Consider the following 144179-nt stretch of genomic DNA (forward strand, 5'->3'; position numbering starts at 1 on the left):
CTCAGGAACAATCCTGTGCTGGTTGGATTCATTGAATATGTGGCACAGTATTTTGCTTATCGGCTTATAGCACTCCTTCAGTAATCTTGAAGAGATACCATCTATGCCAACAGAATTATTGCTCTTCATCTCTCTAATTATATTCTCAATTTCATGTACTGTGAAAGGAGACACTAATCTGCTTGGTTTTTTTATTAATAGCTTTTTGAAGGGATAACATGGCTTCATTAACAGAACATGTTTTTCCAGTTTGTACTGCTGATGCCAGAAAGTGGTTGTTAAAAATGTCAGTGGTTATTTCAACATTGTCATGAATGGTATCATTTGTTTTAATTTCTATTGTGTTTTCTGCAGCAGGGATTTTACCTGTTTCCCTTTTTATTATGCCCCATATGGTTTTAATTTTGTTATTAGAGACATCAATTTCTGATTTTATAGAAATACTCTTTGACCTTCTTAGAACTTCTTTAAGGATAAAGCAGTATAGTTTGTAACGTTTTTCCTTTTCTACACTATAACTGGATTTGAGTGAGGCATACAGATTCCTTTTCCTTCTGCAAGATGTTTTAATGTAGTAAAGGCCGCTTCGAATAGGCAGATAAATTCATTTAGCAAGGCATTGTACTTGTCATGAACAGTGTCAAAGAGCTCAATCTGGTCCCAGTCTACTTCTTGTAGGGAATTACAGAAGCTATTGATAGACTGTGTGTTAATTACTCTGAAAGTTTTACTGCAGGAATTGTTCTTACAAAGAGGGCTAACATTATCAATTGAAAGTAGTTGACCATCATGGTCTGAGAGCGCATTCAATATATGTTTTACAGTTATTTTAGAATTCTACTGCTGTCTAAGAAGATGTCAATTCGACTTGTAGAATTAGCTGTGACTCTAGTGGGAAAATCCACCAGTGCTGTTAAGTTAAAAAGAGTTCATTAAATGTGATAAATCATTTCTTCCCATGTTATCTGTAAGAAAGTCAACATTAAAATCACCTACAATTATAATATCTTTTGTTCTTGCAAAGATATGAGTTAACAGAGATTCTAACTGTTTTATAAATTAAGATGTCTTCTACAAATACGATGACTTTATCAAGTAACTCTGGGCCTAACACCGAATCAAGAGCTGCTATGAATACTCCAGCACTCATATTTAAACCGAATGGGAGTACTTTAAACTGGTAACTCTGATCAGCGAAAATAGAAGCTATATATTTTCTCGACTGTTCTGTCAAAGGGATTTGCCAATATGAAAATCACAAATCAACGGAGGAAAGATACTTTACTCTAAAGAACTTTTGCAACTGTTCCTCCAAATTCTCTGGTCTAGTCCTTACTGCGAAAATAATTTTATTAATGTCACAAGCATCTAACACCAGATGTATTTTTCCACTATCTTTTGTAACTGCTAGCAACAGGCTGCAGTCAGGTGACATTGACAGCTCAATTATTCCCCATTCTAGCATCTTACGTATTTCTAGTTTTACTGCCTCCTTTTTCGACCATGGTATGGAGTAAGTAGCATTACAAAATGTTTTGTGTGGTATCACATCAATATTGTACGTATAACCTCTGATGACCCCTGGTCTCTCAGAGAATACCTCTGTATGTTCCGTTAACAGCTGGGATAACTGTAACTATTGCTCTGGTGTCAGATATGTGGATTCCTTTACTTTATCACTTACTGATTGACAGGGCTCTGTGGTACTAACATTCTGTCAACTGTGATGGTTATAATTTCGCCCCCACAAAGCACTGCTGCATGTGCAGTATGTTTGGCAGGTTACACTTGACTTCAATTTTGTGTCAATATTTTCCATGTATAGCTTTAGTGTGCTGCAATTCCAGTTTCACTCTAACTTCCCCATTCTCTAAACTGCAAATACCTTGAGAGAGGTTTGTATAGGCATTCCTTTCCCTCAAAAGCTCCCAATCCAAAATACAGGCGACTCTCAATTTCTTTACAACTCGGAACATGCAATTAAACGCCCCATTTCCCATAAATACGTCCACCTGTACCAGGCTCCTAACTACCTGTGCTTGGGCACCAATAGCACCCTATACTTTGCAATACTGAACAGGCAACACTGGCACTTTATGCAACTGGCACAATTTCCTATAGAAATCATAACTCATTACCTTGACTGTCGCTCCTGTATCAATTATGATATTGACAGGTATGCTGAGAATTTTAACCTGAACCACAGCCCATATCAACTCACTATCTGCTTGGTTACATCCCTTATTCTCAGTTAAAAGTTCCTCCTTCGCTCCAAAACCATCGTTATATCTTAACATATTGGCTATATCCTGTTCCTCCTTACTCTCCTGTGAGCTCTCCCTCCATCCCAAGGCCAACAACTGAGAGCTAATTGCAGCTGTCTTTAGTTTGTCGAATTGGTTGATGTAGGATGATTCTCATTTGTCACATCAACTATTCTCACACTTTGATTCTGGTTCTGCCAAGCCGGGTTGTTTGAAGTACCTGCTTGACCATGTTCGTTCCTACTGTTTGAGTATCTCTCTGTGTTATTCTGATTATCCTGTCTTGGATACCATGGCATTGCAACCTTATTCTTCCCTTGGGGTCCTGCATCTCGCATCTGCTGTTGACTGCCACCTCCTGGGCAAAATCTTTCCTCATATCTTCGTTTTCGTCTGTATTGAGGTGGACTATTTCCCCAAGCGTGCCTATTGTCATCGTTCGGATGACTGTTAAATGACTGATTTCCATTCATAGGTTTACCATTGTAGTTTCGCCCATTAAAACAATTCCCACAGTTACTCCAACTATTTTGCCTATTATTGTTCTTTTCTTTCTACTCACGACCATTTACATTGCTACTTTGCAACTTTAGGTCTTCCTGGATTAGATCTAATGAATCCAAGACAGGCAAAAAGTTATCCAAATCACTGTCTGGTACATGGATTAGTTTCTCTCTAATATTGTGTGAAAGCCTGGATTTTAATAGTCTGATCACATAACAGTTTGAGATCGGTTCGTCCCAATATCGCGTTTTTTAAAATATATTTTTTGAAATACTTTCTTAGACTTTCTTGTTTAGGACACATACGCCTCTGGACTGTATACCTCTTTGCTAAGTCTTTTCTGAATACAGGGTGACCAGTATTTGTTTAAAAACGCTTTTTCAAACTGTTCACATGTGTAGCAAGTTTCAGCTGCATCTGTTGCCCATAGAGCAACATCTCCTACTATGTGCGAAACAATAAACTGTATATTTTGTTTCTCAGTCCATGCTCTGGGCAGCATGTTTTGTAAACTTTTTATGAATACAACTGGGTGAATATTTTTCTTATCGGTGGAGAAGGTTTGAAACTGGCAGTGTTTGATTAAACTCTCCTCCATCATTATTGAAGATTCAGTAGGCCCCACACCATTCAATATTTCACTGTGCAGACTACACGTTCCTGTCTGTACCCCACAAATTGTATTATAGGTGGCAGTGAACAGAGGATTTTTGTGTGAAACATGAGAAGCAGGTATATAATTGTCCTCCATTCTCATGTTATTTACTCTTTCCTGTTCTGTATAATTGATCAGACCAGTCGAGCGAACTGCGCGAATTGTGCATCACTTCTGTCTGTATTTCTTCGTCTATATGTTTCTCCTTGTCATCTATCCGTTTTTCTACTTTATCTATGACTTTTTTAGTATGTTCCGTGAGGCAATTCTGTAATTTTTTCCTCATTTCCTATCTCTATGTTTTCTACCCTCTTGGTTATGTTTTGAATATCTTCCTTTATGCTAATTTGCTCTATCCGCAGATTTTGTACATCTGTGGTTAAACTAGCTAACAAATTTTGCAATTCTTGGTATGCTTGTTTTAAGCTGGGTATGTCTGCTTTCATGACTTTGAAACTTTTAAGTTGTTCATATATTCTGTTTTCCTCCTCTTTTTTCCCTTTCTTCTATCTCTCTTTTTCTCTCCTCCTGCTGTCTCTCCCTTTTTTGGACGGCTATATGTGTCTTTCATAAAGTGTACAGTCAAGTGTGGTGACATGAACATGCGTGTGCAACGAAATAACTTATGAATATTGTGGCTCACAACGCTTGACACATGAACAAGTGAACTATAGTTGTTTGAGCAGGTACTCACTTCATTGATGGATGCTGTTGGTCAGGGTTCTCTCCGCTGAAAATGCAAGTACAACAGGTAGTAATGATGCCCAGGCTGTAAAAATGGAGAACTTCTGTCACAGCATCAGATTATTGAACAATAAGCACACACTCACTGCACCCAGAATGAAGACAAACGCCACAGCCATTCTTCGATAAGTGGCACTCAGGTGAAAGTGTGACATTCAATGTGACATTAACACCAATAAAATGAGTGCACACACGTGCAGCGGTAGCATATAGCATGTTGACCATTGGCAACTAGTTCTCGCTGCCAAATCAGCCAGTGCACCAGTGCGAAACCCGGCAGCAAGAATGGAGCAAACTGGACATTATTGCTAGCGCACTAAATTCAAATATGTAATGCACTCACATATTATGTACATAATATTTTAATAGGATAAGCTGACATATCCATTCCATTAAATAAAAAAAAGAAGCCGAAATAAAGGGCATATCGACCCCTATCGGCAAATGTAAAAAAATACAGTATGTCTCCATACTATATCAACATACAGTGTGGGGACAATTGTGTAGACACATGATGAAGGACCCCTAGGATACTGTAAAGTTCATGTTTATTAAAAAAAAAAAAAAAAAATTGAAGCACAGATCGATAATAAGCATTGGCAAAAACGTTAATTGTGAATGTGCAGTGGGGCGCAGACAAATGAAGGGACTTTCATTCAATTATTTGTATATGGTTTTTTTTTTTTTACAGTCTCAGTCTCTCGTATGTAAAAGTTTTGTTATGCTGTACTGCTTTGAGTATGACGGGCTATGATTCTTTTGTATCATATGTATTTTCCGAATAAGAGAAGACTTAATGACAGGGTAAAGCATTTTTATTAAAGTGAAATAGAACCAAGTCAAGAAAAATTACTTCATATTTTGCATTATATTGGGAGTCGCTGGTATTCCCTGGAGTCGTCTGCCTGCGACTACAAGTTAAATGGAGGAAAAGAAGTCTACGGTCATATTTTTGTAAAATTAACAGTAGGAGAAACTTTCATTAAAAGATGCTGTGACTTACCAAACAAGAAACCGCTGATTGATAGACACAATAAAAAACACACACAAACACACACACAAATTTCAAGCTTTCGCAACCCACAGTTGCTTCATTAGGAAAGAGGGAAGGAGAGGGAAAGACGAAAGGATTTGGGTTTTAAGGGAGAGGGTAAGGAGTCATTCCAATCCCGGGAGCGGAAAGACTTACCTTAGGGGGAAAAAGGGACAGGTACACAAGCGCGCGCGTGCGCCCACACACACACACACACACACACACACACACACACACACACACACACACACAGGCAGACATATGTAAAGGCAAAGAGTTTGGGCAGAGATGTCAGTCGTGGCAGAAATACAGAGGCAAAGATGTTGTTGAGTCACAGGTGATATACGAGAGGCGGCAATTTGAAATTAGCGGAGGTTGAGGCCTGGCGGATAGCGAGAAGAAAGGATATGCTGAAGGGCAAGTTCCCATCTCCGGAGTTCTGACAGGTTGGTGTTAGTGGGAAGTATCCAGATAACCCGGACGGTGTAACACTGTGCCAAGATGTGCTGGCCGTGCACCAAGGCATGTTTAGCCACAGGGTGATCCTCATTACCAACAAACACTGTCTGCCTGTGTCCGTTCATGCGAATGGACAGTTTGTTGCTGGTCATTCCCACATAGAAGGCTTCACAGTGTAGGCAGGTCAGTTGGTAAATCACGTGGGTGCTTTCACACATGGCTCTGCCTTTGATCGTGTACACCTTCCGGGTTATAGGACTGGAGTAGGTGGTGGTGGGAGGGTGCATGAGACAGGTTTTACACCAGGGGCAGTTACAGGGGTAGGTGCCAGAGGGTAGGGAAGGTGGTTTGGGGATTTCATGGGGATGAACCAAGAGGTTACGAAGATTAGATGGACGGCAGAGACTCTTGGTGGAGTGGGGAGGATTTCATGAAGGATGGATCTCATTTCAGGGCAGGATTTGAGGAAGTCGTATCCGTGCTGGAGAGCCACATTCAGAGTCTGATCCAGTCCCGGAAAGTATCCTGTCACAAGTGGGGCACTTTTGGGGTTCTTCTGTGGGAGGTTCTGGGTATATATATAGTGATGGACACAGAAAAAGAAATAACGCAAGGTAAAGTCAATGAACAATTTTGTACATGCATAACATTTCCTAATAATGCAATTGTACTAATATTCTCTCTTCATTGCAAGCGAAAGGACAATTACGAACCAATTTCTTTCATTCCTTCGTTTAAATTTTTTTTATTATATTGCAGAGGATGGGGGGGGGGGGGGGGGGGCAAGGGCAGGAACGGCCATTTCAAACGTGGTACCACCCGCTCATGCCATGGGACGTTACTCGGTCCTGTGGCACAATGGAGCCGCTAGGAGCTACCAACGGATGAATACAGTAAGCAGATTCAGAAGGATGTAGGTTGCAATAGCTATCCAGAGATGTAAAGACTGTGGCAGCCCCTGCAGTCAGTGATTTCAACTCCTGATGACAATGGCGGAGAAAGCTGTCAAAAGCTCAAGTGTTTTATTGAAACAACATGGCTGGTAAACCGAGAAGATTTTACGGAAGCCTGAAAGTGGATTTCTCTTCTTTTACTATAAACTTAATTGTTAGTGTATGTTCATGAGGACTGTATCCACAATTTCTCTTGTTTTGTCACGTGTTAGCACGTCCCCACAGCACACCTGAACTGCTGGGAGTCTTTGTGATAGAAATAGTGGTCTCCTAACTGAAACAAAAGCTACAGAAGTTCACTCAGATAGACTTCCTCTGAGCCTGAATAAGTCTATTACAAAGCCATAGACTGTCCACTAAAAACAGTTTTGTCTCAAAAGCTATCCGTTCCATTGGCATCTAGCTCCTGATGATTAAGTGTGTGTTTTTACCACCTTTGCAATCTAGGCAGTCTGACCAAGACCCTTAAGATTACTGTTAAATAAGACAAGCCGACTGGTCCCACCTCAGGTTCAACAAACTTTTACTTAACCAAAACATTAAGGGCCTGTTGCTGTTTTATCATATGGCAAGACCAAAGAAAAATTTGTGGCTGTTAAATGAAGAGGATGCTTGCCCCCCCCCCCCCCCCCCAAACACACACACACACACACACACACACACACACACACACACACACACACACATTCATTTTCAGTTTTCCTTTTTTGAAACAACATTTAATGTTAATAGCCAGTGACTGAAAGCCAACCTCAATGTCTGTGGAATGCACGGTTACCGTGAAGAAGCAGTAACTTCCATGGATTTCCATGTAAGATTTGTGTGACTTACTTGGTAATACACACTCATACACTAAGAAATCTTCTGACTACAATGAAGGAAAGTGGCTATGACATTTTTATTTTATCAGTACTACACAGTATTTTAATGAAAGGCACCCTGAACACCACAAATATTTAGTTTTGTATGTACCAAACACAATATATTGATTAACTATATTACACTGGCATTGGATAATAAATTTATTTCTTTTTTGTGGATAAAAGTTAAATATGGCTGTTAGTTTAATTCATTTCACATTCTTACTGAAAGTGATAATATTTATGCGCCATAATTCATACACTAATGTTATCTATTGTCACTTACAGGAAAGGAACAGGAATCTGCATTTGTAGCAGTGTGAGCGCAGTTAAGAATGTCAGACTGAATGTATTTATACTGATCTGTTACTTAGTATTTCTTTTTTCCATGTCTATGCTGCAACATGGTTTTTTCTTAATTAGACACTGAGAAATACATTCTGTATTTAAACTGAAAACCATTTATAAACAAATCATTGAATTCATAACAATATTGTATATTTTTGACATTATTCACAGATTTCCCTTTTCAGTTCGCTTCTTATTCTCTACCTAAAGTCTCAACATTCTTTAATCTCTTTGCACACACTTCTTGCATCATTTCATTAATATATGTTTATTTTCTGCTAAAACTATAATGGAAAGAGAAGCAGGAAGAAATTAAATGCATCTAATTTAATTTAAAATTGGAAGCATAGATAAATCAAAGAAACTGCAGACTTTCAGTATTACTGATGAAAAAATAAGTAAATGTATCTCTCCACATTTTGAACTGCTTTGTAAGCAAACATATTTGACACGTTACAGTTATTGTTACTTAGTGTTACTTGCATGTCGATCAAAAGCTGGAGTACAGTTTAAGAGTGAGAAGAGTAAGTAAGTGTGTGTGGTGTGGGGGGGGGGGGGGGGGGGAGAGGGGAGGGAGAGAGGGGGAGGGAGAGAGAGAGAGAGAGGGGGGGGAGACAGAGAGAGAGAGAGAGAGAGAGAGAGAGAGAGAGAGAGAGAGAGAGGTGTGTGTGTGTGTGTGTGTGTGTGTGTGTGTGTGTGTGGGGGGGGGGATGTAAGTGAACAATGGATACTGAATTTATGATGTCAGTACTAAAGGTCCTCCTCAGTCCTTTGACAACTCAATGTTCTAGAGAAATTGTATAAAGCAAAAAAAATCTTACTTTTTGGTCTTGGTCTTCAATCTTCTCTCTGTTGTACCTGATGTTACTTCTGAGTACTGCTTAATTTGTCATTCCTTCCTTGAAAAATTTTGGAGATTTAGGATAAATTTCTGCAGGTATTGACTCAAAACTCTTGTGCCCAACAAATGTATTGTAAAAGTAACCAATTTACTGGTAATAATCCATACTGAGCAAACTCTGGTTCCTAAAACTAGTAATCACATCACCTTCTATTTACATCTGCTTCTGCCAATTTACTGGTAATAATCCATACTGAGCAAACTCTGGTTCCTAAAACTAGTAATCACATCACCTTCTATTTACATCTGTTTCTGCCACTGCCTGGCAAATATCAGTTTTTGGTTGTGAGAAGGAAAGTTGCTACTAACTATATAGCAGAGATGCCGAGTTGCAGATAGGCACAAAAAAAAGAGTTTTTTGTTGTGCCTATGTGCGACTCACTATCTCCGCTATATGGTGAGTAGCAACTTTCCTTCTCATAATATTGTTACATTCCATACTGGATTTTTCGTTGTTTCTGTTTTTGGTTGCATATTCTTCTCATAAAAAGAAGTTTCCCACTATCTTGGAAAACGGTAGCAGGAACTTTAGATGTCAAAGTAAGGACAATGTAAAATCTGGTAAAAACAGTAACCCGACAGACACCCCTTTCCTACAGCATAATTGCCCTACTTAATATTACATAAAACAAACCTCACATGCACCCACAAAACCACATTCCTTTTGAGTGATAAAATCGATAAGCCTGCAGCAGTATGTAATGTGAGTGTGTGATTCCTAGATTGGTACAACAGAGAAAGTTCAGTTTTAAAAAATGTTAATATTATAACAGGAGGGAGGATGGACATATCACTTAGATTCTAGGACACAAGTGACAATCTGTGAAGTATTTCTACTGGCAGTGTTGTGCTTTCTGAAGGTAGGTACTGGTCAGCCTTGGTATCTCTCTGTGAATCCTTGAACACAATGCTGAGAAAATGAAGAGTGTTACTTTCCCATTACAACTAATCATATTGTAGTGCACTGTAATATTTTGTTTGTTTTTATGTATATTAGCATTTCCTTAAGAAGTTGTATGTAATCTAAAAAATCACAAAAAATCCATTTACTTAAACACACAACTGGATCATTACTGATACCAAAATAAGGTACAAAGGTATGCAAAACTTAAAAAAGAGTTATACATCCTTTGTAATGTCGCATGTGGTATTTTCAAAATGGTCCATTGTCTCAAGTTTTAAGATTCTGATTCAATTTTTTGTTTCGGAAGGAGTTAGTATTTCATAACAAAATATATTCATTGTACTTTCCTTGATTTTCAGTACTTCAGTTCAAAAATTAAAGGAGGATATAAGGCAATCATTTTAGCATGAAAAAATGTTACAAATCTTTAGAGTTGTAACACAGAAATATCTGCCCTCTTTCAGCCTGTTCCAAGTATGACATTTACATATACATAAATTTGTCAAGACAAATACTTTGATGTATCCACCAAAGCTATTTTGCCTATGTTCAGGGAGTCAATAGTATATTTAGGGGAAAAAACCACACCTTTGATCTACAAAGTAAATAAAAATTGCAGAAACATTAACTGTTATACCATATATACATCACATGTGACCTTTTTATTAAATTTTCCCTGCTCCTTACACCAGCAAAGTTCTGTTAGAATGAAAGTAAGATACCGAAAATTATCAGGTTAATGGACTGGAATGTTTACAACTTGTGAAAGTCTGCAGCTGTATTCGCTCAATTAAAACAAGAAGAACTAAACAAATTTAGCCAGCACTCATTATTGAATACATTATAGCACTGAAATTAAATACTTTCCACAAAAATTTAATGTAAGTTCATTTGGTACATAGTGCTCACAAAGGAGCTATTAATACTTGATGATGGAACTTGATCCCATTCTAATATTTACTATTATCTCAGGTACACTCTTGTAATGAATATCTGATGGAGACATACAGAGTTAAAAGTGAACTGCACTGAGTTACAGAAAAATCTTACACAATTATTTACATCTATACAAAAAATATAATATGAAAAGCCGAACACTGCACTTGTTCCAACAATAAGAATTGTATAAATTAAAAAATAAATTATACTTACAAGTATTAAAATGAATTTAAATTTAAATACTACAGCTTTTTACAGTTTTTATCTGTGCCAGGTGCTTTGGATGCAGTGACTGCAGCAGCAGGCACTTCACATGATTGTTTATTCACATTATCTGGACAAGGTTCACCTGCCTGCGTTGCTGTGCGACGTGTGGCACCTTTCTCTAACACTTTCCCCATCTGCTCCTCCAATTCAATTAATTCTTCCTTCTTTATTAATTCTACAATTTCATCAATCTGCTTTTTGTTGAGCTTAACATTTTCTGCAGCAACTAACTCAATCACCTGAAAAAGAAGGTCAATCTTTACATTATTTTGCATCAAGAACCAACACAAAAGGACAAATTTTAAAGAAACTTATACAAACCTTAAGCACATCATCTACACGAAGTGAACCATCACGATCAGCATCAATTTTTGCTAACACTTCTGATATTTGTTCAATAAATGAATCATCAGGAACTTTCTGGATCTGCCTGATTGCACTAATTAATTCTTCTATGCTTACCAGCTGCTCCCTGGAGAAAAGGAACAGTTTATTATATCACAAATGTTTAAAAAAATGCAAGCTTTTATGAATATAAGACTGTGACAACATTTCACAGAAAAAAATTGTGCCTCGTTAAGAGAAATTCTTTTGTGATTATGCCATTCGCGGACTACTTAAGGCCCCCCTCCCCATTTTCTTGCTTAGTTTCTATTATTTTCAACCAGTGCACTTTTAGATTAAGAACTGGAAACCGCTGTGGTCCCAAGAGCAGTTAGAGAATTACAAACTGATTCACACAAAGTAATGTATACATGTGCAATACAAAGGTTCACTCCATAAACAATCATAGACAAAGCGAGCGTAAACCAACTGCCACCCCCCTCCCCCCAGCCGAACACGAACACACACACACACACACACACACACACACACACACACACACACACACACAGGTTTTTTTTACCCAATTATAAGATGAGGTTTTTCCCCCAAATTTGTCACTGGAAAAATACAAGGTTGTCGTATTCTCGCCGAATGAACTATTGCTGCTAAGGTTGACATTTTTTATGTTGTTTGAGAGACTGATATAGTGGTCATCTCCCATTCACAGGTGAAGCTTTGGCTATTGAGATAATGCAGAGAAGGGTAGGTTGGGCAAACGATACTCATGCTCCAACAGGCTCCCGATTTCTTAATACGCCAAGGCACTCTATACAGTATCGATCTTTCTTGTACAGTCATGACATCTGTCTCGCACAGCACTAATGCACTAATGAGAAACTACGGAGTAGTCACCACAACAATCTACTGCTCTCCTTAAATTTTGTGAAACATAAGAGGACATAGCATTAAATTCTATTATCTTACAAACACTTGTTTTATCTTAAAAGTTTTGCAATAAAAGTTCTCATGTGTGTATATATACCGTATACAAACATTTATGGTGCTTTTTAAGTGAAGGTAATATTGAAAAGAAAGAAATTTTGTTTTTCAAAAAACCATTATTTGATTCTGGACACAATTCAATATTCTGTCTGGTTATTAGAGATTGCAATTATTTACCAAGTGTGTCGCAAACGAGAAATTCAGTCGCTGTTCACATATTAGAATATCGCATAAAAATGTTAACACCTTTTAATCAGCTTTAAGCAATATGGTGACATTCAGACAAAATAAGAAAACTAATCCAGGATTAAATGTCTAAAAAATGAAACATATTAAACTGACTGTAATTGTTATCACAAGAATGAAATAAAAGTGGCAAGACCCGTCTTGGAGATAATATGGACAGATGTCGCTACATTGTGGGATGAATGAAAGTTTGAGAACTGGATTGAATTGTGATTGCAATTTTTTATTTATGTATTAGTTGGTTTTGTTACATATGACCTGCATCCCACAAGGACACTGCAGTTTGTGTTTTGCAGTTCTTGAGGCACAGCACTATGGAAGGGCTTTTACCACCTTGGCCAAGAACTCTGAAGAGTGAGGGCAGGAGTGTGTTGAGTTGTCAACCAAAGGAATCAATACTGTATACTTTTGCTTTTTATGGACATCTATCATGTTTAAACTGCAGTTTGCCTGACTCCACTTGAAATGACTTTAAAACTGGACAAATACGCAACAACAGTATACATTTACCTAACAGATAGTAAAAATCTAGATAAGGACTAGTGACATAAGGCAGGGATTGACTTAAAATGTTTCCTGCAGCAATATTGTTCAACACTCACTGTGGTGTATGATGGTAATGAAAGGGGGTGTGTCAGCTGTTGGTTCTAGATAGCCAAGGAGAGTGTGGTGGGCAGATGGTATGTTTTGGAAGCAACAAACATTGTAACATCCTCATGTCCATCTATAAGTCAAATCCAACATGCATTCAGCAAAACAGAGCCACGTTCTCAGGTGCTACCACAATCACAACATATTTGAAAGAATCAGCCAAATATTTGTGAAAATGAAGATTTAAATTTCATAGCTGTGCTATTAGGACGATGGTGATAATTTCTCCTTGTATTATGAAAATCAAGACAATCAATAAATAGCCTAAGTTTTGAACAGGTATAATGTTAACATTTTAGGCAGATACTTTATGTCAAGACAACAGTTATAAATTACAGAGTGCAGCAATCAGTCGTCCTTTTCAGATTTTATTATGCAAATCCGGATTTCAGCTAATAACTAGCCATTCTTAATGCGCTATTTTTTATTCTCAGTGCATGTAAGTTCCTGTTGTTTGGGCGTCAGTCACAGTTCTTTGAATACTACCATTCAAAGTATTCAAAGAACTGTGACTGACACCCAAACAACAGAAACTTACATGCACTGAGAATAAAAAATAGTGCTTTAAGAATGGCTAGTTACTAGCCGAAATCCGGATTTGCATAATAAAATCTAAAAAGGACAACTGATTGCTGCACTCTATAATTTAGAAGTCACATACAGTCACTGAGCGCACCCACTTTCCGAATGGAAGGTAACCTGATGAATACAACAGTTTGTAATTTAGACTAGTCAGACTACATTAATTCCAGGACTTTCCTTTGCTACCTACCATACTTCTCTTTTTAGTTGTTCTAGTACTGCTGGGTCTTAAATTTTATTAATTAAGTTTTAATTTCAATTTTCAGGTGCACTTTTTCAATTTACTATTTACATGGTTTAAGCATAAATAAGTTAGTTTCAGTGCAAAATCAAATACAGAAAATACATTTGAACAATTTAAGAGTACCAGTTTTGAGAATAAAGATGGAATAAATAGATTTACAAGAATAAGAAACTAGTAACACAAACAGGGAACAATTTGAGACCACAGCAACAATGTTTTAAACATTCTACAACAAGAAAAAAAGGATGGAAGGTAGGATTTATTTCTACGAATCACCACCACAGAGTTGCCACACAAACAAGTTCAAAGATTACTATTATGAATAAAACATAAAACTATCAACTTGAGACAGTTATAACCCACATTTGTGTACAATTTTCCCAACTGAAAGCAGCAAACTTGAAAAAACATGCTGAATCTGGACAGTGGCAATCTTTAGTTCACACATAGGTTTCTAAGAGAAGAGTGTTGTTATGATCCTACAGGATAAATGAACAATACTGTCATTCAGATTAGGATTGTTAAAACAACATAGTTGATAGTTTTACAGCTATTTCAGTGTCACGGAAATTTTAGGCTATTCTGACAGTGTCTGTTTTATAAAGGGTTAGGCAAAATATGAAAAATATTAAGATTTACATTTATTATCTGATTTATGGTGACTACGACAAAAAAAGTTCTGAACCTGCAACTCACGTTTTTTGTTTTGATTCCTTTTCCTCCAACTCTTCTTTAGCTTCAAGATCTTTTTTGAGTTGTTGTTCTTCACGTTCAAGTTCCTGCAGCACGCAGTCCATTTTGTTGATCATGTTATTTACTTTATTGAAAAGGCGTTTTGCAGCTTTAGTTTCTTTAAGCTCCGCTTTTGACACATGGGCTGACTTTACTACTTGTCGCAGTTCATCAACATCCTGGAAATTTAAAAAGCTCAAAATAATAATGATAACATCAACAACAACAGCAGTTACATAATGTATATCATTGCACCTTGAGAGGTAAGGTAACCAAAACAATGTCATTGCTACACAACAGAATGCACAAATGGTTAAAGACTGCAAGAAACAACTGTTCGTAGATACCTAAAACACAGAAAAGCATTCAAACTGCCTCAAGACTGTTAAATCCTGATGCTCCTGAAACAATATACTGTATGATGCACTGGAGTACACAAATAACACAGAGCAAATGCATAGACCAGTCAAGCTACAGGTAACAATTAAGCCATCTTTCAAGAAGTGAACAGTCTGTTTATTTATCATTTTTTTGTAGTGCTATTTATTTTGTTGTAAGAGTCTGAGGCTTTTTTGATCATTTGTGTGAAGTGAGGTAAATTTGTAGAGCAATTTTCTGCTGCAGTAGTCACTAGTGTCACTTTAATTACTCTTATCTACTTACATTTGTTTCTCTGCCAGTGAGCAGTGAACTAGTGCCAGTGTCATGTTCCTCGTATTCTAGCAACTTGTGTTCATGTTTTTAACAAGTCTGGCAGTGCAAATCATTCTCTAAAAGGCAGGAAGGCTTGTTTTTATCTACATTTTTACCTCCTGTTTCCATTTGACGCTTTGTGGTAGGATTGACAGGGAGTGTGCATGCCGTATGCGGAAACATGAGTAGTTGGCTGTAGTTCGTGAACTGCTGGGAATGTTGACCAAAGGCGGTTGTCCGCAAGCTGTGTCTTGGGGTGTAGCGGTGGTAGACACACTCGTGCGTTGCACAAGCTTGCTTATGTTGGCACCAATGACACCAGTCACCTGTATTCTGAAGCCATTCTCAGTTCATATGGGAAGCTGGTAGGAGTGGTGAAGACTGTTGGTCTCCCTTAAGGGTGAAAGCAGAGCTTACAATTTGCAGTATTGTGCCCAGAATTTATTGTAGCCCTTTGGTTTGAAGCCTAGTGGAGAGTCTCAACCAGGGACTCCATCAATTCTGTGATGGTCTTGGCTGCAGCTTTCTGGACCTGCATTATGGGGTGGAGAATTGTAGGGTTTCCATTGATAGATCAGGGGTGCACCACATAGAGGCTCAGCTGCTTGAGAAACAGAGTACTTGTGGAGTGCTCGTGTTTTTTGAGGCTTGGTAACAGTCTCAGGCCCCTGAGGAATGCTTGACAGTCAATATGTAGAGAACGAAATCAAATCACTTACCGAGTAAGGACACTTCAAATATCAAAATGTTAACAGTAAATTGCCAATACATTTGGCCCCTAAATTTATCACTTTCCAGGAAAACCGCCGAGTTCAAATTTTACTCAGAAAGGAGAACTGGATGGAGTAGAAAGCTCCAAAATATTTAATAAGGAATGGAATGTACACTGACAAGGTTAGACTCCATAGGATGGGGAGTGTTCATACCAATCGACAAAAATACTGTGTCCATCAAGATCTAAATTGAGAGTGACAGCGAAGTATCTGGAAATCAGGAACCGGCCTAGATCAACTGATGTTAATTGGCTGAGGTGAACTCAGGTTAATAATCAGACTTTTTTTTGACCTTTTTCTTTTCTTTTTTTCTTTACCAGCCACCTGATTCTGTTCAAACAGTTATAGAATTGTACAAAGACAGTCTACTCTCTGTATCTTAGAAGTAACCTGATCATGCAACATTAGCGGAATGTGGATTCAACTGACTGACTATAATAGGTTGTGGTGCCTACGACATCATCGCAGGTAGTAAGGACAGACAGTCTTGTTAAGTAAATCTGAACACATTTCTCGAAAACATTCTGGAGCAGCTCATTCAACAAACCACAAGTGATGGGAATATTTTAGATCTTGTAGCTAAAAACAGGCCTCACATTACTGACAGTGTGAATATAGAGACAGGGATTAGTGATATCACAGTGATGATGGTTACTAATGTTAATAAATCCATCAAGAAGCCTAGGAAAGTTTTTATGCTGGAAAGTGCAGAAACATGATTGTTAGAATCCTAGACAATGAATGGATTAGGTTCCAGTATTGTGGACATAGAGCAATTATAGGCAAAGTTTTAATTAAAATGATTTTAAATCACACTGTGGAGAAGTACGTACTGAGCAATTGGATTAAGTCTGGCAAAGATCTACCTTGGTTTAATGACTAAATGCGGAAAATGAGAACACAGAGATTGTTGCAATCTCAGTTAAAAAACAGCACAGACATGTCAAAGACAAAAATTCATGCGTCTATAAAAAGTTTGAATCAAAAAGCAAACAAAAACTTATACTAAAAAACCTTAGTGTGTGATTTGACTGATGACCTGAGAAAATTCTGGTTCTAGGTAAATTGCTATGCGTGTCGAAGGCCTGTATTCAGTAACTGGTCAACCAGTCTGATATGGCAATAGAAGACAGCGAACAAAAAAGTAATAGTTTTAAATTTTAAATTTAAGAAATCATCTATTTAAGAGGATCATACAGACATACTGTCATCTGACTATCGCAGAGACTCTTGTATGAAGGACATAGTAATATGCATCCCTGGCACTGAGAAACAACTGAAAGAGTTGAAAATAAATAAGTCGTCAGGACCGGATGGAATCTCAACTCAATTTTACAGATATTACTCTTTGGCAATAATCACTCAGTTAGTTCACATTTATTATGAATCTCTCACCCAGCACAAAGCCCTAAGTTATCGGAAAAAAGTGCAGGTAACTCCTGTTAAGAAGGATAAATGAATGGACCTACAAAATTACAAGCCAATATCCTTAGTGACAATTTGCTGCAGACTTCTTGAGAATATTCAGAGTTAGAATATAATGAATTTCTTCAATGTAGAAAAGTTTCTACCCACAAATCAGCACAGATTTAGAAAGCACTCCCCATGTGAATCTCTTCTTACTCTTTTCTCACATGATATCCTGAGCCCTATGGATCAAGAGCAGCTGATAGATGCCATACTCCTAGATTTACAGAGACTGTTTGACACGATGACCCACTGCAGACTGTTAACGAAAGTCTGAGCGTACAGAATATATTACCAGATATGTGAGTGGTTCACAGAATTTTTAAGTGATACAAACCAGTATGTTGTTCTTGATGGCAAACATTCATCAGAGACAAGGGTATTGTCGGGAGTGTGCCAGGGAAGCACGATTGGAATGCTACGGCTCTCTACGCACATAAATGATCTGACAGACACGGTGAATGGCTGTCTGCAATTCTTTGCTGATGAGACTTTAGTGTATGGGAAAGTGTATTCATTGGGTGACTACTGGAGGATATAGAATGACTTAAACAAAATTTCTAACTCTTGTGATGAATGACACCTACACTTGCACCAGAAAAACATTGCACAACAGTTTATGTTATCAAGTTAGGTTCGTTATACTGCAATAGTGATGTTGCAGACAATATGGGTTTCCATTCCACCCTGTAAATGTAAGATCTGAGCAATAACAATTCATTTTTGAGTTGCTACCATAATGACAGCAAATAAACACTGTGTAATACTGTAGCTATAAGTACAACAAAGCACACACTTTTGATAACAAATACAGGACAAAAGCATTTGATGATGACTGATAGCTTGAAAACAATATGGTACATAGTTTACAAAATAAATAATACCGAGATAATAACTTCTCGCTGTATGTTTTATTATGTCGAAGATGCAATAAATAACCGATGTTCATAACTTTTCGCTCAACAATTTACAGCAACAATGGCACAATTCCATCCAGCTCCCATTGTCACTTGTCAGAATAAGCACCAAAACCATCTTCGTCATTCTCATCAACATGACAAATCATTAGCTGTTCATGGTCACTAACGATATCTTCCACTGACTGCGCTGCTCAAATATGTTTTTCAATGTGATTACCTTTTTCTCCATGAGGCAGCATCCACAGTTGCAAGAGCTTCACACAACTGCCTTCCCACCTCTGTTATTTGTTATTGTAAAAGACTTATTATTGTTTCTCATGAATGTCTTCACATGACTCCATACTAACTCAAAGAGGCTGAACTGGCAGTGATATAGTGGCAGCCTTATTACAGTATGATGCTGCTACATGCCTTATTTTCTTTAACAAGCGAATATAGCAGAAGCTTCATCATGCTCATATCCGCAGCAATCTTTCATGCCTGTAACCAATGCGCCATAACTTCTTTGCAGTCCTTTGTGGTTGGGGCTTCATTCAGTATCACTGAATGATATGGAGTGTTGTTCATTACAGTTGTTGTAGGGACAGAAAAGGTTCCTGAACCACTCAACAAATCATGTATGATCTACGTTTTCCTTCATGATAATCGTCTGTCTTTTTGGACCAAAAAACTAAAGTGCATCAGGAACAAAACCACTGGAGGAACCTGGACGGACCACAATCTTCCTGTCAGCTGATGAACACTACTTCTTGGATTGTCATCCAGCCATCATTGACTGACAGCTTCCTGGCATTAACACATGCTTTGTCTAGCTGTATTATGGAATGAACGTCCTCGTCCACAATTCTGTGCAAGAATATGCATTGACCTGTTACAGTATGTGCCTTTTTTAACAGGACTTTGCGTCCATCTAGCACTTTGTAATGCAAACCCAAACTTTTGAGCAAAATGTTTTGACACTTCTCCTGCTCCTGAAAAGTTAACTTTCTTTTAGCGACATTAGTAACTTTGCTATGGCAGCATACTCTTTCTTGCTATAGTAAGCATAAATACGCCTGCAAATAACATTGGCCCAGAAGGAATACCAAGTATGTGAGTGTGTGGCTGCTTTTTCTTCTTTCCAGGAGTCACTAAAAATACATTATATGATCCAGATGCCACAGAATCATTATGGCTCACGTCTAAATCTCTCAACTTTTGCAGTAACACTCTGTTACTCAATACTGTTCTTGCACTAATTCCAAGAGTTTTTGATGTGCGTCCCACTACTTCATTTGCGGGAACTGATAGATGTCAAGATACTTTCACCTGCTCGTAAAACTCATGAGTTCTCCACATTAACTCCAGTGCCTTGCTGTTTAGTGATACACATCGATGGAAAAGACTGTCACTGGGTGAATAAACACTTCTGTAGCATTTTTCACATATCATAATTTTCTAAAGCATCGAACAATATAAGCACACAGTAGAAACCAACAACACGTTTTTTATGTACACTCAAAGCAAAGTTGGCAACCGAAAGCGGTTACTGAGCTGGGAATGGTTTGTGCCGCAAGCCTAGTGCCTTACCCTTTTCATTCTTTACTTGTTAAATTGTTATGCTGCCAACCTGAAATGCATATATCAAGTTCAAAATTTCAGCGGCTTTGGTAGAGCTCTTAACATAGAAAAATGTTAAGTTAATGCACTAGAACACAAGCTTGACCCATTCCTGAGTGCTACTTGAGTGTTTGGGATCTCTTGGATTGAAGGAAGACATTGAGGTAATTCAGAACTGTATTGCTGTATTTGTTACCAGTACATGCATTCAACACGAAAGCATTATACAGATGCTTTGTGAACTCAAGACAACATTCTTTTTGCGAACACTATTGAGAAACTGTAGAGAACTGGCATTTGCAGCTGACTGCAGAATGATCCTACCATCACCAACATACATCTCACATAAGGACCATGAAAACAGAGTAAGAGAAGTTAGGGCTTGTACGGAGGCATATAGATGGCCGTTTTTCCCTCACTCCATTTGTAAGTCAAAGAGGAAAGGAAACAACTGGTAGTGGTACAAGGTGACCTCTGCCACATATCGTATGGTAGCTTATGGAGTATGTATGTAGACATACATAATTTTCTTTCTATTTCATAATTGTCTATTTTATACTCAAGGAATGAAGAGACTAATGTTAGAAGTTAATGTTCAGTTAACACTGAGGTAATTAGAAGTGATTAACTAACTTAACTGGATAAGAATGAGCAAGGAAATTGGTGACACTTACTTGTATGAACTAGCAGAGCATTAATAAAGTGATTCACGAAAACACACAAAAAAATTACACATTGTTAGGCAGATGGATATTTGAGCCTTACTCGTCTTACAACTGAGTCTAGTGGGCGTACCATACTCAATACATCCACTTTCAATTACTTATCCATATTATAGAAAAGAATGAACAGTAGATATTTGAAGGTTAGGTTTACATATGTTTCAGGTGTCACTTGTCACAAGAAAATGATATGCAAAACATGCATAAATAGTACATCAAAGCCTGTAATTCTTTGTACAAACCAGTAAGAGCTCTCATTCTTGTTGCGACATAAAAGTGTCAACAAAGGAAAGGAATCTCTGTGATGAGATTACATTTAAATAACAATAAAAAAAATTTCTAAATTAGCAAATTTTAAGTCACTACTAAAAAACAGTGAGCAGGACACTATGAGCAAGTGTACTTGCCAAACTGCTCGACAGCACAAAGGTTACATAGGCTTGATAAATGAAGAAACGGAGATATAAGTTCAGTTTGTAGCTTTTCGGAACTTCAATTACTGTCTTCATACAAAGAACAGCACCAGAATATGACAAAATGTAACAAGACCAGAAGAAATGAAAATCACTCAGAAACTCCAGTCTGTGAAGAGGCAATTTTAGTTAAGATTTTTTTCTGAACTCTGTTCATAATTCCTTTTCTCTCTGTCACTTGTGCCTCTCCCAATCCAGGAACTGTAACATCTGATGATCCCCTCCATCCCCTACACATCCTCCACTTATATTTATGATATCCAATATATCACTTTCTACTTACAGAAAAAAAAAAATCTGACATGCTACCAATTTTAATAATCTGTTTCCAGTTGTGCGCACACTGGCTCTTCTACAACTGTTCATTTCAAGAAAGTGACTGCAGGTGCTCTTGTCCTGCCCCACAGTGTTACATATCATCTCAAGAACTGTTAAACAATGAGGAAACTGGGATGGAATTACAGTATGGTTAATGTCTATGAAAGATGTTGCAATGAGTCAATGCAATAAAATCTTAATGGGTTTCTTGCTGCAGAAGACTGCAGAATGAGTGTGGTATTTAGGAAAGCGTACTCTCCCTTTGCAGAAGATGGAATGAGATAGCTGCCTTTCTGAAAAAGTCACACGCACACTGCGATCTTAAGCAAGAAACCAGCGAAGCTGTTGTTGCAATATGAATTAGAACAGGTTGCTACTCATCAATTAGAGGTGGTGTTGAGCAAGGACAGGCACGTTTGAAAGTAGACTGCTTGATGTTTCTTAGCTATCAGACAATGTCCTTCAACAGATGAAGGAACACACACACACACACACACACACACACACACACACACACACACACACACACGCTAATTCATACCTGTACAACTGTGTCCCAAGTTTTTTAAATGAATAATCATTATCAAACTTTAATTCAAGTTGATAGCCGGTTTACTGAATGATGATTTGCTCAGGAAGTATGTAAATATGACAAAAATGAACACACGTAATAAAACACTGTGGAGCTTTATTGGTCTAGCACTGTGTTTCCACGAAAGTAAAATAAACTAAACTAAAAAATTATTTTTATCAGAGTCTGCAAAGCTTCCTACTTCAAAAAACCTTTCAATCTCTTTGGAGTAATTTGGCAGTAATAAGTGAGCAGAGTGTCTCTTAGTGTCAGGTGCTTAAAATTTAATTTACAGGAGAGAAGACATAATGAAAATATAAAACAGATATTCACTCTTTTATGCTATTTTATTATCGAGAAGTGCAGCAAGTTGCTGATTATCCACGTGTCGATTATCCAGTCTGTAAGTTGCCCATGCATATTTTGGTGATTTTTGATGCTATAAGTCTTCTGTTATAATTGTAATGAATATTTGCATTTAGAACATACTATTATATAAGTGACATTTTACCACATAAATGACACAATGAAATACGCTAATATATTAGAGTATGAAGGACAAAATTTGTTTGACTTTCCCAATGTTTTTACTCTCCAGAAAGTGGGAAACATCACCATGAAAAAAGTGAATGAAAAACAAACAGAAAAAAATAGATTACTTCCTGGAAGTGAATGGTAAGCAAATGATGCTAAATACATTGTGTTTTAGTTGTAATTTTGTAAATAAATTGTTGTTTCTGGTGAGTAATGCCAAAGTAAAGCAGTGAACGTTCAAATGTACCATATAGTATGTTTTGTAAATACAATAAATAGCAGTTTCTTGCAAAACATGTATTTAGGATTATACATGTTTTCTGATAACCCCCTATAATCTGAAGATTTCTATAATTTATTAGCACTTTTCAGAGTTACAAATTGAATTTAGTTGCAAGCTATAGTATTATAACACCAAAATAAGCTACAAAGTAACATTAAGCAGCAAAATGGTTAATTTACCTCTTGATACTCAGCCAGTTCTTCCTTGAGGTCATCAAGTTCCTCCTTTTCTACGAGCAACTTCTTCTTTTCTTTTCCAATGCTGTCTAAAGCATCTTCTAGCTTCTCAAAATCAATGGAACTCAGTTCCTAAGTAATAAGACAAATATTTTAAATTAAGTACAGGATTTAAATCTGACTGCAGAGGGAAACCAATAGCTGAAGTCCCTTCCTCTGGCAAACATAACAGAACAAAAAGACAACAACCAGAGTAGAGGAAAGTAAACATGAATATATACCACTAAGACCTGAAATTATAACTTCTTCAACTGGAAAAATGAAGTTAACATTAATTGTGTCTAAAGTTTGTGAACAGCCTGTGCAAATAAGAAGGTGAATGGTAGTAAATCCATCCCGGATCTACCAGTGTTTGATTTAGTATATATACCGAGTTCAATACAGCTTTATAACACCTAGTATGATGTATAGAGCCATGCATCAGATTGTTTCAAGTCTGTCTACAACCTTTTAAATTCCATGAAGAGAGAGATAGTCACAATAGTGACTAGCAGTATTCAAGCCAGTATCTAGAGAGAAGTTGCTCAGATTCTAGAATAATTCATTACATGCGAGCACAAAATATTTTTCACGTGTCAAAAACAAATTAACAGCAGTACTGGTGGTTTCTATCTTCGTGCATTTAGCAATCATTTTCCAAACAAATCTGAACAGCAGAAACACATTTCCAATCACATGGAATACTCTGTTGCTCCAACATGTTTTGACAAACTAATGTTGGACGAGTAAGTAGAGCAAAAATCAAACAGTTGTATTTCAATCAGTCCTTATTTATTTTTCTTTAAGCTACCTGTTTCTGCACTTCAATGGTGCCATCCTCAGGCCCCTATGCACGCTGAACAGATGTTCTACAGGGTTTGGTGCAATACAACAGGAGTCACCAAATAAATCTGGATTCCGTGAATATTTTTCTGAAGTGAGTACCCCCAACAATTCAACAACAAATGTTAGAAGAGGTTCCAGTTTAGCAAGGATCCCATTACTGCCATCAAGCAATTTTTATTGCTTTTGAACTCTTATCACATATAAAGTTTGTAATTTATATATAATCTACAATTAAGAACACGGTATTGGTATTAATATGGTTAACAACAGTCTACAGAGATTATTTCAGACTGTTAACACATTGCACATATTATTATTGCATTTAAAAATAAACTATGAGCCAAAACATTAAGGCCATATGCTTAATAGTGTGTTGGTCCATCTTTGGAAAGTAATACAGCAGTGATTCTGTGTGGCATGGGTTCAACATGTCAATGATGCATTTCTGGAGGTATGTGGCACCAGATATTTATGCAGAGGTCATGCAACTCCTGTTAATTACAGGTCAATTATTTGTGGCCATGGAGCTGGTGCTCAGTAGCAACTGACATGTTACATCAGGTTCAGATCAAGCAAATTTTGTGGCCACAACTTCAGCAAGAGTTCACTATTACATTCCTTGAAACACAGCACAACAGTGCCTAATAATATTTTCGCATATCAATGTACGGAAATTTCTGATTGAGAATTATGTATTATTCAGGAATAAAGGAGACAACTCACCCAAAGGCAGAAGTGCAGTGTCATCAATAGGTACATAATCAACAGGTACAGAGCTTTGGTAGGTTTCGGAAATAGGGAGATAGGTGTGAGAATGTGAGCGAGCGAGCTTATGTGTGTTTGTGCACATATTTTACCTACAAGCTTGAAAACGGAAGTTTATTCTGAAAGCTAGAAAAGCTCTGTACCTTTTGGTTGTGTACCTATCGACGACATAGCACTTTCGCATTTCGCTATTTTTTTGCGTAGTTGATTCTGTAATCATAATGTAATTGTAAAGCAATTTCTGTCACAATTACCTTTTACTAGTTATTACTGTTGTCATATAATTAAATGTCGAAGAATTAAAACACAGAGTCATGCAGAAGCAATTGGCAGAGAGGGTTGCTAGTGACAAGTGGTCAAGTGCAGATGCAGAAGGAATAAACTGCAAGATCTATAATATGTGGCCGGAATATTACGTGGCTTTGTCATACATTGCTGATGAATAATTTCTTACCTCGCACTAGCAGAAACTCATCGAAGTAAGATCCAACCATTTCATCTTTAGATTTACAAGGCTAGCTAGTATAGTTGGTCTTCTTAACTGAATAACAGTGTGTTTAGTGCAGCAACTGTTATAGTGTAAATGAACTTTACCTCAATCATTTATCTAATATGGTCCTATACTATCACCATTATTCACTCTTAGAATACCACAAGTGAAAGAACAGTAAAGTATTGAAAGTGAAGAGCTTATTTACTTTCAATACCTAACATAAAAACGTGCAACTTACAAAACTGAGAACTGTCTAAAGCTGCCATTTAACTGTGGTGAATTTTGCTACTTGGTAGAACAACACATTTAAGAATAATGGCTAAGACTAAAAGGATAATTTAAAAGAATGTTGATACGATATTACTTCAGAATAATACATTTCAAGTTTTTGTGTGCACTGCGAACTCTGTCCACATTTGCAAATTACGTAACAGTGTTATGCAAAATTACTCATTCTTTGCTAAATGAAAGACTATGAATTACCCAGAAGTAACTTACTACAATAGAGAACAACTATTTATGAATATTTGCATTTCTAAAATTAGGAACAGTTAGCGCTACAGTGAGTAACGCAACACTAATCATTACAGGAACTGTTTTGCAAACTATTAACTTTTATGTACAAGTGTTTAGTACAAATTATTTTGCCGACTTTTCTGATTAAGTCATGGTATTAACATGTTTTTAAATCTGAGCTTCAGCCAGTGATTTTGGTCCCATTCTTGTCCAATTACAATTCAGTGATTAGTTTAAAAATACAGTTAATAAACAATTAATAATCATATAGTTATTTTTGCTCACATAGTGAGCTGGCAACCATTCTTATGTAATTTGCGATCCAAAATTATAACCAATTCAGTTTGTTTATTTCAAAATTCATTAAATATTTCTTATTTTTATCTTCTTTTGTCAAAATTTCTTTCAATCATTATCATGCGAAATTAGTCACATGTTAACAATTCAGCTAGAACAGTATCTGCACTTGTCTGGATATTTGTATTTCTTCGGAATATATGCCTTTCCCAAACAACATAGAATATTAGTTGTGCATGTAATTTAGAAATTCTCACTAACTGGAAGTATAGGTCTGTTATATTATCAAGTCACTGTAGATTGATTCTGGCCTTGGGACACAGACAGTTATCCTGCTTGAATATGCCATTGCTGTTGGGGCAGACATCAAGCATGAAGGGATGCAGGTAGTCTGCAATAATGTTCATATGTGCTTCATTACTATCACATAGCTCATGGAAGTACAGGCGAATATTTTCTATAGTATAACCTGCTCACTATCGTCTATGGGTAATACCTGTGAGTAATAATCAAAATTGTCCTGGGTTCCAGCTTAGATCCCAACCACTACTTAAATTTTTCACAATATCATTAGCAATGGCTACTGAATTTTTCCAGTATAAGGAATGACCCTTGTTCTGACAAGTACTATCAAAGAGGAAAGAAGAGTGGAAGAGGCTCATGGCACCCCCTTATCCGTGGGGTGCGAAACTCATCCTGCAAGATGGAAAAAATAGCAATGATCAATGGCATGAGGATGCAGAAGACAATGGAAACCACAGCATTACAGACAATGTGAACCATAGGAAATGTGGCTTGTGCTCAAAAAAGTGCCATGATCTCTCCATTAGCAACAGACTCCAGAGTAGTCCCCTATTCAGATTTCTAGGAGGAGACTGTCAATGGGGAGATGTCCACATGAAAAAGTCTGAGGAAAAAAAATTAACAAAATAGTAACATTCTATGAGTCAGAGTGTGAAATGTCAGACTTCTGAATGTGGTAGGAAAATTAGAAAATCTGGAAAAGGAAATGTGAAGACTCACTCTACATACAGTAGGGAATGGTGAAGTGAAATGGAAAGAAGATACGAATTACTTATCAGATGATTACAGGATAATATCTACAGCAGTAGAAAATGGTATAATTGGAGTAGCATTTGTTATGAATAGGAAGGTAGGGCTAAGAGTGAGCTACCTTGCAAAATTTCATTGCAGAAATGGTCCATTAGCATTGAAAGTAATTCCAACAACATTAGTTCAGGTTTACTTGCTGATGTTAAAAGCTGAAGATGAGAGGATAGAGAATGTTATGCAGCTGTTGACCTTATAATTCGCTGTGTAGAGGGTAGACAAAAATCTCAATCATGGGTAATTGGAGTACAATAGTAGAAGGAACAGAAGATAGGGTTCCAGGAGAATATAGGCTTGGAAATACGAATGAGAGAGGAGAAAGACTAATACAGTTCTGCAGTAAACTTCAATTGGTAACAGCAAGTAGACTGTTCAAATATCACAAGCGGGGGTGACATACTTGGAAAAGTCTGGAGACAAAGGAAGGTACCACCCGGAGTACATCACGTTCAAATCAAGATCCCTAAATCATATACTGGATTGCAAAGTGTACCTACAAGCAGATACAGACTTAGACCAAAATTTAGCAATGATGAAGAGAAGGCTGAAGTTTAAGAGAATCGTCAGGAAGAATCACCGTGGAAAAAATTGGGATACTGAAGTAGTACTGGGAAATGATGGGATATGTTTGAAGTTCTCTAAGGTTGTAGATAGTATGATAATGAATACCATGGTAGGGAGTTAACATGAAGAACACCGAGATCTCCGAAAAGGGCAATCATAGAAATTGAACAGTCAGTTTAGTGCAAGAAAGATAATTATGAAGACACCTTGGATAACAGAACAACAACTGCAACTCATCATCGAAAGAAATAAATACAAAAACAGGGTTATGGTAATAAATGTTATTTAGGAATGAAATAAGTAGGGAAGCTAAGGCTGCAGAAAAAATGTTGGGGTGGGAGAGAGTGAGTGCGGGGGTGGGGGGGTGGGGGAGAGAGAGAGAGAGAGAGAGAGAGAGAGAGAGAGAGAGAGAGGGGAGAGAGAGTTTTTGGAGAGAGGGAGAGAGAGAGAGAGGGAGAGTTTTTGGGAGGGAGAGAGAGAGAGACAGAGAGGGAGAGAGAGAGAGGGAGAGTTTTTGGGAGAGAGAGAGAGAGAGTGAGTTTTTGGGGGGGAGAGAGAGTTTTTGGGGGGGAGAGAGAGTTTTTTTGGGGGGGAGAGAGAGTTTTTGGGGGGGGAGAGAGAGTTTTTGGGGGGGGAGAGAGAGTTTTTGGGGGGGAGAGAGAGTTTTTGGGGGGGAGAGAGAGTTTTTGGGGGGGAGAGAGAGTTTTTGGGGGGAGAGAGAGTTTTGGGGGGGGAGAGAGAGTTTTTGGGGGGGAGAGAGAGTTTTTGGGGGGGAGAGAGAGTTTTTGGGGGGGAGAGAGAGTTTTTGGGGGGGGAGAGTGAGTTTTTGGGGGGGGAGAGTGAGTTTTTGGGGGGGGAGAGTGAGTTTTTGGGGGGGAGAGTGAGTTTTTGGGGGGGAGAGTGAGTTTTTGGGGGGGAGAGTGAGTTTTTGGGGGGAGAGTGAGTTTTTGGGGGGGAGAGTGAGTTTTTGGGGGAGAGAGTGAGTTTTTGGGGGAGAGAGTGAGTTTTTGGGGGAGAGAGTGAGTTTTTGGGGGAGAGAGTGAGTTTTTGGGGGAGAGAGTGAGTTTTTGGGGGAGAGAGTGAGTTTTTGGGGGAGAGAGTGAGTTTTTGGGGGAGAGAGTGAGTTTTTGGGGGAGAGAGTGTTGTTTTTTTTGGGGGAGAGAGTGAGTTTTTGGGGGAGAGAGAGAGTTTTTGGGGGGAGAGAGAGAGTTTTTGGGGGAGAGAGAGAGTTTTTGGGGGAGGAGAGAGAGTTTTTGGGGGAGAGAGAGAGTTTTTGGGGGAGAGAGAGAGTTTTTGGGGGAGAGAGAGAGTTTTTGGGGGAGAGAGAGAGTTTTTGGGGGGAGAGAGAGAGTTTTTGGGGGAGAGAGAGAGTTTTTGGGGGAGAGAGAGAGTTTTTGGGGGGAGAGAGAGTTTTTGGGGGGGAGAGAGAGTTTTTGGGGGGAGAGAGAGGTTTTTGGGGGGGAGAGAGAGTTTTTGGGGGAGAGAGAGAGTTTTTGGGGGAGAGAGAGAGTTTTTGGGGGGGAGAGAGAGTTTTTGGGGGGGGAGAGAGAGTTTTTGGGGGGGAGAGAGAGTTTTTGGGGGGGAGAGAGAGTTTTTGGGGGGGAGAGAGAGTTTTTGGGGGGGGAGAGAGAGTTTTTGGGGGGGAGAGAGAGTTTTTGGGGGGGAGAGAGAGTTTTTTGGGGGGGGAGAGAGAGTTTTTGGGGGGGAGAGAGAGTTTTTGGGGGGGAGAGAGAGTTTTTGGGGGGGAGAGAGAGTTTTTGGGGGGGAGAGAGAGTTTTTGGGGGGGAGAGAGAGTTTTTGGGGGGGAGAGAGAGTTTTTGGGGGGAGAGAGAGTTTTTGGGGGGGAGAGAGTGTTTTTGGGGGGGAGAGAGAGTTTTTGGGGGGGAGAGAGAGTTTTTGGGGGGGAGAGAGAGTTTTTGGGGGGGAGAGAGAGTTTTTGGGGGGGAGAGAGAGTTTTTGGGGGGGGGGAGAGAGTTTTTGGGGGGGGGAGAGAGTTTTTGGGGGGGGGGAGAGAGTTTTTGGGGGGGGGAGAGAGTTTTTGGGGGGGGGGAGAGAGTTTTGGGGGGGGGAGAGAGTTTTTGGGGGGGGAGAGAGTTTTTGGGGGGGGGAGTGTTTTTGGGGGGGAGAGAGAGTTTTTGGGGGGGAGAGAGAGTTTTTGGGGGGGGAGAGAGAGTTTTTGGGGGGGAGAGAGAGTTTTTGGGGGGGAGAGAGAGTTTTTGGGGGGGAGAGAGAGTTTTTGGGGGGGAGAGAGAGTTTTTGGGGGGGAGAGAGAGTTTTTGGGGGAGAGAGAGTTTTTGGGGGGAGAGAGAGTTTTTGGGGGGGAGAGAGAGTTTTTGGGGGAGAGAGAGTTTTTGGGGAGAGAGAGTTTTTGGGGGAGAGAGAGTTTTTGGGGGGAGAGAGAGTTTTTGGGGGGAGAGAGAGTTTTGGGGGAGAGAGAGTTTTTGGGGGAGAGAGAGTTTTTGGGGGAGAGAGAGTTTTTGGGGGAGAGAGAGTTTTTGGGGGAGAGAGAGTTTTTGGGGAGAGAGTTTTGGGAGAGAGTTTTTGGGGGAGAGAGAGTTTTTGGGGGAGAGAGAGTTTTTGGGGGAGAGAGAGTTTTTGGGGGGAGAGAGAGTTTTTGGGGGAGAGAGAGTTTTTGGGGGAGGAGAGAGTTTTTGGGGGAGAGAGAGTTTTTGGGGGAGAGAGAGTTTTTGGGGAGAGAGAGTTTTTGGGGGAGAGAGAGTTTTTGGGGGAGAGAGAGTTTTTGGGGGAGAGAGAGTTTTTGGGGGAGAGAGAGTTTTTGGGGGAGAGAGAGTTTTTGGGGGAGAGAGAGTTTTTGGGGAGAGAGAGTTTTTGGGGGAGAGAGAGTTTTTGGGGGGAGAGAGAGTTTTTGGGGGAGAGAGAGTTTTTGGGGGAGAGAGAGTTTTTGGGGGAGAGAGAGTTTTGGGGGAGAGTGAGTTTTGGGGGAGAGTGAGTTTTTGGGGGAGAGTGAGTTTTTGGGGGAGAGTGAGTTTTTGGGGGAGAGTGAGTTTTTGGGGGAGAGTGAGTTTTTGGGGGAGAGTGAGTTTTTGGGGAGAGTGAGTTTTTGGGGGAGAGTTAGTTTTTGGGGGAGAGTGGGGGGGGAGAGCGGAGGAAGTGGGGGGGAGAGCGGAGGAAGTGGGGGGGGAGAGCGGAGGAAGTGGGGGGGGGAGAGCGGAGGAAGTGGGGGGGGGGAGAGCGGAGGAAGTGGGGGGGGGAGAGCGGAGGAAGTGGGGGGGGGGAGAGCGGAGGAAGTGGGGGGGGAGAGCGGAGGAAGTGGGGGGGAGAGCGGAGGAAGTGGGGGGGGAGAGCGGAGGAAGTGGGGGGAGAGAGTGGAGGAAGTGGGGGGAGAGAGTGGAGGAAGTGGGGGAGAGAGTGGAGGAAGTGAGGGAGAGAATGGGGAGGTGGGAGAGAGGGGAAGAGGGGTGAGAGGGGTCTGTCACAGGGAGAGGGTGGCTGGTGCAGGGAGAGGGACTGGGGGGTGAGTGGTTGAACAGCTCTGAGCAAGGGGGCCAGTGTGCCAACTAGGAATGCAGGAGGGGAGGCGGGGGTGGCAGGTGTATGAGCTTGGCACATAATGCATGAATGTACGTGCCAGTGGGGAGTAACGTACGCTGAAGGGAATTGTGGATGCGAACTGGGAGGGGGTGACGGGACGGAGGAAAGGAGAAACTGTTAGGCGGAGTGTGCATGTTATCTCAGTTTGAGGCCAGGACAACTACAGTACCAGAGGATGTGTTTTAAGAATATCACCAACATCTGCATAGTGGAGAGAAACTGATGGTAGAGGAAAGGATCCTGGTGGTACAGGTTCTGAAGCAACCACTTAAATTGATGTGCTCAGCTACACGTTCTGCCACTGGGTTGTCAACTTAGTTCTTGGCGGCAGTTTGATAGTGGCCATTCATCCCGAATGACAGCTGGTAGTTACATTGACATAAAAAGCTGTGAAGTGTTTGCAGCAGCAGAGTTTTTACATGACATGGCTGCTTTTTACAGGTGGCCTGGCCTCTGATGAGGTAGCCAGTGAGAGGACTGGAGTAGGAGGTGCTGCAAGAGTAGATTGGGGGCAAGTCTTGCACCTTGATCAGGCACAGGGATATGATGCTTGTGGCAATGAATTGGGAGTGTGAGCAGCATACGGAAGGACTTGGATGTTGTGTATGTTTGATGTGCAAAGAAACCCATTTTAGGAGTAGTGGGAAGTACCTTGGGTAGGACATCCCTCATTTCAGGGCAAAGTGAGAGATATTCAAAATCCTGAAGAAGGATGTAATTCAGTTGTCCAGTCCAGGATGATAACGCATGCTGAGGGAGGAGGCGCTCCTTTGCAGCCAATTCTTGGAGGTGGTGGAAGGGTTGGGTGAGTGTGACAATACCGCATGGGAAATCTGCTTGTGGACTAGGTTTGGGAGTATTGGCTGTTCATGAAGGCCTTCAGAATACTGGACAATGAAGTTCCCATCACTGCAGATACGTTGTCCATGGGCAGCTAGCCTGTATGGGAGGGAATTTTGGTGTGGGGAAAAATGGCAGCTATTGAAATGCAGATACTGTTGTTAGTTAGGGGGTTTATTGTGGACTCATTTGTGTGTGTGTGTGTGTGTGTGTGTGTGTGCCCACTAGCTCATCAAAGGATTGCTCTGAAAGCTAGTAAGTTTTCTTTTTGTGTGTGCCTATTAATAATTCAATGCTTCTGCTTTAAATGGAGTGGTCTCCTTTGATCAGATGTACCAGGTGATCAAAAAGTTAGTATAAATTTGAAACTTAATAAACCACGGAATAATGTAGACAGAGAGGTACAAATTAACACACATGCTCGGAATGACATGGGGTTTTACTAAAACAAACAAAATGTATTGCTAGACGCGTAAAAGATCTCTTGCGCCCGTCGTTTGGTGATCGTGTGCTCAGTCGCCACTTTCATCATGCTTGGCCTCCCAGTCCCCAGAACTCAGTCCGGGCGATTATTGGCTTTGGGGTTAACTGAAGTCGCAAGTGTATCGTGATTGACCGACATCTCTAGGGATGCTGAAAGACAACATCCGACGCCAATGCCTCACCATAACTCCGGACATGCTTTACAGTGCTGTTCACAACATTATTCCTTGACTACAGCTATTGTTGAGGAATGATGGTGGACATATTGAGCATTTCCTGTAAAGATCATCATCTTTGCTTTGTCTTACTTTGTTATGCTAATTATTGCTATTCTGATCAGATGAAGCGCCATCTGTCAGAAATTTTTTGAACTTTTTTTTTTTTTTTTTTTTTTTTTTTTTTTTTTTTTTTTTTTGTTATAATAAAACCCTATGCAATTCCAAGCATGTGTGTCAATTTGTACCTCTCTATCTACATTATTCTGTGATTTATTCAGTTTTCAAATTTATACTGACTTTTTGATTACCCGGTATTTACATTCTATAAGAACTTTCCTACAACATTCATACCATCCAGAAGTTTTAGTAAATTTTCCTTGTCATGTAAAGAATAGGTGTGCATTTATTAAATAAAATAAAATAAATGTCTGTCTACTTACAGCACCCGTCTAAACTTCTATTTGCTAATGTTATATTTACATTAATAAATGGAACTACAACATTTTACACTCACTTCTTTCTTCAATCCTTCTTTTGTGCAGACATCAACAGCAGGGATCTCAATGACACCCGTGTCACATGTCATAACAGGAGCTTTGTCACAAATTTCTTCAGTTTCTTTCTGCAAGGAAAAAAAAAAACTTGCTATTCATTTACTATGCCAAACAAAGAATAATGTAGAAAGTACATTTAAAAAAATGTGGGACTGCTAAAGCTGGACTTATTTACAAGCAAAGCACACATAGGACCAACCAATTCAATATCAAAGTAAAACAAAGTCTCATTTTTTTCTTTTAGAATTAGAAAAAGTTGTAGCTGATGCAATTTTCTATGTTGGTCCTGAAATTTCTTCACATAATTGATTAGGTTCTAAGATACAAATAGAACTGGCAACATAGTTGTTATCCTGGGAAAATAGACCATAATATGGAAATTATCAAGCCATGTATTTCCTGTGAGCATTACCAATCTGGCTCCCAACCCAACATCCTCCACCTTTCCCTCTTCTTAAAATTTATACAGACCATAGTTAAAATACTTAATCCAGGATGGAATAACAACAATATGAATTAAGTTAGATTACTACTTCCAACAAAGGAGAAGAGCTGAGCAGCAGATAGGCACTTTTACAAGTAGACTAAACTATAGGTGTTTCTGAAGAGGACAGATGCTATGGGTGCAAGTTGTGTGTGTATGAATGTGTGTGTTTTTCTAAATCCGGAGGAGGATTTTGTCTAATAGCTTAGTCTACTTTTGAATGTGACTGACTGCCACTCAATGTCTCCTCTATGTGGCAGGAGGCAGCCTATCCCAGTTCATATTGTTATTAAGAAGTTTTACCTTTTAGCATAAGTTTTAACTTTGAGTTCAGACAGGAATAGTTATTATTTTTTACCACTTGGTACTGAGTCATTTTAATCCTGTACAATCTTAGCATCTATTTCTCCAGCATTCACAATCGAAGCATTTCCTTCACTTTTTTCTTCCTCCTATGAAGAAATACTGTAATTCTTACAAAGGTGGCAAAGGACTGGAAGATTAGAATGGAATGGATGGTACCTAGAAAAGAGGGTATAAAAATGAACACTGAAAGTAAAACACAGGTAATAGAGTTTAATCAAATAAAATCGAGTGATGCTGGAGGAATTATATCACGAAATAAGACACCAAAAGTAGTAAACGAGTTCTATTATCCAGCAAACAACAGAAGTAAAGAGGCTATGAAAGGCAGACTTGAAACTGCAAGAAAAGGTTTTCTGCAAGAGAGTAATTTATTAACATCAGATATAAATTTTAAGAACTCAATTTATTTTCTGAATCCATTTATTTACAGTGCAGCCTTATATGACAGTATATCATGAGTAGCGTGTTCAGAGGTTCTACTGATATGAGTGAATTCCTGGACCATTGGTACTTTGTGTGTTTCATTCCAAATAATCAGCCACATGGATGGCTCTGTCATTTACTATGATACAGTATGCCACTTAACGTTTTACCTCTTTTTGGGCATATCATTAGATGTTGATGACCTTTTACTGCACCACACTCACAGGAGTGGGTGTCTTTACACCCCCATTTTTTCAGGTTGGTACTGCACTGTGCGAAGCCAATTCTTAAGCAGTTAAGTGCCCTCCAAGTTAGAAACAGTAGGTGATTCCCAGCAGCCAGTTGTTCTTTAGGCTTTATTAGCATCTGAGTAATACAGCTTTGCCATTAATTTTCTCACTGTATTTCAGGAGGCTCATACACAGGGTTTGTCATTTGCATAAAACTTCCATATAAATGCTGCCTATGATCATCAGGTTGTTTCCTTCTTTCAGACTCAGCTGAAACTTGCCTTCTGATTGTGGGTGGAACTACCATATGCTGACGATGGGGTACATTTGTTCTTAACTGGACTGTGTGTGCTGTCTCATTAATTGCTACATTGACATATTTGGCATGCGCAATTGTACCATACAGGTGCTGTGTAATCTGCTGGAGGGAAACATAGTGTGAGAACGAATTTCAGGTTCAGCTCTGCATACCGTGCTGGTGAGTTTTCAGATGATATTTCCTTGCACATACTTTTCCAGTAACGTTTTGACACTGCTTCTGAAATGTCAGAGTTCTATCAAGTCGGATACTCTAATAATTCGGTGATTTATCAGGATTCAGCTCCTGACTCACCACATCACTTTCAAGTGCCTGTGTGCATCTTTTTCTAATGTGGAAGGCACACACTTGACTTTTACAGGGATTGGCTTGGGGAAGATTTTTTCTAAAGTAGAAAGCTAAGTCTTCAAGAGTCCAAACCAATTTACCTCCCCCCCTTTCTCAATGATTTTCTTGGTATCACAGACATATATAATGTCTTGTCTAGGCATTCATAGGTTGATCATTTGTACAGACATTATATGAAATTAGTGACAGGACAGTGCCTTGGGTAGGCCATTATTTGACTTTTCCTACAGCTATTCCTCCCCTGTAGTGGTTTATTAACGAGAATTTCCATTAATTTTGTAATTCAGAAGTCCTTAGTAATGTTATGAAATTTAACAAGCAGCTGTTGGTGGTTGACAGTATGATAGGTAGCCGGGAGATACATAAAAGCAACTCCAATTATCTGCTTCCATTCAAAGCTGTCCTCTATGTGTTGGGTGAGATTGATTATTTGGCCAAACATGATTTACCAAGCACAAATCCCAATTGTTCTGGTCCAAGTTTGGTCTCTACAGTGCCACAAATTCAGTTAAAAGAACCATTATTTCAAGTGCCTTGTAGAGATGACACAGAAGTAACACAGGCCTAAAGCTTTGTGGAACTGTAGGTTCTTTCCCTGGTTTTAGCACGTCTGTCACCTTGACGTTCCTCTGGAGTTTCAGAATATGCATGGTAGTCACGCGACTATTCATAAACTTTATAACCCATTTTAGAATTGCATGTCCTAAATATTTTTTTTCCCCAGTGTGGATATCATCCAAGCCAGCAGCTTTTTGCTTCTTTATTTGGTGGATCGTTCTTCTTAACACTCTAATACAGAGTGACGTGGCAAGGGTGTCTACTCCATTACTAATATCACACTGGATTTTCCCTCTTTCATCACTTTAGATCATATTTCCCCATTTAACAGAAGGCAGTAAGCTATCCTGACTTACTCCAGTCAGATCAGGTGCTGGAGTTAAGGATCACTGCAGAGAGCTTTTTACGATGCGTGCACACTTGCCAGCTGTTTTGTTTCATGTCAAGATTAATTACTTTCAGTCCAATTCTTCTGTAAAATCCTTTCTTTTGCTTTTTCAAAATTAAAGCATATCTTAAAAGATACAACTTCAGATCCAACAGCCACATTGACTATGCAAGTTGTTGGTCCTTGTTTCATCTATGGTAGCAAGTTTCCCACAATTTTTTTGTCTAGCAACTCATTCTGTCACTAACAAAGATATTGTCTGGGTAGTATCCTCTGTGCCTTCTTCTGCTGTTGTAGGATGTAGACTATTTTGCATCACATATTACTTTTAAATCTACTCTCAGCCCACTGTTCTAGTCTCTCACCATTTGTATGTTTCAGAGTACCCCCAGGACGTGCTATGCCAGTTAAAATCACCTATAACAAATGACAAGAAACTCCAAGTAGGAATATCAACAACATAGGATAAGAGAGATTGCCACTTACTGTAAAGAAGACATTTCAAGTTGCAGATAAGCACAACTAAAAGACATTTACATCAAGCTTTTGGCCACAGACTTCATCAGTAAAAGACACATACACACTATTCAACCACTCAAGGAAGCGCGCATGCACACACAAACACACAAGACTGCCAACTCCAGCATCTCAGACTGGAATGCAACTATCACATGGGGTGCAAGCAGCAATCTGGGGAAGGGGGGGGGGGCAGGGATACTAGTCTACAGTAGGGAGAGAGACAAATTCTGTCTGGTGGAATGTGCAGGGACTAGACTGCCAACAGGCGCAGCATCAGGAGGCTTTGGGGTGGGGAGGTGGCGGAAAAACAAGCAAAAAAGAAGAGTAGTGGGGAAAGACAGGTGGATGCGTTAGCAGAGGGCTGCAAATAAACAAGGTGGTAGATGAGAATGGGGAAGACGTGACAGGACAAATGGAAACTGTTGGGTGGAGGGTGCAGGGATGGTATCTTAACATGGGTTGAGGTCGGGATAAATACGGGAGCGGAGAATGTGTTGTAAGGACAACTCCCATCTGTGAAACTCAGAACAGCTGGCAGTGGAGGGAATGATCCAGATGGCTCGGGTGGTGGAGCAACCACTGAAATCAAGTGTGTTATGTTCAGGGACTACTTGGATCTTGGTCACAGTTTGGAAGTGGCTATTCATCATGGTGGACAGCTGGTTGGCAGTCATACCAGTAGAAAAAGCTGGGCAATGACTGTAGCAGAGCTAGTACATGACATGGTTGCTTTCACAGGTAGCCCGGCTGCTGATGGGGTAGGATAAACCTGTGACAGGACTGGAATAGGAACTGCTGGGTGGGTGGATTGGGCAGGTTTTGTGCCTCGGTGTTCCACAATGGTATGATCCTTGTGGCAAGGGGTTGAGATAGGGAGTAGGCTGGTATGTTGTAGAGGTTGAGTGTGTTATGCAATACCACTTTAGGAGGAGTGGGAAGTATCTCGGGTAGGATGGCCCTCATTTTGGGGCACAATGATAGGTAATCAAAGTCCTGGTGAAGGATGTGGTTCAGTTGTTCCAGTCTGGGTTGGTAATGGATGATGAAGAGGACACTGCTTCATGACTGGTTCTTGGGGGTAGTGGGAGGGTTGGAGGTGTGAGGGGAAATGGGACGGGAAATCTGTTTGTGGACTAGGTCTGGGGAATGGTTTCTGTCTGTAAAAGCCTTGGTAAGAACCACAACATACTGAGGAAGGGACTTCTTGCCGCTGCAGATAACGCCGTCCCCGCGTGGACGGGCTGTGTGGGTGGGATTTTTTGTTGTGAAAGGGATGACAGCTGTCAAAATGCAGGTACTGTTGTGGTTGACAGGTTTAATGTTGAGAGGGGTGCAGATGGAGCCAGCAGAGAGAAGCAGCTCAACATCTGAGAAGATTGCATGCTGGGTTATGGAGGACCATGTGAAGCGATAGGAGAGGTGTTGAGGTTGTGAAGGAACTCTGATAGGGTGTCTTGGCCCCGAGTCCAGTTTATGAAAATATCATCGGAGAACCTGAACCTGGATAAGGGTTTGGTGTTTTGGGAGGCTAGGAAGGCCATATGGCCCATAAAAAGGTTGGCATAGGAGGATGCCATGCTGGTGCCCATGGCTGTGTCACAGATTTGTTCATATACCTTCCCTTCAAGTGAGAAGTAGTTGTGGGTTAGGATACAGTTAGTAAGATGTATGAGAAAAAGAGGTATTGGGTTTGGAGTCTGAAGGATGTTGGGAAATGTAGTGTTCAATAGGGGTGAGACCATGGGCATAAGGGATGTTGGTGCATAGGGAGGTGGCATCAACAGTGACAAGTAGGGATCCAGGAAGTAAGGGGTTGGGGTTGGTGCAGAATCAATGAAGGAAGAACCCAGCCTTAACCTACAGCAACATACTGTCCCTGCACCCTTCATCCAACAGTTTCTATCCCCTCTGTGCTGTCATTTCCTCCCCATTCTCATCTCCCACCCTGTTAATCTGCAGCCCTGCCAGTACATCAGCCCATCTTTCCCCATTCCCCTCCTGTTTTGCTCCTTTTTCACCCACCTCCCTGCCCCGCAACCTCCTGATGCTGCACCCGTTCGCAGTCTAGCCCTGCATGCCCCACCAGACAGCATTCAACTCTCTCCCCACCCGGACACCACAATGCTTTCTCCTTCCCAAACCCCTCCAGACTGCTGCTTGTATTCCAAGAGACAGTTGCATTCCGGCCCAAGATGCTGGAGTTGGCAGTTGTGTGTGTGTGTGTGTGTGTGTGTGTGTGTGTGTGTGTGTGTGTGTGTGTGAGAGAGAGAGAGAGAGTGAGAGAGAGTTTCCATTGTTTGATTTTTGTCAAATGGCTTTTTTCCCTCATACAACCCTGTGATGTTTTCCTTTGTTACTCTTCTCTATAGCATTATTCTTCTCAGTGTCCGTTCTCTCTCTCTCTCTCTCTCTCTCTCTCCTTTCCTGTGTTTAATCATCGTCTACCACAGCGCATCTACTTCCGAGCTACACTGTATCAACGATTGTCCATGCACAACTCAATCTCCGTGACTGTGCAGACTGTTGATGCACCATCTAATGCCCCAGATTCTTTCCTTCTATAGTTATAATTATATTTATTCCATTGTTCCGACTTCACCCCTCATCCTGACGTACTTTAGCATTTTGTTTTCCACACCTGCCCTTGCCACACGAACTTTTGATACTCGACTTAACCCATCCCCTCTCTCTCCTCTTCACTTATTGCCCTGCACGAGCGTGCGCGCGAGAATGATTGCGCGCACCGCACACGCATCACACACGACCCATGTTTCTGTATTTTTTAATGTATTTGTGCATATTTTTACGGGATTTCACATATTTTTGTGTATTTTTTTACACATCTTTATGCATTTTTTCACTTATCCAGCTCCTCTCACAATCATCACCTATTTAGCCCATTTCTGCATCATTCCCGTTCCCTTTACACCATTCTTGCCACAACAGACCCTTTCTGCATCTTTCTGCCTCGGTTCAGAAAAGTATCCCTGGCTAAAACCCAGTCACACATCCTGTTTCTCAAAAGCTGCCTAATTCATGGAATTCCTCCAAACAGCCAAACTGCAAAGATCCCTTGAAAAAACACATCTCTGTGGTACTGGCATCCCAGAACCACCTCTGCTTCTTCCACACGGTACTACTGCACTGCAACCCCTACTCCGTTCATCACATCTTTCAAACTGAATCCCCTGCTCTCCAGCACATGGAGGAGTATCTCTGACACCACCTCCATAAGTTATCCAGCCTGCTGACATCCTATTGCCACCTTGGGGCACCACTATCCAACCATTATTGTACCTACAGTGTTTTCCTCGTCCACCCTCACAGCAGCTAAACGTTGCCTAGCTGACCTTTTCAACTTCCCACATCCCCCAAAACATTCTACCAACGCTCCATCAAATCCAGTGCCAAAACATACCCCTAACACAGTTATTAACCTTTCCACCAAAATCCTCAGCTCCAGAGAAGTTTCAGTCTTATCCAAAGGCCTCACCTTTAACCTCACACCTAAATTTAACCATGCTGGACTTATGAAAGATACACTCTCCTTCTCCAAATCCCAGAAATGGAAACACTTCGTCGCCAACCCCTGCAACCACAGCCAACCTAATTCCAACACTGAACCCTGCCTCTCCCTGTTCATACCACCATGCAACCATGATTCCCCCCCTCCCACCTGACCCACTGCTGGTCACCATCCAGGAATTCCTTACCTCCAGCTTAGTCTCACTATACTTCCCCATGTACCTACCTCAGAACACCAACTTTTCAGCAAAAGAAAGAATAGCTGTACACAACCTCAAAATTAATCCTGACCTACTCATCCTATCTGCAGACTAACTTTCCACCACTGTTGTTATGAATTTCAGTGACTATCTGGCAGAAGGCCTCTGCCAATTATCTGATTCCTACACCTATAAACTCTGCCAGAGTGATCCCATCCCAGCAGTCCAACACAAACTCCAATCCCTGATTAAAGCTTTAGGCCCTTCCCAGAACATCTCCCCTGAATCTGTTTCCCTCCTCCCCCCTACGACAACCTGCACACCCACCTTCTACATGTTCTCCAAAATACATAAACACAAGAACTCTGGATACCCCCATTGTGATTGGCTATTCTGCCCCAACTGAAAGAACATCAGCCCTCATTGACCAACACCTCCAACCAACTGCCCGTAATCTAGCCTCCCACAACAAAGACACCAACCACTTCCTTCACCGACTCTCCACCATCCCCAAACCATTACCTCCTGGATCCCTACTTGTCACTGTTGATGCCACCTCCCTAACACCAAAATCCCTCATGCCTATGATCTTACTGCTATTGAACACCTCCATAACACCAAAATCCCTCACACCTATGGTCTTACTGCTATTGAACACTACCTTTCCCAATGTCCTTCAGACTCCAAGCCCACTATCGCAGTCCTCATATACCTTACTCATTTGAAGGGAAATCTGCAGCACAGCCGTGGGATCCTGCTCCCGCATGGCACTCTCCTAGGCCAACTCTTTTTATGGGCCATCTAGAGGCCTTTCTAGCCTCCCAAATACCAAACCTTGTCTAGTTCAGTTTCATTAATGATATCTTCATGATCTGGACTCAGCACCAAGACACCCTACCTTCGTTTCCTAACAATCTCAACACCTTCTCTCCCACCCGCTTCACATGGTCCTCCTAAACCCAGCATGCCACTTCCTAGATGTTGACCTCCTCCTCTCTGATGGCTCCATCCACATCTCTGCACACATTAAACACACCGTTTTGACAGCTGTTATCCCTTTCACACAAAAAATTCCCTTCCATACAGCCCGGCCATCCGGGGAACAGCGTTATCTTCAGTGACAAGAAGTCCCTTGCTCAGTATGCTGATGGTCTCACCAAGGCCTTTACAGGTAGGCACTATTCCCCAGACCCAGTCCGCAAGCAGATCTCCTGTGCCATTTCCCCTTACACCCCCGATCCTCCCACCAACCCCAAGAACCAAACAAAACACAATGTCCCCTTATCACCCAGTACCACCCCAGACTGGAATAACTGAACCATATCCTTCACCTTGGCTTTGATTACATATCATCATGCCCTGAAATGAGGGTCATCCTACCCGAGATACTACCCACTCCTAAATTGGTATTACAGCACCCACCCAACCTCCACAATATCCTAGTCCACCCCTGTGCCACTCCCAATCCCAACCCCTTCCCACAAGGATTATACTGCTGTGGAACACCCAGGTGCAAAACCTGCCTAACCCACCCACTCAGTATTTCCTGTTTCAGTCGTCACAGGTTTATCCTACCCTATCAGCAACTGGGCTACCTGTGAAAGCAGCCATGTCATGTACCAGCTCTGCTGCAATCACAGCACAGCTTTTTATATTGGTATGACTACCAGCCAGTTGTCCACCATGATGTACAGCCTCTGCCAAACTGTGGCCACGATCAAAGTAGACCACCTGTGGCACAACATGCAGCTAAACTTAACACACTTTATTTCAATGGCTGCTTCACTACCCAACTCATCTGGATCCTTCCCTCAGCCACCAGCTTTTCCTAACTGTGCAGATGGAAATTATCCTTAAAACATGTTCTCCACTCCATAATTATCCCAACCTCAATCTATGGAACATACTGTCCCCACACCCTCCACCCAACAGTTTCCACTCCACCTGTTCTATCATCTCCTCCCCATTCTCATCTCCCACCCTGTTTATTTGCAGCCCTCTGCTAATGCATCCACCCACCTTTCCCCCACTCCTCTCCTTTTTTGCTCCTTTTCCCCCCCACCTCCCTGCTCCACAACCTTGTGATGCTGCGTCTATTGGCAGTCTAGCCCCTGTACACTCCACCGGACAGCATCTGTCTCTTTCCCCACCCGTACACTACCATCCCTTCCCCTTCCCCAGCCCCGTTCCCTCCAGACCGCTCCTTGCATCCCACGTGATAGTTGCATTCTGGCCCTAGATGCTGGAGTTGACTGTCATGTGCGGTTGAGGTGTGCTTGCTTGTGTATCTGAATGGTGTGTCTCTCTCTTATTGATGAAGGTTGTGTGCCAAAAACTTTTTGTAAGTAGCTGAAGATGCCAGAGACTGCAGTTTTTTTGTGTGTGTGTGTGTGTGTGTGTGTGTGTGTGTGTGTGTGTGGGGGGGGGGGGGGGGCAGCGGCACATGTATTGCAAAGGCCTTGTTGGCCAAAACTTATTTTGCAACAGTCTTTTCATTATGCGTATCAGTGGCTCGGCATCTCCGCTACATGGAGATGATATGATAAATAATATTGATACGATACATAAAGAATCATATAAGTTAAAGGCATATAAACTGCTAGGAAGAATACTCAGTACCAAGTTACAGAGCTCTGAAACCTTCGATTTTTCATCAAGACACTTCTCCTCTGAATCGAACAAGAAATACATCATAGCACCAATCTCCCATCATGAAAATTCCTCTGCTACATGTGACACTGTGGATCTGCAGATGACTTTAGATTTGGTTTTAAAGGGTTGTGCTTATATGGGTCTCCTATTAATGGGATCACAAGTTAGCAGAGCACAAGTTGCAGTGAACAGTGTTCACATGTTTTTAAGAATAAGGGGGAGAGTATTTTGCTTATGACTTAATCTTGGGTATTTTTACATTACATCACATGAAAAATAGAATTTACAACTGAGTTTTGCATGAATATGAACATTTATGTAAAAGTTACTTTATGTTACCTTGACAGAATCTGTTTTCTTCAATTCTTCTCTCATCTCTTGCCTTTCCTCCTTTATTTTGCGCTCTTCTTCTCTAATTACTTCTATCTTCATTTTGTTGTCTATCTTGCCTTCACGTTCACCAATTGCTGCTTCAGTTTGTGTTACCTGCACAGAAATTATTCACAAAAATAGAAAGATTCTTATTAATTTGCGAGAAATTCTGTTGGAAGAGATAGCTCACCAAAGTATCTGGCAAAGATGATATTGTCGCCTTTAGCTGATCACTTGTGGGTATTGTATCAGGCAACAGAAGAGCACGGGACAGCAACAATAGCGATGGAGGTACTTTCTTGTTCAGGCTCAAATCCAACCACTGAGCTAACTGTAATTTCATGCGCTCTTCTGACATACCATATGCTCTCATTCCACGGGCACGGCAAGCTTGTTGTAGTTCTGCAAGACTCAAGGAGTCTATTCCCTCTTTTTGAATAACCTGCAAATCCGTATAGATGATAGCACACAATTTACATTCTGTTACACTTATTAACTCAAAACAGAGTCACTTCTACCTTGTCATCAGCTGCCAAACTTCGGAGTCTCATTCTGAGCTGAAACCTAAGAAAATTGTTGGTTCCTATTGGCTGTATCTCAAGTACTCTACACAGAGCAGTCAGCTGAGCCCGTGACAACGAGTCTAATGTTATTTCATCCTCAAAGAGCTTTGAAAATTTCATTATTTCCTCATTTGTGGCCTGTTCACCAGATGTCCGGACCTAATAATACATAAGAAATAAAAGGATATACAAAACACTGTGAGAGAACACTAATTGTAAAATACAAGAAAATATGTAAATAACAACACAGGATTTGTCACACATCTTGGAAGTGGAATTTATAAACACTGGATGGTACAATTAAACTGACAGTGTTCTGAGTGCTTCAGTGTGAGCTGCATACCTCGCAGGATGCTGAAACAACATAGTTATGTTCATTAATTGGTGTGCTCGCAGAGTATGCTGAAAAAAATAATAGTTCTGCTTTCTAAAACAAGGTGAAAAATGGCGCAGCAGGAAGTCAGAATGTGGTGTGAGTGCAGGAGAAGGGGAGGGACGATCAACCACACAACAACCGTGGTTCTGGCATGTGTATTAGGACATGGTCGCAAGTTACAATATGTGTGAATCAGGGTGTCCCTACACAGCAACATGTTGCATCTGTAACACAGCATGGTCAACAGTTGTTAGCAGCATATCCTGTGTAATCATAGTCATATGGTGCAGCAATATGTTGTCGTACGGTACGCTTTACATCAAAAATCCCTGACAGACATGATCTTTCAGATATCTGCATAACCAGAAGTCACATGGCTTTAGGTCGGGGAGGATCTGGTAGGCCAAACATCTTTAAACTGCCTAGAGATGATGCGGTTGTTACCAAGGGTTTCTCTAAGAAAATCTTTCACCTGGCATGCAGCATGTGGTGTTGCATCATCTTGCATGAAAATAGTGGTGTGGAAAGAGATGTGTTCTTGCAAGATGGAATCATATGTTACACAAAGAGGTCCCTGTACCATGCAGATGTGACTGTACATATAACAGGTCTGCTAGGAGTTATCTCCTCAGAGAAAAACAGACTGAGAATTAATGAAGGAGCACATATGCTGCATGCTGTGGATATTTCTGCACAACATGTGGTGGAGTAGAACCCCATATGTGACCATCCCGTGCTTTCACGGCATTGTGCAGAGTAAAATGTGCCTCATCTGTCCAAGGAATATTCCCTGGCAACATGTCATCTGTTTTCATGCAAGCAAAAAAATTAAAGGTAAAGTCACAGGATTGTATAGCTTATCTTGGGGCTTCATCTGGTGCACATTCTGAATCTTGTAGGGATTAATCTTTTGAACTGTTTACCAGGGTGAGACAACTCCCTTGACACAGCTTGAGCACTGCAGAATTTGAGGCATGTGCTTCACAGTTGGCTCTAGCAACAGCAACTTCAACTTCATGGGAATGAGCCACCTACATCTCCTTGCTGCACCAACTAGTTCACCTGTTTCTTCAAATTTCTTGATCATATCTTCAGCCCATTTATTGACTTGGGGCCTCTTCACAGCTGTTTCTGTCAGCGATATTCCCGCAATGCAGTGCTGCCACTGCTGATGTTGTGATAAAATAACTACCAGCAGTGCATGGTCTTTCTTCTCAATAGTCACCGTGTTTTGCACAGAAAACTTCAACCTTCTTAACTATTTACACCAACAGCTACTTCACAAAAGAAGTCAGCTTGAATCTCCAAGCGACAAACAGCATACTGACATCAAAACAGGAAACATTTCACATTCTGACTGCTTACAGCGCCATATTTTCACCTGGTGGTAAAAAGTGGAACTATTATTTTTTCGAATCTACCCCATAACAATACCGATTAAGGAACATATCAACGATGTTTCAGCATCCTGCAATGTTTCAGCACTCTGAGATGTATACTGCCTGCACTGCACCACTCAGATCACACTTAGTTTACTTATGACCACCTGGTATATTGATCAGTTAACCACTATGCAAAAGATGTTGGGAACTGCAGTCAAAATATAATTTGAATAAGATCTGACTCAGCTTCTAGGACACAAATAGGCAAACTATATCTTACATAAAACTACGTGTGTGTGTGTGTGTGTGTGTGTGTGTGTTTGTTTTCTCTAACCAACAGGGAGGCAACTCTCTTTCATTAAAATATTTCTCCTTACATTTTCAGGTCAAAATTCCAAACTTTCCTGAATCTTTTTTTAGTATGTGGGAGACATTACACTTCATTAGTTTCCATGGCTGTAACAAATATTTTCAATTGCCCCATCATTTATTAGTGATTATTCCACCTTCAGTTAGGACTGAAAATAAGATGTATACAAAACTGATGATTTTATAATAGAGGGAAACATTCCACGTGGGAAAAATTATATATAAAAACAAAGATGAGGCAGGTCGATAGACACACAAACAAACACAAACATACACACAAAAAATTCAAGCTTTCGCAACAAACTGTTGCCTCATCAGGAAAGAGGGAAGGAGAGGGAAAGACGAAAGGAAGTGGGTTTTAAGGGAGAGGGTAAGGAGGCATTCCAATCCCGGGAGATAAATTTAAAATGTTTTATTTATAAACTTTTTGCATTGATGAAACTCCTACTAGATAAACACACAGCATTATTTTATCATTCAGGGTTATTAAACATAGTTTAAAGCCACAACAGAAGAATACACATCATTACTCAGAAATAGGGACTAATAATACTTTATATACTGCTATATGTCTATAAATTAAGAGCACTTGCCACCCACAGAAATTCAGTCATTAGTGTCGTCCATCATCGTTCCATGCCACTGTTTGATATTCTGTAATGTAAGAGAAATTTTTGCAGGAACATGCTTCGAACTGTTGTTGCTGGAATGCAATCCCAGTAGACTTTGATAAAAATGGCTAATGTTTTAAACTGGACAGTCTTCACATCATGGGTACCATTAATGTGAAGACACTGCTAAAGTTGGTCAAGTACTACTTTGGAACGAAATTAGTAAAAGAAAAGGCCAAAGCACAACTATGCAACATGGACCTACAAAACATGTGTTCAAATATGGCTTCATGTTATGTTGAATTCATAACTGTGAGACAAATTGTAATGTGCATGTTACTCTCTGTCACACTCACAGTTATGCAGTGGTAAACTGACTTGAAGATCAAGAAACTATAAACAATAATGAAGATTTCCAAGATTGGCAAATGAACCAGACACAGCCATTATCAAGCAACAAATATTACAACATTTCAATACATTTCTTCAATTTTCATTGGGTGAAATCACAATCAATTATTTCTGAGGCAAACTCTCAGAGTGATTTATAACAAATTTCTCAGAATGCACAGAGTATTTAAAGATTTCATGAGATTTCCCTTACTTTCTTTCCAAATTAAATGTCTCTGAGAACTCCAAATTTCTCAGGTTTACCAGACAAGGGGCCTCCCTGATGAAGTGTAACATATCATTCCATAAAAGTGATACATTACTACCTGTATCTGTTAACAACAAATGCTGATCATCTGCCCACAAAAATTTTGTCATTCTGGTAATAAATGTGAATACACAGTGTGCAAGAATTTCTTTATATGTGCACGAGATCAAGAGGCTGGATGCCGCTTTTCTATAAGAAGGAATGATTGACAGCTGGTAACCACCAGATGACATTTGCTGGGTCAGAGGTTGCTCCATGGTGGCGGGTCCCTTCTTGGAGACATGCAGCACTCCATGGAACCCTGAAACTTGTGACAATAAAAGAATGGTGTCATGAGGACAACGAAAGATTATTTCTGTATCTATTACATTACGTGGAAATGCAGTTCAATTAATGTACCAATATTAAAATTAATTGACAGAAATGTATTAAAGGATCTGTTTCTGCTGTAATATTCCGTTAAAATGTTATTTTTCATGAAGTAGCTATATCTCTTGCTTTGCAGATTCCAGAGATAGTTTGGACTTATGTTTTCAGCCTCAAGATTTCAGTCCACACAGATGAAGTCAACGGCAGGAATAAGCACAATACATAATAACGGCAAAGTAAGAGGGGATATAAGGTGAACATATTATGCTTCCTGTATCCTTTCAGCTCTGACTCTTAACTACGAAGTTAACAGGTAGTTACACAGGTAATACTTCAGCTGATTGCTAGGAAGAGCTTGTTACATCACACTAACCAATAGAACAGTAAAGGCAAAATGTATCTACAGAATTTTAAGAGTATGTAAAATTATTGCTAAATGAGCAAATATCTAAGTGTCTTTACTATTATGTTATTTATCTGCACATTCTGTTGATCAGAATTGTGACCTCTCATTATGATGTAGAAAGACTCAATTTTAAAATTACAGTACGCTATCTCAGAGGAAAATACTACAAAATACGGACTGCTTACATGATTTCTTAAGTTATGTTGCAAATCCACTATGCATTTGGAGAAAACAGCTGTGTTTTCATATCCCACCATAAACACAACGTCCGAAATTGCAATACATTCGGAAGAAATAGCGAAATATTTATGACAACCAAGATTACAAATTTCCCTCCTGCTTGTATACAGAAATACACTTTCCCTTTTCTCGCTTCCCATTGTTTAGGTGGAGCTGTTGTTCCAGATAACGATACTAGTTTAGATGATTAAAAATAGTGATACCAGTGATGGTGATTAACAATGATGAGACCACAGAAGACTTTGGTAGTAAGTAGTAAGAAAGTGAAAATAAAAATTTAATGCAAGCCTTTCTTGTTTATTTTATTTCTCTTTGTACTGCCAAAATGAAGACAATCAACAAATGTTGTATACTTAGGTACAATTTTCACTTTTTTAAGCAGCTACTTTATATCAATGAAACAGTTTGATTAGTTTAGAAAATGTTAGAATAAAATTTTCTTAAAGAGCCTCTTTAGAAAGGATGGGCCATCTTATGCTCGGGTAAATTTGGTAATATACAAATTTCTCTACGAGAATACTGTGAAATACACAATCAAATGCTTTTGACAGGTCACAGAAAATATAGGTTGGAATGTTTTGTTAAGTAAATTTTGTATAATCTGATAAGTAAACTGAAAAATAACACAATCTACTAACACACCCTTTAGGAATCCAAACTAAGACTGACCAAGTATCCCTTTGAGAGAGGTGTGTTATCTTTCATGCATACTTAATGTTTTCCAGTATCAAGGAGGAGGTAAGCAGTGAGACTTGGTCAGTAATTATTAACCCTTCTTGTAAAACGTGTCGACAATTGCATATTTCAATCTGTCTATAAGTATCCTATGTGATAGTTGTGTACTGCATATGTTACTGAAATCATTGTATATGTGTGGAGAACATGACTGTAGCATTTACCTGAGATATTACAAACTCCATAAAAGTCTTTGGTATTGAGGGAACAAGTTACCTTCTTAACCACTTTTTCAGAGCAGCAGACTATATTTGTGATTAACCTGCATGTATGTGGCAAGGCAGAAACCCCTGTTATTACTGGAGTCAACTTAGACTGACATTTTAAAAGAAATTAGAACAGCAAAGAACAATAATACATGCAATAGTTTCCAGAAAAGTAGCAGTAGCTTGTCTCATCAGAACATTAGGGGGCTGAAAACCAAGATAGATGAGCTTTTGGCATGTCTTAGAGAACATGCTAAATCCTGAAAAGATAGATGTTCTGTGCCTCTCTGAATGTCACATAACCATACAAATATTGAAGTTAAATATCAGGGATTATAAGTTAGCATCATTTTTGTGTACAGTTGACATGGAAAAAGGAGGTTTAACATACTATGTAAAAGTTGGCTACAAAATAAAAAATTCTGAAACAAGCAATTTTTGTTGAGATCAGAACCTACAACCATGTGCTTTTGAACTTTAACTGTAGAATACTTCTCTTTTAATTTGAACAGTCTATATATCCGTAACAGGAAACTATCAAATACTTATAAGAAATCTAGAGTCATTATTGAGATATCTGATGGATGAGAAGAAACATTTAGCAGTTTTTGGGAATTTCAATGGAGATTTCTCAAAAAAACTCTAATAGAAAGAATGAACTGGAAACATTATTAGACTGACAGAATCTCATTTCAGTACTGAAATTCCCCAACTTCAGACAAATAGCAGGAACCGGACTGATAAGTTTTTGTAGACAAAGCTCAGGCTGAAACAATTAATGTACCCAACTGTTAATGGTCAATTTACCATGGTGCACAATTAATGAAATAAACAATGTGCCACCTTACAGCTCTGAGGCTTATTAATGATTACATGATATAATTCTTTAAGAATCAGAAGAGATGGAATGAGGTAAGGTGTTTGCTTTAAATGCCAAATTTATGTGTGTGCCACTTCATAACTCGCATGTGCAGTTTCTGCTTGATTCAGGGATTAGAGACCATGCAGCCTACTAGTATGACAGCAGTTGTCTGTGCAGCCTGCTAGCTGCACCCCATGTTATAACTAATGACTATATAGGCTGGAGCGCACGCTATGCTGACCACTTGTGTGTTGTCTGTTGTATGTATTTTGTCTCTCATGTGTTTAAACTCTTTCGCGTAATAAAGTTACAGTTTTTTTTTTTTTTTTTTTTTTTTTTTTTTTTTTTTTTTTTAGGGCGCAAAACTTCTATGGTCATTAGCGCCCAGCCCGTGACTTAGGAAACAGGAAAAAACCGAAATTTAAAACCAGCAGCAATGGGAACAAAGTCATAAAATTTGAGAAACTAAAAGCAGAAGGAATGCTTAAAAATCCACTACAGAAAGGGGTTGGTTGTCCCCAAAATAGCTTCAAATGACTGACGTCATTTCACTGTCACTAATAAACTGGAGAAAGCGGTCGGCTGAGCGCGTGTCATCTGCTAAAATCGACGATAGATCAGGCGATAGCTGTAGACGGGAGCGTAACGGATTAAAATAGGGGCATTCAATTAAAAGGTGTCTGACCGTCCACAGCTGAGAGCAGTGGGGACAGAGTGGGGGAGGATCGCCGCTTAAAAGATGTCTATGGCTAAAAAGACAGTGCCCTATCCGGAGTCTAGCTAAAATTACCTCCTCCCGATGACGCGTTCGGGAGGAAGAGGTCCAAGCGCAAGGAAGGGCTTTCACTTCCCGCAATTTATTATGGGGAAGTGTTGACCAATGTGCATGCCATAAATGAGCAACTTGGCGACATAAACCGCTCCGTAGATCGGTGAAGGGAAGCGACTGAATAGCTGGCCGAGGAAGAGAGACTGCAGCCTTGGCCGCTATATCGGCCGCCTCATTCCCACAGATACCAGCGTGTCCTGGGAGCCAGAGGAATGCCACCGAGACGCCCCCCAGGTGGAGCAAGCGCAGACAGTCCTGAATCCGGTGGACCAGAGGGTGCACAGGGTAAAGAGCTTGGAGACTGAGGAGAGAGCTGAGAGAATCTGAGCAGATTACGTACTGTATCCACTGATGGCGGTGGATGTAGTGGACAGCCTGGAGAACAGCGTAAAGCTCCGCAGTATAAACCGAACACTGGCCGGGAAGCCGAAAGAGATTTGGGGTGTCGCCAACAATATAGGCACTCCCTACACCTAACGATGTTTTTGAGCCGTCGGTGTAAATAAATGTGGCGTCCGTCATTTGTGCACATAGAGCAGCAAATGCCCGACGGTAAACAAGTGTAGGGGTACCATCCTTGGGAAACTGACATAGGTCACGGAGCAAGTAGATCCGGGGACGGAGCCAAGGCGGTGCTGTACCCCAAGTTGTCAAGAAGGTTTTAGGAAAGCGGAAGGAAAGAGAATGGAGCAGTTGACGGAAGCGGACTCCGGGGGGTAGTAGGGAGGAGGAGCGGCCTGCATACCCTACATCAAAGGAGGCATCAAAAAAAAGGTCGTGGGCTGGATTAGCATGCATAGAAGACAGATGGCTAGCATAACGACTCAGAAGGACTGCCCGCCGATTGGACAGCGGAGGTTCAGCAGTCTCAGCATAAAGGCTTTCCACAGGGCTGGTGTAAAAAGCTCCAGACACTAAACGTAATCCACGGTGGTAGATAGAGTCGAGACGCCGAAGAATAGACGGCCGAGCAGAGGAGTAGACTATGCTTCCATAATCCAATTTCGAGCGCACTAAGGTGCGATAGAGGCGGAGAAGGACCACTCGGTCTGCTCCCCAGGAGGTACCATTCAGGACACGGAGGGTGTTAAGGGAACGCAGACAGCGAGCCGAAAGATAGGAAACGTGGGAGGACCAGCACAGTTTTCTGTCAAACATAAGACACAAGAATTTAGCGATGTCGGAAAACGGAAGGTTGACAGGACCGAGATGTAAGGAGGGCGGAAGAAACTCCTTACGTCGCCAAAAATTAACACAAACGGTCTTACTGGGTGAGAAACGGAAGCCGGTTTCGATGCTCCACGAGTGGAGGCGATCGAGACATCCTTGAAGACGTCTTTCAAGAAGGCTGGTCCGTTGAGAGCTGTAGTAGATCGCAAAATCGTCCACAAAGAGGGAGCCCGAGACATCAGGAAGGAGACAATCCATAATTGGATTTATGGCGATCGCAAACAGTACAACACTCAGCACGGAGCCCTGGGGTACCCCGTTTTCTTGGGAGAAAGTACGGGAGAGAGTAGTGTTCACCCGCACCCTAAATGTGCGCTCTGCCATAAATTCGCGAAGAAAAAGGGGCAGCCGGCCCCGAAAGGCCCAAGAGAACAGTGTGCGGAGGATGCCTGTCCTCCAACAGGTATCGTATGCTCTCTCCAGATCAAAAAATATTGCTACCGTTTGGCGTTTCCAGAGAAAATAGTTCATGATATAAGTGGATAGAGCAACAAGATGGTCAACTGCAGAACGATGCTTTCGGAATCCGCATTGGGCTGGTGTTAAAAGACTGCGGGATTCCAGCCACCAAGCTAAACGGTAATTCACCATACGCTCCAAATCCTTACAGACACTACTCGTGAGAAAAATGGGGCGATAGCTAGAGGGGAGATGTTTGTCCTTTCCAGGTTTCGGAACGGGAACGACAATAGCTTCCCGCCATCGTCTGGGAAAGGTACTGTCGGTCCAAATTCGATTATAAAGGCGAAGGAGGTAACGCAGACTATGGGTTGATAAATGCAGCAACATTTGGACATGGATACCATCCGGTCCTCAGGGGCGGAGGAGCGAGAAGAAGAGAGGGCATGTTGGAGTTCCCGCATGGAGAAAACAGTATTGTAGCTTTCGTGATTTTGAGAGGAGAAAGCAAGATGTCGCACTTCCGCTGCACGTTTCTTCGGGAGAAACGCTGGTGGGTAATTTGAAGAGCTCGAAATCTCAGCAAAGTGCTGACCCAATGAGTTAGAAATTGCGACGGGGTCCACTAAGGTATCATGCGCGACAGTGAGTCCAAAGACCGGGGAGAAACTAGGCGCGCCTGAGAACCGTCGAAGCCGACTCCAAACTTCCGAGGAGGGAGTGAAGGTGTTAAATGAGCTAATAAAGAATTTCCAGCTTGCCTTCTTGCTATCGCGGATGACGCGACGGCATCGCGCACGGAGCTGCTTATATCGGATACAGTTGGCCAAAGTAGGATGGTGACGGAAAATGCGAAGAGCACGTCGCCGCTCACGTATTGCGTCACGGCATGCCTCGTTCCACCAAGGAACTGGGGGGCGCCGGGGCAATTCGGAGGTGCGTGGTATTGAACGTTCCGCAGCTGTAAGAATAACGTCGGTAATATGTGTGACCTCATTGTCGACGCTGGGAAAGCGACAGTCATCGAATGTCGCTAGAGACGAAAAAAGTGTCCAATCGGCTTGGGCAAACTTCCAGCGTCGCGAGCGCATATATGGCAGTTGAGGCTGCAGTCTAAGAACACATGGAAAGTGGTCACTCGAGTGTGTATCATCAAGGGCGAATCATTCGAAGCGCCGAGCTAGCGGAACAGTACCGACCGCAAGGTCCAAATGAGATAAATTTGTCGTGGAGGCAGACAAAAATGTGGGGACCCCAGTGTTGAGGCAAACTAGATCCGCTTTGTGGAAGACGTCTAGCAATAGTGAGCCACGGGGACAAGGATGTGGAGATCCCCAAAGCGGGTGGTGGGCATTTAAGTCCCCAACCAGCAAATAGGGGGGGGGGGGGGGGGTGGAAGCTGACCAAGAAGATGAAGGAGATCAGCTCGTGCCATTGGTGTGGACGATGGAATGTATACCGCACAAAGAGAGAACGTGTATCCAGAAAGGGAAAGACGGACGGCGACAGCTTGGAAGGAACTGTTTAAGGGGATTGGGTGATAATGGATAGTATCATGGAGAAGAATCATGAGTCCTCCATGGGCTGGAGTGCCTTCAACAGAGGGGAGGTCATATCGGACAGACTGAAAATGAGGGAGAACAAAGCGGTCATGGGGACGCAGCTTTGTTTCCTGAAGACAGAAGATGACCGGAGAGTAGGATCGTAAGAGGATCGACAATTCATCCCGATTGGCTCGAATGCCGCGGATATTCCAGTGGATAATGGACATAGGGTGAACAGAAAATGGAGGAATGTGACCAAGGGTGCTGTCAACTCAACGACTGCTCAGAGCTTGCAACCGACAGCATGGAATGGCATTCAGTCGAAGGCAGAAGATCCTGATCCATAGGTTGGTCAGGAGCAGCTCCTGCCACCAGCGATCGGCCACTTGACCGGCCACCAGCAGTGCGCCTCGGCGACACAGAAGACGGCCGAGGGCGATTTCCGCCAGGTGGTGCTGTAGATGAGACACGCCTTGGCGGAGAAGGAGAGGAACTGTGTTTCTTCGTAGCCTTCTTGGAAGTATGATGTTTAGATGAAGGAGGAACCGATGGTTGTGAAGTTGCGGTACGTAAAAACTCTTCACAAGTATGCTCTTTTTTCGAAGACTTGGTGTCTGACTTTTGGGCTCGAGATTTAGCAGAACCCGACGAAGGGTGAGCCATAGAGTGGGCAGGCAAAAGTGGTGAGGTTGAACGGGCGATCTTTGCGCTGGCCGATCTGACGACCGTGGTACTAAAGGTGAGGTCGCAAGTCTGCGTGGCCGCCTCCTTTGTTGGCCGAGGAGAAGCAAGGACAGTGCTGTATTTTCCTGTCTGAGGCACGGTGGGCTGTCGACTGGCGAATAATTTTCGAGCAGCAAAGGTCGACACCTTTTCCTTCACTCTTATTTCCTGGATGAGCTTTTCGTCCTTAAAAACGGGGCAATCTCGAGAGGAAGCAGCGTGGTCACCCATACAGTTGATGCAGCGAGGGGATGGAGGGGGACAAGCACCCTCATGGGCATCCTTGCCACACGTAACACATTTGGACGGATTGGAACAGGACTGGCTGGTGTGATTGAACCGCTGACATCGATAGCAACGCGTAGGGTTTGGGATGTAAGGGCGAACGGAAATTATCTCATAGCCTGCTTTGATTTTCGATGGGAGTTGAACTTTGTCAAATGTCAAGAAGACAGTGCGGGTTGGAATGATGTTCGTGTCAACCCTTTTCATAACCCGATGAACAGCCGTTACGCCCTGGTCAGACAGGTAGTGCTGAATTTCTTCGTCAGACAATCCATCGAGGGAGCGTGTATAGACGACTCCACGCGAGGAATTTAAGGTACGGTGCGGTTCCAACCGGACAGGGAAGGTGTGGAGCAGAGAAGTACGCAGCAATTTTTGAGCCTGGAGGGCACTGTGTGTTTCTAACAACAGGGTGCCATTCCGTAATCTGGAACAAGACTTTACAGGACCTGCAATTGCGTCGACACCTTTCTGAATAATGAAAGGGTTGACCGTGGAGAAGTCGTGACCTTCATCAGACCGAGAAACAACAAGGAACTGTGGCAACGATGGAAGAACCGTCTGTGGCTGAGACTCAGTGAACTTACGTTTGTGAGCAGACATAGTGGAAGGTGAGGAAACCATTGCGGAAGAATCCCCAATGATTACCGGCGTCTCCGATGGCGCGCTCCTCCCTTGTGGGGGCCCTCACCGAGGGCACACCCGCCTTAGGTGATTGTTCACACCTCAGGTCACACCTCCCGACAAACGGACGGAGGGACCAATCGGCACTTGCGGAAGGTATCAGCTCGGGTAATCACCCCTCCCTGGGCCTGGCCGTTACCAGGGGGGTACGTACGTGTCCTACCTGTCTACCCGGGGCGGGGAATTACGCGTTACCCCGTCACCGGCTACGCATGGAAGTGCGTGGGTCGGCCTTCAGACACGCACAGGGAGGAAAAAAGAGAAAGGGAAAGGAAAGAAGAGGGGGTCTCAAACGCCGCAGCGGAGAAAAGGGCAAGGAGAAGAGGCAAGGAGAAGAGGGAAGGAAAAGAGAAGGACAGAGGAAGGACGAGGACTTGCAAGTGTAGAAAGCAAGGAAATTTGAACAGTTTCGGGCGTCCGTCTCCGGACGTTGGCACAAACCATACTCCCAGAGGGGGAGAAAGGGAAGGAAAGAGCCAGAGGTGAGGGGGGGGGGGGCGAAGATGGGGGACAGGGAAGGATGCGGAAAGGGAAGGGAAGCTATGCAGCCCGGAAAGGAAGGAGGGCCACATTAGCTCGGGGTCCCGTGCTCGCTACGCACGTGTCCACAAGAGTTGTGGACCCCTGGGGGGATAAAGTTACAGTGTTCTTGGGTTAGAAGACTTTGGCGATGAGTACAGTATTCGACTCCGCATGTTGCACTTCAGTCATTGGTTCTTTGTGTTTAATTTCCACAGGGGCAGTGCTTCAATCTTTTCTTGAGCAACAACAGGCACTGACAACTGCTATTTCCAATTTAACTACTAAATTGGCACAATGTACGGCCCCACCAATGTCATATCCACTGCTGTTCCTTGCACATGATGATGCACACACAAAATGTCTGCGACATTCCCAGGCATTTGGGGTAACAGCTGTAAACTTGTGCAAGGCTCTTTTTTAGTCGTGAATCACCCCTCATGTGTATCAGTTGTTGTGTCAACTCACCCCTGTACAAGAACCTTCAAAGTCTTTCCTTTTTAAACATACTCATGTTATTGCTTGTCATGTAGGGTTTTACCATTGCCAAGAGCTGCCAAAACAGTCATACAGGGCATGGGCAGCAGGATTGTATGGACTTAGGTCAGTCATAATTTTGTGACAAATGTTCATAAGAAATCCTATGCAGATCAGATGGTTTGTGATGCAATCACTCCCTGACAGGGAAGTGAGAGAGAAAGCACCACAGTGTGAAAATCCTACACTTATGGAAGTATTGAACATAGCTCTTAGTCATTTAAAGTTTCATGAGCTGTAGGTAGTCAGACGACTGGTCCGAAGTTTCAGAAATTAGTTCCTCTCACCCCTCCCATCCCTCAATCAAAACGTAAGGGAACAGAGAAGTTATTTCAGGAGCCCATCACACATTTCAGTGTCGTGTAGGTCATTGTTGTTCACATCACAACAGCAACAGCATCATGATCCACTGCCCTCATGCCCATACTGTTTCACCCAGCACAAACAGACCGCAAGCCACAAGCACTGGCCAATATGTAACAGGTGCCAATGAAAAGGGACATATTTATGTGTGTAACTCTCTTCCGAACCTGAGTCAGGATGAAATGAACATGGATGCGTACAGTATATCAGCAATGATGGTGTCTCCAAGCAAGTTACACACTTAAGTGCCTATGCTTAACAAACCACAGAGAATGCAGGTGGACATAGGTGTAACAGCAATATTGGTGAATTCTCAAACTTACATAGATTTGGGTTGTCTCCCCCGCGCTCCGGTGTCACAGACACTGGCAAGTTTTAACAGACAACAGATTCCCATTCTTGGATAGTTTTCTGCACCTGTGACTTACAATGCTATGGTTCATTCATTAACATTCCTAGTTGTGGACAATGCGTACACTGAAAATCTGTTTGGTTTGGATGCTTTTAAACTTTTTGGATTCTCCATTAATGACAAAGTGCATTTTGTTCCCGATCAAGTTCCATATCAACAGTTAGATGCTATCTGTGCTGAATTTCCTCTTTATTTTCCCCAGGATTGGGTTCTGCAACAGAATTTCAGGCTCAATTACAACAAAACAGTCTGCCCATTCCCATTTTTCTAGACCCACCCAGTACCAGTAACTTTACAGCGTCAAGTAAAGGCAGAATTTTCGTCTTCAATCTCTTGATGTTATTTGACATATTCCTTCCCATGAAGATTCAACACCACTGGTGATAGTACAAAAACATACAGGTAAATTATGCCTCTTTGGTGATTTTAAAAATCAATTAACACACACTCATTATACCTATTCATTACCACACCATGAGGAGCTGTGAGCCAAATTAGTTGGAGGGGGGCATTATTTTTCAAAAATAGAGTTAGCAGATGCATGTTTACAGCTGCAGCTAGGTGAGGAATCTCAAAGCCTTCTAGTTATTAATACATCACCTGGGGTTTATCAACACCAGCATTTGCCTTTTGGTGTTGCAAGTGCAGTAGCTATTTTTCAACGCTTTTTAGTGCAACTTATTGCATCAGTTCCATGCTGCATGAACTGCTTAGATGACATGGTAGTGTCTGGGCCCTCTACTGAGGAACATACGCAGAACTTTTGTACTCTACTGTCTGTTTTACAGTCTGCAGAGTAAAAGTGCAGTTTGGACAAGACACAGTTTTTTCAACCATCTACTATTTTTTTGGCTTTTGAAGTGTCACAAGCTGGCACTGAACCATTGCGCCAACATATTGATGCTATTGCCGAATTTCCATACCGCATGTTCTTCAAGGAACTGCATGCATTTTTAGACGAAATCACGTACTACCACATATTCATACCGGATGCTGTTACTGTGGCACAACCACTCCATGCATTTTTACGTAAAAATGTTCCTTTGCAATCGTCCCCATCTTGTTACCAGGCATTCAAGTTGTTGAAATCTAAGCTGCAGCCAGCCTCTTATTTGGACACTTTGCAGCCAGACCAGCACCTTGTGTTATCCACGGACACATCTCAGTTCAGCCTTGGTTCTGTCCTTGCTCATATATATGCAGATGGATCAGAATGCCCTATTGCATATGCCTCTAAAACCTCAAAATCAACACAACAGTGTTATTCTCAGATAGAGAAAGGAGCTTTAGAGATCCTATATGATCTAAAAAAACTTTCAAACTTTTCTATACGGGTATAAGTTTCATCTGATCAAAGGCCACAAACCAGTAGTATCTCTTTTTAATCTTTCAGCATCATTGTTGGACAAAGCTGCACATCTCTTACATAGTGGCCTCTTTCCTGATACGATACAATTGTGCCATACATTTTCAACCTATGACACAAAATGCGAACACTGAGAAGTGACGTCTGCCAACCGGTCCAGACCCAGAGTTTGATAAAGAGTAACTGCATTTTTTTCATTTAGACGTGTAAGCTCAAAAAGTTGTTGATAGTTTTCCTATTACTAGCACTAAAATTGCAGCTGCAGTAGCCAAGGATCCCGTTTTATTTATAGTTGTTTCTTCTGTACAACACGGCTGGCTCGATGCACATCTTGTAGGGATTAAGTGCATTGCAAAACCATCTTTCTGTTTGTGATGGAGATCTGCTGCTAGCTACAGGGCACACCACTCCCTGGGTTGTAGTCCCGTTCACACTTTGGCATGAGGTAATGAATTTATTACATGTGAATCACTGGGGTGTGTCATGTACAAAAGCATTAGCATACAGACATGTTTTCTGGCCAGGCACTGATGGAGAAATAGCACAAATTGTTGCACACCGCCTACATTGTACCACCCATCTGGCGGCCTCCCCAGCTCCAAAGCGGCCTTGGGAACGAATTCATGTCAAGAAACCGATTTTTGTCTATGCTTAAATTCTTGCGATTTGACAACAGAGACACAAGAGGACAGAGAATTGAAGAAACCAAGGACAAGCTACAAGCCATCAGGGTAGTGTTTGACAAATTTCAATCTAACTTTTGCAAGAACTTCTATCCTTATGAATACATGACTATTGATGAACAATTAGCAATGTACCAAGGAAACTGCCCTTTTAGGGTTTATATGAAGAGCAAGCTTGGCAAGTATGGTATTAAAATTTGGGTTTGTGCTGATGTGAAGACATCTTACTTATTACGGATCCAAATTTACACAGGAATGGTGGACAATACTCGGGAAGTGAATCAAGGACAGAGTTGTTTTGGATCTGATGGAACCATTTCTGAATAACGGTCATGGTGTAACAACTGTTAATTTTTTCACCAGTTTTCCATTGGCTGCTGAACTACTAAAATGAAACAAGACATTGGTTGGTACCTTGCATTCCAATAAAAAAGAGATTACGAAGGAATTCTTGCCAAACAGAAAGAGAGATGTTCACTCTTCAATGTTTGGTTTCACAAATGACTTGACCCCAGTTTCCTATTTTCCAAAGAAGGGAAAGGCAGTAATACTACTCTCTACTCAGCATAATGAGAGACAAATGAGTGGTGAAAAAAGTGAACACAAACCCAAAATCATACTGCACTTCAACAAAACCAAAGGTGCTGTAGATAATGTGGACAAAATGACAAGAGAACACAATTGTGTTAGAGGAACGAGGTGGTGGCCACTAAGAATCTTCAGGGAAATGATAGATATTGCAGCACTGAATGCATATATTCTGTACACTCAAAGATTTCCTGAATGGCAGAAGAATAACTGAAGCCGACGTAAACTCTTCAGAACTGAACTGGCATTTGGACTCGGCAAAGGCAACATGGAAGAAAGAGCCAAATATATCAATGGTCTTCATAAAGATGTACAAGATGCACTGAAAGCTTGTGGTATTGCAATTCCTACAGCAGTGATCCAGACCCAGTGTTCCAAGTTACCAACGCCACAATGATGTCAAGATTGCAAGAGAAACAAAGATCAGAAAACAAGATTCTGTTGTGTAATGTGCAAGAAACCTGTTTGTAATATACACAGAGAAAAAACTGTTACTGTGAAGTGCATGCAGTGCAAAAATGTACTTGACTGAAAAGTTGAAAAAAGTCTTGTGTTATTTTACTGCAGTGACTGTTGAGGTACATAGATTATTAATTTTCTGTTCGTTGAGTACTGAATTTAGTGAATATATATATATATATATATATATATATATATATATATATATATATATAGCTCTTTGTATCTGTGATCTGATTAAATACTTCTAATAACCGGAAAAGCTGTTTTTCAATACTAAATAAACCCATTCAATGGAAATAACTAAATCTGAGAACAAATATTACAATAAAACACAAAAACTCTTTTGGGGTAGTCAAAATACTCCTCTTGGTAAAATAGAGATGTGAAAAAGCTTGGAAACGGAAGGGTCAATATACTGTACTGACAGGGGCAGTACGGCACAAAGAATAACAATTACTGCAGCAGCGGCTCAGCAGCACTACTGCGTTGTGGTAGCTGTCAGCGCAGGCTAGGGTGGTACTGTTGCTGCTGGAATACTATTGTTTTACTGTTTCTGTAAATACATATTGATAAAATGAATATCACACTACACTAATTCAGGTCCACTCTTATCACATGGGCATGTAAAAGCCTACTTCAAAAATTATTTTGATTGTAACTGGAAACAAATCGACACTTCAGTAGACAGAGGGCACCAACATAAAAGACACAATGAGCAGTATTTGTTTGGGCTGACTCCAACTTCACACTGTAAAAAAGAAATAGCAAATATACACCGAAACACCAGATACAGTGCTTCTGATGTCTCTTAAGCTCTCCTAACATGGGATGTGTTTCTCATTGCGAGTGTGGTTTCAGTTGCTCGAGACTGCCGTCATATGTGTGTGTGTGTGTGTGTGTGTGTGTGTGTGTGTGTGCGTGTGCGTGTGCGTGTGCGTGTGCGTGTGCGTGTGCGTGTGTTTCACTGTGAAGCATTCCAGACAGTGTATGTTGTGGTTGCCGTGTGCTCTGAAACAATCTACTACAGCTTACGGAACATGCTCCTCTTCAAGATTTGTGACCCCAGTGATCTCCAGTGACATTCTGTGGCATCTGGCATGTAAATCACAGTTTCACTGTGAAAATATACATGTGTAAAATAGCTGTGTTAACACTGTTAGTGACTATTGAAGAAATGTGGAGGAAATTGCAAAGACGATTCTGGGCTCGCCGATAGCTTGAACAGTGAATAATGCTGTACAACGATACGATACACATACTGGAAGAAGTTGTTCATTAACTCAATTGAATCTTCATCCCATTTTTGGTTTTAAATTGAATATAGTTATAGTGTCTAACGTCAGTCTACGTCCGCATAGTATCCATAGCGTTGATGTTGCACTGACTACCGTCAATCTTAAGCAACATACTTCATCACAGATTTCAAGATCGAGATTTATTTCGTAATTTAATTTGAATGGAAGAGGAGATTTTGTCAGAGCTGCTCATCACTGCCCATTGACGAAGGTATTTACTGACAAGATAAAAACGTGAGCAGCCCATATAACCAGTAGCTATGTATACATATTTTCCCAATGTTTCATCACAGAAAAAACTGTGTGTGTAACCTGAGTTTACTTACTGGTACAAAGTGGCAGTTGCATTAAAATTCCTGACCATTGCAGAAGCAATCCGATTGTCAATCTTTGCACCAAGAATTGCAATAAATTTATTATTTATAATAAACACCGACTACTGCAGGTAATACTTCTATTAAATTAATGATAAAGACCCAGAATCTTTTACATAACAAAGCGTGAAAAATATTTTTTTGAAAGGAGGTTGACACAAACCTGCTATCTTTCACTTTACAGCTCACAGCAGTTCAGCTTAGCTATGACTTCATCACAGCATCTAGGTCTCCATATATGGTACACACTGTCTAAAAATTATCTCCACATGTTATTATTTGATATTTCACTATGATAAATTGTTTCAAAATCAGCATTTTTAATAGATCATCATTACATTGTAGCATTGAAATGGTATACCTTCATAGCACACAAGTTATAATAATGAAAACACCAAGCGCAGAAAGTCTTTTTCTACCAATAGTAGTTTCCTGTCATTTTATTACAGCAAATTGTGGCTAAAATGATTTATTTTCGAGAGATCCTGAATTTTCTGATGGTTTGAAACAGCTTATATTAATATGAAGTACTCTATGACAAAGAAAGCCCACCAAATATGTAGTGTAACTCAATATAACAGGTAGCTCATAAATTCTGCTTGTGGCATAAAATGATGTTGCATCTCATCGGCCGCATTCCTCTCCACGAGTCAGAAGTCCAACATCTCAGATTTTTCATTTTACACCCCACAGTGTAGTGGAACATGGAATTCAATGCTGCACTATCACCGGCTCCTAGCCCACATGCATTTTCATGTCTTGGGAGAGGATGGCTTTCGGAGACACACTGTATATGACCTTTCACTTATTTATCAAGCAGAACTTGTACTTTCTGAGGCGATGTTAATACTGTAATAAACCCAGTGTGTGTGTGTGTGTGTGTGTGTGTGTGTGTGTGTAGAAGAAATTGTTAATGATGTTTTTCAAAGAATTTTTGAGTAGTTCTCTGAAAATGGACTACTACTTAATTCTGAGAAAATACATTCACTTCTGTACAACAAATAGTCATATGAAGAAATGTAGCAAATGAACAAATAGTCATATGAAGAAATGTAGCAAATGAACAGGTATCAATAAACATGGTAGGAAGTTCCAAATTGACGGAAACTTGACAAATAATTTTACACAAATAATTTTAGCAACTTACGCTCCTTGTACAATTGCTAGTCTTGGTAACAAATGAACCAACATCCAAACATATTTTGCATCTTTTCACTCAATAATTTTCTGGGTAACTCATAACTAGAGAAAGTACTGATTGCACAGAAGCGAGCAGTAAGAATCAACTTTGATTCCCTATTACTCTCACATATCTAAATTTTGGCTATAAATAGCCATCTTGAGTGCTGAAATATAAGGAAATTACAGAATCAGATTTTAAACAGAACAATAAGAAAAACACCACATTATCCACTCGCAGCTGCACATTCTGGTCAACATATCATTTGAGTTACACTCCAATAAACTCATGGCAGTACCACAACGTGATCTCACTGAGGTATAGGGAGAAACAAACTGATGTTGATCCGAGACAACACTTTTTATAACTTTTAAAATTTTTATTCCTAAAGTGACAACAATTTTGTATAACACAGTTACTTGAACCTATTAATGATTCTTTGCATATATTTTGGTGGATCGCTTCACCACTAAAATACAACCAAGAATGTTATAAGTTGGCATTTCTTGAATATTTCGAAACAATATGCAAATATACTTGTTGATTTTGGATATTAAAAAAAGGGTTTAAATCTACTTTATTGAAATGAAACTCTGGTAGTTAATTTGGAACATAAAGGGTGTTGCTTGCACTTTAAACTAAGGCTGCTACAATTGCTGTAAACAATTACCTCAGTTTCGTTCTCCCTACACATCAATAAGATTGTATGGTGACATGTACTGCCGTGAGTTTGTTGGATTTTAACTCAAATGGTATGTTGATCAGAATGTACAGCTGCTATTGGAAAACATGGTATTTTCTTATCATTATGTAAATTACATTAGTTCTGACTCTGTATTTTCCTTTTATTTTAACACTGAAGATGGTTATTTACAGCCAAAATTGAGACGCGCCAGAATAATAAAAATTAAAGGGATTGCAACTGACTGCTAAGTGCCTCTCCTTCCTAGCAGTAGGAATATTGTGTGGTGTTTAACCGCAGTCATCTTGTAGTTCTCTCTTCAACGGGTTGGGCGTTTTAACTGCGCCTTTACAGTACTGTATAAAAACTCACTAACAATAATCCTTTACAATTTAGAAGCATACTGATGTCAACACTGATTCAGAAAGATGTAGGTTGCAGTAGGTACTGGGAGATGATGAAGCTTGTGCAGGATAGAGTAGCATGGAGAGCTGCATCAAACCAGTCTCTGGACTGAAGATCACAACAACAACACAATGGTTATTCCATACAGACTTAATTTTTTTATCCAAACTATTAACCTCAAACAGTATACAAAGATTTTTTTTCTTTTTTTACTTTTTGATCACCTTCTTTTCTTGTATGGGCGCTCTGAATTTTCACATGTAAACTGGCCATGTGTAATGTAACTACACGTGCCACGAGAAACAGCTTTCTGTGATTGAGTTCCGAATTTGAAGAGTTTGTCCACCCATGAAGCACACACTCTTTCAGCAAGACAATGCCACACCACAGACAAGCGCTGCAACATCTGCAAGGATCTGACGAAGGACTTCACTTTGATTGTGATGATGTGGTGCAAATAGAGCTGAGGTTGTGTCTCCATCAACAAAGTCAAACATTCTACAGAGATGGTATCAACAAATCGGTCTCTTGTTAGGAGAAGTGTGTTCATTGCTAGGTGACTATGTTGAGAAATAAATATAATAGAGGGAAACATTCCACGTGGGAAAAATATATCTAAAAAGAAAGATGATGAAACTTACCAAACAAAAGCGCTGGCAGGTCGATAGACACACAAACAAACACAAACATACACACAAAATTCTAGCTTTCGCAACCAATGGTTGCCTCGTCAGGAAAGAGGGAAGGAGAAGGAAAGACAAAAGGATATGGGTTTTAAGGGAGAGGGTAAGGAGTCATTCCAATCCCGGGAGCGGAAAGACTTACCTTAGGGGGAAAAAAGGACAGGTATACACTCGCACACACACACATATCCATCCACACATACACAGACACAAGCAGACATTTGTAAAGGCAAAGAGTTTGGGCCGAGATGTCAGTCGGGGCGGATGTACAGAGGCAAAGATGAAGTTGAAAGACAGGTGAGGTATGAGCGGCGGCAAATTGAAATTAGAAATTAGCGGAGATTGAGGCCTGGCGGATAGCGAGAAGAAAGGATATGCTGAAGGGCAAGTTCCCATCTCCGGAGTTCTGACAGGTTGGTGTTAGTGGGAAGTATCCAGATAACCCGGACGGTGTAACACTGTGCCAAGATGTGCTGGCCGTGCACCAAGGCATGTTTAGCCACAGGGTGATCCTCATTACCAACAAACACTGTCTGCCTGTGTCCATTCATGCGAATGGACAGTTTGTTGCTGGTTCTATGTGGGAATGACCAGCAACAAACTGTCCATTCGCATGAACGGACACAGGCAGACAGTGTTTGTTGGTAATGAGGATCACCCTGTGGCTAAACATGCCTTGGTGCACGGCCAGCACATCTTGGCACAGTGTTACACCGTCCGGGTTATCTGGATACTTCCCACTAACACCAACCTGTCAGAACTCCGGAGATGGGAACTTGCCCTTCAGCATATCCTTTCTTCTCGCTATCCGCCAGGCCTCAATCTCCGCTAATTTCTAATTTCAATTTGCCGCCGCTCATACCTCACCTGTCTTTCAACTTCATCTTTGCCTCTGTACATCCGCCCCGACTGACATCTCGGCCCAAACTCTTTGCCTTTACAAATGTCTGCTTGTGTCTGTGTATGTGTGGATGGATATGTGTGTGTGTGCGAGTGTATACCTGTCCTTTTTTCCCCCTAAGGTAAGTCTTTCCGCTCCCGGGATTGGAATGACTCCTTACCCTCTCCCTTAAAACCCATATCCTTTTGTCTTTCCTTCTCCTGCCCTCTTTCCTGACGAGGCAACCATTGGTTGTGAAAGCTAGAATTTTGTGTGTATGTTTGTGTTTGTTTGTGTGTCTATCGACCTGCCAGCGCTTTTGTTTGGTAAGTTTCATCATCTTTCTTTTTAGATATATTGAGAAATAAATATGTAGATATGAATAAGAAAGCTGTAGAATGTTAGTAGCATTTATTTTCACATAAAAAAAATTCGAAGTCATTACTTTTCAGCATGCTGTCGTAATATGTAATGGCCCTACTTCTCTGTTTATCCAACCAATTCAAACAATTTCCTTTTCATTTTACATATTTTGATTCTTTTGTTATACAGGGCTTTTCTGATGCCACATTAGCACCATACTTTTTCCCTTGGGAAAACATTTGTCAACAATTTAAAGAAGACAATCTATAAATACATTAAATCTGGAATTGACATCAGTCACATTATACACATTATTCCCATCAGCTTCCTGTCTTGCAGCCTGATAACCTTCTGTTGTTTGTTTGTTAATTGTTCTGTTTACCATGATACCATTTCACTGTAATCATGTAAATTACTTAGTCTGGTTAGCTGTGCAACATGTTCAGAGATTAGTCATCACTGGATAAACATTTACGTTGGTATGTGTTCACTTAAAAAAATTTGGCAATTGCTGTCCTGCTCATGTAATTCTGATGGAAAATTGAACAACAGTACTAACTTTATAAGTGTTGAGTAACACTTTCAAATTTTCTGTCATCAAAATCCTACAGAAAATTAAAATTAGAATATCCACAGAGTAACATCTGCTCTGTGACAATAATGACACAAAATTTTGTGAGAATATTTGAAAGCTTCCTGGTGGGGATCCATGTATTGCAAGAAATATAAATTACTTTTATGACTGCAGCAATTCACAAGCACAGGGTTCCAATTGTTGATCTAAGCAGAAACTACTGGTTTCAACAGATTTGGAGGAGACTGAGATTAGTTTTTAACGTCCCATTGGCAATGTCGTCATTAGAGATGGAGCACATGCTTGGATTAGAGAAAGATGGGGAACGAAACAGGCAATGCCCTTTCATCACAGCATTTACCTGAAGCAGTTGAGGGAAATCATGGAAAACCTGAATCAGGATGGCTAGACGCAGGTTTTAACTGTCGACCTCCCAAATGTGAAGCCAGTGTGCTAACCACTGCACCACCTCGCTTGGCCAACAGATTCGGTCCTGACATCATTAAGTTATATGACAACTCATCCTATTTCCATATTTTCTTTACACAAATTGACTGCTAATTTAATTTCCTACATGTTTGACATACAGATTCCTATATTTACACAATGTTCAGTGAGGCCTAATACCTCAACTTTCTTTGACATTCTAGGTCATATAAAAAAAATACAATGTTCATTAACTTTGTTTTCTAGTCATCTAACATTCTGATGCATAATGGTAAGCTTATCCATACAAGTTCTTTCGATGTGTCACAACTCATCTGGACCCCTTTTAAAGCTGTCTGTCTGAATGGGGCATTTCACTTAAAAAAGTCTTATCTCTCACAGCTATACTCACAGGAATTCTAACACTGGTGACTGTGCCACCATCCCCCCTACATATATTTTCAGCTGTTGGTTCTGTTTATCCACCTTCCTCCTCTTGTTAAGGTGTAGGCTGTGTCATGTGCATCTCTTCTCCCAGTGGCAAAAACTGGTGTGGCACCAGTGTGAACCCCACCTGAACTCAGTAGCAAACCAGTCAGTTCATGATTAACTCATCTGATGGCTTTGTTAATCCAGAATTGTGACACTGCAGAACCTCAATTAAGTCCATATTTACGTGTGAGGTTGCTGCCTCTAGCTTCCCCAGATCACTGCTGATATTGTATTATTATGGGCCAGGCTGTTGCCTGCTCTCCAACTATCAATATCTAGTCTTATTCACTCAAATCTATAGTCAGTACCTTAATATCCTCTATTACCTGGCCAAGCTTCCACTAGGTTTTGCAATAATTGTGACCTGGTACCCTGATTCTAGTTTGCTTTTTTTCTATAGCTGAATGAAGCTCTTCTCCTTTGACAGGTAACACGCTATATCTGTCCCTTAGTTCAATTTTATCTAAACCATCCAAATCATTCCCTTTCGCTTCTTTCTATTATCTTTTCCTCACATCCCTTTTCTGCACCCTCTAGTGTAGATCTGTGTTTAAATACATGCATGCAGTCCCGTTGAACAACTTTCCTGTTATACCTTGAAACTTTTAGACTGTGCCATTTGACACTGTGAGTGACTAGTGCTTATTGTATCTTATCTCTCTCTTGGTATTCACTTATGAATGATCTCGAATGCTTACGATAACCTTGCTGTGTTTTGGACTCTTGTTTCTAGCCAGCTGCTTCCTTTGTGAACTTAGTCATAGGTGACCACTTAAAACTGCCATTTGTTCCACTCGTCACAATGTCCCTCCACACTGTCTGATACTGAACTTTTGCTACCTATTCTGTGTAGTTGGTTGGTTGGTTTCTTTCATCAGCAGTCATTAGAGGTAGAGCAATAGCTCAGCTCAAGGAAGGATATGGTAAGGAATAGCCAATGATCATAGTCCTGGTGCTCCTACAGACTGATTTGATCAATCTTGCTTAGTATCACTGAATGGTGCCTGCATACATACTTCCAAAATGTAGTTCCAGAGTCAAATACTATTCCATCACACTTTGTGAACAGAAATTCTGCAATAAAATTGAACTGCATATAATTTATGGAGTAAGTTTCCCACGGGCAGATACGAAAAATAAGATATTAAAGGCTTTTCTTTTGTATGTATAATAAAAAAAGGTGACTTCTGGGTCATGTGTACTGCAAAATGAAACTTACTGGTTGACTGATGAAACAAGAGCTCATTGTAAAAATACACTACATTAAGAGGCATTAACAAAAGGAAGACTAAAAGATGGCACAGACACTCAGGTTGGGAAAGGAAATCAGACCTTTCCAAAGACGGTATACCAACATTTGCCTTAAGCAGTTTATGGAAACCAAAGAAAACTCAAATCTCGATGGTCAAACAGGAATCTGAACAACTGTCTACAACATGATAGGCACATTCACATAATCAACATGTCATGTTTAGTGCCACAATTACAATGAGGTGACATGAAGTGCTGAAATTTTCAAGCAATATATTATTAAGAGAATACCCAGCAGTTCACAATTTTGTCAATATTTCCAGGGAACTTGTTCTGGATCTCCTTCTTGGAGGGTACCATAGCTGAATATTTATTTAATGAAGGCAGCATTTTTCTTCACTTATGCTGTTATTTATCTGTCACTATCAGTGCAACTTATGAAGCCATCTTTAAATCTGCCGAATATCTAAATTGGCAGCATTTTCACAATCTGTGTCTCAATTCATATTAGTTTACAATCTGTTCTAGGTGTTTTGATTTTTAATTTGTGCATATTTCCCATCTTTTATGCACAAAATAAATATCAAAACACCTAAAACAGTGTGTAAACGAATATGAATTGAGGCACAGATTGCAAAGGCACTGCCAATTTAGACTTTTGGCAAATTTATTCAGAAGACAATGGCTTAATAGGCCACAAACCAATCATGAAAATAAATAAATGACAGCATAAGAGAAGAAAAAAATACCACATACACTATTTTTAGAGCCAATAAATCTGTGACTGGTGACACTGCCATTTTTTAATACTCTTTGTGTACAGTTATTCCAAATAACATGGATCCAACACATTTAGCAGTATTCCAGTACAGGTTTTTATATTCAATTTCTTCTGTACAGGAACCACAATTTTTCAGTGTCTTAGCAAAAAATCAAGCCTGTCACTTGTTCTACCTGTAACTGATTCTTGGCTCAGGATGTAGTGAGAAGATACCAAACTATTACACTTAATGAAGTGCACAAAATTTGTATTAACAACGTTATTACTAATTATACTATGCTTAAGTAATCCATACCTCCTAGAAGATCCAGACAATTTCATGCCTGTGAATCCTCGAGCAACATCCATTCATATTCAACCAGAAGGATATGCCTATGCAATTCGCATGATGAATTACAAGTAAAATGGGATTTGTTACTGCCTTATTTTGATTGCAATCCCTCTACACCAAGATTCATGCTTTCTTTAGCTTTTGTGTAGTTTGTCCCAATGCTGTGAAGAAATGCTTGGACGTTTTAATTTTTGTGTTACTAACAGTCTTGGTATGTCCAAGAATTCTTGAGCTTATGAGAGGGATCCTATTACAAGGATCTGCTACAGCATTCATTGAAAGCATCGTGCATTTGTTATCTGCTAACTGAACATTTTTCAGTTGAAAATTGCATATGCACAATTAGTACACTCTGCTTTATGCCTACTGTGGTACAGTTTTTTTTAAAGAAGCTCTCCAGTTTACTTTGTTTACATATAGCACTATTGAGAAAGGAGAATCACATATATAGCTGAATGTGTAACATTTCCTACTTTGAAAGGTTATTGTAAGTGCTACTATGTGACTCTCATGTATTCAGTTACTTTGGTGGACAAGTCTAGTATTCAGCCGAACAAGCCTCTCACAACTTCTAACTAATATTCAGACCATTTCTATGTAAACATATCTAGGACTATTCTGTGGTTCAACAGGTATACCATGTCCTAATGTAATTAACCTGTCGTTCCAATACATATCACCGTTTTAATCAAAGACAAGGAAATGAAATTTAAGAACCTCTACGTGTTAAATGCACTTTAATTTAGAACAGACTTCTTGAAACTCTTGTGTAGCACAGAGTGCAATTCCAGAAGCTCATGGAGAATCTGACTAACTTAAGAGTTTCAACATACTTTTCTGAAATAAACAGTTATTCACAAATTCTTTTGACTTTTCGTTTTCCAAAAATCACAACTTAAAATGCAATTAACTAACACAGTTTTCTTCTGACCAAGTAATTTGCACTCACCTTACCTTCTTGTAATAGCCATATGTTTAAGAATTTGAATTGGAGCAATTGGATCTCTTACTGGAAAAAGAATGTGAAAGTAATTATATGCCTAACACTACCTTTACAAAGAAGTCATGGAATTCTTTAGCTCTTTCAGACTTGTGACCCTTTCCTTGAACAGCCATGTCATCCAGCGTTTTCTGAAGAAATTTTGCCATTTCAAGCTTCACTTTCAATGCTTGTTTCATTTTATCCTCCTGAAAGGTAAACAAAATGAAACATTACATTGAAAGGTCCATGCTATGACAAGCAAATGAAAATTTAAAATTATGATTAACTTCACAAGAAATTTTTAGAGACACTAACACTTCCACTTCATAGAGAAATCACTGTAAAAGAGGGTAGATTGTCATTAGATTTCATACACGTCACATTAAATAGCACTGAAATAAACTCACAGAACTGTCTATAAGAGAGTCAAATAAGAACAAACAATTTTTTTCCTGTTCTACATCACTGTAATTCTTATTCTTACATTTGTGGTTGGAATCTTCCTTATGTCGAGATGCTGAATTACTTGCTTATATTCAGCACATTGATGTTTTCCATTCATTCACAGTATGCCTAGAAGTTGCTTGGCTGAAAATCATGCTCTTTCTTATTTCCTTTCAGTTACAGAGGATGACATGAGAATTACCTGAAGTATCACTAACTTTCTATCTTTACTGCACTATTGTCATATTCACTTCATTAATCAATACTATTTTAATATGCATTTACAAAGTAAGGGATTTTGTTTTTAGCTATCCGTTATTGAAAATTGTTTTATTATTTATTATGTACATTTCAAGGATATTTCTGGGGAAACATTAAATATATATGTAGCCTAATCTTTTATAACTGAACTTCAGGTTTGAAGGCAAACATACTCAACTGCAAACATACTCAACTTACCTTCTCTCTTGCAGTTTGAAATGTTGATGGTAGCATTCCAGGAAATAATTTTATTGCCACTGGTAATAACAGCTCCATAAAGGGTACAATGATGAATACTGAAAATGGGACCAGTCGAAATAAATCTGACACGGTTCTCACCAACTGTAATGAGAAATTTTTTAAAACTGAATTCTCTCTTGCTGAAGCAAAATTTAACATCATAATTATTTTACAGCATACAGAAAAATCTGACACACACATTTCATCAACAGTTTAAAAATGGCGATACCCAGTTACATGTGACTGCAAAATGTGGTAATTTGAGAGAGGTTAGGGATAATGACTGAAGTCTAGGACAATGTGCAATCCAGACATTCATATCTCACAGGTGTCAATACCTCTAGGGCAATTTAACAGGATGGATTGCCATACAGGAGACAAATGAGATGGGCTGCTCACCAAACCTGTGATGTTGCTTTCAGGCCCTGAGATTTAGAAGTACTCAATTCTAGTTGAAAACTAATGTCAGTATAGATCTTCCTGCTCACATTTCAGGAAATTCTTTGGATACGGACAGGTTATATACCATGAGTAGGGCTGCGCGATTTCCTGGGACATCAATATTCTGACCCAGGTGGAAGAAGAAGAAGAAGAAGAAGAAGAAGAAGAAGGCATTGTCATGTGGCCAAACTTCACCAAAGCTGAAAAACGTAGTAAGTGACAGCTAAAATTCCCAAGACAGACTCAGTATTGAACTTGATACATTTGGATCTATAGTCTGGCACTGAGCCACAACAAGAAATAAAAAAAAAAAATAAAATTAAAATACAAGCAGATACATATGGAAAGCTGTCATTGGACTACAAAACAATGAGCAAATCTTTCAGTGGCAATAAGACATGCATTCTATGAGCTTAGACTGAAGTCAAGACAATTCACAAAATCTTAAGAGCTTTGCTACACTTGCTCATAATTAACTAAAATAAAAGCAATATTACCACAAACACAACAGACTGGAAGGTCTTCCCATCAAAGTATGAAGCATTAATGGGCCATTTCCAACTCAGAGACAGAGTTACTGTCAATTACATCTTTGCAAGAAAACATCACCATTAAAGTTCAAGGATGTGTTGACATTCTCGTAGGCACCAACCTAGTTGGATTCTTGTTGAGAAGTAGATGTTTCTACAAACAATGTCCCACTTCTCAAACACGTAACTGACATTAACAAGTAATAAGTGCTAGCTTGTCACGTGACTACGTAAATAGCACTCACATTCCTAAAGTGTTCATCTGTAAATAATAACCTGTGTGACTGATAAGCCCTATATGTTCCAACTCAATCTTGAACACCAAGTAATAAAAGATAATATGAGTCAGGATCTTCAGTTCATGTTCATAAAATTCACAACTTCTCAATTCAGTTGTCCCATAAATGGAAAGAGTTTTCTTGTATTTGATTTTATACCTTATTTACTCATTTGATCATTTCAAGTACTGCATAAATGTGAGCCTATTTTCTTAAGACAAGTCATAATGCAGGTCAGTTCAGAGTGAAGTGTAACCATAACTTGGAAACTTCTAGAAGGTTCTTGTGGAGGAATACTTTTTCTGTGGTGAAGATGCTGCATAGAAAATGTGAGAGAACATCCCTTTTGCAATACTGGACTTGGCCAAAAGTGGTAGTCATGGAGTAAGAAGGAAAATAGTATGGACCTTTAAAATGTATTTTAAAGCACGTTTCCAAAGAAACATGGTTATATTTATTGTGTTGTTTTGGCTATTTGCAGATACTGTTAAACAACTGAGAGGCAGCCATTTAGCAATGTAGTAAATTAAAGTCATATCTGTGTAAGTTCCATGTGGCAAGACCAATAGCACAAAATCAGGTAACTGAGTTTCATGGTGCCACTCACACACTAATGTGTTCTCTGGCTACAATTACATCATTTAGGAAATGGTGACAGGCATAGTTTACAAGAATACACTTTCAATATATTAATGTTTTTTTTCCTCTTTTTTATCATCAGTCTTGATTGAAACACAATAAATTGATAGCCAAGATCACAGGAATTCTTTTCAATCCATGATTACCGGTTTTGGCGAAACTAAAGCCGCCATCATCGGATCTTAGGACACATACAGGTTACAATATCAGAGCAAACAATGATGATATTAATAATTGCCTATAGCACGCAGGCCTTACGAAATTGTTGTAGCACAAAGGCTTCCAAGAGAGATGACATTATAAATGTCAATTGTCTCCATCACATACAAGTGCACGCTTCTATGTGATGGAGACAATTAACATTTATAATGTCATCTCTCTTTGACACCTATGTGCTACTCACGACAATTTTGTAAGGCCTGCATGTTATAGGCAACTATTAATATCACCATTGTTTGCTCTGATGTTGTAACCTGTATGTGTCCTAAGATCCAATGATGGTGGCTTTAGTTTCACTGAAACCAGTAATCATGGAATAAAAAGTATTCCTGCGATCTTGGCTACCAGATTATTGTGTTACAAGCATCTAGATCGCTCCCACATGAGCACAATGCACTCCCTACAAAAAAGTCTTGATTGACATGATGCAGTCCAAGGTAAATTCCTCTCATATTAACATCTTCTCAAAGTAGCACTTGCATCCTTCACAATTATTTATTGAATGTATTCTAATCTCTGTCTTCCCCTACAGTATTTACCTCTTACACAGCTGCTCTAGTACCATGGAAGTTATCCCCCTATGTCCCAAATGTTTCATTATCCTGCCTGTTTTGCTTGTCAGTGTTTTCCATATGTTCCTTTCTTGATTGTTTATTCTCCAGGACCATCTAATTTTCAAAATTCTTATACAGCACCATAGCTCAAGCACTTCTGTTCTCTTCTTTTTCAGTTTTCTCACTGACCATGATTCATTACCATACAATACTAGGATCAAAATGTACATTCTCAGAAATTTCTTCCTCAAATTAAGGCTAATATTTGGTACTAGTAGACTTTGTTTGGTCAGAAACACTATCTGTGACTGTGCTAGTCTAATTTTTTTTTGTCCTCTTTGCTCTGTCTGTTGTGTGTTACTTTGCTCCCTAGGTAGCAGAATCCCTTAACTTTGATTACTTCATGTTCACTAATTCTGAAGATAAGTTTATCAGTAATCTCATTCCTGCTACATCTCATTACTTTCATCTTTCTTCAGTTTACTTCTGTATTCATTAGACTGTTCATTCCATTTAACAGTTCCTGTAATTGTTCCCCATTTTAATCGAGGACAGCAATGGCATCAGCAAATCTTCTCAGTGGCATCTTTTCACCCTGAATTCCACTCTTTAATTTTCTTTTTTTTTTCTTTTCTTTTTTTTTTTTTAAAAAAACCAATGTCTAGACCAAACAGTAGGTACAAAAGACTGCATACCCGTCCTACACCCTTTTTAATCCAAGCACTTTGTTCTTGGTCTTCCAGTCCCCCTGTTCCGTCTTGGTTCTTGCACACATTGTGCATTATTCGTCTTTCCCTACAACAGTGGAGTCAACCTGGTCCCTAATGCCCGCCCGCTACTGGGAGTTCCAGCTTTCATGGTGAGAGGTAGAGATTTTAAAAACATTTTCAATAGGTTTTCATAAAATTCTGCAAAAGTTTTTCTTAAGTAATTATTATTATATGGTTTAACTTGCTGTAATGTAAATTTTATAAAGCTACTTCCCCACATCACCATTACATTGGAACTGGTGGGTGGTTAGAACATTTTAATACTAACAGAAAAACAAAAGTTGGCGGTGGTGGGGGTAAAAAAGGTTTACTATCACTACCCTTTAGCTTACTTCTATGTTTCTCAGAATTTTGGAAACCGTGCACCATTTTACATTATTGAATGCTTTTTATAGGTTCATGACTCCTATTTAGGTGCCTTTACTTTTCTTAAGTCTTATTTACATTATCAAGAGCTTTGGTGCCTTTAATCTTACTGAAAGCCCAACTCACAGTCATCTAACATATCTTTAATTTTGTTTCTCATTCTTCTGTGTATTACTCTAGTTAACATCTTTGGTGCACCTGCTCATAAGCTGATTGGATGATAGTTCTTGCATTTGTTTGTCATTGCTATCTTTATGATTGTGTGGATGGCAGTTTTCCTAAGGTCTGATTTTACATGTCTAGTCTCAGATTCTATACAGCAACTCGAATATTTGTTTGGCTGAACTTCCCCAATGCATTTAAGAATTCCCAAGATATGCTACCTATCCCTTCTGTCTTATTTGATTGGATTTTCCCAAAGCTCTGTTAAACTCCGACAAATACTGGATCCTGTGTCTTCCATATCAATCCCCATTTCTTCTTTTATCATTTAATCAGACATGTCCTCCCCTTTGTACAGGACTTCATTCTACTCTTTCCACCTATTTGCTCTCTCCTCTGCATTTAGTAGTGGAAGTCACACTGTACCCTTAATGTTGATGCTCTTGCTTTTAATTTCAGTGAAGCTTGTTTGGACTTTTCTATAAGCTGAGCCAGTGCTTCCAATAATCATTTCTCTTTCTGTTGCTTCACATTTTTGCTGCAGCTAGTTCACTTTGTGTTCCCTGCACTTCCTATTTATTTCATTCCTGTTTATAACTGAACACATCTGTACTTCCTGCTTTCATTGATCAACTGAAGTATGCCATCTATTACCGAATGTTTCTTTGCAGTTACCTTCCTTGTATCTAAGTTTTTCTGTCAGATTTCTGTATTTACTTTAGGACTAAAGGAGACTACTCACCAAATAGCAGAAGCATGTTGTCATTGACAGGCACACAAAAGAGAAAGGAAACTTGCTAGCTTTTGGAATAAATTCTTTGTTATGCTAATGTACAAATACACATTCACATATACGCACCTATGGCCCTACACTGTGTCGGCTGGACACCCAATGCTTGGAATTGCGTTTCAGCAGGTGGACTAGGGTGAGATCGGGGTTGTGTCTGATTGGGTGGGTAAGAGAGAGAGGGGCAGAAGGCAGGAAGCATGGTTGGGGTGGGCAGCTAGTGGCTTGGAGGGAGGTGGCAGGTTTGCTGGCTAAGAATATGAGAGGGAAGGGTGGCACAGTTACTGAGGCTAGGAGGGTTACAGGAGCAAATGATTTGTTACCAGAATAACTGGTGATGGAGGCAAGGATCCTGAAGGTCCAGATTCCACTGGGTGATCAACTTTGTTCTTGGCAACAGTTCGGCAGTGGCCATTCATTCTAGTGAACAGTTGGTAGACTGGTTGTTATTTTTGCAATTTTTTGTTGTGGAAGGGATGTATCTATAGCCTTTGAGAACTTCAAATTCATTCCTCAGTACTTCAATATCCCTTTCTTTGCACATCGATTCTTCTGCAAAATTCTCCTAATCTTTAGTCTACTCTTCACCATTACTTAATTGTGAGCTAATCTACATCTGCTCCTGGAAATGCATTACAATCCAGTATCTGATATCAGAATCTTTGTTTGAGCATGATGTAACTACACCTCATCCACATATGATTTTTGAACAGTGTCTTGATATGTATTGCAGAACTCAATTAGTCTTTGTCCTCTCTCATTCCACTACCAAGCCCATATCCTCCGATAATTGTATCTTCTAGTCCTTTCCCTATTACCAAAATCCAATCCACCATAATTATATCTCCCTTTAGACAATGAAAATTGTTGTGATGACCTCTGCCCTACCTTACTATTAGCAACTAATCCTCCCCCGTTACATCGTTTTCTGCTGCCACCGATGTTACCCTATTTTTGTCTCACCAGAAATTCTTGCCTTCTTTCCATTTCACTGCACTGATAACCACTACATCTAGACTGCCTTTGCAGTTTGCTTTTCAGGTTTTATAACACCCCCACTGAGTTCAAGCTTCTAACAATCCATACCCTGATCCTTGTAACGTTACTCTTTTGTTAGTTATTAATATTTTTCTCATGATTACCTCCCACTAGGCAGCCCCCTCCCAGATATCCAAAAGCGGGGCTAAACCTGAATCTTTTGACAGTAGATATATCATATTGCACGTTTTCAATTAGAGGCCACATGTCTTGTGGATACACATTATGTGTCTTTAGCACAATGGTTTCAATTGCATTCTCATGCAAGTTTCTTACTTGCCACCTTCATGAAAAGTGTTGGGTTCATATCTCGTATGGATCTTTATAGCCACTGGACCACAGGCTTCTCTCCGCTCTCGGTGCTGCCAATCAGGTGTGAGCAGAATCGGCGCGGCGGCGGTGGCAGTGGTAGTGGTAGTAGTGGTGGTGGTGAAGCAGTGGAGGTACGAGACATATGATAACCTGGTCAACTGGGATAGTGACTTCCAACTCAGCACCACATTGAGGGAAAACATTAGCAAGAATATGAAGTAAGCGCACCGATAGAGGCAGGACGGTGGCGGCAAATGGAATAAACAGGCTGCTCTGAAAGAAGACGCTGGGACATGGTACCCGCGGCTCACCCCCACCCCACCATGCACCGCCACGCCAATTCCGCTCGCGCCTGATTGGCCCGACTGGCAACGAGGATGCAGAGAAGCCCGTGATCCAGTGGCTATAAAGATCCAAATGACATGTGAACCTGATACTTTGCCTGAAGATGGCACGTAAAAAACTTGCTGAAATGTTGTCAGAATGACACACTGACTCGGCTGTCAACCCAAGAAGATTATATCAGCTCGTATGCTCATTACTGAAAACTGTAATGCACTGATAAATCTAAAGGAGACTTCTATCCAGTAGTGTATATCAAAAGGACAACAATGACTATTATTATATGAGGATAAGTCAAAAATTATCTGCAATGTTGACATAACTCTTCTCATGTTGTTCACACTGTTTTCTCTGCTCACATATTTTAGAGATATGCCGTTCCGCTCCTGCTATGAAATTTGATCCTAATTCCTCCATTTGTCTTCCTCCTGTTGCAGAGAGACTGTGGCTGCTCCATAAGAAATTAGCAATAAAGAGGAATAACAAGCAGTAACTCAATTTTTATGGGCAGAAGGTGTATCGGGAGTCACAATCCATCTGCAACAGTGTCTTGCCACAACGGAGTGTCTAGGAAAGGACTGCAAAATTCAAAAATGATCACACTAGCGATACATATGAGGAAGAAGCCAGATGACCAACCACAGCCACGAATGAAGACAACACACGGCCACAAATGAAGACAACATTGTCCTTAAATGACATTGTTCTCTTAGACAGATGAATAACTGTTGATAAAGTGGCACATTGTCTGCAAATTAGTCATGTGTCTGCCTATGGAATCATTCACAACAGACCTGGGTTTCATAAAGTTTGTGGAAGGTGAATCCTGAAACAATTCAATGTTGCGTACACAAATGTGCTTCGACATCTGCCAAAAATATTTACAGTTAGATTGCCATGCAAACGAATGTGATGGGTTCACAATCAGAATCATCACTGATGACGAAACATGGATCCACCACTACGAGCTTGACAGTAAATGGAGTAGTATGCAACGGAAACATTCACAATCGCCCAACAGAAAAAAAGCTCAAAACTGAACCACCTGCAGGAAAACTGATGCTTATCATTTTTTTGGATGCATAAGGCCCAGAACTGAAACATTACCAGGACAGTGGCACAACAGTAAAACTGTGTGTATTACAGCAAGATGCTTACTGACAAGCTAAAGTCTACAATTTGAAGCAAGTGCCGAGAACTACTGTTGAAAGGCGTTGTGTTGTTACACGACAATGTCTGTCCACATACCACTGCCCACAATGCTGAAATGCTCTGGAAACTCAAGTTTGTAGTAGTGGCTTCTCCTCTGTATAGTCCTGATCTTGCCCCTTTCAACTGTCACTTGTTTGGTCCACCGAAAGAGGCACTAAGGGACGATCAGTTCGCCTTTGATTAAGTTGTAAAGGATGGGGTTTGTTTTGATTTATTTTGGGGAACAAAAACAATTAGGGTGATATACGCACCCTCGAAAGAACCACAGAACACGGTGGGGGGGGGGGGGGCGGGGGGGGGGGGGAAGGGAGTTAAAAATGACTACACATTAAGCCCAGTCAATGGAAGAAAAGGTCCATAAAATACACCATAGAGAAATGGAGATCCTGAACTAAAGATTAAATGTCCTTTATCATCTTGCTACAACAGATAAAAAGTAAAACGCGATTGACAGCTTGCACATCGTTCTCTAAAACGGCCAATAACTCAGACAGCAAACACAAATGAGAACATAAGTGGTTAACAAAAGGGATTCTGTCAGGAAATGGTGAATCATCGGAGGTTGAGGGCAATGAGCATAAGGCAGTATGGCAGCACCACTAACAAATGGCAATGGCTAAAAAGACAGTGCCCGGTATGCAACCTAGCTAAAATGACCTCCTTGTGGCGAGAGGGCCGAGTGGAGGTCATCTGAGCTGCTGAGAGAGGCTTAATTCCCCAGAGCTTGTTCCCATGAAGGGGGGACCAGTGGTGATGCCAAAGTGACATCACCTGCTGAGAGACGGCAACACAGAGATCATAGGAGGAAGTGTAAGGTCTAGCAAGCTGAGGTATGAGGACTGCAGCCTTGGAAGCAGTGTCAGCGGCCTTGTTTCTCGTCAGACTGAGGTGACCAAGAACCCACGTAAACATCACTATGGTTCCATGAAGAATGAGCAAATGACAGCTTTCCTGGACCGGTTGCACAAAGAGATGGACAATGTACAGCACATAGAGACTCTGAAGGGCACTGAGAGATTTGGAGCAGATGAATGCAATTGAAAAGCCTGTGTCACCGGATGTACTGATGGCCTGATATAGGGTGAACAGCTCTGCTGTAAATACTAAGCGTATTCCAGGAGCCGACACAAAAATTGTTGGTGCCAATGGTGAACGCACACCTGACACCACAGTCAGCTCAAGAGCTATCAGTATACGCAAGGTTACTATCGCAAAGTTCCGTGCAAAGGTCAAGAAACTTATGGCGACAGAGTGAGTCTCGAGTAGTTAGTTGGTTTGCAGTATAAAGGGACCAAACTACAGGGTCATAAGTCACTTTTTCCTGATGCAAACAAAGCTCAAGGTAAAACAAGTATGTTTGGGACAGTAAAAGGGGAAAAAGGAATGGGGAACCACACCTAAAAAGGAAGTGAATGGAACGAACAAAAAACGAGGAAAATGTATACTACAAAGAAAAGCAGAAGAAGGTATTAAAACTACAGAGCACATGGTCTGGCCTGACTGATCAAAAGAATAAAAGAGGCCACTCTGCAAGACACTAAAATGTCCGCCCCAAAAAGACAAGGCGAGATGAACGCATGTAGGAAAAAGACGAACAACAAGGCAAATAAATGCAAAGAAAGGTTGACAGAGAGTTGAAATGGAAGGAGTGTGGAGGCCTTGGAGAGAGAGCCCAATGTCCAACCTTAGATGGTATGATAAAACCCCCTCTCATGAACAAAACATAAAACTAAATCAGGTGTTGAGGTATTGTCACCCAACACTGAAGGTAGGGTGCTGGTAAGGTTAAAAGTCCGTTGCGGAGTAGTTAAAATTGGGCAGTCCAGCACGATGTGGATGACAGTCATATGGGAGTCACAGCAACACCAAGGTGGGTCCTCGCGACAGAGGAGTTAACCATATGTCAGTCACGTGTGGCCAATATGGAGCCAGCTGATGTGAGACCATTGAAGGCAATTAAAAAGAGCTCTATGGGACCCCAATTTATTGTATTTGGGGTGCACTGTGGGAAGTGCCAACTTGAACTCTAAAAGTGCAGTGCGACAAAAATTTCTGTACAAAAATCCAGAGTGGGCCCCAGAGACACCATTCATGCAGATTAGCGAGGATGTGGTTTTGCCAAGTGGTATCATAGGCCTTTCTGAGGTCGAAAAATACAGCAATAAGGTGCTGTCGCCAGGAAAATGTTGATTGAATGGCAGACTCCAGGTACACCAAGTTGTCGACAGTGGAGCGACCTTGGCGAAAACTGCCCTGGGACGAAGCCAGAAGGTCCCGAGACTCAAGGAGCCAACACAACTGACAGCTCACCATATGTTCCAGCAGCTTGCACAGAACGTTGATGAGGCTGATGGGAGGATAACTGTCAACTTCTAGTGGGTTCTTCCCGGGCTTTAGCACTGGAATGATGATACCGTCCTGCCATTGTGATGGGAATTTGCCCAACACAAATGCGGTTGAAGACAGCAAGGAGGTGGCACTAGGAATCCACTGACAGATGTTTCAGCTTTTGCGAATGGGTGCGGTCTGGGCCAGTGGATGTGTCAGGATGGTCAGCGCAAGGGCACTGAGAAATTCCCACTCACTGAAGGGAGCATTATATAAGGCTCAGAGTGGCATGGAGTGAAAGAGAGCTGCTGCTGTTCTACCCTCTGATTGAGGAAACAAAAAGTGGGGTGGTAGTTCTCAGATGCAGAGATCCGAGCATAATGCTCAGCAAGACACTTTGCAATTACTTCTGGATCAGCAGATACAGCTCCATTTGTGGAAATTCCTGTTACACCTGTTAGGTTCTGATAGTCGTAAAGTTGGTGGAGCTTGGTCCAAATCTGGGAGGGGGAGGTTCGTGTCTCAATGGTGGAGACATAGCTTTCCCAACAATCCTGCTTCCTTCGTTTGATGAGAAGGCGAACCTGGGTATGGAGCCGTTTGAAGGCAATAAGGTTCTCCAGGGAGGGGTGGTGCTTATGACGGAGGGCCCGCCGTTGTCTCTAATGGCCACATTGATTTCCGGCGACCACCAAGACATTGACTTCCGCTGGGGGCAACTGGAGGAACATAGGATTGCTGATTCAGTTGCAGCAACAACGACATTAGTGATGACATGTATTACTTCATCGATCGTGGCATACAACAGATACTCAATGTAAGTGCCCCAGTCAGCTTTGGGAAGAACCCACCTGAGCAAGTGATGAGATGAGGGACATTGGGATAGGAGCAGGAAGAGTGGAAAGTGGTCACTACCACCCAAGTCGTTATGTGCTCTCCAGTGGAAAGATGGGAAAGGCCAGAACTGCAGACCAAGAGATCAATGGCTGAATATGTGCCATGTGCCACACTGAAATGTGTGGAGGCACCTGTATTTAGGAGGCAAAGGTCGAGGTGAGTTAGTAGGTCCTCAAACATCTTTGCCACGGCCATTAGCTTTGGCTCCACCCCACAACAGGTTGTTGTTGTTGTTGTGGTCTTCAGTCCTGAGACTGGTTTGATGCAGCTCTCCATGCTACTCTATCCTGTGCAAGCTTTTTCATCTCCCAGTACCTACGATTTTTACCCTCCACGCTGCCCTCCAATACTAAATTGGTGATCCCTTGATGCCTCAGAACATGTCCTACCAACCGATCCCTTCTTCTGGTCAAGTTGTGCCACAAACTTCTCTTCTCCCCAATCCTATTCAATACTTCCTCATTAGTTATGTGATCTACCCATCTAATCTTCAGCATTCTTCTGTAGCACCACATTTCGAAAGCTTCTAATCTCTTCTTGTCCAAACTATTTATCGTCCATGTTTCACTTCCATACATGGCTACACTCCATACGAATACTTTCAGAAATGACTTCCTGACACTTAAATCAATACTGGATGTTAACAAATTTCTCTTCTTCAGAAACGCTTTCCTTGCCATTGCCAGCCTACATTTTATATCCTCTCTACTTCGACCATCCTCAGTTATTTTGCTCCCCAAATAGCAAAACTCATTTACTACTTTAAGTGCCTCATTTCCTAATCTAAATCCCTCAGCATCACCCGACTTAATTAGACTACATTCCATTATCCTTGTTTTGCTTTTGTTGATGTTCATCTTATATCCTCCTTTCAAGACACTGTCCATTCCATTCAAACTGCTCTTCCAAGTCCTTTGCTGTCTCTGACAGAATTACAATGTCATCGGCGAACCTCAAAGTTTTTATTTCTTCTCCATGGACTTTAATACCTACTCCGAATTTTTCTTCTGTTTCCTTTACTGCTTAATCGATATACAGATTGAACAACATCGGGGAGAGGCTACAACACTGTCTCACTCCCTTCCCAACCACTGCTTCCCTTTCACGCCCCTCGACTCTTATAACTGCCATCTGGTTTCTGTACAAATTGTAAATAGCCTTTCGCTCCCTGTATTTTACCCCTGCCACCTTTACAATTTGAAAGAGTATTCCAGTCAACATTGTCAAAAGCTTTCTCTAAGTCTACAAATGCTAGAAATGTAGGTTTGCCTTTCCTTAACCTTTCTTCTAAGATAAGTCGTAAGGTCAGTATTGCTTCACGTGTTCCAGTGTTTCTACGGAATCCAAACTGATCTTCCCCGAGGTTGGCTTCTACTAGTTTTTCCATTCGTCTGTAAAGAATGCGTGTTAGTATTTTGCAGCTGTGACTTATTAAACTGATAGTTCGGTAATTTTCACATCTGTCAACAGCTGCTTTCTTTGGGATTGGAATTATTATATTCTTCTTGAAGTCTAAGGGTATTTCACCTGTTTCATAAATCTTGCTCACCAGATGGTAGAGTTTTGTCAGGACTGGCTCTCCTACAGGAAACCAGATCTCTTTAAGGACAATGCGAAAAGCAGATGTACTGCTTAAAAGTTGACACAACTCAGCCAGGTGGATAAAAAACTGTCTCAGTTCCACTGGAGATGACGCTTTCTGTTGTCTGGGGTGGCATGGAGTGACCAAGGAGGCAAATTAGGCTTTGGCATCACCTGTCGCCACCGGCTGAGTGCTGGCCTCCAGTACCATTGCGCTCTGAGGCGTCGGCAAGATCAAGGCCCTCAGGTGACACCAGAATCTCCACCTCGTCCTCGGACGCAGAGCCATGGGGGAGAGCTGGTTTAGGGGGCACTGGAGGCTCCTGTTTCTCAGAGGACTACTTCTTTGAAGTTTTGCCCTCCCACCACTCCTAAGAGGCTTGCTGGGAGGGCTTCAAAGAAGTAGCTTCAGGGACAAAGGAAGACCTTGAAGCTCTTCAACCAGCAGCCAGTGGCTCTTTCAACCACTGGCTAGTGTCTACTGGACGACTGGGAGGGGAGCATGGAAAGTAGAATCCCAAAGTAGAAGCTTTGAGAGCAACAGAAGATGTGCCCCCAGCCAACTGGATGGGGAGGAAGATGGGCAGCCCTGAGGGCCCACTGGGGTAACCTTAGATATGGGTGTAATGGCGTCATCGATGGCGATGCCATCGTGTGGCAACATAAGAAGATACCATGGGAATAGGGTTTACTCTTTCATATTTGAGTTTAGCATTGCGGTTAAGACAGCCTGTCCAGGATCTTGTACTCCATAATTTTGCACTCCTTTTGGAATACTGGGCATTTGGGCAAGCAGGGGGAGTGATGCTGTCCACAGTTCACACAGGTGGGAGGATGTGCACATGGAGTATTCGGGTGCAGCGAATGTCCGCAGTTTCTACATGTGGCGCTCTAAGATCAACGGGAGGACATGTGCCTGAATTTCCAGCACCTGAAGCACCGCATAGGGGGAGGGACATAGGGGTTTGAAGTCACATCGGTACACCATCACCTTGACCTTTTCAGGTAATGACTCACCCTCAAAGGCCAAGATGAAGGCACCGGTGGGTACCCTATTATCTTTGGGTCCCCTGTAAATGCGCCGTACGAAATGAACACCCTGCCATTCCAAACTGGCAGGTAGCTCGTCATCAGACTGTAACTGGAGGTCACCATGAAAAATAATTCCCTGGACCATATTGAGGCTTTTGTGGGGAGTGACCGAAACAGAAATACCACCCAGCCTGTCATAGGCGAGTAACATCCAGGACTGGGTTGGGGATGCCGTCTGAATCAAAACCGACCCATTGCACATTTTGGACAGCATTGTCACTTCCCCAAACTTATCCTCCAGGTGCTCAACAAAAAAACAGATGCTTCGTTTCCAGAAAGGAGTACCCATCAGTTCTGGCGCACACTAAGTAATGAGGTGAATATGAATCCTGTCGCTCTGAAGCCCTATGTTCCTCCCAAGGTGTTGCTAGGGAGGGGAATGATTTAGGATCACACCTGTCAGCATTAAAATCAACCTTTCCTTTCTTCGAGACTGCTGATGCCATTCAGTCCCTAGAAAAAGATAACTTGGTCCACTTCATCGCACGTCATCTGCCCTGATGCCACCCACTCTGATCAGGGGCTTTCCCCACGGGTGCCACCCAGCCAAAGCAAAGGGCACCTGGCATGATGGCAGTTGCTGGACAGACATCCGCTCCTTGGCACACATGCAGAGCTTACAGCTCAGGCATCAGCAGTGTGATCCCTGTGTTGTCAGGGGGCTACCACCAAATGGGTACACGACGGCCCCACCACAACGGACTGGCTACCATGCTGGATACTGGGCACAGAGAAATCCAATAGTAACCCGGGGGCGAAAGAGGACAGGAGACAACTTAAGGAGATGACATACCCCAGAAAGTGTCCTCACCCAAATAGTGGAATTACAGGTAGAGATGCAAAGCAACGACGAGCAGAGGTTAAGGAGATCAAATCTAATAGCACTATGGATAACTGGTGCACCACTTTAGGTGTTCTTTCCCATATGGCCCGCACTTCTGTAGAATTTGGAATGTGGCAGGTCAAACCATAAAATTGGACTTCAACTTACAGGGCCGAAAAGAGGGAAGACTCCTTTTAGTCGCCTCTTACGACCGGCAGGAATACCTTGGGCCTATTCATCCCAGGACCCACAGGCAGGTCTCTAGTAGTGTCTTTAGGAAGCGAATGACGGCCAAGGTGAACATGGACTGCCGCACGAAGCCAAGGTGGTGAAGGGTTTACATGTACCGGAAAAGTGGCATGTAACGTGAAGTTAAGCTGCCGGAGCAAGGGCCAAAAGTGAATTCCGGGATGTAACAGAAGAGGGACGCACCCAATACTGATGATCAAAGGAGCCATTTAAGGAGGAGGAGTAGGATGGGTGGCCAGGCATGGTAGACAAACGGTAGGCATATTTAAAAGGCGCCAGTGGCCAAACGGACGCCACAATGGTGGACGGTACTGAGGAGGCATAAGACGGACAGATCTGCAGATGCATAAATGAAACGCCAATAGTCTAGTTTCGAATGGACAAGGGGTGGATACAAACCAAGGAGGGTGGTCCGATTCGCTTCCCCGGAAGTACCACTGAGGACACACAGGACATTGAGGGAGCACGTACAGTGGGCACAGGTAAGACACATGGGAGCACCATGAGCCCCAGGAATTTTGTAGTTTCAACGAATGGAAGTGCAACAGGCCCAAGATGTAAAGACGGAGGAAGAGACCAACTGTGCTGCCAGAAATTCAAAGAAACGGTTTGTTCATGGAAATGCGAAAGCCACTGTTGGTGCTCCAAGAGTAAAGAAGATCGAGACATCGCTGATGACGCCGCTCAAGGAGACAAGTCCATGGAGAAATACAATCATTAATGAAGAGGGAGCCAGAGTTGCCTGGGGGGAGACAGGCCATTACATGGTTGATGGCGATAGCATAGAGGACGAAGCTCAGTACAAACCCTTAGGCACATCGTTTTCCTGGATAAAGGTATCTGACACAGCAGAACCCACAAGTACCTCGAAAAATATGTGTTTTAAAAGTTCCTGAAGGAAATAGGACATGCAGTCACAGAATACCCACATGTAGAGAGTACGGTAGGACAGCAGTTCTCCAGCAGGAGTCACAGACTTTCTCCAAATTGAAAAACGAGACCACAGTCTAGTATTTCCGCAGAAAACCATTCATGACATTGGTTGACAAAGTGACGAGATGGTCAACTGCAGAACAGCACACTCAAAATCCACAGTGTGTAGTGGTTAGTAAATTGTGAGGCTCAAGGATGAATCATATGTTCCTTCACCTCGCCGACACAGCTGGTGAGAGAAATAGGGCGATAACTAGAGAGAAGGTATTTGTCCTTGCCAGGCTAAGGTATGGGTATCACAGTGGCCTCACTGTCAGCATCTGAGAAATGTGCTCTCTGCCCAGATATGATTGTACATATGAAGGAAAAAGTGCTTGCTCGCAAGAGAAAGGTTATGCAACATCTGATTGTTAACATCGTGCAGCCCTGGGGCGGAGGTTGGGATGAAATGAGAACGTGATCCAGCTACTTCATAGTAAAGGCTGCAATGTAGCACTCATAATTCTGAGACGAGAAAGATATTGCCAGGGCCTCCTCTAGTCGTTTGTGATGGACGATGGCAGGGTGATATGGGTGGAGCTCGAAATCTCCACTAAACAGTGGTCCAAGCTGTTGAAGATAGCAATAGGGTCCACTATGACATCATCTGCTACTGTCAGGCTGGAAATTTAAGAATGGGCCTTGGTACCAAAGAGCCATTGGAGGTTGGCCCATGCGATGGAAGAGGGAGTGGTATTCTTAAAAGAACTAGTAGAGGAAATCCAGCTAGCTATTCTGCTATCCTGAAGAATGTGATGACACTGTGCACACAACTGTGTGTCACAAATGCAGTTTGCCACTATAGGATGACTGTTAAAAATGCAGAGAGCACACATCCGTATACAAATTGCGTCGCGGCAAACTTCAGTCCACCAAGGGGCCAGGGCACGGCATAGTAAAGAGCAAGTGCGAGGAATGGAACATTCTGCGGCAGTAAGGATAATGTTTGCAAGATATTCTACCTCATCATTGAAACTGGGGAAATATTGTTCATCAAAGGTAGCCAGGGAGAAGTAAAGCCTCCAGTTGGCCTTAGAAAGCTGCCATTTGGTGTGCACGTAGGTAGGGCAGGAGACAGCAATTGGATAGCACGTGGGAAGTGGTCACTCAAGTACATGTCAAACAGAATGGTCCATGCAAGACGATGGGCAAGCTGGGCAGTACAGGAGGTCAGGTCCAAATGGGAACAGCGAGTGGAGTCTGAAAGGAATGTGGGTGCTCCTTTGTTAAGGCAGATGAAGTTAAGCTGATTGAGAAGGTCTGCCAAGAGGGCACCTCTTGGACAGGTTCTGGGAGAACCCCAAAGTGGGATGATGCACATTAAAGTCTCTGAGCAGCAGAAAATGTTGAGGGAGTTGCCCAATAAGCTGGAGGAAGTCTGCCCTGGTGACATAGAACGACTGTCCCTTGTTCCTAATAAAACAATGCCACAAGTATGAGAATAAAACGGACGAAACATATAACACCAAATGGAAAGAAAGGAAAAACCACAAGAATGAAGGAAAGGCAATGAACACTACAAGGAACAAAAGAGGACAAGATAACAACAGAGAGATGCTAGAAACGGGAGAGAGTAAAACAAGAAAGGAGATAACAGTGGCTGGCTGACCACGAGAATAAAAAAGAGAAGTCAGCCACTCTGCCACACATTAAAACTTCCACCCTTAAAGCAATAGGGTGGAGGACACAGAGGGACAAAGGACATGTACTAAAACCTACATAGAAGCATAAAACCCACTCTCACGGATAAAGTGTAAAAAAGAACAACTGATTCCCTGCAAGAGACTGCATAAAGACTTCCACACATTCGTTATCTCCTTAATGATGAGCAGCTTGTTGTGCATACGTTATGCCATTCCGTTTCCCAAAGCCTGAAAACCCTGTGGCGTAAGACAGAACGCAGGTTAGCTTCAGAGATGCCCATCTCCAAAAGCGGTTTCTGCATCGCCTGTTTGGGCAGCCTGTCAACAAGTTCGTTGCCTGGGATTCCGACATGTCCTGGGATCCACACAAACACTGCTGAACGATGGGACCGTTCCAGGCCATAGATGGACTCCTGGATGGATTCCACCAGAGGATGGTGAGGGTAGCACTGGTAGATAGCCTGTAGGCTGCTCAATGAGTCGGTACACAGGAGAAATGATGCGCCAGGGCATGAGCGGATGTGCTCAAGAGCACGAGATATGGCTGCCAGCTCTGCAATGGAAACACTGCATACATCTGGCAAGGAGTGCTGTTCAATTTCAAAGCCTACGTGACCATCAGCCACCGAGCTGGACAGGGGCTCTGTAGAGCTGCAGCAGCGTTGAGCGATCTGCACCCCAATTGGTGTTGCTGAGGCAATGGAGGGCATTGAGGTGCTACCAGCACTTCCAATTAAGCTGACAAAGATGAGGAATCCACGTCAATCGAGCATCGAAAACCAGTACTAAGAATCGATATGTCTCAACTACAGTGAATGGATCATCATGAAGGTAAAGTTGTAGATCCGGATGAATGGTATGAAGCCGACAGAAATGCATGACACACGACTTTGTGGCTGAATACTGGAAGTCGTGCGCTAGAGCCCGTGACTGTGCCTTGTGGATGGCTCCCTGTAGGCTCTGCTCAGCAGCACCAGTACTGGAGCAGCAGTACAAAATGTGGAAGTCGTCTGCATACAGAGAAGGTGAGACGGAGCACCAGACAGCTGCTGCTAGACCATTAATGGCCACTAAAAATAGAGAGAGACTCAAAACAAAGCCCCGCGATGTTTGCATCGGTAGATAATGCCATTTATGGTAACATTGGGAACACCTGTTGGGGTCTGGTGCCCAAAAAGGAGTTTGATCTTTGCCCACACTTTGGAACGTGACATATGGCACCCAATGGTCAAGACATTATCTCTCTCAACACTCCTGCTTCCGTCGTTTGGTAAGTTGGTGAACGTGGGCATGGATCCGTTTAAAGGCTGCCTCGGCCAGTAAGCACTGTGCCACCCCATAAGGGGGTTATGGGCATTAAAATCTCCTAGAAGTAGGAAAGGTTTAGGGAGTTGATCAATCAGTGCAGCTAATACATTCAGGGGTACTGCACCATCTGAAGGAAGGTACACATTACAGACAGTTATTTCCTGTGTCGTTCTTATTCTGACAGCCACAGCTTCAAGAGGGGTTTGAAGGGGCACAGTGTCACTACAGACTGAGTTTAGGGCATAAACGCCTACTCCGCCTGACACTCAATGATAGTTGCTACAGTTCCTGTAAAATCCCTTACGGCCTCGGAGGGCAGGGGTCCGCATTGCCGGGAACCAGGTTTCCTGGAGGGCAACACAAATTGCAGGTGTAAAGCTTAACAGTTGCTGTAGCTTAGCCAAGCATTTCAAAAAAACTGGCGCAATTCTACTGGAGAATGACGTCATTGTGAGACTGGGAAGGCATGGAACATTCAATGAGGAAGTTTAAGCCTCAGAGTCACCTGCTGCCATGACTTTTTGCCTGAGCAGTCTATATCCATTGTGTCTGAGGGTCTGGCGAGATCTCCACCTCATCCTCAGATGCAGACGCAGAGTCTGCAGGTAGTGGTGGTGTGGGTTCCACCGTTATTTCCTTGGTCTTAGGGGTCTTCTTTTTGGATTTATCTCGCTGCTCCTTGGGTTTCCCTGTCTGGGAGGACTTCACTGGCTCAGTCTCCGGGACTGAGGAGTGTGAAGCCCTACGGCCAGATGCTTTTGAGCTCTTCAGACACTGGTGGGTGTCATCTTTCTGACAAGCAGAAACCTGGGAAGGGAGTGACTCCAGGGACTCCTTCTTAGTGAGAGAAGCCGAAGACGACTTACACTTCTCCGGCTTAGAAGTGGGGACGGACTCCCTAATGGTTGGGGGAGGGGGGGGGGGGGGAGTGTTTCTCCTGAAGTAGGTGGTGTGGGAACAAAGGGGGGGGGGGGGGGGCGGAAATGCCCTCCGCCATCAAGGTGGCAGGTTTAGTCTTCCGGCCCTGAAAGGTGATTGCGGTTGGCGGTTCTGATGGTGCGAGGACTGTTGTAGCAGCGGCGTAAGACGATGTCATACGTACAGGATGCAGGCATCCAAATTTTCTCTTAGCCTCAGTGTAGGTCAATCAGTCCAGGGTATTGCACTCCATTATTTTTCTTCTTCCTGGAGAATCCTGCAGTCTGGCGAGCAAGGAGAATGGTGCTTTCTGCAGTTGACACAGAGGGGAGGCGGGGCACACAGAGTATTGGGATGCGACGGGCGTCCATAATTACAGAATTTGATGCTGGAAGTACAGCAGGAAGACACATGGACGAACTTCCAGCACTTAAAGCACCGCATCGAGGAAGGGATATAGGGCTTTACATCACAACGATAGACCATCACCTTGACTGTCTCTGGCAATTTATCACCCTCGAAGGCCAAGATGAAGGCACCGGTGGTAACCTGATTATCCCTCAGACACCAGTGGACACACCAGACAAAATGTACACCTCTCCACTCTAAATTGGCGCGCAGCTCATCATCAGACTGGAAAAGAAGGTCCCTGTGAAATAGGATACCCTGGACCATATTTAAGCTCTTATGGGCCGTGATGCTTACAGAAACATCCCCCAGCTTGTCACAAGTGAGTAACATCCGAGACTGGGCAGAGGATAAAAAAAAAAGGGCTTCATCGTCATGACAGATTTCCCATAGCTCTTGAACATACAAGGTACCAGGGCGAATAAGATCTGTTACCAACCATCCTTAGCCTGACATTCCTCCCATTGTGTGGCCAGGGAGGGGAACGATTTGGGGTTGTACTTCTGTGCATTGAATTGAGCTCGTGTTTCACCACCAGCAAGATATGGTGGACTATGCTTCATCACAATATACATAAATGACATCGGAAGTTCACTGAGGCTTTTTGCGGATGATGCTGTGGTATATCAAGAGGTTGTAACAATGGAAAATTGTACTGAAATGCAGGAGGATCTGCAGCAAATTGACGCATGGTGCAGGGAATGGCAATTGAATCTCAATGTAGACAAGTGTAATGTGCTGCGAATACATAGAAAGAAAGATCCCATATCATTTAGATACAATATAGCAGGTCAGCAACTGGAAGCAGTTAATTCCATAAATTATCTGGGAGTATGCATTAGGAGTGATGATCATATCAAGTTGATCGTCGGTAAAGCAGATGCCAGACTGAGATTCATTGGAAGAATCCTAAGGAAATGCAATCCGAAAACAAAGCAAGTAGGTTACAGTACACTTGTTCGCCCACTGCTTGAATACTGCTCAGCAGTGTGGGATCCGTACCAGGTAGGGTTGATAGAAGAGATAGAGAAGATCCAACAGAGAGCAGCGCACTTCGTTACAAGATCATTTAGTAATCGCGAAAGCGTTACGGAGATGATAGATAAACTCCAGTGGAAGACTCTGCAGGAGAGATGCTCAGTAGCTCGGTACGGGCTTTTGTTAAAGTTTCGAGAACATACCTTCACCGAAGAGTCAAGCAGTATATTGCTCCCTCCTACGTATATCTCGCGAAGAGACCATGAGGATAAAATCAGAGAGTTTAGAGCCCACACAGAGGCATACCGACAATCCTTCTTTCCACGAACAATACGAGACTGGAATAGAAGGGAGAACCGATATAGGTACTCAAGGTACCCTCCGCCACACACTGTCAGGTGGCTTGCGGAGCTTGGATGTAGATCATGTGTCATCAGCCCTGATGCCACCCACTCCGACCAGGGGCCCTCCCTACGGGCGCCAGCCAGCTGCAGCAAAGGCCACTTGGCAGGATGGCCATTGCCGGGAGTCCCGATGCCCCTGGGCGTATGTGGGGAATTAATGGCGCAGGCATCATCAGCAGAGCGATCCCTGTGTGGTCAGGGGGCTACAACCAACAGGGTAAAAGGAGGCCCCACCACAACAGACTGGCTACAGTGCTGGATATCAGGTCAAAGAAGTACATTGCCATCGTCGACACAGAAAGTGACACTGCACAGTGCATCGTGGAAAACGCATCCAGGAAGGTGTCTTCACCCAAGAGATGGAGAATGAGCGGGACTGAAATGCGACAACAAGAAAGTGGGCAGGTCTCAATGTGCGATGGACACAAGGCACCACGTAAGGTGCCCTTCACCAATTGGTTCGCTCTTCGGGAAAATTTTGAAGAATGAAGGTCAAACCGTACAGGGGACCATCACATAAAGGCCGAAATGTGTGAAACTCCTTTAAGTCACCTGTTATGACTGGCAGGAATACCTCGGGCCTATTCTTACCCCTGGACCCACTGGGGGGCATTCTCGAGGAGGGGGGGAGGGGGAAGCAAAAAAATGAAGAGGCTTCGAAGACTCATTGCAACAGTGCACAGAGGCTGGAGGATCCTGCTTCATGAGATTCTCTGAGACGTTGGCATTCTCCTTCAGCTGGGCAGAAAAAAGGTTGGCGGTGCGCAGCGGTGATACGGAGTTGGCCGAATGATGGTATAACGTGGCAACACCATCGTAGAAGACCTCTGAGTCGGTGAAGGGGAAGACTGTTTGCCTTTGTTTGACTTCTTGCAGCCTTTCTGGTTGGCAGTCTAAGACTCAGATGTTTGTTGGCTGGACGTACATAAGAAGTCTTCATGTGAGTACTTTCGGCCTGCTGTGACTTCGCCCTATGAGGGGAAAGTTTCGTAGCTTGTTGCACAGCTAGAGGAGAAGATGGAGATGCTACCATAACACTGGGTAAATTTACAATAGCAGTGCTGAACTTGAGGTCACATATCTGCATGGCCATGTGTGTCTTGGAGCAAAACGGAGCAGGAACAGTACTGTAAGTGCCAGATGGTAGAACACAGGGTTTCCAACTAGCCAACAACTTGAGAGCAACCAGGTAAGGCACTTTTTTCCTTCACCTTTATCTCTTAAGACAGCCCACTCTTCGAGATACACAGGATAAACTCGGGAGGAGCCAGCATGTCACAATTGCAGTTGATACAGCAGGGAGGAGGAGGTGGACAATCACCCTCATGGGCATCCCTACTCCAAGCTACACATTTGGCCAGATGTAGACAAGACACTCGAGTATGGTTGTGTCGAAGACACTGGCAGCAATGCATCAAGTTCAGAATGTATGGTTGGACTGTGATATCTTCATATTCTGCTGTGATCTTTGACGGAAGCACCACTCTATCAAAAGTGAGAGAAAGAGTGTGTGTGGGCACTAAGGATGGATCTATCTTCTTCATCACCCAACTAGCTGCAATGACGCCCTGATCAGGGAGGTACGTTTGGATTTCTGCCTCAGTCAGACCATCGGGCAGCCTAGTATAAATAACACTACGGGAAGAATTCAGCGTTCTATGGGCCTCGCCATGGAGAAGATAGCCATGGAGGAGCGAAGATGCAAGCAGTTGTGCTTGAGAATCAGAAGTAGCTTCCAAAAGCAATGTGCCATTGCATAAACAATAGCAGGATTTCACAGGGCCAGCTATTGCATCAACACCTTTCTGGATAATAAACGGGTTTACCGTAGCAAAGGACTGACCTCCTTCAGGATGTGAAACCACAAGGAACTGTGGTGAAGCTGGGAGGGTCTTTGAATCATTAGCCTCATTTCGTTCACATTAAGTAGATGTTGATGGTGAAGAAGACGACTGGCTCATTGCGAGAAAAGCCCTCATGACTGCCAGCTCCTTCCAACTGGGGACCCCCTCAGAAGGGAGTGCACCTGCCCTAGGTGACTGTTCACACCTCAGGTCACGCTTCCCAAACATCTCACAGAGAGACCAATCACCCCTCCCTGGTCCTGGTTTGTACCAGGGGGTACATGCAAACTCTCAACTGGGGATGGAAATTACGTGTTACCCAGTCACCTGTTGTGTGTCAGACACATGGGCTGCCATTCAGGAGTGCACAGGAACGAAGAAGAAGAAAATGAGGAACCTCAGATGCCCACATGGAGGATGGATAGGAAAAAGCAAATGAAGAAAGAACAAAAGAACGAAAAACAGTGGAAAGCCTATTCTGATATTGGCTACTGAAAATACAGAACACCTCTCCAGAAACATCCCACACATGTTCCCTGACAGGGGGAAAAAGAACAGTAAGAGGACAGACATGCATCAGGGAAGAGAAAGGATGCTGCAAAGGCTGGGGCCCAGCAGTAGCCAAGTATGAACTCGCCAAACAGTGGCGAGCCCCCTGAGGGCATCAAGAAGCTTGTGCAATGATGGACCAAGTGTGCTGAAAAATGTTAATGTACATGTCCTACATGCGTTGTAATAAAAGGTATAGGTACATTATGGATAATTTTTTACTTACCCTCATATCAGATGACAACTGTGTCTCCGAGAGTAGTGTAAAAAAAAAAAAAAAAGAGGGAATAGGTATCCAATAACCCATTCTTCTTTAATGAGTTTAATACTTCATATATGAAGAGGTCATTTGTAACAGAGGTTTGTATGTGGGGGGAGGGGGGATGGAGGGGAGAGGGGGGGGGGGGAGGAGGAGCAAGCGGCAGCATGTGCTCGCATCTCACATTTAAGGGCACTCAACTGTGAGATTATCTATAGTTAAAAAGCAAAAAAACGAAGTGCGACTAAAATTTGTTGAAATTTTACTCACTGTCTTATGTCCAACCATACATTCAATTCATCATTCAAACTCTAAAAAAATTAAGTTTGTCCATTGCCCTAAAATCTTACTAAAAAGCATTTCACAAATCTGAAAATTTGTACCAACTCTATCTCGTTGTCAACTAAAAGGGCTGATCCATAGGTAGACGAACCTCTGCTCACTTGTCAGAATATAAAACACAGTCAGTTAAAACATGGAGTTGATTGGCCCTGGGGGAGGTGGTATGCCGTTGCCTTTCTCTGACCTCTGAACTAACGTACCCAGCCCATTGTAGATGGACCACAGTTTAATGTGGTCTCCGAACCAAGGTGCAAGTCAGCATTTTTACATCAACAGATATTGCCAGAGGCGAAAGAAGAGAGAGGTGATACACAAAAATCTTAGGACTGATGGGATCAAATCAGGGACTTTGGGATTCATAGTCCGGCACTTTATCACTGAGCCACTGATCAATACTTTAGTGTGCCCTGAATCATCTGATAATCACACTGTGCCTCCTTGGTTGTCACATCTGCTGATTCAGTTCCCTGAATATCAATGTATTTTGTTAACCAGCAGAATAACACTTCGTTCCACAACCTTTGTAGCTATTGGGTGCAAATACTGTGGATATTAAATGGCACCCACGGAGCTAATGAAGATGAGGATTTTTGCAACCGGAATAAATCTTGGCTGCTACAGCTTGAGAGAACATGTGTCATTCTACATCCTACAAAGTAAACTCCTTACGTAGATGGATTTTGATAACATACAGATGGAAAACCACATAGCAGCCATGTGAGTGTCCCTGCTTAGACTCATCTATGAATACACAGTTCTGGAGCTCATTTAAAATTTCACATGTCACTGAAATCTCCCCTCCACTCCAAAAAATGTAAAATTATTATGAGCCTTTTATAGTAATCAGAATGGCATTTCATTCCAGTCGCTAGTATGAGTGCCAATGGGTCATACTCTACACTGATCTGAAATGGTCACATTGCTTGTGATAATTTGTGAACAAAGGTTCCATATCAGGGTGAACAATGATTTCCTATAGAGATGATTCTGGAATGATAAACTTTTGTACCTGACACACCATGAGGAGCTGCCACTGGATGATATGTGGTGGCCACCTAGCTTCAGTGCAGACACTAGGTAAGGGTTCGTTGTGGATTAGGGCACAAAACAGCAAGGTAATCAGCCTCTCGGTCAAGAGGCAACACATCTTCAGTTTGTAACATCAACCAGAAATTTAATCACATTATTAACATACATATGAGTGGTAAAATTGAGGCACTTGAAACCATATTGATCCCAGAGCTGGGAAATAATTTACGGAGAAGTACAAAGGTTTCGTTGGCTGAGAGGTCTCCCTGGACTCATCTGTGCTGATAGAAACCCCACCTGCATCTGATCCATCACCAACCAATCAAGGGTGAAGAAAATTACAGAGTAAAGGGTACATCCTGTCTGGGAGATTTTTAATAGTATGACTGAGAAGGCTAAAAATGTAATTGGCATCAGTTAGATTGATGACAATAAAATAAGGCGAGAGAAATAATCAGGTCAGCAGGAGGGTGGACCAGGCAAGCATCCCCTGGGACTCTGAATGTGACGAGGGCATTCGCCATTGGTCCCACAGATGCCCCATGCCCAATCTAATTTGTATCAAAAGTATTAAAGAAGGGAACAGTACCTGCTATTCATCAAAGTGCTAACCCTACAATGGAAAACAGGCTGTGACATAAAAAGGGGATAATCAAATCGGAAACAAATTAAAAGAGAGTAAAACTGTGACAATGTTATTTTCAAATGTGTCCAAACAGGACCAGGGTGCCGTTATTCTTTTCTTGGTTGCCGAAGGACAAACAGCAACAGACGCCCACCAGAGAATGAAGGATGTCTACGGGGCACTATGCCTGTCAAAAGCTACCACTGTGGAATGGTACCCCAACTTCATGAGAACACACATCCCCATATCGAAAGCGTCGTTTTACCAACTCAAGTGAAAGACATTTGAGCACCCACCCTTTAGTCCTGATCTCTTCCTACATGATTATCATACCCCCAGTCCCTTAAAAAAGGATGGGAAGGGTCAACAATCCCTGTTGGATGAGATTCTCTAGCAGGCAGTTACGACTTCTTCACACAGCAGGACATTGAGTTTTATCAAACAGGTATCTTCAACATGGAGCATTGGTGGTTGATTGATTATTTGGGTTGAGGGGGGTGCTTGACATCATGGTCATCAGCATGTACATCTCATGGGGGAGGGGGGGGTGGGGACTCTCCTCACATACAGATCAGTTTATAATGTATTAAAGTCTGCTGCCCTTCCCCACCAATTAAGGGATGTGGCCTGACAGTTCACAAAATTTCACCACCCGTGTAACACTGGTATTGGTATCTGTGAGGATGGTGTCAGATCTCCTGTGAAACTGAGAGCTGCCCTAATATCAGTATACAGGTCACAAATAGCCACAATGTGCTGAACTGAAAGAGACATATCACAAACTTCACAGAGAGGAAGCCATGTGTGAAAGGGCTATGCCAAATAGGCAGTCTGGTAAGCGGAGCCCCCTTCAAGCAGTGAGGCTGACATGTAGTCCACCAAGCCTTTGTGGTTGATTTGAGTGACCACAGTCTGTTGTCTGTCACCTACATTCAGTCACCCACTGATGGATGATGTGTCTGTCAGAAAATGAGATGATGGTGTGCAACGGGATGGGACATTGACGGACAGCACTATCCCAACATGCTTCCTTGGCAGCTTTGTCGGCCATGTCACTGCCCTGTATCCCAATGTGGCTAGGTACCCAGCAAAAGATCACCTCCCTGCCATGGTGTTGGAGGCACTGTAAGGAGTCACGAATGAGTTGAATCAGCGAGTCTACTGGATACATTTGGTAAAGTGCTTGCAGTGCACTAAGAGAGTTGTAACAGACAAGAAACCTTGTACGGTGATGTCTGTGAACCCTCTCCAGTGCCATCAGAATGTCATATAACTCCGCATCATAATTTATAAGTTGTTCTGGAAAATTCACTTTAAAAACTCTATCAGGAAAAACAGCAGAACAACCGCGAGCATTCTCCTGCTGGGATCCATCTGTATAAATAACGATAAAACTGTGGTACATACTTAAAATAGACAAAAACAAAGTTGTAAAAACAAAATCCGGAGAACAAGTTTCCTTGTATTGTGTCAAGTTTAAAATCACTTTCGGCATCTGAAGACGTCAAGGCGGCAGTGCATTCCAACCCTGGGTGTGTATTTTGTTGCCCGAGAGATCCAGATCCTTGAGACAGTCTGTAGCACGTGTACCAAATAGCTTGGTAGCTTGGGGGGCAATTCCTGAACAGTCATTCAAATGTGGGTTGGACCACTGAACTAAATGCCAATGACTGAGGTGACGCTGAGATTTTCACTGCCTGTCGAGCCAAAAGGATATGTTGCCGAATCCAGAGTGGTGGTTCATCAGCCTCTGTAAACATACTCGGAACTGGGCTGGTTCAGAAGGCTCCAGTCAATATCCGAACGCCCTCATGGTGGACAGCATCTAACATCCTGAGGCAGGAAGGATGGGCCAATCCATAGACCACACTGCTATAATCTAAGCATGATTGAACAAATGCCCTATAAAACTGCAGGAGGCGGGACTTGTCAACTCTCCCACCAATCTAAGCATAATCGAACAAATGCCCTATAAAACTGCAGGAGGTGGGACCTGGCAGCTCTCCCACCAAGACATTTCAAAGTATTCAATGACTAGATGCCCTTTGTTCGTAGGTCTTTAGATGAGGGAGCCAAGTTAATTTAAAGTCAAAAATAACCCCAAAAAGCAAACAGTGAAAATGTAAAATATTGTCCCCCCATTATGAGCACTGGTTGGTTAAAACTCCGAGGAGCGTCGTTAAAATTGACGCATGTAGTCTTCTCTGGTGAGAACCAAAAACCAGTTATCCGGGCCCACATTTCCAGCCTCTTAATGGTCAGCTGTAGCTGCCTCGCCATCACTGTAAGATCAGGCGAAGAGTAGAAGATTGCTAACTCATCCACAAACGAAGAGCATTTGACAGGTCTCCTGACTGCAGAGGAAATGCCATTGATAGTTATGGAGAACAATGTGACACTGCCCTCGGGCACCCCATTCTCCAGAACATAGCAATCAGACATGGCTTTGCCAATGCAATAATGAAAATACCGGTCCTCAAGAAAGGATTGGATCAGAAGTGGCAGGCATCCACATAGTCCCCATCCATGAAGTTGGCGAAGGATGTTGCACATCCGAGTAGTGTCATATGCTTTTTTGAGGTAAAAAAACACCCAAACCAAATGGTTTCGGCAAAAGAAGGACTTCTGTATTGTCTCCAGTAGAATTAAGCTGTCAAGAGTGGAACAATAGTGCCTGAAACTGCACTGGGAGCGGTTCAGGTGATCCTGGGATTCGAGCACCCAGATGAGGCAGCAGTTGACCAACCGTTGAAGAGTCTTACCCATACAACTGGTAAGGGCAACACTGGTGGCTATCAGGGGTGCTACATCCTTGCCTGGTTTCCAGAATGGTATTAGTATTGCTTCCTTCCAAGTCATGGGGTACTGTCCATCAAACCAGATCTGAATGAAACAAGAGAGGAGCTGTCCTTTTGCTTCAGGGCACAGATGACAAAGCGTGGCATAATGGATTTCATCAGGACCTGCAGCAGTGTCTCTGGCTGCAGACAAAGCTGATTCCAGTTCCTACACAGAGAACGAAAGGTTGTAGACTTCCTCATTATGTGAGAAGAAATTGAGCTTCCTCATCTCTGCAGTCCTCTGGAGCACCTGAAAAGTGGGAGTTTGTCTGGATGACTTAGTAACAGTAAAGAAGTGTTCAGCTAAAACCTGAGCCATGTCTTCTGGCATGTCCACCGAGACCCCATTATTTGACAAGGCCATAAGGGGACGTGACCTACCATTGCCTGAAATCCGTCTTATTGATTCCCCAACTTGCGCCATGGACGTGGATCGTTTAATGGAAGTCATGAATTTCCTTCAGGAAGTCCTCTTCCGTTCTTTGATCACGCGCCCTGCATGTGCTCTCACAGACCTGAAGGCATGAAGATTGTAGTTGGGCAGTGTTTGAAGTTCCGAAGAGCTGTTTGTCTAACCCTGATTGCCAATCAACAGTAGTCATTCCACCAAGGTACAGACCATCGTCTGAGGTGGTTACTAGACCTGGGGATGGACTCTACAGCAGCCCGTTGGATCTGACAAGCGATATGGGCCACCGCCACCTGTGCACAATTCTTTTGTTCAAAAATAGCCTGTCGACTGTACTGTAACCAATTTGCCCTTTGTGTCATCCATCTGTGTGGTCTCCTGTTGGCCACTGTCCTAGTTGACAGACGGATTCACACTGGAAAGTGGTCAGTAGAATGTAAAACTGAAGCCACTTCCCACTGAACTGAGTCTGTAATTGCTGGGGAACAAAGAAAAAGGTCGATGGCTGAAAAAGACCCCGTAGCTGTGGAAAAGTGAGTCATCTGACCCAAGTTCATATGGCAGATATTCTCAGAATGGATGAGTTGTTCGATCACCTGACCCCTAGAGCAAGTTGTAGCCGAGCCCCACAGCACATTGTGTGCACTGAAGTCCCCCCCACAAGGAGGAATTTGTGTGGGAGTGCGCGGAAGAGTTCTGCCGGAGCGTCACATCCAAAGCATCATTAAGGGGCAGGTACAAGGAACACACTGTGATATTAAAGGGTGCAAGAACTTTCACAGAAATTGCTTGCATGGTCGTGGTAAGAGGACAGGCATCTGCCATCAAGGAATATGGTCACTCCACCTTTATCCCTGTCTGCAGTAGTATTGTCCTTCCTGTATGCGTGGTAGCCCATAATGCTGGTGTGTCTGTGACTAAGATGCGCTTCTTGTAAGCAAATACAGAAAGGTTTCCCCCGAACCAGTAGCTGAAATTTTTCCAGATGTGGCTGATATCCGTTCAAACTCCACTGCAACACAGAAGTCCCGGTCACAGCCATTGATTAGCGATAGTTGTCCTTTTCCTTCTCTCTTGGAGGCAGTGATTTACCGGGAAGGTCAGGGGGAACGTTAGCCAGTTCCTTGCCCTGCGGTTCCTCCGATTGGAACTCCATATCCTCAAGAGCAAAGTCCCTGTCAGAAAGAGAGAGAGCTCGCTGATCCAGAGGTTTAACTAGTGCTTTCTTGGACTTAGAACTACTTTTCGAAGGATGTCTTTCTTTACTGACAGGAGCTGGTTGCCTGGGTTGTGGGGATGACTTAGTTGGTTTCTGATGTTAGGTAGTGGTATGCGGCTTAGGTGGTAAGCCTATTGCTGACAGCTTCTGAACGACATCAGTTTCAAGTAGAGTGTTTCCCCCACAGGTACACCGACAAGTGCATGTGCTCGTATTTGAATCTGTGGTCCGAGTTTGTGTGGAGGCAACACACTTAGTGACTGGTGTCTTTAAGCGCTGATACAAAAGAAGTAGCAAAAACCAGTGGTTGCACAGCTTTGAAAGCTTTTTCAGTTTCACCATATGGTATACGTCTCTTTACTTTCAACTCCTGAATTTTCCTTTCCTTGGTGTAAACCCCACACTGGGTGATCCCCAGAGCAGTTTACACATTTCAGAGGAAGTGTGTAACAATTGCCTGACTCGTGAGCTGTGCCTCCACAATTGCCACATGTAGCCTTCATGTAGCTACATTTTGTATTCAGTCCCCAAACTTAACAAAAAATAAAAATTTTCAAATTTCAAAAACTCATAAAAAATTAAGGAAACATTTGTAAGTGTTCTTGCTCTATATGAGCCTAGTAGTGTATGATATCTAACTATAGTAAAAAAATAGACACTCAAATCGCTTCTTGTTTTTTATTTTTGGGCCTAAAAAGCGGATTTTTGAAAATTTGTATACCAAACTTTGGAAGTCATTTTGGCTTGTTATTTTTGAATTTAGAGTATTTTGTGTAATAGACAATGTTGTAGAGGACAATTTTCTAAAGCAATCATGTCAATTGCAATGTTGTAACTTAATCCAGTGCAGAGATATTCGTATTTTTGCTAACGTCTCTAAACTGAAACATCGTCACATGCTTACAAACGAAAATGGCCGCCATTCACTAAAGGACAAAGGTAAAATTTTTTAAAAAATGTTTTGAACTTCTCACTTTTAGGGTAATCACACACAAAAAAATTAAAGTATTTCAAAATGGTCAAGCAACCAACTTATTTTTACTGGACCACTTCATTTGGATTGACCCATAAGCAAAACAAGACTGCAACAAGGTGTTTATGTTTAGAAAAAGCCTGTCGGATTGCTGTTTCTGACCTAAGCAGATGATCATGTGGTGGACATTTAAAGATATTCATTGACCACACACACACACACACACACACACACACACACACACACACACACTGCTGTGTTGTAATGGAAGGAACAGAAAAGGAATAGTGGTCTGTGTAATTGTCCAGAAATAAAGCAGCACTGGACTGGACTCCTTATCATGGACATTATGCTATTTATGGCATGGTGAAGAGGGTTCCATTTAAAACGCTTCCTTGATGTACACTGCTTTACTATACAAGTCTGTCAGATGAAACTTCACCAATTAGGTACTTAAAAAGCTGTCGGGATAGACAAGAACCATATGAGTATGGGTAGCAAACCATGAAATCTCTACTTATGGAGTTTTTGAGTACACTGTGCCTTCTAGTATTATCACATGCCCTTTGTACATGATGAATTATGCTAAATAAACAGAGTCTCAATATGAAAGTCTGTTGAATGTCTGATTCCAAAGGGTCAGGCTGTTGGTGGTAGATTGGCAAATCTTCAGCCCACATTGACAGTGGCTGCAGGATCATCTGGTCTACAGTATCCAGACCAGACCAGACAATGGCTGACCATTCACTTCGAGTTCTTTCCTACACAGTGCAGCACTGCAATGCTTCTGAGACCTGTTCTGTCCTTCCCTGGTGTGAGAAGGGGGGCACCCAAACTGCCTCCTTCCATGATTCAAGAAATGGAACTGCGGCCATATTTTAGTAAAAGTTGTAGAAGACTGTCCTTTGGTTTACTTCCAAGATGTTGGAGTATAGTGTACTTGATTCATTCTGCAGTTGATCAGTGTTTGAACCGCTGCAGAACTACATACCTGCTTCTGATTCCTATGTAGCATTTCTTCACTCCAAGGCTGAAAAGATGCATCTCTGGCATGGTAGCCACATACTTAATTTGGTCAATCCATTCCTGGATACTGTCACTGTGTTCAAATAGAAGGTCTGTTCAAATAAATTCCAGAACTTTGCCCATAAAATTTTTCTACGCTTATATTTTACATATTGTGCATGGTCTCCTTTGAAATACTCTCCTCCACAATTAATGCACAGTTCCCAAAGACATTTCCAAACACGGAAGCTGTCTTAGTACATCTCTTGCTAGATCACACAAAGTGCTGTCTCTGAAAGTTTTCTTTTATCTCATCTTTCATTGCAAATCTTCATCCTTTCAATGGGATTTTCAATTCTGGAAATAAAAGAAAGTCCGCAGGACACAGGTCTGGAGAGTATAGAGGATGAGGCAGTACAGAGATTTTGTTTTATGTGCAACTGTCATGCACCAATAGGATGAATGTGCAGGTGCATTATTGTGATGCAAGAGCCATGAATTGTCTCGCCACATTTCAGGCCACGTCATTCTCACATTCTTGCAGGCATCGTTACATGTCCTGATAGTACCATTGATTAACAGTTTGTCCTTGTGGCATGAATTCATAATGAATTAATCCTTCAAAGTCAAAGAAAACTACCTGCATGGTTTCGACATTTGACCTGACGAGCTTTTCTTTGGTCTTGGGGAACCTTTCTGAACCACTGTGAAGACTGAACCATGGTCTCAACATCATAACCGTAGACCTGTGTCTTATCACTAGTTATGATTCTTTTAAGGAACATCTCGTTCTCATTTGCACAATCCGAAAGCTCTTCAAAGATATCTTGTTTTGTGTGTGTGCTTAAATTTTTATAGGGAATTAGTAACTTTTTAGCTCAACAGATTAAAAAATAATCAAAAGGCGTTAATTTAAAGTTATTTGTTCATTGCCTTAACAATACACTGCATCAGCCAAAATGAAATTCCACTGTGAATGCTGTTCTCGAACATGGGATGAGTTGGTTGATGATGTTGTTAAACAGCTGGAAATTGCTCTGACTACTGTCAAACGATTGCAGCTGCTGTGAACTGGTGTGTTGGAAGAACTCCTGTGATACCTGTACCAGAGGTACATTAAGTGCTATCCTCTCCCGTAGATCCTGTATCCTCTGCAGAAAGTTCAGGATCTGTAATTAATTGTCTACTTGACTGCGTGTCAATGGTAGATCTCCGTGTTCTGTGGATGCGGACCAGGGACGACTCAGGGTGTTGCACCGATCCCCCAACCACCAAGTATATGAGGTGCTGTCTTTCACTAAAACTGAGCCAGTGGGATACACTTCACCTGTTTTGGGGAAACCTGTTTTGACCAGCATCAGGAGGAAGCAAATGCAAAAAGGTACGGGTGTATTTTGGTGTGTATATCTGGGGGCCTCATTCAACATGTTGAAGATGCTATTCCCACAGCCAAGGAGGAGACTGGGTCCAATTAGCTGAAGATTGTGGCACATTGGAACAAATAATGCCTATTGTCTGGACTCCCAAGATCATTCTTGGGTCATTCCAGTGACTGGCAGAGTTTCAACGAAGCTCACAATTGGCAGCATTGCCCCCCAGAACGGATCGTGGCCCTTTGTTTCTGAGTCGAGTGGAAGGACTGAACCAAGACTTCGAAAGTCCTGTGCCAAGCTAGGCTGCACTTCCCGGACTTGTGCCATACGGTTCAGATCTGTAGGGTTCCCCTACATCTACATTTATATTATGCAAGCCACCCAAAGGTGTGTGGCAGAGAGCACTTTACATGCCACTGTCATTACCTCCCTTTCCTGTTCCAGTCACGTACGGTTCACGGGAAGAACAACTGCCAGAAAGCCTCTGTGCATGCTCGAATCTCTCTAATTTTACATTCGTGATCTCCTCAGGAGGTATAAGTAGGGGGAAGCAACATATTCGATACCTCATCCAGAAACACACCCTCTCAAAACCTGGACAGCAAGCTACACCATGATGCAGAGCACCTCTCTGGCAGAGTCTGCCACTTGAGTTTGCTAAACATCTCCGTAACGCTATCACGCTTACCAAATAACCCTGTGACGAAATGTGCTGCTCTTCTTTGGATCTTATCTATCTCCTCTGTCAACCCGACTTGGTACGGGTCCCACACGGATGAGAAATAGTCAATTATAGGTTGAACGAGTGTTTTGGAAGCCACCTCCTTTGTTGATGAACTACATTTTCTAAGGACTCTCCCAATGAATCTCAACCTGGCACCCGCCTTACCAACAATTAATTTTATATGATCATTCCACTTCAAATCGTTCTGTACGCATACTCCCAGATATTTTACAGAAGTAACTGCTACCAGTGTTTGTTCCGCCATCATATAATCATACAATAAAGGAGCCTTCTTTCTATGTATTCGCAATACATTACATTTGTCTATGTTAAGGGTCAGTTGCCAGTCCCTGCACTTCCCTGATACTTTCAGCACAGGGAAGGAGCATGTAGAGGAACTCTGGTTCAAGTTTAAAAGAATATTTGACCATGCACTGGATAGATATATATGCAGTAGATCAGTTCATAATGGGAGGGAACCTCTGTGGTATACAGTAACAGCAAAGAAACTTCTAAAGAAACAGAAACTACTGCATAATAGGTGCAAAACAAAGTGTAGGGCTATTTGAAAGATAGATACTGAATGAAACACATTTTGCTGTCAAGAGAGCAGTGAGTGATGCCTTCAATGACTACAGTACCCGAATACTATAGAGTGATCTTTCATAGAACCCAAATAAAATTTGTTCACATGTAAAAGCTGTTAGTGGCACCAAAGTTAAGTGTCCAGTCCGCAGGAACTGAAATTGAGGGTAACAAAGCAAAAGCTGAAATGCTTAAGTCCATTATCAAATGTTCCTTCAGAAAGGAAAAGCCAGTAGAATTGCCCACATTTAATCCTCGTACCACTGAAAAGATGAACAAGATAACTATTAGTGTCAGTGGTGTTGAGAAACAGCTGAAATCATTAAACTGAACAAAGCTCCAGGGCCCAATGGAATCCCTGTCAGATGCAATATTGAATTTGTCGACAAGTCAGCCCTCTTCCAACTATATTCTATCATAAGTTCCTCTAACAAAGCAACATGCCCAGTTCACAAAAAAGGCATAGGTCACATCCGTCTATATGAATGGTAGTAGAAGTGATCCACAAAACTAGCATCCAATATCCTTGACACTGATTTGTTGTACAATCTTAGAACATATTCTGAGCTCAAACACAATGAGGTTTCTTGAACAGAATGACCTCCTCAACGCCAACCAGCACGATTTCAAAAACATCGATCAAGTGAAACCCAACTCACTTTTCTCATGTGACATACTGAAAGCTTTGGATCAAGACATTCAGGTACATGCAGTATTTCTCGATTTCCAAAAGCATTCGACTCGGTATAGCACCTAAGCTTATTTTCAAAAGAATACACATGTGGAGTGTCAAGTGAAGTTTGTGACTGGTTTGGGGACTATTTGGTAGGAAGGCTGCCAACATGTTATCTTGGATGGAGAGTCATTGTCAGAGTAGAAGTAACTTTGGGTGTGCCTCAGAGAAGTGTGTTGGGACCCTTGCTGTTTATATTGTATATTAATGACCTTGCAAACAATATTAATAGTAAAATCAGGCTTTTTGCAGATGATGCAGTTATCTACAACGAAGTACTATTTGAAAGAAGCAGCATAAATATTCAGTCAGATCTTGGTAAGATTTCAAAGTGGTGCAGAGATTGGCAACTTGCTTTAAATGTTCAGAAATGTAAAATTTTGCACTTCACAAAATAAAGAAACGTAGTGGCTTATGACTATAATATCAATGAGCCACTGCTGGAATCAGCCAACTCATTCAAATACCAGGGTGTAACACACTGTAGGGAAGTGAAATTAAATGTACACATAAGTTCAGTCGGATACAGCAAGTGGTAGAATTTGATTTATGGATAGAATACTGGGTAAGTGCAATCAATCTACAAGGGAGATTGCTTACATATCACTCTTGTGACTGGTTCTAGAATATTGCTCAAGTGTGTGGAAACTGTACCAGATAGGACTAACAGGGAATACTGAACATATACACAGAAGGGCAGCACGAATGGTCACAGGTTTGTTTAATCCATGGGAGAGCGTCACAGAGATAATGAAGGAACTGAACTGGAAGGCTCTTGAGGACAGGTGTAAACTACCCCAAGAAAATCTATTAAAGTTTCAAGAACTGGCTTTAAATGATTACTCTAGGAATCCACTACAACCCCCTATGTATCGCTCATGTACAGATTGTGAAGATAAGATTAGGATAATCACTGCACGCACTGCAGTCAAATAGTTACTATTCCAACACTCCATACGTGAATGTTACAGGAAGAAACACTAATCTCTGGTACAATGGGACATACCCTCTATCACACACATCACGAGGGTTTGCAGAGTATAGGTGCAGATTGTGAGGTGAAGTTCTTTCTAATCTTGAATCATGAGCCATGGGACGAACTTGGTGGCAACACAATGCATTCCAAGATGTTGAATCAGGATTTCATGACAATTCAACTGAAATGTTGCATTCTTCTGCAACCTCTCGGACAGTCTGTCTTCGATTGGCACGCACAATTTTACTAACATTCCTGACATGAGCATCGCTGATAGACACAGAAGGGCATCCTGAATGAGGGTCGTCTTCAACAACTTCCATCCGGCCATTGTGAGAATCACTCTTAACACTGAGTATGGCTTAAAACACTCATCAATGTAGGCCTCCTGCATCATTTGGTGTGTCTCTAAAGGTTTTCTTGAGTTTTATGCAAAATTTAATGAAGACGTGTCACTCCTTGCACTCCGTCATCTTTAAATTCACAAACTGTGACACAACTTTCTATTAAATACACTGCTGAACAATAAATAACTGACATAAGACAATGTCACCTCCACCAGTAACACAATAAAAACAAAGGCGTGTGCTAGGAAGTCAACCACCTTTCACTCCAACACACCATTGGAATGAAATTACGAATGTTCTGGAATTTTCTGAATAGATCTTGTACACCCAGCTGATTGTACTGCATTTAGTTAGCCTTGCAACACAACCACTTTTTTGATACTGGATGTATCCAGATCAGAGAATGGTCACTGGTGTGAAATTCACTGACCATCCTCACTAAGCTGTGTCTCATAGGGATAGAGAGCAACCTTGTGATACCTGTAGCAAGGAATGACCAGGTAGCAATCCTGAAATGAAGCATGCTGTGCCCAGTATGCAAATGACGGTGCTTTTGAAAACAAAAGGAAATCAATAACTACACCCCTGGAGCAGACAGTAGCATTGTCCAATTACACATTGCATTCATTACAGTCAACATGGAGAAATGGTCAGGGAACCTTGCACTGATTTCTGTTAGAGCCTTAACTCCAAAAATGTCATTATGGGAGTAGAGTACATAACATACAAAGTTTCATATCAGCACACACTCCGCTGCAGAGTGAAAATCTCATTCTGGAAACATCCCCCCCCCCCCCCCACGGCTGTGGCTAAGCCATGTCTCCACAATATCCTTTCTTTCAGGAGTGCTAGTTCTGCAGGGTTCGCAGGAGAGCTTCTGTTAAGTTTGGAAGGTAGGAGACGAGGTACTGGCAGAAGTAAAAGCTGTGAGGACAGGGCGTGAGTCGTGCTTGGGTAGCTCAGTTGGTAGAGCACTTGCCCGCGAAAGGAAAAGGTCCCGACTTCGAGTCTTGGTCCGGCACACAGTTTTAATCTGCCAGGATGTTTCATATCAGCACACACTCTGGTGCAGAGTGAAAATATCATTCTGGAAACATAACATACAGTTACTTAATATGGCATATACAATATTACACCAACTATTTGCAAGCTTTGAGTGTGCGAGAGGGGTGGGGTGTGACATGTTTTGTTAACTATGACTGATAGACCAGCTTAAATTCTCCCCTCAGCAAGGAAATCTGTTTTGTTGGGGACTATATCTATGAAGTCTTCTTATCAGTAAGTCAGAGATGTATATCAAACATATGAACTAATACCATCCCTGTTCTAACACTTTCAATTCCTCCATGTGTGTCCTGAACTGAATTCATGAGTGATGGTTTTCTACATCTGCTTATACTCTCTTTGCCATAACTGCAAACATGCAATAGCTGATGATTCAGTGGAAGGACTTCTTCTTACCTCCAACAGACTTTATACGCTACACTGCTACTTCTGTAGATTTTCTTTCAACCCATCACCCAAATTAAGTGAGAGGTAGTCTCCTGGTTTTTGTATCGCACTTTTATGTTTCTTTTTGTCTTTTATCTTTTATTGGTGGGGACAAACAAGTTTGCTTACTGTGTTACGTATCAATCTTTGTTGTTATGAACCTTGCTCTCTGCCTGGTATCAGAGTGAAAATATGGACTGTTCTGCAACTACTGCCTGAGTAGACATGTTGATTTTTGCAACAGGCATCTTGGTCACTGAAGCAAAAGATGATGAGCAAGATGGTAATGGAAATGATTTTTACTATTTTTTTTCCCCTCGGCTTAAGGAATTTGCTTGATGACCTATTTCTGGTAACTCTTTTCCTCCCAAAATATTTTGAAGTTTTGTTTTCATGAAAAAAACTGATAAAATCTGTAAGTGAGCATGAGAGTCCTCCTTTCTGAGCCGTATCACTATATTTGCCACACATTACCTGACCATTACATGGAAGCATTGTGTAGTTGTATTACTAATACTTAAAACACATTGAAGCCTACTATTCACCCAGTTAATGTTTCTGAAATATGTTACTATTCCTTCTACTATTCCTTCAGACCATTCCTTGGCATTAGTTGTTAAATTTCATGGTACGAGACCATATATTTGTTTGAGTTAAGGAATTTACATTTTCCCCCATCGTAAAACAGTGTCCTCAAACCTCTTTTGCATTTAAAGAGCAGGTTACCATGTTTAAAAATGATCATTTCAAAAAATAGTGTACTGTTCCTAAGCTGTTTTCCTGATTTTAAGCATGTCATTATACAGTGTAATGCATTTTGGATATAGGAAGGAGACACTATTGAACATCTATTTTAATCATGATAAATACACCTTAATACACGTCCCCTTTCAGGTCCACTACTTACATTTATCTGTTACGTGGCTGTAGAATTTTCTTAGTTGGTAGGGTATTAGTACCAGGGAAACAAATGTTTAGCCAAAGACAGCCCAATGTGCAAAAGTAAGACAAATACAACTGATGTGCAGTGCACTCACCAGGGGCTGCCTGTTAACTACACTTGGCCAGCCTCCTTGCAGTGAACAGGAAGCAGTCATTTGATTGGAATACAGCTAGTCAGAACATCCAGTTAACTGGTGACAAAACAGGAGCTTCCGATTAGGGTGCTCCTTCCGGTTACCTGCAGTACTCTCAGACAAGGCAATAAGCAAACAAATGAGGCAGCTATTTGGTTAGTGTGTGTGTGTGTGTGTGTGTGTGTGTGTGTGTGTGTGTGTGTGTGTGTGTGTGTGTGTGTGTGTGTGTGTGTGTGTGGTATGCCTGAACTGGATTTTTGAAAGAATGGAGGACCAAAAACAAGCCATATGCAGGTTGTAAGGATAGTCCTAGTCCAAAGGTGAAGGAACATGTAGGCCTAATCTCTATTTAACACAATGCCGTACAGAAAGGAAAGCATGTTCATGAAAACTTTTGAAGATGATTGTCTGCATGCAAAGATACCAAGAACTTCTAGCAGGAACTGAATGTACACTGTATACAGTATTAAACTTCCTGGCAGATTAAAACTGTGTGCCGGACCGAGACTCTAACTCAGGACCTTTGCCTTTCGCAGGCAAGTGCTCCACCAACTGAGCTACCCAAGCACGACTCACATCCCGTCCTCACAGCTTTACTTCTGCCAGTACCTCATCTCCTACCTTCCAAACTTAACAAAAGCTCTCCTGCCAGGAAGTTTCATATCAGCGCACACTCCGCTGCAGAGTGAAAATCTCATTCTGTATACAGTATTATTCAAAACTCATGTCCCATAGGACAAATGGTGAACCAGAACACCACTGAAAAATTTTCAGAGGTGGTAGTATGGACCAAAACCAGAAAAAAATCCCAGTAAACACGGAATCTAAAATGTATACCTTAAGAGCTATGAGCACTACTTCATCTTCATCATACTGTGAAACAAATCTCTTCTATTGCAAGCTCTTTGCTGTCCATATTTTGAGAGGTGTTAGCATGGACCAAAACAAGGAACAAGTGTCCAGTAAACAAGGGCTCTAAAATGCATACCATAAGAGCTAGGAGTAGTTGCTCAGTACACGAGATGTGTGTCATGGTAGTTCATAGCTCTTAAGCCACGCAATTTAGGGCTGTTTCTTACTACACATTGATCCTTAATTTAGTCCATAGTACCATCTCAGAACATTTCTCAGTGGAGTTCTGGTTAACCCTACTTGCCCTACAGAAAATGATTTTCCAATAATCCTGTATAGTGAGCCATTAATGAGAAAATGCAATCTGTGCATAGTGTCACATACTGAGCTGTAAATCCACAATTGTTCTTTCCATGTTCCTCTCCAATGAACTGGCAATACAACTAAATTTTTTTAAATTGAGAAAAGTGAATGAGTGTTCTTATGGGTCTGATCAAGCCAGGAGGATACAGTGGCAGGGCAGCATATACTCTGTGTGGTGTTGTAGTATTGGCAACTCTTTTGCCTTCAGCACAAATTTCATGTGACTTAATGCTGTAATAGTAAAAGGAAACTTATGGTGTCCACAGCAGTTGCATCACTTGATAAGATAATTTTAACAGTGCGCACAATTAACAATGGCAACTGAACACAACGAAACACAAGTTGACTGCCAATCAAAATGGTCATTTATAATTTCTTATGGTCCCTAAATAAAGTTAGAGGATATTTTGTACACATTAGGTTACAATTTAATCACATCAAAACTTTCAGCAAAATCAGAAACAAGACACACAAGTAGGTTATTGAAAAATGACCGTGTCTTGGGCTATGCCACATACAAATTGCAGCAACCTAAACAATAATGGAAATTCTTGGACAGAGCAACATGTAAAAGAAGGGAAATGCAAGCACTCATCTATAGCAGATTGATGCGCAGTGCACAGTAACATGTAATCAATCACTAGCCCTTGCTCTTTCTCTATAAATAATACACACATTCTCACACACAAGCACACTTCATTTGGGTGTCTGTACAGCTGTATGTACGAATGTGTGCACTATTGCTGGGAAAAAAGCTACTGCTTGAAATCTAGTCTGAATGCTGTTTTCTGATCCACTACAGGTGAAAGGTTGCCTTTCCCTTATTTTATGAATTACAGCAGTAATATTTCTGGCTTCACAAACTCTCAAGTAAACTGTCACATTCCAACCTAACCTAAGGCTTGGGCTTTGTTATGTGTCTGCTCGCCAGCACACTTAGTTTCTCCCATTCACTACATAAATACAAAAATCATTAACTAACCCTAAAATTCATGACATTCAGATCATTCAAAAGTTATTCTGACAATCTGCACACTGAAGACAAATGTAGCCTAATCAATTTGTTTCTTCTGCTGATAGAAATCATTAGATTCAGCAATTCTCACTGGCTATGATAGGTATCAATGAATTGTCAATGTTAGCATGAAATGTTAGAGACATGGACACTGTAAGTGCACTTTAAGTCACTGTAAGTATTGGCAACTTCACAAGTTATTTTATGACTGCTCAGTGCTCAGGTCCAGATCCTGAGGATTTTAAGTATTTTGTTACATGTGTAATTTTTATTTTTTCTGTATTTTGTAAATAGTATGTCCAGAAGTGAAAGAATTAGTTTTTGTCTCTTTGTGCACAGCAGCGTGCAATTCTCAAATCAGGAAAATATTCTAGTGACTGCAATCTGCTTGCATTGCATGTCAAGCATGGTTGCTATTTTTTTCTCTGTTTACAAATCGAAGGAAAAAAGCTCTCTTTTAACAAACCATTAAAGAACCGGAAGATCCGAATATGTTATGCAGAGATGTATGATATGCCATGAAAGCTATCAGCAAGAACTAGGAAGATGTGGGAAAAACTAATTTCCCTCCCAAGTATGAACAGTCACATAAAAAACTGTGGATCACATTTCACTGACACAGAGTGCTCAGTCTCATGTGACATGAAGTGGAAAGAGCAGCTGACATCAAACTATAACAATAACAACACGCTGTGCAGTCCTGTGACTTTTTCCTCCCAGCTTTTCTTGGATTTCATAGCACTGTATTGCATTGCTATCTCCTGACAAAAGGATCATTAGAAAACTAGTTTATATTTTTGATTCAATGGGTGGTACTATCAGTAACCATTTACCACTCTTCTGTGTATCTAATGCACAAAAAATTGCATCAATTTAATGGTAGTCAATTAAAAAATATATTTTACAGAAATAGTAAATAATACCTAGTTATTTGTTCTGCATCCCTCAGAGTTTCTCTACATCAAGTGCAATGTAAAATATTTAGCGATGAATAGCTCAGGAGCTATAGTGCTGAGTCTGACCACTGCTTACAAACTGTTACACCATGTCTAACTGCAGACTATACGAAGAACTACTGAAACCTGATACACCTATCACAATGCTGTCTAGGTTCAACTGAGTGACAAACTACAGGCTGAAACTGCCAAGATTGCTGGGGGTGGGGTTTTCATTAGTTATCACAGTTTTACCAAATGTTGTCCTCCAAACGGACATTAGATTTACCTTTTGCATAAGAAATATGAAGCATTAAGAAAGTGTGTGATTTTGAGAATGAACGCTAATAGCATGCATACATTTACGAGTGAAACTCGTTAAATGACGTTAGATAAGACATTCACTAAAGTTACAAGCATGAAATGTGAGGTGGTTTGCTGCTAGGTCTACTAAACTAACTTACAAGAACTACAGTGTTATTTAGAAGTATCGTGAAATATATTTCACATACGGTAATGTAATTAATATGAGAAGTAAGACTTACAAGCCTATGTTCCCGTCTCGTTAAACTCTTGCCCTGCAAAATTCTCCATGACAGTTTCAGAGATATTTTAATGTCAATAAACAGTAATCTGAATCCGTGGTAATAATGAAGGACTTCATCCACTATCCTCTGTCTTATAGTTTTCTTAACTTTCACTGGCACTGGAGCATCTGGTGGCTTCTCTCCCTCCTTTAGTTTACTCTTTATTGCTTGAACCGTTTCTTCTACCTTTGACGATGGTTTTAGGGGCGCTTCTTTCCGAAGAATCGGGCCGGCATAGAATCTTCTCACAAAAACAGCACTGTGAGGTCTATTTGTTCCGGCAACATAGCCGGAACTGAATTTACCTCTAGTATTCGTTTGTACGTAAGCGAGAGAGCTAGTCCGTATTATTTCGGGCAGTAACCACTGTATATTCGTTGTGTAACAGTGTTTCTGTGTTAATAGTAATGGAGCTAATCGTACCGTTGGATGTTTCGCAATCACATTTCGCTGATGACAACCACAGCATCCTGCAATACACAAACAGGCATGTCAGTCCGAAACAAAAAGTAAGAGCATGACAACAAATTACAATGATAAACAATGACAAACACAGAAGAAACATGACATCATTTCGCACATGCTCCTTAGATAATCACACATGAAAGTATTGAATACGCATACAGACACATGCGTACATACCTTTTGCAATATTTTTCCACTGACGAACTAATGACTTTTGGGGGATGGCCAAACTATTCATGTTTCACCTAGCCGCAAACACCCACACGCACAAGAGCACTGCCATCACTGATCATAGATTCCGTATTACTTTCATCGAAGTACCACCAACTCGAATGAAATAAATTACATATCGATAGTAACAAAATTGAAAATCTTCAGTTGGCTCGTTTCGGATTTATGTTTTCCATACAAGTATAACAATAATATGTAAGTCATGTGCTCTGCGAAATCAGATCTCCATTTCATAATATTATATGGGAAGTCTCTGCGACGAACCACACGAAAATTCAAGTGGATAAATAAAGAAAATTTCTAACTCAGCCAGGATGTCAATTTGTTATTCACAATCACTGCAAAAAATTTTTAGAATAAAAATTAGAAACCAGTCCTTTTCGCAAACAAAAGTCACAACTGACAGTGCAATCTTCCATATATAGTCGAAATGAAATATAGATGTCACATGCAAACATTTAGATAAAACGTAAGGTTTAACAAATTATTAGTACCCCACTCTAAAACAACAATATGACTGGAATGAAACTTTTACTCAGAGAATTCTGTGATTAACACAGTATAAACTTTGGTTTTTAAAAGTGCAATTAAAATTTGTTATCATTTTAAAATTACGCTTGAAAGCTAATGTGGTATGGGCCGACCTAGAGCTCATGAAGTTAGTCAATATGTGCAACGACAGTTCTTATCATATTCAATAGCAATGTAAAATCGTATGATGATAGTTAATAGGGTAAAGCCCGGTCCACACGCAACGATCTGCCTGCGCAGACATTGGCGCAGATGTCTGTACACGCAAAAGATCCCTGCTTGGCTTGTTCACACGACACAAACCCCAATCTACTACTCGCCCGCCATCTGTCGGTGTAGAAAAGAAACATCAGTGGCAAGCGACTACGTTCCCCGTAAACGTCAAAAATTTAATTCAGTTATTTTTAAATATAGAAATGGAGGAAGTTCTGTTGTGGTCTGTGTTCGCAACTTGTGTTGCAAAAAACATTCAGACCAACCGCAGGAAACAGAGAAAGCGGTCAAATAGTGTAGACAGTGGTTGCTAAAGCGAAAGCAGTTTTCTCACGTAAATTTACTGCGAGAGTTGCAGGGCGAACCTAACAACTGGCGAAATTATTTGCGGATGGATGTCGAAACTTATAATTATCTCTTAAAGCTTGTAATGAGGAGGGCAAGTTCTCCTCATGAACGGCTGGCCGCAACATTAAGATTCCTAGCAACAGGAAGGAGCTACAAGGATTTGGAATTTTCAACTGCAATATCGAAACAAGCGTTGAGTGAAATAATACCCAACACATGTGAAGCTATTTACGCTGTCCTGAAGGATGAGTTCTTTTTATAACAGCAGTTAATTTTCTATTATGTTTACACACGAATATATTTTTTTTAATAAACTTTTGATAAACATACGTGAAATATATTGTTTTACATTACCTTGTGTTCCATTTCCTAGCACATTGACACTCCAATTTCATCTTCAGTTGTACTCCTGCTTGGTCTGGGCGTTTCTTGATCACTAAGAAAGCAAAGCAGATCAAAATACCATAACGTTGGCTGATATACTTGATCTACTCCTACACCAGATCTTATAGATTTCTGATGATATTCACTGTTTGATTTTGTAAATTGTATGATTATTGTTCACAAAGCACTTTACAGAAAAAATGTACCGAGATGGCTTGATAAGGATCCCAAGCTGTTCAAATAAGTTTCTGGAAGAGCATCTGGAGTGCACTCTAGCCATAATTCTGATGACTCTTTTTTGTGCAATAAAGACTTCGTTTTGCTCGTGACTGGTTGCCCCAAAATATGATGCCATACGTCATAAGTGAATCGAAATATCCTAGGTATACAGCTTTAATTGTTTCCAAGTCACAAACAGAGGTGATTGGGGGAACAGCAAATGTTGCTGAATTCAGTCTTTTCTGTAGGTCATTGACGTGAACTGACCAGTATAGACTGTTGTTTATGTGTAATCCGGAATTCAGAAGACTTAACTCTCAATATTTCTTTGTCGCCATATTTTATTTCAATATTTTCCTGTTTTTTATTTGCTGTCTGAAAATGAATGAATTGAGTCTTGTTTAGATTGAGTGACAGACCGTTTGAAGTGAACCAATCTAGAGCTTCTTTGAATACAGTGGTCGCAATGTTCTCTTGTCTACAATTGGATGTTTTGTCAATCATAATAGTCGTGTCATCAGCGAACAGGGTGAAGTGTGCTTTTTGTGTCATACAGCATGGCAGGTCATTGATAAAGATGTAACCGACCCAGCACCGAGCTCTGTGGCACTCCACATTGTATTGTGCCCCAGTCAGAGCACACAGTTGCCATTTCAGAATTGTTCAATACTGCCTTCTGTCGTCTAGATATGACTCAAGCCACACCCTTACTTTACCATTTAATCCATAGTGCTCAGCCTTCATAAGTAGAATTTTGTAATCTACACAGTCGAATTCTTTAGACAGATCACAGAAAATTCCAATTGGTGACATTTTATTGTTTATGGATTAGAGGAGTTGGTTAAAAATGAGAAAATGGAATGTTCAGTTGAAGTGCCCTTTTGGGTTTCAAACCGATTTTTATTAAGGATTTGATTTTTATTAAGATGATCCATGATACTTTTGAATATTAGTTTCTCTAGGATTTTAGAGAGATTTGTTAACACTGCAGTTTGCCAGTAGTTGGAAACATCAGATTTATCACCTTTTTTGAAAAGTCGTTTTACAATTCCATATTTGAGTGTATTAGGGGCAGTACCTTGGTTAATGGACTCATTAAATATGTGACAGAGAACTTCAAGAATAAATTCGCAGCACTGCATCAGTACTTTGATAGATATAATATCCACACCAGTGGAATGTTTAGTTTTCATTTGCCTTATTACCTTCTCAATCTCTTTGGTTGCAGTATAGGGTACATGCATCACACTAATTCTGTTCTGCACTGATTTTTGTAGAATGTTTAGTTTTCATTTGCCTTATTACCTTCTCAATCTCTTTGGTTGCAATATAGGGTACATGAATCACACTAATTCTGTTCTGCACTGATTTTTGTAGAAGATTCATGGTTTCAACTCTAGACCCTTTACAACCAATTTGATCTGCTACTAGCAAAAAAATGGTTGTTGACTATACTGGCAACTATATCACCTTCATCTACCACACTTCCACTATGACATGCTTCGATACTGTCTGTATCTTCTGTAATTTTCCCTGTATCCCTATTGAACACCTTCCAAATAGTTTTTATTTTATTATTGGAAATGTTAATTCCAGATTTAATAAACATTCTCATGGATATTTTAATGACACTCTTTAGGAGGGTACAGTACAATTTGTAGTGCTCCCTATCCTGAGGTTTGTTAGAATTTCTGAGTGAGACATAAAGAATTCTCTTTGTTCTGTCGGATATTTTGATTCCCTTAGTGAGCCTTTGTCCCTGCAATCACTCAGACTGGAGTTTTTTTAAAATTCTGTTGGGAAATACAGCTTCAAAAGTGGTAACGAATTCATTCAGATATACATTAAATTTATCATTGACATCTTTAGCCTGATATACTGTGTTCTATTCCAACTGCTGCAAATGTCTGCAGAAAGTTTCCACATTCTAACCATTGATTAGTCTGAAAGGGTAAAAATACTATTGTTAGCTGGGCTTACATCATGCATTGTCAACAACTGCCCACCATGGTCAGATAGGCCATTTAAGATTTGTGTTACACATAAGTTATCAATTCTGTTATTGTCCAAAAAAATATTGTCAATAAGACTTGTGCAGTTTTTCATAACCCTTTCTGGAAAATCTATAACTGTCCACAGATTAAAAGAGCTCATTACATTTTCAAACTCTGTTATTATTATTACAGGTTTGGAAATTTACATTAAAATCTCCAAGCACGATTATTTCTTTGTCTTTTTTTTCTTTTTGAGAACAGGAGAGCTAAGAATAATTCTTTTTGCTTGAGGAATATACTGAGCTTTCCTGCAGTTTCTCTGTAAACACTAATAACATAAACAGGCAAAGTATTGGAGTTCAATGCAACAAGCCTCAAAATGTTGATCAACACAGTAATTTTTTATATCTATAGACCTGTGAACTATATTATTTTTAACAAAAATTATTGCACCACCTTTATCCTCTGTATTTTAATATAATAAGGTGCTAGGTTGTACTTATAAGGTTCACCATTTCAATCTTTTCCTTCAAATGATGTTCAGTAAATCACAATATGTGGGCACAGTGTATTGCATCGGTGTCATTAGTGCAAACATTCAACTGGTCCAGTTTGTTTCTTATACCCATTATATTTTGATGAAGAATACAAAGTTTGTGATTTCTTAAATATATGGGCATGGTTTATTGCATCAGTGTCATTAGTGCAAACAGACAACTGGTCCAGTTTGTTTCTTACATCCATTACATTCTTATTAAAAATGCAGTTTATCATTTCTTAAACTCTTTGTTCTGATGTCCATGTTTTGTTGTAAACTGAAATCAGGGATTATAGGCAGTGTGCCTGGAGGTTTTTGACTAAAGTTAGTCCTGGAACTGAGGCTGGATCCCAAAAATCCTGTAGAGTTGTGCGTTTCTAGGTTCATGTGCTTCTTCTGGTTGCCTCTGTTAGTGCTGACGATGGTGGAGACACATCAAGTGGAGCAGGGTCTTGTACAGCTCTGGACTGTGGAGGGACTATGACCGATGAAGTGTCTTGAGTAACTGACGTAAGGTCAATAGTAGATTATCATCTTCTATCTAGAATCGTTGATGATACAATGATAATGGTGACATCTAATGATAATGCTGATGTGTTTTTGATAAATTTTCTGTGCTCCATTACAGTGAAAACGAACACTGCAAACTATAAAACAATTGTGTTTCATTCTTAATTTGTAAATTATTGACGATAATAACTCACTTCTAAGAGATAACTCTTACATGAAGGCGTCAGTCATCGATAAGTTATCACGTGACATTTTATTATAGCAATAATGATAAAAAATCATTCAAAGAATGACGTGCTTTTGTAAATCTCCAGTTCTCGCGCATGAAATCTCGTAAGAGGCCAATATCGAATGCTAACAAAAGTCGACAATCGATCATACAGTAGTCGATATTGTGCGTGACGATAAAATGACGTCACATTTGAGGGAATTAGTGTGAAACGAGCATTACCTTAGTTGATTTGATCCAACAAGGTGAGCCGGCTACAGCTGAAACAAGTGAATACTTTTTTTCTTTTTAACACCACTGTTTATCAAGCTCCGAAATATTTAATGAGGCATGGAACTTATATCGAAATATAGACCAGATATGAAGCACACATATATTTCACAGCACTTATTTTTCTTGATCACAATCAGGAGTCACAGTTCTAAGCAATTAATAGAAGTATTACTCTAAAATACACTACGTTTGCAAGGAATAAACAGTGCAACACACGTTAAGTGGAGAGGTGCTTAAAGTGTGGAGCACCTGTGATGCAGAGGTACTTGAATCTGATTTGTCTTCTGGCTCTAGTAGGGACGACCATTCGTGGTACCGGTCGAGCTCAGGCATACCAGCTGTTCTGTGATCCTCTGGCATTTTGGCTTTGACTCTTCAGGCCGACTGGGTGTAGTCTCATTTGAAACTGGGTCATCCCCAACCAAAGGAGCTCTATCGAGCGTCGTCGATGACAAGAACCATGCTGGCTTTACTCTAAAATGGACACCCTAATGTTCTTTTCCATTTTGCAGCATGTCTGTAGTATGGGCATCATATCATAGTGCTTGGTAAGGCTCAGTATATGGGTGTTACAGAGGAGCCTGGACAGTGCCTGTGCAGTGTGACAGGCAAATAATCCGCTGACACCTTGTGCATGAAGGGCGGCTGTTCACTGTGTCGGGATGCATGTGGCATTCTCATCCTTTTCCTCGTTGTAACGAGTCTGCTGCACTAGCAGTGGTAGCTCCATTTGTGCAGGTAGTGGTGTAGTTGTGAGATATTCTGCTGGAATTCTCAATGACTCCTCATAAATCAGCTCTGCCACAGGGGCACACTGTCTGTAAACCTAGAAGAAGTAGCAGTAATTCCTTCATCAAACACTCTCAGTGACACTTGAGGGCAGCCTTCAGTGTTCTGTTCTACCTTTTCACCATTTCGTTGGTCACTAGATGATAGCTGGTTGTGCGATAGCACTGGAACCCACACAGTCTAGGCAGTTCATTGAGCAGATTAGTTTCATATTGTCCATGCTGATCTATCGTAACATGCAGACAGCATCTGAAAGATGCTAACCAACATGCAACGAACGACTTTGGTATCATCCCAGCTGCTGTTTCTGTGACTGGTATGGCCTTCTCCCATATTGTGTGTGCACCCATCTACTGCCTTGAGCAAGCATCTATAATCCTCTGAGGGTGGAAGTGGTCCTATTAAGTAAAAGTGTATGTGACCAAACACTGCTGGTGACCCCACAAAGCTTCCAACCTTTGCACAGTTATGTCGTCCTGCTTCACAATGCTGACATTGATGGCATGAGTGAGTCCAATTCCTGTCATCCTTTTTGACCATTGGCCACACAAACTACTCATTTAGCAGCTTGGTAGTGTCATTTGGCCTTGCGTGCACTAGGCTGTGGACTGTCAAATACCACTTTGGAGAATTGCTTGGTAATGCAGGGCCGTGCCTCTATCGTTAAGTGTTGCACCATATCTTCTTGCTTTCCAACATGTGTGTTTGCACCAGTGTTGGCCGATTTGTCAATAAGTCCTACAGCTCTTGATATGTCTCTCGTGCTGTGACAAGGTCGTTGTAATTTAAGATGCTGACTAAACTGCGTACTCACGAAAAATAGTCGGCGACTTTATTCTCTGCACCTCTAACATGCCGTATGTCCTTGGTGAAGTGGCTGACGAACTACAAAGGCCAGAACTGTCGGGGCAAACATTCATCACTGATGTTGCGGAGGGCTGACATGATAGGTTTATGGTCCATGAAAACTTTCCCTGGCTGGGCTTCAATGTAAGGACGATAATGTCCTACACTCTCGTATGTTGCTAGCAATTCCCTATCGTATGCCTTCCACTTTTTCTGTCTGCACTGTAGCTTCTTTGAAAAGGAAAAAAAACCTCAAAGACTGCCAGTGTCCATTAACTTCTTGGTGGAGTGTTACTCCAATCGCTATTTGGCTGGCGACTGTCACAACATTCCGTAGTGCTGCAGGATGGGGTGAGCAAGCAACACTGCCGCTTCAAGGGTGGCTTGTAATTGGCTGAAAACTTGCTCATTTCTAGCGTCCATTGTAATATTCGCTTGCTCTTAGTGTTCTTACCTGCAAGTGCATCCATTAGTGGTGGCTATATGGCAGCTGTTACCGGAAAAGACAGGGGCAAAAATTTACCATGCCTGAAAACCGTCTAGTTAGTTATAGTCCATTGGCTTTGGCAGATTATATGACATGGCTATTTTTTCAGGCAAAGGTCAGATCCTGTCAGCCATGGTGTAGGAAAGTTACCTTACTTTTGCACATGGCGCACTTGTCCTCGTTTAATACCACCCCACAGTTACACAACCTCTGCCGTACTTCGTGTATGTACCTGTAATGAACTTGTGCATTTGCTGAGAATATTAATGTGTCAGTTCGATATGAGAAGCAAACTGGCAAGCCTTGTAGCAATTAATCAGCGGACTTCTGGTAGGTCTGTGATACATTTTTAAGTCAGAAAGGCATAAACAAAAACTGAAAAGGGCTAAAAGTCGTAATCGCTACTGCCTTTTCCATATCGGTATGTGCCAGTGGGATCTGTGGGTAATCTTTCCGACAATCCAACACTGAGAAAAAATTTGTACCCACCAGGGCATAGATATAGCCTTTGATATTAGGTATTGGGTATTTATCTGGGAACTTTGTTTCTTTCAATCTATGGTAATCGTCACAGGGACGCCATGTGCCATCCTTCTTGCGCACAAGCTGCCTATGGACTGTCTGACGTTCTCATAACACTAGCTTAGAGCATTTCTTCGATTATTGCCTTAGTCTCAGCCAACCATTTCACAGCTATTCTACAGATGCGTTGTGAAACAGATGGACCTGAAGTTGTGCATATATTATGCTTAATGCTGCTTGGCTGCATCTAACCCTGTAGCACAAACAGTTTACTCGATTTATTGATTACACTTATTATGTTGCTCACAGAATGTCTTTGAATTCCCTTTTCTCCGTCGCTTTCTTTTCTGCATATAAGTCAGGCATTTGCCTAGTCTATTACCAGTGCAAAGTGTGACAGGAAATTGGCACCTAATATAGCTTACATGATGTCCGCCACCCTGAAACTCACTTGTATTGAGTAGAAGAACCAAATCATTTCGTCAGATCTTTGTGCCCATATGTGCCAACACTAGAGTTGTTCACAGACAGCAGCAGTAAGGGCTGATGCATTGTCATTGTAACTGTGTTCATGACCAGACGAGTGCTGATCTCTGAACTGGTGTCTATTAAAAACCTTAAGCCCAAAATCTTATCAACCATGTGCAATTGATGTGATGCTGTGCTGCGACTTTTTGGAATAGAAGAGTGCGTGACACATTGTGCATTATCTTCACTGCACGCAACTGTGATATTACTCTTCTTCTGTTCCTGGCGCCATTTGTGAGCGCTGCAGTGCATGGAGTCTAATTCGAACTGCTCTTTCCATTCTGGTACCCACCCAGCTCCAGGCACATTGTAGTTTGGGGAGGGGGAGTAACGTCTTTGGTTCCAGCAGATATTATCGACGCTAGTTTAAACTTGACTGCAGTCCGATGGCTGTAGATTGGACGTACACGTCGAACATATCCTCTTATTGGAGTCTGTCCACAACTCCAAATTCTGTAACTGTGTGACAATCTCTCCAACTGTGGTCTTTAACTCTCGGAGTTCCTCAGTGGTGTTTAGTGATTGTAGATAAGCTGTCATACCACAATTCAGCATTGGCTCTACCAAGAACTCAAGTCTCTGTTTGTTGTCTTCTGCTGAGACACTGGTAGTTATCACTGCTGTAAATGCCACAGCAGCTGACTCCTAGACGGCAGATGCTCTGCTACTTGCGGTAGCTTATCCAACGGTTGTCCTTCATACGTTATTTATGTCAACTGCACTTAAGGCGGAAGCTGTTATCACCAAATATGTAGCAGCACCTCATTAGACATTACGCGAACATCTACTGTCGTGTGCAAGTGCCTCCAAAGTTCCAGTGGGTTTCTGATCGCATGTTTCTCTTGGTAAAGCACTTGTAAAAGGCTCTTCTCAGGTAATTTGGCCCAGCGTGTGATTATCAAAGTCTTCACTGAGATGTATGTTTTTTGGAGAGATGGGTGTAGAATTGCGTTGGAAACTGTCATCACTCCCTTGTCCGAATTGCTAATTGCCAGGGTAAATTGTTCACAACGTGCATTGATCTGTTGTCATGTGGAATTGTTGTCCAAGATAGCAGACCATATGTCTGGTTGTGATATATAAATGGTAGTGTTCACAGTTGTAGATGCAGCGTAGATGACATGGTTGAGCCAGCAAGTAAAACATATTTAGTGTGGACATAAACTCGTGGAGTGACTGTGACTGTTGGAACTAGTAATCTCGTCATGTTCATCTTGCTATTGTCTCTCAACGTTGAAAGTTCTAAAACTTCAGTCTTTTTTGCAGTTGCCTGATCGTATCACCAAGGGTGCGTAAACAGATATTTGAACCTTCCATGTTTAATGAATGGAATGTGAAAAATGTTATTGTAACTGAAACCATTCTTCTTCTCGGGTCATCAATTAAGTAGACCAGAAACGAAAACCACATATATTTCACGTTTATATTTCTTGATCTCAATCAGAAATTACAGTTCTTGATCAGCAAGAAATAAAAGTCTTGTTATAAAACTCGATATGCTTGCTATAAATAAACAATGCATCTTACTGCCTGGTTTCTCGTTCCCACAGAAAAAAAAGATTCAAATGTTCAAATGTGTGTGAATTTCTAAGGGAACGAAGTGCTGAGGTCATAGGTCCCTAGACTTACACACTACTTAAATTAACTTATGCTAAGAACTACACACACACACACACACACACACACACACACACACACACACACACACACTCATGCCCGATGGAGGACTCGAACTTACGGCAGGAGGGGCCGCACAGTCTCTGACATGGTGCCTCAAACTGCGGCAAACACAGATCCGAAGTCGTAGGAGAGGGAGTGTCCATTGCTGTTGACAAAAATATTGTGTCTAACAAGGTCAAAACTGTCGCAATTGTAATAACATTGTGCATTATTACTGACGTTCGCACCAGTCTGCTCGATAATATTGTCAAATATCTGTATATCGTCAGTAATATTATGCAATAATACTGTGTTTCAGAATATTGATCAAGAAAGACGTTGCTGCTGTGATAATTGCTCTAATTTGTTGCGAACAGGAAAAAGGTGGATTAAAAGTTGTTTCGAGGAGATATAACTTTTTGTGTGTTGATGGTCCTACATTTGATACATTGCTGAAAATGGTTTTCCCTATACATTGGCCCTCATCCTGTAACTGCTCCCTCCACCATCCGCCACCCCCGCCCCCAAAGTACAAAGCCCTGAGGAAGGTCGCTTGTAATAGTCGCTGAACAATTTTAGATATTGACAATGTGGTCAACATCCCAGAAGAATTTTATTGACAATGAGAGATGCAGTTTCACCAGGTCAACGCTTTTCTGTTACACCACAATACCTTTTTGTTGCCAAATATTTCAAAAACTTGAAAATTACGAGTGCAGTTTCACCCTACTGTATTTGAGATATATGGAAACATGTTATGCAATAATATGTGCACTAAAGGATTTTATTCAGGGAAATCGGTATCCCATGACTTCTGACACGTCAGTGTAATAACCTCCTCCATCACTAGCTCGACGAGGCTGTATTCATTATCCTGGTGAAACGCTTAGGACAGAAGTACAACAGTACAAAATAAAAGAAAAATACCGCATACAGGCCCTACTTATAATGTTAGTACATGTACCCTTATCTCGGTATGGTGACTCCAGTGTTCGAAAGCATGTGAAGTAAATGTAGGTAGAGGAAGAGAAATATTTTTACACAACGCATGTGAAAAATAATGGTTCAAGCTGACAATACTTTTCATTGTGACATTAGTTCTGCTTGTAATAATGGTACATACGTGTAGTATGAAATTTGCTTCAAAGCCTCCACTTTTTATTATGTTTGGAAAATCTTTCACACACTACTTACGTTTCACTACTGGAATCACTTTTAGAAGGCTTAGCGTGACAGGTGTATAGGTTTCGAGAAGTAACTGCAACCAGCCCCCTTTTGTGACAAATTTTTATAATAGCATGACCAGTTTCAGGTCGCCTAGCCGATCATCAGATGGAACACACTTTTAATGGTTGATTGTAGCACTGTACGGGTCGTTGCTCGGCTGAAAAGAACGAAACGAGTAGACACTGAGTGTGCCGGGGTATAAAATTATTTATACCATTCACAATTTACATCGTCGATAATGGGGAAAGGTTTACAGGTACATCCTGTTTGAAGTCTGAACGTTCCTTGTTCTGTATGTGCTTCGTAGACAATGCATACATTCTCAGCACACGGTTGCGAGATGCGGTCTGCGCAGGGAGAGGTGGAAAATAGCGTGCGTTCTCCGCCTGTAATGACGGCGCTGCCTGCAGGTCGTTGAACCCCCATCCGCCTTCCTCACTCGCAGTGCGTTGCCTGTCCCTGTGCCACGCCTCACGCTCCAGCCGACGCCTACTCTGCTTACCGTCATCAGCTACAACACATTCGTGAAAAAACACTTGTGACATTGGATAGAACTGCAGTTTAGCACGTTGATATCAAAAGAATATAAACACACAGATTCACACGTAAGAAGCACAGACATGTACCTCTACATGCAAAAGCGATCGACTGTTCATTTATCGTTCTGTAGGCCTAGGTACTGTGTTTGTCATTGTTGTCGCCTGTTGCCACAAGTACGACCTTCATCTTTATATTATTCTAAGTGGGACAAGCAACTGCCAAATAGTGGGAGAAATATGTTGAAAACATTATAATGAGCTGATTACATTACATTTCACGCAAAATCAAATATTTGAATAATTTTCAAACAATCTGTCAGTGAACAAGGTGCTAACAAAATAATGTCATCACACGAAGGAAGCAAGGAAAATTAGGTAACTAACAACAGAAGTGAATGAAATACATACCAAACGCTTTTGTAAGACACGAATAACTCCACTTTAATCTAACCACTTCATCGTCAAAGCATGTCTGTGTTGACGATTCACACGAATTTGGCACTGATACATGGAAACTTGAACCGGCTGCTTCTGTGTCATAGGACTGTTTTACAGCTTTAGATGGATTGTCGACTCTTTGTGGCAGTATCCTCTTCATTGTCAGTTGAGGTGGCTCATTTGGGATGTCAAACACTATGGGCACTGCATTCTACACGAGTTTATTATTGTCTGCATTCATGAACTGGTTTTGTTCGAAATGTAGCGAACAAAACCTAATATTATTATACAGGTAAACTGGGTCTTTTTTCATAAGGTCTTCTCGTCTGCTAATAACTGGTCATTTTCTGCTCCTAAAACGAAACATTAATCATTAATACACATGTAGTTTGCAAGAGAATCCTGATGATACAGTTTAGTAACATGATGGTATATACCTCTCAGGATCCTTAGTAAACGTAAAAAAGACAGCTGTGGTGTCTTCTTCCTGTTGTTGCTGCAATTTATTGCGATACAAACGCTCCAGCTTGTAAAAACCACTGTAGAAATCAAAATAAACAACAACTATTCGCTTTCACGATCGCGCCGAAATCAAGTTACTGGCCGCTTGGGGCGCTGCTGGTTGCGGTAGGCAACAAAATCGAGGCGAAGTGTCGTGACTGTTATGTTAAACTGTGGTGCTACCATCTGGTGACACTGACATAAACTTCTAGTTGAGCTGCAAGGACTAGCTGCACACATCGTGAATCGTGCACGTTGTTTATCAAATCCGTATGTATTTGGCCCGAAAGGCAATTACATTACGCGACTTGCACATGCGCAAAAGCTCCTTAAAATGTGCACAAGTGAAGCTGTGCCCACTACCCTGTTGTCAAATTTCACAGAGTCTAGAGAAGCAGTAGCGCGGTAGATTTAAGTGCAGTATGGTTCAGATTGTAACATTCAGATTGCAGCATGTATGTTACGCTTAACAGCATTCAAAGAAAAATAACCAATAAATCCGCAAGGTGTCCCAAGTTAGGGTGCACGTGCACTTCTGCTTTTACCCAGCAGCTGCCACTGGTTAGAACAAAGGAATTCAAAAATCAAAACTTCAAGAACGGAACACAAGAGTCAAAACATATGGCACTTGAGTAGGACAAAATAGGAAGAACATATGTCTGGAGGTCCTTTTCTTACACCTCACAATTACAAATGGACGTTACACAATGACACAGACACAAATTTGAATACAGAGTACAGACATGTTAATAACTGGACGAACAGTTCATAATTTTGTGAAAAAATTGAATCCAGATCTTCCCATTCACAGTCCAACACCGTAACCACATAGCCACAACATTGCCAATACTAAACTCTCTCGCTGCTGTACATTTTGAGCTTGGATCATTCCCTGTTTCTATTTTGCTTCTTTTTTCACAGTTCAGTACACCTTCTTCCTGTTTTCATACTTGGTCTGTGTTCATCCACTGGGCCATTTTACGACTAAGTCTGAGGGAGGTGCGATGGAAAGTTTCCCGTGTAAACACTGGACTGTCAAGGCATGTGTTACTGATTATAATGTCAACAAGACTATGTCCGTCCTGGGTGCCACACTTTCAATCACCACAGTAAAAACTTCTCCCTATGTGAACTCTGTACACCACACTTCTTGTAGACTAAGTATCACAGACTGATCTCCACTACGAACTGTATCTATGAACTGCAATCCTGGAACTCTACAATAGAACTCTCGTACGCTAACATCAAATATGAACCGCCTGTTGCTGCATGTGTCCCCAGCTTGTCACAATGCAGAAGTCCATTTCAATGGCAGCAGCACAGAGGCTGCTGATAGGGCTGTGCCTGTGTTTGGTGATGATGAACTTCAAAGTGCCACCTGTGGCACCAGTCAGAAACTGTCTCAGCATGCCAGCTCCGGTTGCATCCATTGGCGAGGACACAACTGTCCTCCCCTCTCCCCCCCCCCCCCTTCCAAATTTCCTCACCTTTATCGTGTAGTGTCGGTTGGTGTTACGATGGCGGGAGGGGGATGTGCAAATGCAGCAAGCAACGATGGAACGGGACCAAAGTCTGTAGCTGGTGTTAAGCCCTACTGCGGCGGAGCACTGAGTGAAGCAAGCGGCAAATTAATGTACACCTACCTCAGAGCAGCGTTCGTTCACCATCCGTTGCTCTGCATTCGTAGGTACTATGTAGATGATGGTAAAAGCAGCGTTGAAGAAAACCATCATCCATATCTAAGAGTGCATAGATCGCGTAACTCAGGTAACAAAATAAACCTGTAAATCTGTAGTAATAACGGGCAAAAGGGGATGCTTCCTTCCTTCATTGAAAATGTTCGCTTCCCGATACTAATGTTTTTTAATGTCTTTTAGTTATGGTGTCAACAAGCCCACATTTACGTCGATAGCACATCTACTACTAGTTCATGCAGCTTATGTCACACACAAGACAGCCAGAAATGTACTAAGTCCAACCCGAAATATTACGAGATTAATACAGTCAATACTCTGCTACGAAATGAGTTTCACACTCGGTCCTTTTCAGTGGATTCTTCAAAGGAAGATGCTCGCCAAAAAATGTTCTGTAAATGCGTACAGAACGCGCCACGCAGAATTCTTCACAAGGGCCGATAGTTTCACACGCCATTTTCTCTACAACAAACACTCAAAAATCTCCCGAACTTCAATAACTGTCCGTAAATGCATCTGTTTGCACGGCGATATAAACCGAACGCGAAATGACAGTCAGTTCTTCATTTTACAAATAACTTTTTCGGACACGTCTAACATGACCTTCTCGTCCGGCAGCTAGTCCATGACTGTCTGAATGCCGTTGCTTTCAGGGCTTGTAACTCATTCCAGTGCATGGGAAAGACTTTACTCTGATTGGTTGATCAAAACGAACAGTCAATCAGAACAATCTTTCAAGATCATATTCGCGATTGAACTGTTTTACTCTAATCAACATTCGCAGATGCATTTACGTCATTTCAAGCTGCAAATATTAACAAAACGTTCCGCCAAACCAAACCAAACGAAAACTAAGAGAAAACTATGCTTGAAATATACTTTAGAGCTGATTGTCCTCTTATTACCTTTCTGGCTGCCTTATTACAGAAGCAAACACTTGTAGACATACGTCATCCGCCAGTCAGGGGGATCTACAATTTTCATGACATCCTGGTGGCATAACACTTGCTAGTTACGTAAGGTGTAATACAATATAGAATTGAAATTTGACGCATGTCCCACATACACACTCCCATTCACTCTCATTTACTCTCACCCTAACACAAAATATTAATATTAACGTTTAAACTGTCATTTTCATTATGAAAGAAAAATTATCGAAAGTTTAGAATTGAAAATCTTTATAAAATAAATCAGCACACTGAGAGCGCTATTATTGTTTTCAAATAACAAAAGAAATATAAACTGTTATTGTCACTATCTGAATTTACTTTCTTAAGTGTCAGTTAAGTACATTTTAATTGTTTTTTTTATATGTCCGAAACTGTTATATGTAGTGGTATCAAATTTTGACACAAAGTTCGTCATGTACCAAATTTGGTATAAAAAATAATATTTAACATAGTTATTTAGTTTCTTGGGTGAGATGAATAAGTGATTTAGTACGTGGTACAGTGAGCATTTTCACGGTCCGCTCTAGCGACAGGTGTGGCTATGATGCGTACGGCAGGCCACAAGTCGGCCGCAGCTGAATGCTACCATTCTGCAGGCTTCCAAAACAGCTTGCCGTAACGTAGCAAAACTTACTGCAAAAACTTGCAGTCGCATAATAGCTGCAACGCTACACACCCCCTAAGAAACTAAAAATTTTCCTGATCATATTTTTATGTTACAATTTTTGCTGTAATGTTTTTCTTTAATTCCCCATCACTTCTTAGTAAACTGTTTTTACAAAAAAAAAACATATGATCAAATTATTTAAATTACATAACATCACAACATGATATATCTATTTACATCAATTGTTAATGGCTAGGGCTTGATGATGCACAGGAAATTAATTTTATAAAAAAAATTATTTTTCACCTGCTGAAAAGAAATAACACATCTAATGTTCTTACAGGATTCTCAACAATTTAACAAAATTCAACTTTTAAAATTTACGTATTATAATGTTTTTTCAAAATTCTTGAAATTCATTCATGAAGAAGATTTTTTTACAAAAGTTTTTGAAACATAAATTATTTTTTAAATCCGATTCTTTCATTAAAAAAACACACACACACACACAAACTTTGTTCCGTCTCTTAATAAGAGATTCGCGGAGAGAAGACCTCGGGTGGCTGTGTTGGACCGGCAGCGTGTGCGCCGTGGTCGGAGTAGCTGTCGCCCCCGGCGGCCGCGTTCGGTTCTCGGTGTAAGCATTCTACGTCTGTGGCGGAGGACGTTGACAGGCGCGCTCCCGACGGATTGCCGCTATCGCAGGGTTCCATGCTACGCTGAGTTAGTATCCCTCATCCCTGTTGACCAGGTTGTCGCGAATCTTTGTTTCTAGGGATTCTTTGGTAATACTTTTCCAGAAGCCAGATGCTCGGCACAGCACCTTCTCGACACTTCGCCAGAAGAAAGGTAGTATGACACATCTAGAAACGTCACAATAGATCAACGGTACCACCCAGCTGGAGACCCGAGAAACCTTCAACAGTTTACGCCGGGAAACCCTACAGTCACATAAACATTCTCATCGATGAATTCTTCTACACTCTTAATTTCATTTGTTATAACGTTAACAAAAATACTCGATTTTTCGACTGTATCTTTATCCCATTCGGAATACATATGCATTCTTCCAGATTCGTGAAATATTTTGAAATTGGTGAATGGATGGCTTACGAATAACCCATGATGACTGCCTTGCGTTATACGTTTCCGGAAAAACGCACACAACTTACAGGGTGCACTCCTAACTGCTCTAGAGTAAACTAGCCATGGATTTAATGACGACCAGTCCAGTAGACATGTTCTCTCAGTGCCTTCTACGTCATTCTTGAAATTGTAATTTTTGTAAGGTGGCAATGGAATCAACAAAATACTATACGTTGTGGAAAAGGCAAGCTTCTTTTTTTCGACGTAGTTTCTAACATAGGAAATACTGACCAGGAGACCACTACCCTTTTGATCAAAGCACCTGAAGCCGCCAGAGGTGCCGGCTAAGCTACTCTAGCAGTAGAATTAGTGTGATTTCAATAGAGATATCTGCGTTTCGCTTATTCTTTTCCTGTGATATTTCATCATGAGTAGCATATTTTTCGATTCCCTCTCTTTCATTTTCGGTTTTCATTCGTTTATGAGCTACAAAAAAACTTACGGAAATCGCTGATTTTTTTACTGTTTTCACCATTCCTTTACACCATACAATGCACAAAATTCTAAGTAAATCACAGTCACGCAGCAGTGCTCACTTACAACTCGTTGGCCATGGAAAAAAATGAGTACTTCATTCATAGCTCACAGTCTCATGCCGTACTGACCAGCTGAGCTCAGTAGCACTACATTGTAGAAACGACCATGCTCAACAGAGTTGCTTGTTTACAGTACTGATTATGAAGTTAATTAAATGAAGGGTGAAGCAAAACAAATTACTCAATGAGTGCCACTCACTATTATATCGAATAGGTTGGTAGTAGGTCCAGTGACGACGACTTCATACTTCCGCCAACAAATATCGATCAACACTCTCACAGAGGAAACGAACGCCCCTTCAGGAAGTGAAAAGAAATGTAACACAATGTGCTACTTTAAATTAGCACGTGACAGTTTTTAACTACTATTTGAATTTCGAAGGAGTAAGCTTTTGTGAAGTGTGTTTTTAATGCAATTTTTTTTACGCCAGTAGCCACATGAGGTTTATGAAGACGTACTTACCTAATGATCTGAAAACTGGAAGGTTGACTTTTTTCTTCCCTTGGAAGGCAACATCTGCGAGATGGAACTCTCACCATGGATACCCTTCGCAATAGGACTGCATACCCATGCATAAGTTTCGTCACTTAGTCGATTAGCAGCTGCAGTTCATTTCATTATAACTTATTATTAATGCCCAGAGTACTTTGAGATTTTTAATTTTCCTTATCGTATGAGATACGCATTATTAACAAGTACTAAAACCCGTTGTGTTTTGGTTAAAGAAATGTAAATATAATTATGCATTTTTCGTTATGTAGGTGGCGAACTGTATTTAATTTTTCAACGATTATGACATTTTCAAAATTTTACTTCATTTATGCCACAACACTTCATTTTGTTATGTTGCCAAGAATGAGCTGTGCTTAAGCCTCTAGGGAAAATGCGACAGTGTTGCTCAAGAATATATTCGCACATCTTTGAAATAAACTGATGATTCATCTGCTTATTGACATTGTCCTGTCACTTTATGTTGTTAACTTATACCCCATATGCTTATCGAAACAAAAATTTCGATATTTTGTATTGGTATTGTACTAAACGTAATGGCTATTTGTGAAATATCGATACTGAGTGTCGATGTTTTAGATAAGTTTTTAAGTTATAGGAAAACGTCAAAGTGCACCCTCCAGTTGTTTCAGCAAATGTTGAAAGATTTTTTAATGACAAACACTTGTTGTATGGCAACGAAAGTCCCCTCGCTTTTGAGAACCTCTGCATGCTTATTGTCATACACTAGAATAGCTCTAAGATGGTTATACAACGGTTTTCGTACATCTTCAAAGAATGACTTTTCTTAAACAAAACATGTCAATTTGAAATTAATTATCCTTTGTGTAACAAGGACAATGTAAGAGTATTGTACAGATGTACAAGATATTTCAAGACAGGATACTAGCGAAAAGTTGTAGGGATGGAAAACAAAGGGGATGACTCGGTGGCCGCCCACGAACTTGTGGAAGGAATATTTCGAAGAACTGTTGAAATGTCCTTGTAGAAAAAGAGGTGACTGAGGAAACTAAGCCCTAAGAAAGACCCTACCAAAAGTCGGGGACCATACAATGAAGGAAATGGATGAAGTTCTAAGACAAATGAATAACAATAAGGCTCCAGGGACCTATAACATGTCAAACTGCTGAAACAAAGTGAAGAAGCATGCAGAACAACACTGCCTAGAATTGTCTGCAGATATAGAAACAAGAAAAGAAACCTAAGGAACTCCAACAAGCAGTAATATGTCCGATATACCGGGTGGTTATAATTAAACTTTCCCTATTTAACACGCTATAACATGGAAACTAATTACCATACAAGGACAAAAAGTTGGTAGCATTAATGTCAAGGACATGGGGAAGAGAAATAATGCAGAAGCAATTCAACTGAAGTACTTTTAATATACTGCTACGGTACACCATACCATTACATACCGGTACCATTCTTGCTACAAAAGGGACTCAATACTGTGCCCATCAGTGTCCAGAAGAGTCTGAAAGTGCAGCAGCAGAACGAAGCATGTTCGAAGTACGCTGGCTACCTCTCTTGATATGCTGCGCTTCAGATCAGAACATGTGTCAATGTTCCCCTGTTAAACCCTGTCCATCAGGTATCCCCACAACCTGAAATCACAGGTAGTGAGATCAAATGATCGTGCTGACCAAGCATTTGGAAACGATCGGCTGATATTTCGATAGTTTCCAAATGTGTTTCGGAGAAGCAAGTGAACTTCACGAGCGATGTGCGGTGGACCCCATCTTGCATGAAAACTGTTGAGTTCAATGCGTTTTTCTCCTTTAGAGCTGGTATGACACGCTGGAGAAGCGTCTCTCTCCTGCAGGGCGGTTATGACATGCTGACGAAGCATAAAGCAGTAACGCTGGCCAGTCACACTGCACTTCTGTGGTCTTTGAGCGCCATCCCATTCAAAAATGAATGAGCCAATGATGAACGCAGCCGTGAAGCCACACCACATGGTGACATGTTCACCATACAGAGAAACTTCATGCACAGTGACTGGATGTGAAGATCCCCACACTCGGCAATTCTGCGTGTTCACCTCATTATTCAGAGAAAAATGAGCTTCGTCTGCCCATAGGATGGTCCAGGGCCAGCCCTCGTCAACTTCAATCCTTGCGAGAAAGTAGAGAGCGAAGTCAATATGTCGTTGTGCGTCCTGTGGTGCAAGCTGCTGTAAGATAGGGATTTTGTACAGACACCATTTGAGAATGGTTCGAAGCACCTTCCGTACATGGACCACAGGATATTAAATGTCCTGACATAACAAACGCACTGCCTGACGATCGGGAATTGAGTGCAGCATTATCTGCTATAGCAACAATGGTTTTATCAACCACCTGTGGTGCAACCGATCGTCGGCCTCTTCCCAGACGCCCAGTTCTCCAGTTGATTCGAAATTCTTCTTCATGCTGCGCACAGCAGGTGGAGAAAGAGGACCCTTCCGCAACCCTTTCAGCCAGCGATATTCTCGAAGTGGAGCTGCAGCATTACTGTTGTTTTGATAATAGAGCTTCACCAATATTGCCGTGCTCCTTTCGTCCAAGCTCATGTTGACACGTCAACAAGTGCACTTCGTCTGGTCAGATGTGTGAGACTGTGAATCACGATGACTGATCACGGCACCTGGTGGCCATAGTTGGAACTGGACGGTGTCGCTGTGACGCATGAAAATCGTGCACCCACTGCCCTGGACATTAATACTGCCAAGTTTGGTCCTCTTGTGGTAATTAGTTTCCAAGTTATAACGTATACAAATAGGGAAAGTTTAATTATAACCACCAGGTAAAAGAAAGGGAACAGAACCAAGTCTGAGCCGGCCGCGGTGGCCGTGGGGTTCTAGGCGCTGCAGTCCGGAACCGTGGGACTGCTACGGTCGCAGGTTAGAATCCTGCCTCGGGCATGGATGTGTGTGATGTCCATAGGTTAGTTAGGTTTAAGTAGTTCTAAGTTCTAGTGGTCTGATGACCTAAGATGTTAAGTCCCATAGTGCTCAGAGCCAGCGAGAACCAAGTCTGAGAATCACAGGAGTACATCATTATTGTGTATGACATACAAGATCTTTCAGCGTATTCTCTTACTATCCTAGTAGATCACCAGGTTAGATTTCGCATAGGGCATGTCAACAAGACACTCATTATCCATTCTCGGGCAAGTATTTGGAAGAACATGGGAGTTTGATAAGAAGGTATACTGCCTCTTTATAGATTTCAAGAAAGTCTATGATATTGTCCATATAGAAAATATATGGAGGATAATAGAAGGGGTACCTTCGAAACTGCTCAGTCTAACCAAAATGTGTATTTAGAAAACTAATGTGCCGATTTTCGGCACGATTGTGTTCCGGCCGCGAGTGTTAAGGTCGATATTGGCCTCGCCAGAGATACTGGGGCGCCGAGTTGGCGGCGAGTGGCCCTCTGGCGACGAGGAGAGGAGGGTTTGAGAGTACCGAGCGACGACAGAACGGCAGAATGTTGGGGTCCTGACGGTCCGAAGTGTGCGTTAGTAATTTTGACATTCTATGGTAATGAGCTAATGTTGAAGCCGAGGCGCTTGGGAATTCAACGCTGCGGTGGGACAAGAAGCCGTGGGCTCTGCATGTATGGACGCAATTTATGGTGAGCTGTGGCCGATGTCGTTAGTGGATGTTTTGCCACGGCAGATAAACAACACAGCGTGGACCCAACCTGAACACGCTGTGCTGTAGCATGTTCGCCCACAATAAGGTGTCATGATATTGGAGAATAAAGCAGTGGAATACAGTACGTGTATTAACCTTCGATGACTTCTGCGGTGTTAGTTTACTTAACTGTGTGGAGATTGAGCAGTAACTGTCACTTTTCAACGAAATTTACGATTGTGTAAAGGTGTGGCCAGTGAACATAATTTTCTGTTATCAGGATTACCCATTGAACAGATTTGAAGTTTTCATCTGTGCTGGAGTTTAGCAGGTTATAAATACTGGAATTTGATAAATACGTTAACTGTGAGTTTTGAATATGCTTTTATATCTGCGTGTTAAATGAATGTGAATTTTGAAGTTTGTAAGGTACCTTTCTACCATTACGATTCTGTATTTTTATTTGGAATGATGTGATTTGCTACTGTTATCAGCTGAGAATTTATTACCCAATTCACCAGCCTTTCTATGAAGTGTTTTAAGACTTGTTTTTCAGTGAACTATCATTAATAAATTACGTAAATCAGTAATGTTGTGTAAGCAGTTATTGAAAGCACCCATCTCCATTAGCCAATCAACCATGGCTAGTTGGGAACGGGCATTGATGTAACATTAGGGGACTAGAGGCCATTTGTTAAGTTGCGGCAACGCTAGTCCTGTTGTTTGTTGTTCTTGTTGAAGTGTTTAGGCGCCCCTAAATTAAATACTAATTCCGCACACTAAATGCAAAGTGAGGGTTGAAGGCAGGGAGTCTGAATGTTTTTGCAGCGAGGACAGAAGCCGAACAACGTGGCTGTATCTCCCCCAGCCAATTTAACCCCATTAATGTCAGAATAAATTTCTGGAAGAACGATAAAAATCATAAATCGTGGAGCTTTAGAGTTACCCGGAGCACACAGGAAAATGAGCTTTTGTCAGAATCGATGGTGGCTTATGAAGAATCAACGCCTTCCGATTATAAGCTCAGTAGCGGTATGATGCGAATTCGCGACACTCGGCATTTGGGGGTTAACCCAGTATTGAAAAAGGCCCTAAAACTTGCGCCACCGTTTGGAAGGGCTGTAAATATGGGTGGTGAAGTGAAAGTTTTAGCGTTTGCCAATGATATTGTCGTTATAACGGGAGGGAAAGGTGCAGTAGTGTGAATGACTAAAGAACTAATAGAGGCACAAAAACTGCGTCTGAGGATCAGTCAAGGTAAAACCGAGTGTGTGGCTGTAATGTGAAACAATGAAGAGGAAATGGCAATAGAAGGTAGGAAATTTCAAAAGACAAGGTCCGTCAGATATCTAGAAAGTACTGTCAGTGCAAACAACAACATGAGGGAGGAGATAATGAACCAGGTAAAATCCGCAGAGTGGTGTCTATTATCAAAGAGCAGAACTCCTCATGTACAAGACAACTGTGCAGTCAGTATGTACAGGCCTGAAAAATGGACACTGAGTAAGTGTTAAGATCAATATTTGGACCTGTGTCATAAAATGGATTTCCTAGAAGAAGGGAAAACATAGAAATCCACACGCTATTTATTGAACCACATGTTACAGCTGCAATACAATTAGAAGAACTGAAATGTCTGGGACACGTACTGGGAAGAGAAGAAGGGGAGATGAAGGCGCTGCTAGAAGGGAAGCCACAAGGGACGAGACCCCTTGGTAGACCAAACCTGACGTGTATAGATGGCGTTAAGAAAACCAAGAGACCTTCGGAGTCCACAAGTGCGTGGACAGCGACAGAGACCAATGGAAGAGGATAAAGAGTGAGGCAAAGAACCGACTTCGGTCCATGTGGCCAACTTAGTAGTTAGTAGTATCCTTTTTTTCCTACAAAGTGTTACATTTAGTTCATTTTATAACTCACTTTACACATGTTTTACTTTATGTTTACGACACTTAATCTGTAGTTCTAGGTTATTTTAGGTATTTAAAATTATAAAAATCCAGGTCCTGCGGCTACAGGTTTTTTTTTTAACTTCGTAAACCTCATGTATTCTCACCAGGGGCAGCTGCCCCCTTGCTATCCAACTGCGGTCGCCGCTGGTTTGTAGGATATCATGTGAGGAAAGCACAAGCGGAGTTTTGTACGATCGTTGTCATCTAAATCCGTGCCGATTTGTTGACAGAAGGTTTTCTGCCTCAAGGAAATGTATAACATTCGAATTCGGGAAGTGTGTTCAAGAATTCTGCAGCAAACCAGTTTTAAATATATTAATGTGTGTTATGCGTTTTCGTTCTTTTTCCTTTATTATATCACAGGAGTCAACTGCGCTTTCTTCCAATCATGGGGAATTCACGCTGGGCGAGATTCGCTATAAATTCAAACAAAGTAAGCGGCCAGTAGCGCAGAGTACTCTTTAAATAACCGAATTGGTATTCCATCTGGACCTGGTGACTTATTTGTTTTCAACACTTTCGGTTGCTTCTCTGTCCCAGGGATGTCTATTTCTACGTCCTCCATGTGGGGATCTCCATGGCAGTCAAATGAAGCATCGTATGTTCGCATGATCCTCCTGTGTGAATGATATCTTAAAAGTGAAATTTAAAATTTCAGCTTTCGTTTTGCTGTGTAGAAGCACTACCCAGTATTTTAGGTAAAAATTATTAAATCTTTAGTGTAAGCGACTGAAAATAGCACAAGGCCGCCACAGAGTATCATAGTTGCAGCACTGGCCGTCAGCCATGCAATCTCGGTACGCAGAGCACAGTGATAGAGGTGTAAGCGAGTTGCGAAGCGAGGATAGTTTCGAGCAGCGGTAAGCTGCCCCACGCAGCAAAGAACAATGTAGTAAGTTGGCTATTGCCACCACACTCGAGCGAGTTTCTTTGTTAGGGGCGGCGTCACTAGATCAGATTTTAAAGAAACAAATGGGCAGTAACGGAGTATAAATGAGGCTGAATTTGAGGACAGGACGTCATTCGATTTGGGGACTTGGTCATCACTGAGTAGCTGCACCATGATGCAACAGCCCCACCGGACGTCGAGACGACTGGGCAGCACCAGCAGCAGCCTCTGGTTCGAGACTATGCTGCGTCTGCCACCGCACTGGGTCCTTCATGGGACTTGGTGCCACTGCCCCGCCAGCCTAATGTCTGTGCCTGCCGCCACTGACGTTGAGGCCCAGGGAGGTACTCGACGTCACAGCACCAGCTGCCGTCCGCTGCCTGTTTGAGTGGCAAGGGTCGAGACTGCGCACAGCCACCTCCATCACAGCAGAGCAAAGAGCAGTGGGGCCACCGCCTGGCGTGTCACTCCACTGGGAACCGTTACTGTTGGAAATGGCCGTGTCCTTGCCTTCGCTGCCAGGCTGGACTCCTGACACACCTGCACCATCTAGAGCTCACAAAGAGAGGCGTGCCTGCCTCATGTAGAACTGAAGATATCGTAAAGTTATACTGTTAAATTGTCCACATTATTTTTACTGGTTTCCCACCACCTATGGTGTCACCACTAGAGATGGGCAAACTCGTTCATCCTTGAGAACTAGTTCACTGGTGATCGCTCTTTTTTGGAAACCGTTCATTTTTACTCGTTCACAGTTCATTTGTGCATGGTATACGGTTCTTACCAAAAATTGAAAATTAGTGACATAGGTGACTGAAGGATGGAAGGCGCCAAGAGGGGGCACTTGCTTTCCCCCTGGGGTACAGAATTTTTATTCATTATAGAATTATCAGTCACTTGTAGAAGTAATTTCCGTGATTATGCAGAACCTCTCGTTTAGCCAACTATAGTGTTATGTGGCTGATCGTAGTGAAATAATATAAGGTGGCGCACGGAAAACCGGCCTCGAGTATAGACTGCTCGCCAGTTACGTACGATTTTTTGACCGCTACGAGCAGAATAGATAAAAATGTAATAATAAGGCAGTAAAGAAATAACAAATGAGCTAATGCAAACAACTTCGAAACAATAGACGACGACTGGTGGGTGACAGTGAGCAATCTAGAACTCGGGCCGATTTTTCGTGCGCTACCCTGTACCACTGAAATAATATTGTAGAAGTTATCACATTCTCTTTACAAAATATGAGACCAGACACTACCAGACACTCGATTATGGAGCGCGGGCTTCGTTAGGTTTTAAGTCGGTCTGCCTCCCATAACAACGGACGTGCTGTTGTAATATATATATATATATATATATATATATATATATATATATATATATATATATATATATATATATATATAACGGAAAATGGCCACTCCTGAGTGCCGTGACGACTTCCTTTGCATATGTAATGACAAAAAGCTTGCCTTTTTATAAGTATATCTTTTGCTGTTTATCGAAATAATGAAGTAAGCTGTTACGCCCTGTTGTTACATGAAAAGATGTATGTATTACATAGAATGTAACTTTTATGTAATTCACGTAATTATAAAATACATTTTAACTACCGGTCGTAGAAGCTTAATAGAACCAGAAGTCCAGAGTTCAGGAAAGGTTTGAAACAGATCTAGAATGGGCGTGCGCAGCGGACGAAACGAACGACAACTCTATACTGAACTAACTGGGCGCAGTCGGCAGTGGAACTGCGACGAGTGGTCATGCGAAGAAAGACGAGTCCGGCTAAGAGAGACCGAGACAAGAGAGGGGATCGGGACCGAGGCTGGAACGAGACCGGCCGAAGTGCCGCTGCGCGTTACTGGTAAAAACATACAATAATTAAGTTTACTACACCTAGACCAGCTATTCACGTCCAGACAACTTCACATTGCTGATATTCTCGATTAGGAAGAAGCTGCCTCAGGTGTAGAAGATTATACACTCGTTCCAGCGAACGATTTACTGTGTCCTCGCCAATGGACACAACCGGAGCTGGCACGCTGAGTCAGTTTCCGACTGGTGCCACGGGCAGCGCTGCGAACTTCGCCACCAACCACAAGTGTGGCCCAATCAGTAACCTCCGCGCTGCTGCCAATGAGACGGGCTTCTGCATTGTGATAAGCGGCTGCCACAGGCAGCAACGGAAGGTTCATGTTCAGCGTTGGCGTACGACAGCTCTAGTACTGAGTTACAGGGTTGCAGTTTCTTGCTACAGTTCGTAGTGGAGATCGGCTCATGAGACTTTGTCTACAAGTGGACTCACCTACAGCGTTCGCGTAGGGACAATTTTCACTTCAGTGATTGACAGTGTTGCTTCCGGAATTGATATAGTCTTGTTGACGTTGTAATCGATAACAAACGCCTTGACAGGCTACTGTTTAGTTGCATCTGTTAGCAAGCACATCCAACGAGTTGATGTACAACTTTAAATAAGTATTACAGCACAGCTTTGTGTGTCGTTAATTTGTTTACACTGTCACAGCTCCTCCATCCACCACCGA

At 41.5% G+C, this 144179-nt stretch overlaps 1 protein-coding gene across 1 annotated transcript; it reads right to left on the minus strand.

Annotated features, from left to right (window-relative positions):
• Window positions 1-10249: 10249 nt before the first annotated feature.
• LOC124776770 (mitochondrial proton/calcium exchanger protein) lies at window positions 10250-117033 on the minus strand. Its single transcript, XM_047251946.1, has 12 exons — window positions 116895-117033; window positions 116211-116722; window positions 72809-72952; window positions 71974-72111; window positions 44324-44527; window positions 43996-44247; window positions 43773-43919; window positions 33382-33489; window positions 23148-23276; window positions 14580-14794; window positions 11153-11303; window positions 10250-11070 (listed from the first exon to the last, which is right to left on the minus strand). The coding sequence occupies exons 1-12, from the start codon at window positions 116953-116955 to the stop codon at window positions 10807-10809; spliced, it is 2325 nt and encodes a 774-aa protein (XP_047107902.1). The 5' UTR covers window positions 116956-117033; the 3' UTR covers window positions 10250-10806.
• Between the last annotated feature and the right edge of the window lie 27146 nt (window positions 117034-144179).

This window comes from Schistocerca piceifrons, chromosome 1, assembly GCF_021461385.2.
Source record: "Schistocerca piceifrons isolate TAMUIC-IGC-003096 chromosome 1, iqSchPice1.1, whole genome shotgun sequence".
NCBI lineage: Eukaryota > Metazoa > Arthropoda > Insecta > Orthoptera > Acrididae > Schistocerca > Schistocerca piceifrons.

What these genes read in the sequence shown, in the direction of transcription:
- LOC124776770 (XM_047251946.1), bottom strand. Translation starts at nt 116,955, where the DNA reads ATGAATAGTTTGGCCATCCCCCAAAAGTCATTAGTTCGTCAGTGGAAA. An exon ending in AACTGGCTGAGTATCAAGAG is followed by an intron (nt 14,795 to 23,147) that starts GTAAATTAACCA and finishes TTAAATTTCCAG; the next exon opens with GATGTTGATGAACTGCGACA. An exon ending in GTGTAGATGATGTGCTTAAG is followed by an intron (nt 11,071 to 11,152) that starts GTTTGTATAAGT and finishes CTTCTTTTTCAG; the next exon opens with GTGATTGAGTTAGTTGCTGC.